The sequence below is a fragment of the Heterocephalus glaber genome, unplaced genomic scaffold (genome assembly GCF_053883595.1).
Source record: "Heterocephalus glaber isolate CG9 unplaced genomic scaffold, H.glaber_assembly_v1.0 deba00001553, whole genome shotgun sequence".
Taxonomy (NCBI): Eukaryota; Metazoa; Chordata; class Mammalia; order Rodentia; family Bathyergidae; genus Heterocephalus; species Heterocephalus glaber.
In genome coordinates, this window is record NW_028258344.1 from 22583336 (window position 1) to 22705231 (window position 121896).

Here is a 121896-nt window from a genome sequence, read left to right on the forward strand (position 1 = left end):
AGGTGCAAATTTCCAATGATGAATGTCATTATATTGTATACCTAAAATGTACCAATGATTAGAATGAATAATCGATAATGCAAAATAGGAAGAAAAGGTCCAAAGGGTTAAGGGTAGTGGGAAGGGCAGGGGAAAGAAGAAGGGAAAGAGAAAATGATGAGAAATGGAAAAAATGGAAATAAAGTCTTTGTAAATAGGAAAGGGTGGAGGGGATGAAGGAAGGTCTAGGAATGGGGAAAAAATAAGAACCAAGATGCATCATGTAAAGCTACAAGTTCCTAATGAGAAATGTAAATGTGTTGTATACCTAAAACGTACCTATAAAAGAATTTAAGAAAAATAAATAAATAAGAAAAAAAAGATAATTACAAATATATATAAAGACAACCCAACAACTACATGGCAAAACAAATACAAGTAAAAATGAGTTAATAGTATTGAAATAGGTATTTTGCCAAAGAAAAATGATAAGCACATGAACAGATGTACATCGTTAATCATTAGGTGAATACAAATAATAACAATTATAAGCTACCACTTTACACATACGTGGATAACTATAATTAAATATAAAAGGGGAAAGTAACAAGTTTTGACTAGAAATTGGAACACTTTTACGTTGCTGGTGGAATGTAAAATGGTGTAGTCACTATGGAAATCAATTTGGCAGTTCTTCAAGAAGTTAATCATCAAACTCCTAGGTTTTATGTCAAACAGTTGGAAAAGACACTCAGATACTTCTATATCAATGTTCGTTCCAACATTATTCATAATAACTACAGATAAAAACCCAAGTGTTCATAAACAGATGAATAGATAAAATGTGCTACATAAATATAATAGAATATTATCCTGACAGAAAGGAATGAGTTCTGGTAAGTGTTATGCCATTATAAAACCTTGAAAAATTATGTAAAGTGAAATAAACATGAGTCTACTTTTATGAAATATTTATAGAAAAATTTATAAAGGCAGAAATTTATAGAGGCAGAAAAAAATTATAAAGGCAAAAATTTATAGAGGCAGAAAAAAATTAGAGGTTACAAAAGTCTGGGAGAAGAGAGAAAAGGAACTTACTGCATGGTGAGTACAGTTTCTACTTGGGTTTTTAAAAAATTTTGGAAAGGATAAGTTGTGATGGTGGCACAATATTGTGAATGTAACTAATGCCACAGAATTTTGCACTTAAAATTGTTACAATGCCAAATGTCATGTCACATACATTTTACGACAATAAATAATTGTAACAAACAAAAACTTACAATGAATTTATGTCCTAAGAAATGTATGTTTGCTACCTCTTTGAGGTGAATAATTAGAAAAATAACTAGTAAAAATGAATCTGTTTTCAAAATCTTTGGCTTGTTAAGTAAAAGGTGTTTTCCCAATGTATATATGAGGCCAAATGCAATATATGGAGCATTTGGAATATAAAATATATATAATTCTTAAAAATACACAAATCACTTCATGCAGTGATGCTTAATCCAATGGAGGTTAACAGTTAAATAAAATACACTGAAAGTATCTAAATCTCAGAAAATTCCTTAACAAGGTCTTGGAGTCAAGATTCTGAAAGAATGATATGTTTCAATATTATTCTTTCTTTTAAAAAAAATAATGTCCAGATGCTCTTTTTGAAATAATATGAAAACCTATATTCATATTAATTTCATGTATATTTCCAAATGTATGCTTAGCCTAAAATTACCTATAAAGTGACACTTTTAGAAATTCAAATCTGTAACATTTCTTTGTTATAAATTATAACGCTTATATATTATCATTTGAAATGTAAACTTTTAAAAAAAATTTTCAGTTCCCTTTTAATTCTTCCAATTCCTTTCCCTTTTTTAAATCCTAAGAATACATTTTGATACATTTATGAAAGTATTTTAAATGTTCCTTTTGAAAGTAACTTGTACCTAATGAACACCATACATGTGTATCCTACTATATGTTTGAAGAAAATCAGTATCAGCAAAATCATACTATTATCAAAGATCTTACTCTTTGTAAAGATATTACTTCTGTGTTGTTATGATTCTTGTTTATAATAAAGAAAATACATTTTGCAAACTTGATTACATAAGTTCATTAGAAAGAATTTAATGGTAAAATAATTGATGATAATAAAAGGCTACAATAATTTTGAGAAATATTTCAATGCTTTTCCTCTGAAATGTTCTAAGAATTGTGTAATTGTGCTTGTAGCTTTTTTACTTTAATGGGATGGTGAATTTGTCAAGAAAACAATAAACAGGAGATTTTCTTCAACCACCTTTCAGCCCCGTAACGAATTTGCTTATTGTTTCAAGATATAAAGAACTGAGTAACACATTCTTTAGGGCTAAATTTGTAAATAGCAGATCATGGGACTTCTGAACATCCATAATCATGTAAGATGATTCCTATAGCACATCTATATCACATATAGATATATAGATATCTTCTATTAGTTCTGTTTCTCTGGAGAACCATGACTAATACATACTTTAGTATTGAGAGTGCCTCTAGAGAACACAGTTTTAAGGATGAATTTCCCTGGATAGGTTTTGAAGTTTCTGGATTTGGCTCTCTAATATGGTTGAATTTAAAGAAGCTAATGTCTCTATTTTCAGTAGTAAAGAGAACACTGATAATTCATAGAAAAAAACTGATTATCAGGTATGTAAAGTATCTCCACTGGTGACTCCTAATTAGTCATTTATAACAATCAAGAAGCTGAGTGATTCTTTGCATGATACTTGTAAACATTTATGGAAAACTAAATAATATAATGGTTCTTCAATCTCAATGTTGCTATTCAAATTAATGGAGAGAAAAGATGAGCTGAGGTATTCAAATTCCCAGGCCAATACCACATGAATGACCTAAGAGCCTCTAAGCATGACCTGAAGGAGAGCTTATCTTCTGTAGTCATCAGATAAATTTGATGAAAATCAAAGTCATAAATTAAACTTCAGCCTTGCATAGTGTCTACTGGGAATGTGAGGGCAATGAATGGGAAATAATGGGATGTTGTAAATCAGGATGGGAATGTGTGAGAAGACCCTAGTGTATCTGGAAACATTGTAAAGCCTAGTGACTATATTTAATGATGATCACATTAAGGGATTTCCACCACATGAATGATAACTAAGTGATGCAATCTATTTGTTAATTAGCTAGATTTAACCATATTCTAGTATCTGTATACTTCAAAACACTAACATGAAAATATATATGATTTTATATGTCATTTAAAAATAGTAAATGTATTTGAAAAAAAAGATAGTAGGTCCCCAAGCTCCTCATTTTTCAGAGGATATCTGTCAATCCCATGGAAACTTTTATATAGCTTCCCTGAAAATAATGAGTCCGTGCTTTTCAGTATAATAAAAATGATTTGGCGCCACCTGCTGTGCAAGCTCAAGGACCTGAGTTCGATCCCTGGTACCAAAAAAAAAAAAAAGATTTGAAACACAGGGTACTACTTACAAGATTGAGTGAAAATATTGGTCAGTCTTCAAATTTAATGGTATTTTTTTACTCAAAATGTACTTCTTAAATGCCCATTTATTTAAAATAAAATGATTACTTGCTAATACAGTGTGAAAACAAGTATTTGTCAATAATGGAGCAGAGTATCAATTTATAATTCTTAAAATTATAAAATCATTAATATAATCTAGTTAAATGTCATAGGAACCCATATTTATAAAATAAAATTTTTAGTAATAAATAATGTTAATGACTTTACAAAGAAAGTTCAGTGATAATCATGATGTTAAATTCTGATTTCTAATATCCTCTAAGTATCTCAAGAATATCATGGTATTTAGTTTTTGTATTTGTTTTGGGGTTTGTTTGTTTGTTTGTTTTTGCAGGACTAGAGATTAAATGCTGGGTCTTCTCCAGCAGCTATGTTCCTGAGGCTGAGCTGGAACTGGTGTTACTCCTAGAGTGCTGGGATTACGGGTATGTGCCACCATGCTTGGATATAATCAATTTTTTAATTTCAATTAAAAATAAGTATCATCACTTATTTTGGGAATTTGGGAAGGAGGGGAAATGTATAACCACAGGGTGCCTAATGAAATAACTCTCAATAGTGTTCCTTGTTGATGTTATATACATATATAGCTACATATTGCATTTATGTAATTTTATATAATAAAATTATGATATTTTGAACAGGATCTTCAAATGAGTACAATTGAGCCAGTTAGTAGAGCTTCCATACTACATGTAAATAACACATCTGGCCATTCTACTCTGTTTATGTTAATGCCAGGCCAGTTTTAACAAGGAATTCATTTACTTTTTTTTTTTTAAAGTTTTCCAAGACCATAATGGGCTTGAGCTTGTGATCCTGCTGTCGCTTTTCTCCAAGAGTGGTGGGATCACAGGTATGCTCCACCACTCCTGGCTCCAAAGGGAATTTAAACTCATTAGACTTCAGGTGTTCATTATAATTAACACCACAAAAGAGGTTGTTCAAGGCCAGTTTATCCTCTTCTGTTGATTAGCTAGTTTCATTTTAGGTAGAAAATATACTCTAGATATTTAAATGTAGGGCATCAGTTCCTTTCAAATCTCCGAAAGACATGCTTTCATTTCTCTCTCAAAAGCTCTGAAATATTGTCCCGCTTTAGAAAGAGGAACAAATTTTACTTCCTCTATTTTTTGCTTTTTTCCCTTCATAAACATCGATCCTCTTTATATTTTTTTTAGCATAAAGGGGGGCCGGAGATTTAGCTCATTTGGTTCTGCCGCCTGCCTTGCAAGCCCAAGGTCCCGAGTTTGATCCCTGGTACCAAAAAAAAAAAAAAAAAAAAAAAACAAACCACAAAGGATAGCTTGTCTCATTCTAGGGCATTCAATCTTTGTACTTTAGGAAGTAAATAGGAAAAAAAAACCCACTTGTCTTTAATAATAAAAATAGGACAGCTATGTTATTATTTCTTAACTCATATAAAATGTTGTGATCTTCACTATATCAGAAATCTTTCCTAGCACTTAGGGTTCAATGAAAGGGAATAAACAAAAATGTTTAGGTGACTCACTTGACAATTTTACTGAAAGTTTTTATTCATGATAGTGAATTTAAAGCATGTTGGTGCCAGGTAATTAGAATTAAATTACATTCAAGGGTACTTTAAATTGCCTTAATAATGTAGCACTATCTTATAACTTGTCTATAAAGTAAAATTATACTTTTATACTACATTATTACAAAAGTGAGGAAATGTTCCTATATTCAGAGAAATATGATTATAATCTCAACTACTCTTGTTGGTCATTTTATTGAGTCAAATACAATCACTTCTTGGCCTTTTGGCTAAGATCAAGTGTGATCAAGTGTAAGAGTCTGATACAAAACTAAACACTCACATTCATTTTTTCATTAACCATAAATATTACTGCTTTTATCATATTCATTTCTCCTAAATAAAGAAATTGATGAAAAGTGAGATAAACGACCTACTAGAGGTCACATAGCTTATAGGGAGCAAGGTTAGACTTAATCCAGATCTCTGTAATTTCAGGGCTTTTAATCACTATTTTATTGCAGATAATTTGAGAAGATTTTAAAATTTGAAAACTTGGATTCTAATTCTAGTAATTACATATCCAAACCTTGATATAAGGGAAAAATAATGTGGTCTGTATTGCCACTAATCATATGACTTAAGAGAAATGTTCTAAAGGAAAGAGTACTATTCAAATTTATTTTTTAAAGCTTAGGGTTTTTTTGTTTGAGTCTATTTACTAACTTTCTCATGCTAAGATGGGAGGGAAAACAAACACTAAGCTAAAACAAGAACAACTGTAATTGTGTGAGTATGTGCATGTGCACCTAAGAACAATATATATGAAAGTACAACTGAAGAAAAAGACAAGAATTGGTACAGCTATGGAACATGATTATCTATGAGATTATGTGACCCCAGCACCACAAATCATAATGCTAAGAGTCCAGTGAATCTTGGTTATTCCATAAGGATAACCAATATGCTGGAAGTTCAAAGTTGAGCACAAGGATTTGGAACAGTAGAGGACCAGCTTCATTTTATTGATGTGCAAACCTGTTTGTCTACACTATCACACATGGCAGCAAGCTGAGGGTGTGGTTCAATTATAGAGCATTTACCTAGACAGTGAGAAACCTTGGATTAGATCCCCCAACACAAAAACAAAAGAAGCAGTAACAGAAGGAACCTATTTATATCCATGCTTGTCACATGTAGGTAAATGCTGGTCTGTTACTACTTTAACTGCATAAAGCCCAGAATTTCAGGATCATCCAGGGGAAGGGTTCTCACTTACCAAAGGGGAATGTTGGTATATAGGATAATGGGAATTTACACTCACTTTAATGTGAAAAACAAAAAGTACATAATGGTATTTTTCCAAGATAGCAAAGACTTCAGAAAACTTATTTTCTAAATGCTCTCACTGGTACCATTAAAAAAATTATGAAAGGGCCAGGGATTTAGCTCAGTGGCACTGTGCCTGTCTAGCAAGTGCAAGGTCCTGAGTTCAATCCTCAGTACCACAAAACAAACAAAATAAAACAAAATTATGAAAAATTCTGGTAAAATAGTATCTGTCAATCTATCTTTTATTATTGTATAAACATTTCTGTGAAATAAACAAATGATTAGACTAAATATGACTAAAATATGACTAAAGAGAGAGTGATTTTTTTTCAAAAAGGTTGGAGAATGAGTCTCAAGGTGGTGGTGGTATTAAAGCTGAAACCAGACAATAAGAAGGAAGATAAAGAAGCAAATACTATAAGAAGCATAACAGATTAAGAGGAGAAATAAGAGAATTAAAAGAAGAAACTATGTAATCAAATTCCTGCCATGGAAAATCTTATAGTTTATTTAGGTAAATGATTAATATCAGTGTGAAGGAAATGCACACAGATACAGTTGAGCAGACTGATAAGTCTGCAAAGCTAAGGAATTTTTATTTTAATTTTGATTCAAGTGAAAGTCATTTTAAGTTTTGAGGAGATAGTTGAAATGATCACATTTATGTTGGCATAGGCTATGAAGGTGTCAACTGACTGAAGAGAAATAGGAAAAAATATACACACATACATGGCAGGGGGTCCACAAAACTCACTAATACATTCTATGTGAAATTTGAAGAAAATTAAGAAAGAAAGGATCATTCCTGGGTTTTGCTTGAGTTATGGTGTAGTTTAAATATGAATTATTCCTAAAAACTAATGTATTGATGCCTCAATCCCCAGTGCAGAATGTTCAGAGGTGATGCCTAAAGGTGACTGGACCATGAGATACCTAATTTCATCTATAGATTAATCCACTGTTTAGTTTATAACTGAATGGACTATTAAGAGGTGTGGCCCAGTTGGAAGAAAGTCGCTGAGGACATGGCTTTGAGGGGTATATCTTGTCTCTGGCTTCATTCCCTCTGGTTCTTTCCCTCTCTCTCTGCTTCCTGACTACCAAGAGGTAAGAATCTTTCCTCCATTGTACTTTTCCACCGTAATATTTCTGCCCTGCCACAACACTAAAGCAACAGAGCCAGCCAACAGTGAATTGAAATCTCTGAAACTGAGCCAGAATAAACTTATCATCCTTTAAGTTGTTTTTGTCAGGTATTTGGTCACAGCAACAAAAATCTGATTAACAGAGAAAATTTAGTATATGGCTCAGGACACTATTCACTGAGGAAGAAAAGTTTTGCAAAGTGAAATAGTTTGAAGAAATAGCTGAGGTTTTCATTTCAGACATGTTACTTATACAGACATAGAACAGTTTTTCTCAAACTACCCCCCAGGGGAAAAATTACTAAGGTATATTACAAATATGGATTATCAGCTTTTCTGCTAAAAATTCTGCTGAGTAGGTCAGAGTTGAACACAGATATGTTTTTTTTTCTCACTTCCTAGAAGTACTACAAAGCTATTTCTAAAAAAGAATCAAGATCTCTCTCAACAGATACAGAGTGATTTCCATAACACTTTAAAGGCAAAATGCAAATGAATATAAGTATCTTACCCTGCATGTAAGAGGAGAGCAGAGCAAAATGTATGTGTACCTGGTCACTTCTGAAAAAAGAGATTTAGAAAGGATAAACCAGAAACTAATGCCACTGATTACCTACGAGGAGCAAATAGGAACTGATCAGAAGGAAACTTAATATGGGAATGAGGTTGAAAGAATGAGATAGAATAATATTTCTATGAATATATTCTGTATAATTCTGACTTTAGTACTATGGAATATTTTTACATACTCACGTAAATAAATAAAATCAAGGATCTAGATTAGACCTCAAAAGAAAACACAAATGAACCTAACTTTATTACAAATAAATAGTAAAAATTACACTGAAAGACTTGGGGAAAAACTAATTTAAAATGTGTAAATATAGTCAAAATAGAATTTTGACACTATACTTTTGAACTTATATATAGTGTAAGATGAAAGACAAAAATAATTCTATGTAACTATTGTACTTGTTAGAATTTTATTTTTCATTAAAAAAAAGAAATTCATTTTTCATAATTCTCAAACTCTTGCATTTTTCCTGGACCAAGAAAATACAGGAACATACTGTGAGTGAGGAGAATCAGGTCTCTCACTGTGAAACACAAGAGGCATAATTAGATAGGATTCAGGGTGACAGATTAGACCCTGTGGTATTGGATTGTAATCCAGGTAATAACTTAAACTCACAGTTTGATTGATAGATAGATAGATAGATAGATAGATAGATAGATATGTAGATAGATATCACATGTACACACAAAAAATATAAAAATAGGCAAACATGTTTGTTAAGGTGTATGAATGTGCATATATATTCTTAATTTTGTCAGCTTAAGGGGCAATGGGATAGCTTGAGGAGTAATGTCTACACCTCATACTAAGATTCTGATTTGTAAGGGCCAGGGATTTAGCTCAGTGGTTCTGCTGCCTGCCTCACAAGTGCAAGGTCCCGAGTTTGATACCAGGTATCAAAAAAAAAAAAGATACTAATTTGTAAAAACCATTATTTAATTCAAGAAATCAGAACTCCTTAGAGAAGTAACTAATTCTGAGCCAGGTCAGGAACAGTATAAGATAGATGTAGAGTATTTTGTAGGCCACCAAGGAACATAAGATACTACTCAAAAATGTGTATGCTCTGGAGACAGCTTGAAGGAGTATCAATAACTGAATCTGAATCAATTAGAGCTACAAAATAACTAACCATAGTAATGAATTTTATCCCAGAGGATAAAATTAATATTCATGAATTCATACTGATACAATTAATTAATTAAATGTAGAAATGAGAAGGAACAGCTCTTCCTTACAATTAAATTATAATTAATAACTATGATCAAAATTTAAAAATGAGTATTTGTGACACAGCACTGTAGTTCATGGAGGCAGGAATTATTGATGGAGCTAAAATTAGTGTGAGAAAATGAAACATGATACAAAATACATGAACAATTTCAAATTATCTCCTCTCAAAATGCTTACTAAATACCAAAAGAAAAAGCAGTAATTTTGCAGCCATCACTATAACCAAATTATTGAAATTAATATCACTCAATAACAAGACAAAAAAGAGTAAAACATAACTCAGATGCTCTTGTCAGGTAATGCATAATCTAAGTCTCATCATGAGCAAATGTCAAATAAACCAAAATTGAAAGATATACTATGAAAAAACTGGCTAAGATTCTTCATGAGTTCAAGTTTAGGAAAGACTGAGGAACTATCCTAGAGTAGAGAGGAATAAGGACATATGGCAAATAACTGCAATAAATGATTGTTGATTAGAACTTGTAGAAGATAATAAGTAGTATTTGAATATGGTCTGTAAATTAGTTAAAAGTATTATAGCAATGTGAGTCTTTTGGTATCAGTAATTTACTACAGTTATATATACAGTTATATATTTCAGCAATTTACTTTAGTTATATATACAGTTAATATTTGTAGAAACTAGATAAAGGCTTTATGAGAATTATGCTGTTATGTCCGAAATTTTTGATAAATTAAATTTGGTAACAGTTTAGTTAAACTTGGTTTAGAAATTTCTGATCCTCTTAATTCCTTGTGCAAAAAAATCACCTTATTTAGGAATATTACTGATTCTATAAGGAAAATAATCTTTACAAAAGATCAAACTTAACATTCATAAGGAGTGGCACAGGAAATAATCATCTTTGGCCAATTGAGGACATATAATTGTCGTGAGAGTGACTTGCTTGAATTACACAAATTTATGAGGATTTGGAAAAAAACAGCATAATAGAATTTTCTCATTGGAAAGGCCCTTAGATTTACTTTTCCAGCTTCTTCTATTCAACTTCCGCTAAAACACTCCAAGACAGGGAGTTCATAATTATCAACCTAAGCCTGGCTCACTGGTCTAAAATATCTGGTTCAAAGCAGGCTATTCCTGTATCACAGAATAATTCCTCAAATATTTTAGAGCTGCCACCTAGTTCCTTCCTAATCTTGAATTGACTCTCCTCATCTATTCCTGGTTCCTTTGGTCATATTTCTTATATATTAGATTTCAGATACTTTATAGCACTGATTACTTCTTAAGGGTAACTCTTTTGTCAAATATGGAAAATGTTAAGATTTTTCTGTTTAAATAAAGTAACACTAAGAAAAAAAATGGAAATGAAATCTATGTAAATAGGAAAGGGTGGAGGGGGTGAAGGGCTCACAGGTAATAGGGAAAAAATAAGAACCAAGATACATCATGTACAGGTATAAACACCCAATGATAAATGTAAACGAATTGTATACCTAAAATGTACCAAAAAAAGAACAACAACAATAAATAAATAAATAAATAAATAAATAAATAAATAAAGTGACCTTAACTCTTGGAATTCTGTATTCTCATATTTCAAAATAATATATTTGAGTATCATCTTTTAAATTCAGTCGATATGTAATCCTTAAGTCTGGAAACTAATGAAAACAGCTTTGAATGTTTAGTTATTTGAACATATTTTTGTCCGTCTCAACATTTTTTAAAAACTAATTCCCACTGACCACAATATCTGCACTTTCAATTTTTTGCTACAAAAAATAAGGGGAAAAAAAAGTCGATAGTTCCAGAATCAACCACGAGGGGGCAAACGTATATCATATGCACATAACAATAATAAACTAGGTTCACTGGAGTTAAAAAAAAAATGAAAGTGGAATCAGTAATAACATTAAGCCCATATTAGAAAATACATAATGCCACTGTAGCTCTTTGAAAATAAGATGCTTATTTAATTTTCCTTTTTATATGTATTTTTAGTGCCAGAGGAAATACATCTAAAAGTTGAAGTAAAGTGTAGTCATGTAAATGTGTAATAACAGATGAACAAAACCTTTGAAAACATCGCAGTCTCTGTTATACTTATTTTTGTTCCAAAAATTTTTAATTTTAAATGTTTTTTAAAATTTCATATATTTATGGTGTGGAATGAGATATTCCAGTACATATCTATGATGTGTAATAATCAAAGCAGAGTAACTGGAATACCCATTAACAAGAGTAGTTTTATAAAATACATTTCTGAGTGACTTTATCAGAAATGTGTTCTTAATTTAAGATGATATCATGGACTTAAGTTAAATGACACAGTCAGATCACAAAATCATAGCCAAGAATTTAGCTAAAAGAATGATGGAGAATTCCTGTCTAACAGTGAACTAAGAGGGCTCTGGCGGTTTGCTTTTTATGCACCACTAGTGGTCAGGGCTTTCAGGCTTTGCAATCCAATGTAAAGTTAAAATCAAATGTAATATAAGTGATCATAGTCTGAGTCCTCATTTTCCAGCCCACCCAGATCAGAGTCCCGGCTTCACTGCAAAATCATTCGGCAGCGCTCACCTTGAACTCCCTGGACCATCACCCTCAATTTTACTAGCCATGCAAATGTCAAACTTGGTGAAACAAAAAACCTATACCAACTCAACACATTTGCCAAGCAGCTAACCATGGCTGAAGGAAATCCAACAACAGTATGGTTTTGCCTAAATCCATAATCATTAACTATTAGTACTTATTAGAAAACTGAGTGCTAATCAATTCTTTTTCTCTCTCTCCTAGGAACTGTGTTAGCACTTTCACTTTCTCACATCTTCTTTCTCCAATTTTTCAACCACTTATTTTATTGGTTATATAGGTGGATTCTGAAGAGAAATTCTGAGCACTTCAAACACAAGTCCCCCAACCTATCTGGGTCTACCTGATACTACATTGTCCCCCTTCCCTCCTTCTTCACAGAAAGAAATGTTTGTCCTCTTACCTAAGGCCAAATCTTCCACTCTGCACTGGATTCCATTTCCTTCCTTCCTCTTGTCTATTCATTTCTATAGACTCTCCTCTTTCCTACTCATCAATTATTTGCTCTCTCCTAGAAGCTCCCATCAGTATACAAAGATGTCCATCCTAAAGATGAAAATCCTTTTCTATTTCCAAATCCCATTCTAATTATTGCCCAGTTGCCCCACTTGTTTTTAAAGTAAAACTATTGAAAAAGATGCCTCTGTTTAACATTGCTATTTCTCTTCCATTAACTTTTTTGGTTCTCTGTACTACACACAAATGTTTTTTAATCAAGGTTAATTATCTCTGTGTTACCAAGTGCTATACTTAATTGTACTCTAGAATTCTCTTTTTAATCTACTTGCCATGTTGGAGCTGATAATCACTCTCTCTTCCTTCTAACATATTCTGAGACAGTTTTACTTATCCCTTGCATACCCTTTTGTTTAATCTTCTGGATATTGAGGTGTGCCTCAGCTCAATCCTCCAGCCTACACTTCATTCCAAAGTGCTTTCAGTTGTTCTAAAGACTTTAAATATTGTGGTGACTCATAAATTTTTATCCACATTCATGACATATCTACCTGAATTTGATACTACTATAACCAAATGTCCATTTGACAGATCCACTAAGATTTCATCAAGATTGCAAAGTTAGCAAGTTCAAAAACACACTCCACTATTCCTGGTACCAAAAAACCCCACACTCCTAATTCTCCATAACTCACTTCATAAAGGTGCTAAATGATGTTTCACTCATTTGTCTTTCTAATCTCAGTCTTAGGACAATTTTCCTTTTGATCATTTAACTATAAACACATTAACTCTCAGTTACAAGAACACATAAGGTACACATGCATCTACTGCATACACTGTACCTTCAGTGTTCTCATATGCCTTCCTCTCATACTTCCTTCAAACTTCTGTCCAAACTTCCCTTTAATAATTGCTGTTAACTATCTGCCTGTCTACACCCTGCCTTTGTTCCTTCATGGCCCTTTCTGCCACCTGACAGGCCATCTTTACTGGTCATCTCTTTCCACTAGAACATTTGACTCATGAAGAAGAGAATTATTTATTCACTCTTGTATCTCCAGTGAGTAGAATAGCAGTACTAGTTATTTAGTACTCTATAAACATCTGCTGAATGAGTGAATATCAACTTTTCTAATGACTAAACACAGTTCATTGAAACTTGTTTTTAGTTGAACTTAATTTTACTTTTTAACAGCGTAAATTGGATTTAATAAAAAATTGAGTATTCCTTTTTTTTTCACGAAGAAATGAAGAATGAGATAAAATTCTTTATACATATCATGTAATGCTCTACTCATTGCAACAGAAAAGTTTTCATTAAAATGTGCTTTTCCTGATATGGAGGTTTTTTTGGTTTTAACATATTCCTAAAGAGACTTTGAGTACACAAATTTAAAAAGTATTGTCAAAGTAGATGGTTTCCTTTCATGACTTCATGATGATCTTTCAAACATAATCTTACTTGAAAATTGCTTATACAATACTACTGAATTCATCTGATGCGATTTCTAAGCATTTCACTTAAGCAAACACACATTGCACAATTAAAATTCCTAATACAATATAGTAGCTCTATCATGTAAGTCTGTACTATATGTCAACTTCTTACCAATAAAAATAAGGACCTTTCTTTTCTGTTTACAGTCATTTCTCCTTTCATTATCCTGTTTCTGTTATATCTACTGATACTCTTCAATATCTAATAACAATGTTCAAATAAATGTTAGCTTTACTATATACAGTATATAGAAAGTTTTTAGTCTACATATAATCACTTGACTGTAACTCTGCTTCTATTGTTAGCCTTGATATCCCTGAATTACATTGTATAATTTTACATGATATTCTTTCTAACTTTATTAAGAGTATATGTTTGATTATAAAATTGTGTGAATTTTATAGATAATAATTAATAAAGCCAAATTTGCCAAAATCACCAAAAAAATTAAAAAGAAAAGAAAGAAAAAGAAGCACAATTATTATAGGAATCCTCTCACCCCTTCTCATAAGTCAAAATTATGTAAAATGGTGTTGATTATAAACCACTCAGTGCTCAACTTTTCTGGTGGAACGAGTTCCCAGCTTTAGGCAGTCCTCTATGGAGGGATGAGAGCAGGAGACCTGGCAGTCAATGGGGTGACAGATGCTGGGGCCAAATCGCCCTGACAACTCCTCTCAATAATAAATCTGAGAAGCTAATCTCTGCTAAATTGTTAATGGCTGCTAATGAGATACTCACTTACCCTTTCTGATAGCACATTTGCATTTAAATGAGCCCCTTCTGGAAGGCCTCCCTTAACCCAAAGCAGTGGTTCTAGCTGCTGACAGGGCCTCTGGCTCAGGTTTCACATTGCCCCTTGCTGAAATTCATGATATCAGTAGGTCATTTGATCTCTAATTCAACAATATCAGAAAGGAAGCATTGCACGCTGCGCAAGCGCAAGGACCCAAGTTCGATCCCCGGTATCAAAAAAAAAAAAAAAAAGCAAGATCAGAAGTTTAGTTTTTTGAAAAAGATTGTGCAATGTAAAGTCATAGAGTAAAGGGGGAAAAAATCTCTTTCACACCACTCTGTTCTTTAAATTATTTGATGCATCGGTACAAGTCAAATCTAAAGAAAATAGATTCAACTCCTATATGTTGACAAAATATTTCCTATCTCTTTTTCCTTTTCTTTTCATTTTTCCTATGCCTCCTAATACATTATAGTATCTGAAGCAGTTAAATACTGTCTTAATAATGATTTCCTTCCATGAATAAAATTCATCTGGCAGGGTTACTTTGATTGATGAAAGAGTCCATGTTTTCATGAGAAACTGTCTACGCCTCCAAGATTTTGGCTTCACACAACAAAACTATCCTAGAGTAACAAAAACAAACGAACAAAAAAACATGTTCTGCGGCTGTCCCAAGTTACCACACTTCCCACTGCACCAGACAAAATGAAAAGACCAAACAACTTTCACTCGAAGAACAAACCTATGTAATAGCCTTTGTTCTCATTGTTCTCCTCACTTCAAAACAAAGACCAGGTCAGACTGTCAGTGTAAGAATCCAAGTGTAGGGCTATCCAAATACAAAATTGGTGCTATTTTAAGTCACCTCAGTCTTCCAGTTCCTTTTACCTTCTTATCCTCCCTCCCTCTGACTTTGTATGTGCCTCTATCTCCAACACCTGATATCTACTAAATCCTTCAATGCACTTATAAGTTGTTAAGGCTGAGCATTTTCTTTTCTCCAGAGTATCTAAAAATTTAGAGATGGAAGCCTACTGCAACTGAATATTCACTGAGTGTAATCTCCCCGTAAAGTTTACACAAAGGCGATTTCACATCATCTCATTAAATTCTCACAACAAACTTATGTTGGGATTCTAATCTTTTTGTTGTTGTTGTTTTGCCATGGACTGCTTGACAATCTTGAAGTTTATGCCATTCCTCTCTGAATAATGCATTTAAATGCATATAATACAACATAGAAATTGCAAAGAAAATCATCTTTTTTTTTTTTGTACTGGGGATAGAGGGACCTTCCCCCTGAGAGGCAGGTGGCGGCACCGCTGAGCTAAATCCCCAGCCCCCAAAACTATCAATTTTTAAAGGCAATAATCAAAGTTTTTAAGAAAATTCATGATAGAGAAATGTAGAGGCATTTATATATGTTGAATAAGAAATAGCAGTGGTTCTTTTAACTACCATACTAAAAAAATGTGACTTCAGGATAATAAATTAAAGTTCTGGTGCTGCTATACCTAGAAGCAACAAGCAAATAGTGGATGGCAGGAACACTATTTCTCATTGTTGGAGTGGGAATTTACAGGATAGTAAGAGGAAGGGAACAGAATGGTGTCTGTATTACTAGAGTAGGAGACATCATCAGTGTGCATATGTATACTTTTCAGATATTTACATATAGAGAATTACAAATAGAAATATTTATAGATGTATGTATTTGCATAAGTAGTACACACATATATATCTTGGGTCTCTTGGTTGAGAAGGCCTAAATAAAACAATACCCCATCAGCAATAAACATACAAAGAGTCCAGATCTTGGCTTTCATTCCCATTCTCCAATAAATGCAACAAGGTCTTTTTAGCAAACTCATTGATTCTAGGACTGGGCAGGTAATATATGAGATGAGCCTGGAGCATCTTGCCATATGAAGAAATTTTTGTGCACATACATAATAATATTAAAAATTATTAAATGCACATTAAGGAGGCAGATGAAAAGAGCACAGTCATTAATTGAGAGTTTCCAATAGCGAAACCTGGAATAATTTGAGCAACAACAAAAAAATATTAGATTATTACCAAAGTATAAAATATGGATCCATGAGTCTATAATGATATAAATAAATAATTGAATAAGTTAATATTTGGGGAGAATTGAAAAACCTAATATGCAGAAGAATTCCTAATACCTTATGTACACACTTCATACTCAAAGAGGTTGAACATAATTCCTCACACATTGGCTCTGGACCCCCCATAGTGATTCGCTTTCAACAAGTACAGTATGTAAGAGATGACCCATTATTTTACAATGAAAACACCTGGTAAACAGTGCCTCAACTAAGTGAAAAGGTCAATACCAGTATCCATAAATCACACTGATAGTATTTAGTCTTAATAGGATGTGATGAAAGGGTACTTTTCTCTGTGGTCTTCTTTCCAGTAACCCATAAACCCAGTCTCATCACAAGAAAAACATCAGACAATTTGCAATAGTGGGACATCCTATAAAATGTAATGTGGTACTCTAGATGGAAGTGTGTGGAACCGAATAAAGGACAATAGGTATAAACCAGAGAAACTTGAACAAAATATAGATTTTAGTTTGTGGTAATGTATCAATATTAGTCAATTAATTGTGACAAAGGTACCATAATACCATAAGATGTTAATAAACAGAGGAAATTGGGAGAGATGCATAGCAACTCTCTGCACTACTTCTTCAATTTTTCTGTAAATCAAAACCATTCTAAAAACATAGTTTTTAAAATAAAGATAGTTTCTAGAGTAGTGATAATCTATAGTTTTTAAAGTAATGATAATCTGACTATAAGAGAGTAGTGATATTTTAAGATAGTTATAAAACTCCAGTGGAAGTTATCTGTGAATTCTTTTGGTGACAAATTTGCAGATACTCTTATGTTGTTTGTTTGCTATATTCATACTTTAAAGAACAATCCTAAGTACTAGATCTCCATTAGAGATTAAAACTAAAGATGTAATTTTCCCATCCAAATTCTCCCCTTCAGAATTACATTCATATTTTCCTTTGATACAGATTATGAATCCCCTGCTGCGGATTCAGCTAAATGGCACACCTGCCTTGAAAGCACAAGGTTCTGAATTTGACCCTTGGTACCAAAAAAACCAAAATCAAAACCAAAAACAAAAAACAGATCAATAATCCCCTGCTCTATGGTAATATTAATGACATAATTTTATAAAGTGAAGCTCAGAGAGATGAACTGAGTTGTTCCACCTTCCAAAGAACATGTATTCTAGGGCCTAAAATTCTGACTTTTGTTGGAACTCTGATAGCTAAACTACTTCCTAGTTTTGGAGTTGATAAAAGAGGGATAGGAAAGTTTCTTTTAGTGAAGATGGTTTTGTGACCTTATGCAATTACACTCTTTAGGCTGTTGGCCAGATTCCCAGGATCAGGCTGGCCTGGATCTAAGCGATGGGCAGTCCCAAGCACAAGTTAAATGAGGAAAGTCCATCCCCACCCCCACCCCCATCCCCTGCAGAACTAGGAACCTCCCTACTTGGAAATGACTCAAGTGAGGAAGAAATTCTGGCTATGCAGCAAAAGAGAACAAACTCAAGGCCTTTTATTCTGTAAACACCCAACCCCCGAAGTTGATCTGGTCAGTGATATTGCAGGAAGAAGAGAGGGAGAGGGAAGAGACAAAGACAGAGAACATTCTTATTAATAATAACTAGTGCCAATTTAAGGAAGGAGGGAAGTGGCTTATTTGCATATATGCTTATTTCCTTACTAAAGCAAATTCTGATAAATCCTTTAGGAAAGAATGAGTTACAGCCATATGTTAACATGGATTCTGCCTTTTAGTTTCCAAATGTTATAGCTGTCTCCAGAGCAGTATGTCCAGTGGGGGGGGGGGGGGGAGGAAGAGAGAGAGGGGTGTTAAAACATCTGTTCACTAGAGCACAACTATGCAGCAACCAAGTCCTGAAGTAACCCTTTTCTGTTTCCTTGGGTGCCTTCTCTGATCAGTCTCACTTTTCCACTCCTTTGAGACATTCCTGTTGTATTACGTAGGTGAGTAAGCTAGAGGTCCTACCTTTCATGATTGGGAGTTGTTTGGCTGTATGCATGTACTTGTGTAGGTGTTTGTCTTACAGGGAGATGGAGCGTGCTAAGACGGGGTTGGGACATATTGATTGCCAATTTAAAATATTTTCGGAGAATCTAAATGCTTATCTCAAAAGACAATCACTGCTCTCCAATTCACCGAAATGAACAATACTGATAAGGAAGATGAAGAGGGTGGGAAACCCACACAGTCAAATGGAGCTGTCCATGCAGCCAGGGTTACGGGGGAGATCTTGGAGGAAAGACACACTGCAGAGAAAGTCTCTGGCTGTTCTCCTTGGGTGCACAATCCAAGGAAAGCTGCATCTGTAAAAGAATTAATAGAAAATAGAGCTAGAGCTTAGAGGGGTAGCGTTAGTGGGGCGCTGTTGCCAGGTGTCCTTCCCCGCGGCCGGGAGAGGTCCCTCTCCCCCCCGCGGCTCGCTCGGAATGTGGTGATCCGGTGGGGATGACTTCATGCGGCCAGAGCTAGGCGGCGGGAGCGGCAGCTGCAGCTGGCAGGTGGGGTGGGGGCCGGCGGGAGCTGACCACGCACTCGGCCCAGCGAGACGGGACTGCGGCCGGGGTTGCAGGCTCCCAGGACACGCACTGACTCGATCAGGGGAAGGTAAGTGGTCGGGCTATTATTAGCCTCGGCCACAGTGTGCTGTGCTTTCCCCTCGGTTAATAATGGGGTTTGCAGTAGAAAGGGAAGAAAGGAGATAACCATGCTACATTCTGCAATGGGAAAAAGAGCAAGAACTGGGATTGAAATGTTAATCAGTCAAGTGCTGGAGACTGGAGAAGCAGTGTTTCTGGACAAACAAAGAAAGCGTTCAGCCGCTATATTCTTTGAAAGGTGATAGAATATTTCAGTGCGAGATTCGCTTACACACTGAAGAGGATTCCAAATATAAAATAATTAGAGTTGCTCTTTTACCTTTCTGCCTTCTACACCCCCGTCCCCATTATTTTCTGGTTTTGGAGCAGCAGGTCTCTAGCAGCAATCTGGCGAAGTAATTAGAAATCCCTCTCTTTGTATGCTTGTGTGTCTTCTCTCTTTCTAATTTATCCTATTAGGTCGGTGCTCAACTGAGCCTTTAGAAAGAGTCTGTAGGTGGAAGAGAAACTTCCCTATTTCCTGGAATTGAGCCTGGTTGGAGCAGAACTTGACATTGCTTCTCCCTTCATTTACCATCTTCTTTCTCTGCCAATCATTTATTTCATTAATCTTTTTCGGAGATGCCATGTTCATTCCCTGGCCAACTCTTATCAGCTCTTCTCTACCGCCTCAATTTCATGACTGATTTTGTCAAGGACCCAGAAAGGGCATTGCTTCCACAAGGTTTCCTATTCAGTATTTCTTTCTATACCATTACCTATGTCCTTCCCACAAATACATAGAATGAAATATTCTGCTTTTACCCACTACCAACATAATTTCCCATAACTCTCTTCCTTGCAGTCACTCTGGCTGGCTACCAGAAGGCTTGAGAGGATAAACAGAATGTATTAGGGTGTAAAGCCTGCTCCCTATGCCTTGACAGAGGTGGAAATAAAAATGTAAATGTCAATCTATTCTGTTTCTCTTGATGCAATTTTTCTATCCAGCTGGGTTGTAAGACAATTAGCTGCTAGGATTTAGGGCAAGCAGTGTGTTTGTGCTAGGCTTACTCCAAAACCTCAAAAGTTTCTGAGAGCCTTTCACCAGTAGCCAGTCAGAAATCCAATGGAAGGCCGGGGATTTAGCTCAGAGGCACCATGCTTGCCTTGCAAGCACAAGGTCCTGAGTTCTATCTCTGGTACCAAAAAAAAAAAAGAAAGAAAGAAAGAAAGAAAGAAAGAAAGAAGAAATCCAATGGAATCGCCCAAACTAAATCTCAAGTTATTTGAGCATTTTTAAGTTTATCTACCTGCTAACAGGTTTGTATCACTTGTCTTAGGATTTTCCCCACAACTACTTGCTACTGAGCTCAAGTTCTTACTCTTGTTGCGACCTAGGGATATACATTTGAGTAATCTGCTGTGAAATGGTTAAGATGGCTGTGACGGGGATGCAAATATGCCACTTCACCAACAGAGAACAGTTGCAATAAGCCAGATTGTGGGGTGTCTGTGTGCCAGTATTCTATTTTAAAAGAGATCTGTTATCTTTAAACTTGAAATTAGAGAGACAATCTGACTCAATAATCTTGTGATTTTATTTTAGCAAATTAAACTAGATGAATGAAACAGAGGGGCATAGTTTATAGCTCTAAATTGAACCTTGCTTACCTTCCTTTTTCAATATTGCATTCTAGACAAAGATACTGGTTCTAAAAATCCATGCCAGTTCTATTATATATTGTGTTGCTTTTCTGATTGCAGACTACCTCTTCATAAAATATACTTTCGACCTTAAATTTGTTTCTTTGTCTCTACCATCAGAATATAAGGTAGAGGGAGTAGAAGAGGTGAGCAAGCCCACTACAAAATAACCCACTCCAGGAACTGTCTTCTGGAATCTTGAAGCACTCAGGGCTTTCTAAAAAATATTATTATGATTTAATGTTATGTTATATTATGTGCTGAGCATGGCTTGAAAATTTTAAAATATCAAATTTTTGAGATTCTGGAATTTTACAGACACAGCAATTAAGAGGTTAAAAAGTAAAAGATCAAAAGCAAACCAAAAAAAGAAAGCAAACCCCTCTATTCTATCACCTTTCCTTTCTAACATTAAATACTTAACCATATAATAAATGATTGTTCTGAAAAGTAGCAGATATTAATAAAATCATTCTTTTTAATAAATAGGTTCAAGGTATGTGAAATACAGGTCATATAATTGGTCTGAGAAGTATAATAAAAATTTGTTATATTGAGTAATCTTTTTGTTGAAATCCAGTATATGAGAATATCAAAATGAGAGTTAAAAATTGATGGTGTCTAGTATTTGGTTTCTGAAGAACCTGACTTATTTGATGAGAAACAGGGTGAGAATTGAAGGACTGGTGATCCCAAGCTGATGTAATACCTGCCAATGATTTTGGAGGTGAGATTAATCCATTAGATTAAGTATTGGAGAAACCTTTATGGAAAGAAAGAAACAGAGAGGGAGAGAGAGAGAAGGAAGGAAGAAAGAAAGGAAGGAAGAGAAAGAGAAGAAGGAAAGAAGGAAAGAAAGAAAGAAAGAAAGAAAGAAAGAAAGAAAGAAAGAAAGAAAGAAAGAAAGAAAGAAAGAAAGAAAGAGAGAGAAATTTTAATCTTGGTAAAACTGAAGACAATAAGTGAATTCAAAGAAACTGGAACTGACTTAATTTCCTTTTCTGTAAATATTTCTCAAGGAAAGGAAAAATTAATTAGCTGGTGTTTAGAAATGAAAAGTGAAACAATGTGCATGATAGATACTAAATGAACTCTGGGTACTTCTGTAGGTTTGACAAGATAGAATTGAAATCAATCTATTGTTTCCAATCAAATGAAAAATATTATCTCTGGTGGGCAATCAATGTTCTCTGCAAGCTAAAGTGTATAAATTTAGGGGCCAGATTTGCTATCTTATAACAAAAGAGCTTTTCCTGGTGCTGCATTACTGTCATTAGATAAGTTGAAATACGTTTATTTTGAGATTTTGAAAAATGGAAGAAAAAGTAGGAAGAATGGTAAGGCTGAAGAAGAAATGTAATTTCTATTCAACCAATGCCTCCAGTGAAAACAGGTAGGGAAAATGTACTATTTTGAAAATTGCCAATGACCTCTTCTTAGGTGACTAATTTCTATAATATTTCACCCTATTCAATATTATTAATAAGTAATATGGATCAGCAAATATGTTACCTCTTGATCTAGTTTCTCCCAATCTTATAGTACCCCTTTTATATGCTTGCATTCTAAAAAGCAGAGAAAGTCTAACCCAAGTAGTATTTATTTCTAATTTGTGTTTCATAATGTCATGCCTACTTATTTTCTTTTTCTTTTCTTTTTTTTTTTTGGTACCGGTGATTGAACTCAGGACCTTGCACTTGTGAGGCAGGTGTGGTACCACTGAGCTAAATCCCCGGCCCTTGCCTATTTATTTCCATTTGTTCCTTTAGCTCCTCCTGTTATATATTGAAACCTTGCTCACACTTGACACTACTTCTTCCATGGAACCTTTCTCATACCCACTTTTCTTCTTTGGTCAGATATGTGTTCTTCTCCCTTGTCTAAATTTCTACAATTCTTTCAATATTGGTTTAACCTTTCTTGTAAACATGATTTGTCTGCTATTTTAACATAGCCCTAGAGAGCAGGGTCAGGGACTGACAATTTTCTGTTACTTGCAATTCATAGTACAGTGCAGATAGGTTGCAGATGAGATATTCAGTGATGTGATTTTAGTAAAGAAATTAGTTTTTTCCCAGGCATATATATCTATCCACCTACCCTTCTACACCAGATGAGTTTGACTTTTAATATCTGTACTTATACTAACTTAGTTTTTTTTTACAACCATTATATAAAAGTAAATATAATGAGAGTATAGTCAAATAACTATATTCAACAAAAATTGTTTTGAGTTTACATGCCTTTTAATGTGCATTTGCTCATATATATTAGAAGCATGATATGCTTTAACAAAATAAAATATTAAAACATTTATGTGCTTGCATTCTAAGCAAAGCAAGGCATCATATGTATGAGTACTTATCTTGCTTTAAAATATTTGGGCTGGGGATTTAGCTCAGTAGTGCCTCAGCCTGCCTCGCAGGGGCAAGGTCCTGAGTTCGATCCCCAGTACCAAAAAAAAAAAAAAATTCAACCGGGGACTTTCATCTCGGTATATCATTTAATGCTTCTACTATATGTCTATATGTTAATCGTACATTAAGAAATCCTGGGACCACCCACCTTCTGGGCCCCATTCTGTCTTTCTTAGCAGAAGCTGCCTTTCCATCAATAAATATTTCCTACTCTTAACAAAATAAATAAAATAAAATAAAATAAAATAAATCCTAGGCATAGAGCTGTTACCTAATGGCACAGATTCTTTCTGCATTACTACCCTGCTTTTTGAAGTGTAACAACACAGTGAAGGAAAGCATTTTAAAAACAGAATTCCAGAGCCATCACAGCAGTTTGAAACTATGTTGTGATTAATTTTTCTAGTGCTTTTTAAACTTTTGGATGCTGACATCCCCTTTGATAGTAGAGTAAAAACTATGCATCCTCTCCCTAAGTAAACATGTGTATGTGCACACACACATACGTATGATTTTCCATACAACTGTAGGTTTTTATGGGTCCATTAAAGCTCTCCTCTGAAAGGTTAAATACTGTCTACTTTGAGCTCTCTGGCAATATGTGTGTCTATTAGCCTGTACATTTTCTGTACTTGGTATAAAGTTCTGTTGTTTCCTCTGCCTAGGATCTGAAATGAGAGCCCTGCATTAGCACTGACACAGATAGCTGAGATAACTCTTCTCACTGGAAGCATGTGCCAATGAGAATAGTGATACAGACAACCTTGATTCATGAGAAAGGCATCTTAGAGGAGCTCTGAACATTACATATTCCAAATAACTTACTTAAGAGTTTTTCAATTAAAATCATTTTTATAAAAAAAAGACAGTTCTCAGACTTAAGAGTACTGTACTGCCAAATATATGGATGAACACTGACAGCAGTTAATTGGTGTATTCTACACCGAAATGCATTCATTTCTTTTAAGATGATTTATATCTGCCTCAAAGTTACTACTTATTTCTGGCAATACTGTCATAGTATTTTTGCTTTTGCCAAGTTAGGAAAGAATGACAAGTTATGTTCATCTATCCTGAGTTCTAAAACAATTCTATCCTATCATGGTCTCTGTCTCTCAGCCCCTGGTAAACTCTATTCTACCTCATATAAAAGGAATCATACAAGAGTTGTCTTTTTGTATCTGACTCTTATACTTAGCATAATGTTTTCAAAGTTCGTCCACATTGTAGCACATATCAAAATTTCATTTGTTTTTATGGCCGAATACTGTTTTATTCTAAGTATATTTCATATATAATAATTTATTGTTGCAAAGCACTTCCAGTATGTCTTTTTTTTTCTATTACATTAAAAATGTCTACCATGTAGTACTACCTTACTACAATGTATAATAAGTATGCCATGAGTTATTTAGTCAAAACCCACTGATAAAAATTTATTAAACTTAAAACTGTTTTGTGATTTCAAGCTATATGGTAATGCTCATAACGGTATATATGTCTATATGTTGATGATTTTATTCTTGATGGAAGATTGCTTGGAGTGGTACTGCTGGACCAAAGATAATGCTCAAATAGTTATATTTTAATATGTATCTAACTATAAAAGTCATAAGTCTTCAACAGAGAGTAAGTATTTCTGAATAGTCGAACAATTTTTGACTTTTTAAACAATGCAAGTAATACCGTGTAAGGGAATCTATTTAACATGATCTGAACAAGGAAATATTCCTATTTATTGTCATTTCGAGTTCATGAATGAAAAATAATGTATAAATTATTGAATGAAAAATAATGCATACATTATTGAAAGATTTCCACTCAAAATACTGCAGAGTACATTACAGATCTCAATCAAGTTTTACAACAACATTGTAGAAAAGTAAAATATCTGTAGCTATTTTTCTGTTTCTTTTTTATTGTTGTTTTTTAAGTTTCAGCATTAGGAAATATTTTTCTAGCCTATTCTAAATTTTGGTCTAGTTTTAGATCAACTTAATGTATTATGGTACAGTTTAAATTTTATTCTTCACTTAGATTCTTTTCAATATATCCTTTTAAATTTATTTTGAAACAGAGTAATTCATGCCCCACAATAAGTGTCTTACTTAAACTAAACTACAGAGTATTTGTAATATGTGAAATATAAACACAAGGCTTAGCGAGACAGCTGTCCTCAAAAGCAGCCTTTTTTGATTGCGTTTCTATGAGAGAACCATACAATTTACTGTAAATTGCATCATATTTTATTTGAATTAGACATTAATATATTAAAAGAGTAAGGATGAATCAACATATACTATAAGAAGCTACTTAAAACTAAAGACTTGCAAGAATATTCATTCAAATGAAATAAGTACATTACATAATGTAGTTGACACTAGATATGTCACAAAAGTATTTTAAGGTATGCTTTTTATTCAGCAGGTTGAAGGTAAAGAGACTTATTAATAAACATTTGACTGTTATTTACCTCTAGTTGATCGATTCTATTTGAAAAGTAAGCTTAAAGCAAAACAAATAAGTATTCTGATAATTCACTGGATAAGCAACCTGACCACATCTTAAACAACCCACTGAGGTGATTATGAGATCAGTACCAGGCTGCAAGCATTAGTTTTTGCTTATTGCAATAATAGCTGCAATACAATCTGCTATATTTCTTCTTCTGTATGCTTAGTAATTTGACTAATAAATATAGAAAATTCAGTAATGTTTTTAACTACATTTCTTATATTTTTTTCCATGATCATTCACACTCAGGTTCTCTGATAACTGAAATATAATGGAAAACACTACCTCTATTCATTTACAAGATTTAACTTTGCTAGGATTTGCAAAAATAATATTGAATCTGACCTGTTGGGTGGCCATGAAATCACTAAAAATAATCTGTTAAACTCATCTAATTCAAATTCATATTTAGAGACTAGCAAATTTTAAAGAGTAACTATGGTAATGTATCAAAATTTTAGAAAAAGAAGATTATATGTATGGGTTTCTAATTATAAGGTATGCCCAGTAGAGAATAATGCATGTTCAAGAAGAATTCATTCTGAAAAGACTGCATTAGTACTACCCTCAAAAGAAAATTGTGACAAACCCTTGTCATCCCCATTAATCTCTCTTCTGACTCTTGAGAAACTGAGAAGTTCTTGGGAAAACTACTTTTAAATTTGTCCAATCCTATAGTGAATCCAGTTGAGATATAAAATAGGGTTGATGTTTTTAATTTTTTTATTACACACTTATATTTATTAGAATTACCTAAGGATCAATTTGGAAGGGTTTTGTGATAAATAAGAATGTACTAATTGAGAATCTCCACTGATAAACATTAATTACTAGTCTGGTGTTCCTGTAGAAGAGAAATCTAAATGAAATTTCTTTCATCTTCCCCAGATGAGAGAGAAACATGATTTCATAAGACAATAGCATTTGCTATATTTTATAAATGTTAACATTTCTAGTAAGTTTCTTAGTATCATATACTATGGTAAACATTCGATGAATGTAAACTGTTACTATTTATAACAGTACAATATCACAAGCATAAAAATGAATGCAATTCAAGTGGTCATTATAGTACCTGGCTTTACTATAGAAATAATAATAATAGTAATCATAATAATAATAATTTCTTCACATTCTCAGGCAGCCTTTGGTTATGTTCAAGATCAATCAAATGATCTGAACATTATTTTCAAAGTATGTTGATAACTGTATCTTCCCTTCCCTTTCTCTGTTTGTTTGTTTCTTTATTATTTTGAACATTTCAGCTACCACTTATGACAGATTATGGCTTTCAGAAAAAAATATTTGAGCTTTGAATCCCACCTCTACAATTTACTAGCTAGATGATTTATAGCAGCTCAACTCCGAGCTGTTTATTAATATTTAAAACAGGAAAAATCATAGAGTTGTTGTGAGAAAGAAGATAACATGTAAAAGAACTTATTATAATTTCTGAAACAGACATAGTAAGTAAAAGATATATATTTTTTATCATTTTTATTCTCATCAGAAATTTATAACTAGACCTCATTACCAAATATTTTCCCAAATGTTTATGAACTTTTTTCTACCCCTCTTCATAAAGTTAAACTAAGCTTTGAAATGACTGAGTCTCCCTGGATGATCTCTCCTTACAGATAAGGCAAATCTCAGGAGAGGCTGAGGTCTACTCCAGGCAAGTAATCAGGCTCCGATCCTTTAGCGACTGTTGAGCATTAGACTTAGCTTCTATTTTTGACTCTCACAGCAGTTGATTGGATGACCTGGGAAAAGTTAATTGGCTGTTAAATCTGTATCTTATTTTCTTTCAGAATCATACCATATGTCTCATCACTCTTCACTGACTATCATCAATAACAGTAAGGATATTGATTGAGGGTGTTGATTTCAGGAAGCAAAGTGCCAAATAACAGCAATATTTCCTTAGCGAATAGCAACAGTTGACATTTTCTTTTTTCCAGTATAGTACTGAGCCTAGAAGAGGACGACTTTAACTTACAGAAAACTATTAACACTCACTTCTCTAACAAAAGCCTTAGAAAATCTGGCTAATTTCATGAGTACTACTCAACTGTTTTTAAATATATAGCTATTGGTAAAGTCTCATATTGTTTATCAAAACAGTTAAGTTTTGGGCCAGGATTTAGCTCAGTGACACCGCCCCTGCCTCCCAAGAGCAAAATCCTGAATTTGACCCCGGTACCAAAAAACAAAACAGTTTAACTTTTAAAAAAAGAAGATTAGCATATAAAAAACTCCATTGTATATCAGCCCATTTTTAACAATAATTTATTGTGATTGGTACAGCCTCTTTCCATATATCTGGAAATTAAAAATTTTTTAAACTTCAATCTTTTAGCTAAAAAGCATAATTAAAAAATGAATTAATTAAAATAATTAAAAAATTATTAAAAAGTAAATTTGTCCTTATATAGTTAGCACCTCAAATTAATTAGCTACTCATCAAAGGCTTGAAGGTTAGATTTTAGGCATAGTCTCAGTCTAAAATTAGATATGGTAAACAATGAAAATACCTGTTTTAAATATATATGTACATACAGAGATATATAAATGTGTGTACGTATGCTATAAACTAATGCAATCAAGTATGTATGTATGGATCTGTGAGTATATGCATTCATCACTACTTTCTATTTTGTGCCTTTGATTAATCTAAAGTTAGATTTCATTTGAAATAAACAGAAAAGTGCTTGGAGAAGCATTTTAAAAATCTGTTCCAAGAGCCAGAAACTTAGAAAAAAAACTTATTTCTTCAATAGATGTTTATTTTTGAAACTTTTAAGAATGTTTAAGATTTCAAACTAATTCTTTAACATATGAATATGTATTTACCTATTTCAGATTGTTGTATATGTAATGCTAATTTAATATATATATTTATTTAAATGATTCTAGACTTGATCTTCCTTAACTACTATCCAATTGTGTGAGAAGAGTGGCTTGAACGATGGCTCTGCACTTGAAAAGCCTATTTCATTTGATTACTTTCTTGTTCACTGAGTTTTCTGCCTTGAAGAATACAGTGTCCATACATAAGAAGTTAGCTTGGATAATTGTATTTCATGCTACAATTTCCAGTACCTCACAAATTCCTAATTTGGAAAGTTCTAACTTGAATCAAGTATTTCAGGCTTGTGTTTGCTTATTCTCTCTCTCTCTCTCTCTCTCTCTCTCTCTCTCTCTCTCTCTTTACAGTGAGCTAGACCTCTAACATTATTTATTTATTTACACACACACACAGGGCCTAGCAAAGACACTAAGCTGCTCAAGCTGGACTCAAACTTGCTAGGATCCACCTGCTTCAGCCTCCTAGAGAGCTAGGATTACAACCATATAACACCAATCATGGTTTCTTTCTTTTCTTGTTTTCTTTTCTTTTTTTTTTCATTGGAGAACGTGTCCAGAAAGCGAGAAAGAAAACCATACCATGGAACATTCCATTTCTTTTTCTATGTTTATACTCAATACCATGCCCTCTCAGAGGAAAACTAGAAACTTCAGAATGGTAGTTACATATCACTAAGTTAAGACAAACCAAATGTACTGGGATATTTTTCAAATAAGAGAACCAAACTTGATCTGACATGCAGTTGTCCTTACCACCCTGACCAAGTAGTACTTGAGTACTATTAACAAGTACTATTAATCAGATTTTTTTTTAGTACCAGGGATCGAACTCTGGACCTTGCACTTGCAAGGCAGGTGGTGGAACCACTGAGCTAAATCCCCGGCCCCAAATCTGATTTTTTTAAAGAAAAAAATTTGAGACTTTCAAGAAAAAAACAAACAAACTTCAGCCAAGGAATGATGTGTGCTACAGATTAATCTTCACTTTTCCCTACTTGGTTTTTTTTAACAAATATGAAGCCATCATTTCAACCCCCAATGAACATGCAATTGTTTTCTTGATTACAGATTTTCAAGTATTTTCTCAGTAATGATGCTTTCTCCTGGAGCTCAGGTCCCCTGTCTGTTCCCATAGTGACTGAAGGCTCAATCCTCAATCTCAGGAGCACTCTGCATTCAAATGTCAAACATCTCCACTGTTCAGATTCTTCAAGTTCTTAAAGCAGTAATTACAGATAAAGCTTCTGTTCTCACAGATGAGTCTTATTTTCAAAGATTATGTGCTTGATTTACAAGTTTCAAGGAGAATTTCAGCCAAAGCCTCAGGATCTACATGTGAAAAACAGTGTGAACTGACTCCTGTGCTTCTTACTGCCATGGAAGAGGAGCCTCAGATACAGCAGGATAGCTTAATGCATCTTTTCATACCAACCCCTTTTCACACGAAATATCCTATTGAATCATCAAAATCACCTTCTCCATTTAATCTTGCTGAGTAACCAGATTTTTAAAAATAGCCATTGATTGATTAAGGATGTCTATTTTTGGTTCCGCTTCATTTTAATTTAGTTTCATAATATTTTTATACAGAGGCTTAGTTTAACAAATGTCATGAATTGAATTGTTAGGTTTCCTCTTGCTTTATATCCTGACGAGCTCTACAGTTTAAAAAATGTCTTGTCCCCCTGAGTTTGATCCCCAGCACCAGGAAAAAAAATGCCTAAAGGCCCACACCTATTAATTACAAGGGATAAAAACAATAAAAGAGATGATTTAAAATTCATTCCAGAGGGCTGGTATGTACCTCAGGGGTAGAATGCACACCTAGCATGTGAGAAGAATGAGTTCAATCCCCAGCCCTGAAACAAACAAGAAAGCTTGGAACACATTTCTTTGGAACACTAAAGATATATAGTCATCTAGATGTGTGTATATTTGAACACTTATAAATAAAACTCACATATACTGCATAACTACCCTTTGGTCAGTGATGGATTGCATATAGGATCATAATCCCATACTATTGTATTGCCCAGTGACAATAGCTGCCTTAACATCAGTACACTGTGATGTTCAAACATGGACAAAATTGTCTAATGATGAATCTCTGAGAATGCACTCCCTGTCATTAAGCAGCACACTACTGCAGTTTATTTAATTATATGTTAACTTTTACTAAAAATTTCTGGATCATTTCTTGAACTCAGATATTTACTTAGTGTTTTCATTAATTAACATTGAAGCATTATATATAGATAGTCCTTGACTTAGGATGTTTTGACTTAACAATTTTTAAACTTCACATTGGTTTTCATTCTGTTTTTCACTTTTAGTACAGTTTTTAATTGAACACTTTATCATAGCTTGTCTTTGTGTTAGATGCTTTTGACCATCTATAGACTAATGTTAAGGGGTTAAGGGTGTTGCTCATCAGTAGGTAGGTTATACTAAGCTACCATGTTTGGTGCATAAGGTGTATTAAATTCATTTTCAAATTAGTATATTTTCATTTAATAATGCAACCTGTTCATAAGTTGAGGAGCCTATTATTTCACATTTTGTAAAAAGTCTTCATTTGTTGTAGCACTAGTTTAGGAATTTCAATTTAGTAAATGAATACATTACCATTAAATTTGCTACCATTAGTTGGAATGCCAGTTTAGGAATTTTAATTTAATACATAAATACAATAAAATTGAATTTGCTACAACTTTAGAGTCAAATTTAATTTGAAAGCTATTGGTGTTATTGTTCTAAGAGTTATATAATGCTTTTAAAATATATTGATTACTGTTACTCCAGGATAAACAAAAACTCATAATGATAAATAATAATTATCATCATTATTATTTCAAATAAATAGATTAAAGGCAAATATTTCTGGATTAGAGTTTTGGGCCTATATATCATATATTAAGACATGAATATTAATAAACTGATTTAATATTTTAGAACATAACCAATAAAGTGACATCATATACTAAGATATAAATATTAAAAAGTGATTTACTATTTTAGAATGTAACCTATACAATGATTTATCAATTGGCAGGCTACTTTTGACAATAAAATATATAATATTTCATTTCTGTAAATTTATAGTACTACATAAGTGTGATCTTAATAAAACAGCTGATAGATGACTACCAATATATTCTCTACAGTATTCCTTATACTGATTAACACAATATGGAGTAAACAAATCTATAGTAATTATTCAGATTTTTGTGACCGGTATTTCTATAATGCCTTATACCTACCACCTCAATAAAGTAAAAGGAGTTTTTCTAAAAATTTTATGTCAGATTTCAAGTAAATCTTTTTTTATTTTAAAATACTAAATAAAATTTGTATACAGAAATTAATTAAATATAAATATTGGAAATAGTCTATGAAATATTTGAAGTTATCAAATACAAAAAAATATGGGGATATCTTTTAAAGCATATGAGTGTCTAAGATTTAGATTGTTTATGCTGAATGTTATTCATTTATATAATAGAGCACATATTTCACTTTTACTGTTAAGTGTAAGATGTTTAGAATTGGTAATAAGGGCCCAGGATATAGCTTAGTGGTTCCAGTGCCTGCCTCGCAAGCACAAAGTCATGAGTTCAATCCCCAGTACCAAAAAAAAAAAAAATAGAATTGGTAATAATATAGAAAACAGTAATTCTTTTTATGTAATATCAAGCAAAAGGCAGAATGGTAAACAATAAATGAAATAGATGATGCATATTTACAGTTTTGATACATATATATATATATATATATGTTTCAAAAAATTTAAAACTAATTATCATGGTTAAACCAAGAGTATATTTAATATGAGCTCATTCTGTATTACCACATCCATCCAATATGTATACATTACTTTTAGAACTAAGAATAAATTTACGTTTGGATGTGTTTTTAATATCTAAGCATTGCTAAAAAAAAGTGGCTAAGATGCTAAAACATAAATGTTTTAAGTAGATTCCTAGAAGATCTCTGCTAGCCCTGAAAACATTGGATGTAGTGGATAAATGTGAAGTTTTACTCATCCTGGGTTAACAGTAATAAATATATTTATTTTAGCAGCATTATATAACTCTGAAAGCATATTCATATTCATTCTTTCATTAGAACACACCAATTTTCTAAATTTGGTAAAACAAGAACTGTCCTCATTATGAAGTATATTGATTTTCTCACAATATATACAGTTCCTAAGTGACAGTTCCAGCATTCAAACCTATGTCTTGCTATGGCAATCTAGTGCTTTTCTCTGTGGCGTAGGAACTGGACATGTTTAACAGGGAAACTTTAAAGAGAAAATAGGCCTGATTCTGCTCCTGGTGACAAGTTCTAAAATCATTCTGAGGCCTGTGCCAGGAAAACCTCCATAAATTATTTTCATCAACCTGTAGATGGGCATATTGAATAGCTCCTTAGGTTTAATTAAACAATTTTCCCCCAACCACATCCTAGTTTTTGTATCTTTGTGACTATCAACTGCTTCTCTTGAATGTACCGTGCATCCTACTTTAAGAGCTATATTGCTTAATAGACAAACATTGACAATCCTGATGGTGTACCTAAGTTATGCCAGTGCAGTTTCCATTAACATAATACTGACATTTATGAGATTATATCATTTTTTGTAAACACTCACATTGACTAAGTTTAATACAAGTAATGTTTTTTTCTATATTAGGACATTATTTACATTACTTGAGGGTCAGGGATTTAACTGAGTGGTTCCTCTGCCTGCCTTGCAAGCACAAGGTCCTAAGTTTGATCCCTGGTACAAAAAAAAAAAAAAAATCTACACTATACATTACATGAAACCTCACACTACTATATAATCCATCATTTTAAAGGTAACTAAATTTAGAATGGCTGAGGTGTGGGTGAGTGTCTAGCATTTGTCTAGCATATGTGAGGCTCTGGATTTCATTGCCAAACAACATGACAAAAAAATTGAGTGTAAAATAATATTCATAGAACATTCTCTTCTATTTTCTATTAACCTTCTGTTAAGTATAAAATCATTTAACGAAGGTTGTTTATGAAACCTGCCTTAGTTTTCTTAATGCTTCCAAAATATAACCATTATAGCTTTCTTATTAAAACACTAGTCTGACACCTACCAAGTATTCTCTTGCCTCATACAAGAAGGCAAGAAAAAGAAAGCATTTGTATTTTTAATTTTAGTGAAGGGTTCTTGATTTAAGAATTAGTCATTTGCTGCCTTCTCAATTTGAAGTATGGTGTATGTACTTAAAATTTCTTTTTTTTAATATGAATTTTCTGCAGCTATCAGATACCATCAAATTCATCTTTCACTTGAGATTAATAAAAATAAAAGTTTATTTTCTACACCCTTCATTCTAAATGTAAAGAACTTTTTTTTTTCTTTTTTGCTGTACTGGGGATCGAACTCAGGACTTTGTGCTTGCAAGGCAGGCACGGTGCCACTGAGCTAAATCCCTGGCCTGTAAAGAGCTTTCCTTAAACTAATTTTATGGTTTCAGAATGCTTATTGATAACAGATGATGCAAAGTATTGATGATTCTGGTTTTCAGTTAAAAAGAAACTAGAAAAAATTCACTATAGCATTGTTGTTCATTTTAGCTAATCAACTCTTCATACTAACGATCATTAGATCCTAATTAGATCCAAATCCTAAACATTTGTTTAGAAAAGTGAAAAATAACATTTACCATGTTTATTCTGTGCTAAATGTTTTTCAAAACCAAATGAATTCCCTCTCACAACCACCCTAAGACATTTTAGGACCTATCTTTTATAGATGAACCAAGTGAGACATAGAATGATTGTAAATCACAGAGACAGAAACCTTTACATGAACAAAAGGATTTTGATCTCTTTTGTTATATACCCATTTATTTGCTTTGTAGGAAAAAAGAGAAATGTGTTAATACTGCATACTATAATGAAGTTCAACATAAGGACTTGTTAAACTTTTATTACAAAAAATACTTTAAAATTTCTTCACATGAAATCTCTAGTAATATTATCAGATATTACCAGAGACAGAAAGTGATTTCACTTATTCATACCACAGTTGAAATTCTATAGCAGTATCATGTCTCTACTAAAAACAATTCAGTTAATTTTTATAATGATAATTATTTTCTTAAAATTATTCTCAGGTATGTCTTTCATCTTCAAATGTAGCTTCAATGTAGCTTATTTAATTTTTACTTGTATTTTAAAAATCCACCAATTTTAGTAAGCTTTTAATTTAGGCATAAATCACTGGAAAGTGAAAGAAAGTATAGAGCTTCTAGCAGAAGAAAAGCAATTTTGTCCTACCCCAAGTCTGCCTCTATCTAGTCCCTCACAGCTACTCCATCAAGAAAGAAGTATTCTGGGCTGGGGATTTAGCTCAGTGGTTCTGGTGCCTGCCTCGCAAGTACAAGGTCCTGAGTTTGATCCCCGGTACCTCCCCCCGGCCAAAAAAAGAAAGAAGGATGTATTCTGATTGATTAGATTTAACTGAACATTCCCCGAGCCATAGAGTCATAATTTTACTATTTTCTATTTTTACTATTATATGGGGTCACTGTGTGTTGAAAGGTACACAGCAATACGTAGTTCCCACATTCTTTCCTGCCCATTGCTTAGTCCTAAGTGCAGTGACTACCCTTGAAACCTGGACTTTAGGCTCTTTTCAGTCTCATTCCATGCACCAAGGTAAACTTAATCTTGAGAAACAAAGGACTATTTTCTGTCTTTCATCTACTGGTTCTGTGTGAATGAATCAAGCTGTATTTGGAATATACCAAATCTTGAGTGCTCTCTCCTCAGTGTCTTCCCTCATACACATATTTAGAAAATGCTAACATCCTCTAAATAAGCCTTCCCCAAACCTCTGAACTCAGGGTTATCAGGATGTAATTCTAAATCTCAGGCACTTTCTATATCTTGACAGATAATTGTACTTATGTTAACATTTAATATGGATTATTCACATGTATTTTACAATTTACACTTATATTTGCCTTCATGTATTTAAAACTAGGACAAGTAAGGCATTTAATCAAGGTAATTTAGGACTGTTGTTAGGTGTTTGTTATGTAGCATCACAATAAATGCTCATAATAGAATATTAAATAAAGTGATATACAACCCATGCTCTACTTTTCAAATAAGATTGTTAAAATAATGAGATTAAGAAAGTATAAAAAACTTAGTTTAATGTGCATGCTTGGTATTTTTGAGGTACAAAATAATGTAAAATAGGAAGCTTTACAGCATTAAGTGATGTATAGTTATTCATTTGAATTGTTTTATTTAAAATATCCAACTTGTTTTTCAAACCAAGCCAAAAAAAAGCTACTGACAGTAATTATTTAACTTTATTTTCTTTACTTAGTAATGTTGGGGTGTTTCAACTGATAATGTGGTGATATGATTTGAAAAACTAACCTGCAGCATTTGGAAATTAATGTTTTTATTGATTGAAATTAATATCTGCTTATCACATTTATTTGATGATTCTAAAATTGGATTAAAAGTTTCCAATTTTAAGTGAAAAAATTGGTATACTGTCCATTGGTTCTAAGTAAGGTTCCAGGTTTATTGTAAGAAAAAGTGAGAAATTTTGTAGCTCGTATTAAATGTATCATAACAGTGAAGCCTTGATTATCCTGTAAAAAATACAGGTGAACACATTTGTTCTTGCACACACACACACACACAATCCCAGGCCTGATACATTTTTTCCATACATTTGTCACTGTTTACGTTTTTTTGGTACCGGGGATTGAACTCGGGACCTTGCACTTGCAAGACAGGTGCCAGAACCACTGAGCTAAATCCCCAGCCCTGTCACTGTTTGAAAAACAAATTATTTTGAGTTTATTTTCTATCCCTTCTTCAATGCAAATTTTATGAGGGCAGAGTCTTAGTTTTTCATTCTTACTTTTACATTGCAGCTCAAAAACATATCCAAATTCTAATTCTGAAGTTCTCTTTTTTCCATTGTTATTAGATGCTAGTATCACATCATCTACAATGACAGAGGATGTGGCCAAGTTATTATTAGCATTCATTCTAGCAGTAGAGTTTTGGAATTTCACAGTTTTTAAGCTCCCATTAGTCCTGTTACTTTATGACAGATTGCCTCCAACCTCAAAAGTATCTGGACTCATTCGTGCACCATACATTCAAGAAATAGTTACTGATCATGTATAGTATTCCAGATACAGTGCAGGTAATTGTGGAGCCAAACATGATTAAGACACAGATTTATCTCTCAAAAGGTTCCCAATGTAGTGAGCTTTTTTTGCTTCTCACTCTTCAAATAGTGTAAATTCTATACAGCCAGAAATATCAGGAAGTTAAGTAGCACTGATACATGTGAAATTAAGTGTAGATTTGGACAGATGATTTTTCAAAAATCAAGTTCAGTCAAAGAAAGCATAATAATATTCTTTGGGATGTCAAATATACCCCTACAGGAGGCCAAATGAATGATGCTTTCTCCTTCAGCCATTGGCTTTATACAGACATGGCTAGGGCACTTAAAATTTCTCTACCAGGAAATAATGAGTAAACAGCAGTGATGGTGGGTGCAGGCTATTTACTGCCACGGAATGAAAAAATGTTGACTGCTTGTCAAGTATTTTGACACCGTGGGACAAAAAGTGTTGTTTAAATATAAAGAGCATTTGTGTTGAGTTGTTATTAGTCATCCTCATGAGGAAATGATCTGTCAAGTGAAAGACCAAAGTATAGGAGAACTGCCATAATATAAGATTGATTTTTGCTAAAGAGACGTTAAAGTCACTGCATGTTTCAATTTGTGGTTGCTTCCAGTCCTTTGTAAATTACCCACAGTTAATGCACAATATAAAAAGCTATTTGAATTTACTTTCTAGCATATCCTCTTGGGCACTTTTTCCTGTCTTTCTCTCTCAATCTGGAAAAGAGCAGTTGCTCTCAAGTTTTAAAGCATGAATTGGAATCAACTTGAGAGCTGTTCAAATCAGGGACTGTGGGACTCTGTCAGACAGTAAATGATGCAATAGTCTTCGTGAGCCTGCAGGCTTTCTTTCTAGCAAGTCCCTAGGAAATGCTTTTGCTGGTAACTCACAGTTCAGATTTGGCTAACTACTGAAGTAAAACTACTTGAGAAGAATGGAAGAGCTGTGCAGAGCTGACACCAGCCCCTGATCTTGCTCACCTTGCTGTCCAAGCTGTTCTGAAAATAATCACGGCTGGTTAGCAGCCTATGGCAAGCGAAAGGCCTTTCTCTCCATGAGAGATTGTTCCAGGGAAGCAGGTAGAAAGAATATTTCTAGTTTTCTCACTTTTAAACTCAAATTCACAGTTAAATTATTTAATGTCCCTCTGCTGCAGCCTTTCTCAGCTTCAAACAGTAAAGGTAATTTTTCTTCCCTGCCATTAAGAAACAAGACAAAATGAAATAAAAACCCATAAAGACAAACAAAACTTTGTAGAGACTTGTAAGACCAGATCTGTGCTGTATTTTATAACCAAACTTGTCATATCACTATTTAAAATTAAGAGTATATATTTTTCTATTTATATATACATAATGACTGCCAAAATGATGCCTGTTCTTTAATTAGTTATCAGTTATAAATTAGCTATGAAGAAAAAAGATATTCAAGAAAATCCACCTATAATAATGCAATAAATATATGATAACTCTAGTTTGTGAAATAAGTGCATCAGCCGCAGGGAAAATGAAACGTATTAGAGTAACTCAGGTAAACTATTTGTTCTTTGGTTAGAGACTCTGGAGATAGTGTAGAGAAGTTCTTTAAAAGAAAAAGAAGAGGACTCCAGTGCAGGGAGAAATCTAGTTGTAGTTGATGTCATTATTTCTTTTCTTTTTTTGTTTTTTTTCGGTTTTTTGTAATCTTTATTAATAACAAAGGTATTTGCATTTTTTGCTTAAATTCTTTTATTGATACATTTAAGGTATACAATATGTTTACATTTATCATTTGGTGCTTGAACCTATACATGATATATCTTGGTTCTTATTTTTTTCCCCATTACCTGTGCGCCCTTCACCCCCTCCACCCTTCCCTATTTACATAGACTTTGCTTCCATTTTTTTTCTTTTCTCATAATTTTCCTTTCCCTTCTTTCCTTTCCCCTTCCCCTCCCACTTCCCGTACCCCTTTGCACCTTTTCTTCCTATTTCAAATTATCAATTATTCATTCTAATCCTTATTTACACTTTCAGTTTCTCACACTAGAGAAACTATTTGGTATTTACTTAAGAATATGGCCTCAATATGCATCTATTTACCTAGTTTCTCATTCTTTATGGTAAGTAGTACTCCATTTTATTAAAAAACCACACCTTTATCCAGTTTCCAGTTGATGGGCACTTGGGCTGTTTCCAAGCTTTAGCTATTAAGAACTGTGCCACTATAAACATGGGTGCCCAGATATCACTGAGGTATGATTCTTTTAATTCTTTTGGGAAGATACCCAGCAGGGGGATAGCTGGGTCTAATGGGACCTCTAGCCCTGGTTCTTTGAGGTATCTCCATACTGATTTCCAAAGTGGTTGCACCAGTCTGCACTCCCACCAACAGTGGAGAAGGCTTCCTTTCTCCCCACACCACTACCAGCATTTGTTATTGGTTGATTTCTTGATAACAGCCATTCTTTCTGGGGTGAGGTGGAATCTCAGTGTTGTTTTCATCTGCATCTCTGGAATGACCAGTGATGTTGAACATTTTTTCATATGTTTATTTTCTGCTTTTACTTCTTTGTCTGAGAAATGTCTGTTCATTTCAGATGCCCATTTTTGAATTGGGTCTTTGAATCTGGGGGGGTCTGATTTTTTTTTCAGTTTTTTATATATTCTAGATAGTAGTACTTTGTCTGAGGGACCCCTGGTGAAAAATTTTTCCCACCTTGTAGGTTGTCTCTTAGCTCTGTTGGTGGTTTCTCTTGCAGTGCAGAAGCTTTTTAATAAGATGAGATCCCAGTTGTTGATTCTTTGTCATTACTTCTTAATGATGGTTTATAATCTAAAAAGGCACAAATACTGTTACTAGCCTGAAGACAAAGTGAAAACTGCGGAGTTTTGAAATTGAATAATTCAAGAAAGTAGGAGAAATGATTGAAATTATTGCTCATTCAATTATTTAGAGTCAAAAAAGTTATGTTTAAAATTTTTTTGAACTTTGGAAAAGTATATGTAAGAATTTCTGTTGGCATGAAATATTAGGTGTATATGGGCACAAATATTTACTTAATGAGCTACTGAAGTAAGATTACAAATGTACTACAATTCCACTGTAGAAAGAAATATATCTTTATTTAATCTATAACTTATCTGGGTAACTAGGGCAAAGCACACACACCTTTTATTCTAATACTGGAGTCTTACTCAACCCTCAAATCAAAATGTTTCATTCAGATAAAACCTCTGGGCCTCTAAGATTACACTTTCTTCTCTAATGCAATGTCCAATTGTATGGTAGAAAGGACTCACTATCTACACCCAGATAGGTCTCAGAATCTTGTCTACCAGTCATGAAGGAGTTGCAGATTCAGACCACTGCCTTTTTTACTCTCACTTCTGTGCCGACTTTTCTTTTTCCAAACCCCCTAAATTAGGGTTTAGTTTCCTTTAAGCTTCAAATTGGTAACCTCTTTATTCCTTGCACATCATGATGGTATTTTCCCTAGGTGGAAAATTCTTTGGATTCATCTATCTATTCCTCCAATGTGGTTTAAAAAAAACCAAAAAAGGTACAAAATCTCTCTCCATGAAGATTTTAGACTTTGAAGCTGAACTATTTGGCTGAAGTTACCAAATATCTGTTCTCTACTACTGATAGACATTTCGTTGGTTCTAAAAGGTAGAACCACAGGGGAACAACTCACTACAACAAGCTGTCTAAAGAACCCTATATAATTTGCAACCCACTCCACCACCAGCTCTCTGATTCTATTCACTATTCTTCTTTCTGTCTCCACAGCACAAACTCCAGCCTCCTTGCTGTTCTTTCAACACATTCAGAGAAGTCTCAAATTCCAAAACCATTGTACTTAGAAATTCATCATCTGAGAATGTTCTAAAAAAGAAATTCATATGCATACAAATAAACAGAATGTTATAATACAACATACTATAAAAATAGGGTAAAGCTGATCTCAAGACTGGTCAAATTTACCTTAACAAGGAAGCCTTGATCACCCCGTAAAAAAATAACTTTGTACATGTACATGTAGGTGAACACATTTGTTCTTGCACACAGACACTCACACACACACACTCTCTCTACATATGCCTCATCCCATCTCTGAAACATTTTTCTCCATATATTTGATCTTGGCTAAAAATAATATATTTTCAGTTTATTTTCTGTCTCTTCTCCCAATAGAATGCAAATCCTATGATATCATAATTTTAGTTTCTCGTTGTTACTTTTACATTGCAGGATTACAATGCAACAATTACTGAAACATAGAAGCTACTCAGTAAATACTTGTAGAATAAAAGAAAGGGGATATATCATACTAGATTTTATAGTGAAAATTTTGATGCCACTGGCACAAAATAGCTCTTATATTGTAGTTGTACTTACTCCTGGACAGTTCTTTCAAATCACTATTTCTTTTTATGCCTTTTTTGCTTTGAATCATGCTATGGCCTCTGCCTAGGAAGACTCACTTCTGAAACTTTCTGTTTCATTTCATTATTTTCTTCAAAACATGAATCAGATGCCATCTTAGAATTTCATAATAAACTCATTCTTTCTCTGTGTCCTCTTCCCTCCTCAGGTCTCTATGCTGCTATTTTACCCACTCTTTTTCTATTCCCCAACTTTACTATTGACCATTTTAAGGCAGGGACTATTCATTACTTTTGGTATCAGAAGCACTATACATGAATGCCTAGCACAAGACAACTATTAATAAATGTTGACTAAATGAACAACAATCCACCTTACATTTTTTTTCTCCTCATGATAAGCTATTCTTCATTGCTTTAAACTTCCAAAATTATCCTGAAAGTCAAGAGCATGGGCACTTATGGGAATAATCACTTTAATGATCAACCAAGTCAAAGTTTAGGATGTAGCAGAATAAATCTCATGTCCAGAAGAAGAGGGATTCAAGCTCATCAAGGGGTAGTAACAGTGATTCTATTCTTCATGCTACCATAAAGAAAACCACTGCTGTATTGAACAATCGACACTAATGAAACTGTCAGGTTTCTTTCGCATATATGGTAGTAGATCTAGATCCAACTCTTTTGAAAACCTTATTTTTGCACTTTACCTCACCCGGCATCATCAGTGTGTGCTGAGGTAACATACTAAGTTTACTATGTAATTGGTGTAGAAATTATTCCCTTGGGGGAGACAGGTGGTTAAATGTCAAAAACTTGCTCTAATGTTTGAGCCTGGGAGACAGGTAGAATTTAGAGACATTATAGTAGCATATGTGGCTTAGTCTTGCATGTGCTAAGATGAAAGTAGCCCATCTCAGCAGAGACACCTTACATATAACTAAGAAAAACACAACTGAGCATTGTGAATGAAAGCGGTTGCCTTGGCAGAAATGTGTTTCATCTGTTTCTCCCACATCTATGAGTGGATTATGCATGCTGTTACAAGAGGACATTTAAATATGAGTAATCTGAAACAAAAAAATTAAAAGATAGATAAAAAGGGGCAGAAAAATAAGATGAATGAATAATGAAAGGCATTAGTGGTATATTGATATGCTTGGAAATCAATAATGTGGAAATTAAGTAAATTAAATGTAGCCCTGACTATATAGAGGAAGAGGTTGATGAAATTCTAAATTGGATGGGCAAAAGAAATAATTTTGCAGTAATATTTGTGTGCCAGATCAAAGAAAGCAGTACATGATAAGAGATAAGAACAGTTACTCGTTTGTCAGATACTAAAATCTAAAGTGAAAATGAGAACACTGTCTCAGTGTAAGGGAAAGAATCCCCCTCAGGAAATGCTAGTTTCATAGAACAAAGACATGAACTGTTAGGTAAGAACTTGCCTGATTTATTCATAAATGACTAGACTCAACTTACTATTGTTCCTCATATTTCTAGGGAACTGATAAGCATATTCTCACCACAGTACTTTCATCTTTCATTTCCTCAACATAGAGAATATCTTAAGTCACCAACTGATTATTAAGTTTTATTATACTTTTTTCTCAGAGAATGTAAAAACTTTTTTTGTCCTTTTTTTTAAGCAGCAGAAAGCAGATTACAACCCAAACGCCAAATCCATTCTTAGACTTTTGCAATTTTAAAGGGTTGCAAAAGGAGTTGAGGATGTTGCTCAGTGATAGATGCTGTCCTAGCATCTGTGAGGCCCTGGGTTAAAGGAAAAAAGGGTTGTGAATAAGAAAAGAAGCATACACAACATATGCTTTATATAGCCCACAAAGACAAAAATGTTTATTAATTAAGGAAGTTCTCAAAATTAATTTATATATATAATGTGAATGTGAATACATATATATAACATATATATATAGATATATGGCATGTAGAACTCCAAATAGTCAAGATCAGAAGAAAAAACCACACCGAGAAGGCATCCAATATATTTAATAGTCAAGATTCCAGAAATGCTACACAAGAGCAGAATCTTGACACAAGAGCAGAACCTTAAAAGCTGTTAGAGAAAATAAACAAATCATCTATAAAGGAAAACCCATCAAAATTATAGCATACTTCCAAACACAAACTCTAAACTCAAGGAGAGTTTGGAGTGATGTATTTCAAGCCCTAAAAGAAAACAATCTTCAGCCCAGATTGATGTCCTTGCAAAACTATCTTTCAAAATTGATAGAGAAATAAGATGCTTCCATGATAAAGAACACCTGAAGAAATTCATGACCACCAAACCAGCAAAGTTCTGAAGAATATTCTAGAAAAAGGCAAGAGAAAAGGTCCAAGAATCCCAATAGAATTAATCCACCAGGCAAAGCAAGCAATTAAATAGAAGGGAAAGAGGGCTGGGGATTTAGCTCAGTGGTTCCGCCACTTGCCTTGCAAGTGCAAGGTCCCAAGTTCGATCTCTGGTACCAAAAAAATACAAATAAATAAATAAATAAATAAATAAATAAATAAATAAATAAATGGGAAAGAAAGGGAACCAACAATAGGAAAATAATATAATGACAAGGATAAGTCAATACCTATCAGTTATAGTCACAAATGTAAATGGTCTCAGTTCACCAATCCAAAGAAATAGATTGGCAGAGTGGATCAACAAACGACCCAATAAAATGGATTTCAAGTCAAGACAGATAGGAAGAGACAAAGAAAGTACATGCTTGTTATGGGAGCAATCGAAGAGGAACAGATTATATATAGTCTCTGGCACACTGAACTACATAAAACTAATACTAGTTGATATGAAAAATCAGATAAACACTAATACAATTGTAATGGGGAACCTCAACATCTCACTGAAAGAAATAGATCTACTAGACAAAAAAACCAACAAAGAATGTCAGAGCTGAACCAAAACTTTGAACAAATGGATTTAGTAGATATCTACATTGTTCCACCCAACAACAGAATACACATTCTTCTCAGCAGCACATGGACTTTCTCTAAAATAGACCACCCACTAGCTCATAGAACATGCCTAAATATATAGAAATTGAAAGTATTCCATGCATCTAACATGCCTAAATAAATGCAAAGAAATTCAAATTATTCCCTGCATCTTATCAGACCATAATGCAATGAAATTGGAAATAAGTGACAAAAGAAAGCACAAAAACTGCACAAATACATGGAAATTAAATAATGTACTCTTGAATAACCAATGAGTCACAAATGAAATTAAAGAAAAAATTAGACAGTTTCTACAATTAAATAATGATGCCAATACTACATGCCAAAAATTATGGGATGCAGTGAAAGCAGTCCTATAAAGGAAGTTTGTAGCAGTGAATTCCCACATCAGAAAAACAGAGTGAACTCATATAAACAACCTAATGTTGAACCTCAAGGCTCTAGAAAAAGAACAAGTTAAACCCAAAGTCACTGAGCATGGCAATGCACACCTGTAATCTCAGCTCTTTGCATCTGAAGCAGGAGAATCATCACAAGTTTGAGGCCAGCCTAGTCTACATAGTGAGTTCAAGGCCAGTTGGAGCTGCATAGTGAGACCCTGTCTCAAACAAACAAACAAACACACACAAACAGCAAAACCAAAGCTCATATGCAGAAGGAAATTACAAAGATCAGAGCAGCAATTAATGCAATTGAGACCAAAAAGCAATACAAAGAATCAATGAATTGAGTTAATTTTGAAAGAGTAAATAAAATAGACAAACCCCTAGCCAGTCTTATCAAAACAATGAAGAAAAGAACCAAATCTATGAAATTAGGAATAAAAAGTGTGAAATCACAATGGATGCTACAGAAATCCAAAAGATCACCAATACCTACTTTGAGAATCTGTACCCTAATAAGATGGAAAATTCAGAAGAAATGGATGAATTCCTAGGTACATATGATTACCAAAACTGAATCAAGAAGATACAAAAATTCTACATAATCCGATATCAGCCAATAAATTTGGAGAAATAAAAATACAAAAACTACCAACAAAGAAAAGCCCAGGTCCTGATGGACTCACTGCTTTGTTCTGCAAGAACTTTAGAAAAGACCTAATGCCAGTACTCCTCAAACTCTTTAGCTTCATTAATTGAACATTTCTCTTAATGTAACCACCATTTATCCTGCACAGTATTATCCATGATTTGCAATTAATCATGCAGAGACTTCAGATAATTTAGGTAACTGTCCAAGGTGCGCAGTTAGTTAACACGTTGCATATCTATAATTCTGACATGGAAAAGTCACTTAACCATGAAGTTAAACTCTCCCCAAAGACATTAGTCTGTTTGAGAGAAAAGAGGGCAAATACTGGGTCATTTAGTAATAACAGCTGCCACAGAAAAAAGTTTGATAGACAAATATTCTAACTGTACTCTTGTATTTTTCTATTGAATTAAAAATAACACATCTCTGTTAAACATGATCTCTCTCCAATTTTTCTGCTTATTTCAGAAACCTTCAACATTTTTATTATTTCATAATGTACATATTAATTTTCATGTGAATTTTTAAAATGCATTGCCAGTACCAACTGAATTTATTTTAAATACCATTCTCTTCCCCTCAGTGGGTGTGATGGCATACTCCTATAACTCCAGCTACTGGGGAGGAAGCTGAGGCAGGAGAGTTTCAAGTTTGAGGCCAGCATAGGCAGTGAGATGCTGCCTCAAAAACAAAAGTTTTTAAATGGGGGGGTGGGATTGAAGCTATACCTCAGCACAAGGATCTGGGGGGAAAAGCTCTTCTCAACCTTGATTTTATGTGCACTTAGGTTCATGTTTTCTTCTAGTTAACAAGCATTATTCAAATAATAACTAATAATAAAAAATGTTTAATGACTGATTTTTACTAATTCTAACTACCGTACTTTTAGCAAGTAAGCTATACAACCTCTTTATCCTTAACATTTTCTGTCTTTTTCAACATAACTAAAATTAGGAATTATTCAAATCCCTCTACCATCTACAGCAAAAGTTTAGCATTCTCTTTGGCTAGTGTATGCCACTTTCTGATTCTTGTTGTATCATGTTGCATGGCCTTAGTTTGAACTTACACATTAATGCTAGTCCTCTCTGCTCAGTCCACTCCATTTGGTCCATAATCAGTTCCTTTTTATTCCTTCCTAAAAGATGTCAATTATATTCATAAAGCTTATTATTTCCATAGTTTCATCACCTGTCTTCATCTATGCCATAACCTCATTTATCATCCACATCTAAACATTCAAATTTCTAATACTTTACAATCATCAAGGTTCAAATGAAGTTGTATGAAATAACTAGAAAGTAAATATCATAAACAACAGAGATATAAAAGTCTAAATACTGTCTGTTCTGCAAATTGACATGAGGTTGATATTAAAACTTGTAGTTTCACCATCCTAGTCTCTTTGTTTCAGGGATTTGTAATATGCCTATTATATTCCAGGCACTGACACACTGTTTGGTTTCATTCTTTCCCCAAATGGTGACAACATAAAAATTTTTTTTCTAAACTTTCAATTAAAAACTGCTGTAGTATGTGCCAAATACCAAGCTGTCCTTCCTGCCTGTATCATCTTTTGTATTATCACTCATACTCCCATAGTTTACCTTCCATTACCTTTCATCTTAACTCTTAAATCTGTGTGCTGCCCATCTCCTGTCTTTCAGCCACCTGTTAATCCTACCAAAGAGGCAGAGCACTGGGATGTTCATTCAGAGTAGTACTATCACCACCTGCTGATTTAGGTATGTCTAGGGTCTCAGAAGCTAGAACTTCCACCTTCAGAAATAGGGAGACCCAACACAGAAGTGACCCGAAGATGTGCCATAGAATTAAAAGAAGGCAATTCTTGTGAACCTTTTGATATCCTTTCAGAGAATATACATACACACTTACATATGTACAAAATTTTCAGTGTAATTTCAGAGAGAAACTTTGAAACCCTATCTTGAGCATTGAGATAAGAACTCTAGTTCCAGATACTGTAACATTTACTCTTGAACAATGCAAGCCAGAGTTGTGTACTTGTGTGAAATCATTCAAATGCCTTATAATATTGCTTCTGCTGAATTGCCCCATCCTGTGATTTTGGCTTACATTAGCAGATAATTGCAAAAGTTTATTTTCTGTCTGATAATAGAGGTCATCACCATTTATATCCTTCATACATAGTGTATATAATGCACACAGCATCTTACATATCATTGCACAGTACAAAGAGATACTTGCAATCTCACCTAGAAATCAATAGACTCTCCGCTAGCAATGTTCTATAAAAAATAAACCAGTCTTTGTAAACCACACTATTAATATAGCTCTCCTATTCTCAACCATTTTACCTTACTATTTCATAAATTATTTTGATGTTTTAGCAATATCACCAGTACTGAAGTGAAATAAAGCAGGATGCTTGTATCAACACCTAGACTCAGGTAATTAGAGTGAATACCTCAAGCCTGCCGTGGTGGTGGTGGTGGTGGTGGTGGTGGTAATAATCGAAATGAGAGAACCCCTACATGGTTGACATTTTTCCACACCACCTTCCTGGAAATTTTTTTTTTTTTTGCTAACCCAAGGACACTGTGGGCTTTGCTTTTATTAAGGGAAATGGTGCTCCTTTCAATTTTGCCTTTGTTTCTGCTAAAATCATGATAGTATTGCTCATTGAATAATTTCAAAGTAAAATCTTAATCCAGGCATTCTAGGCATTCCTACTGTTCTAAACTGTGCCTACAGCTCATCACTTCCTCTTCTACACATAGGCCTGTGTCGACGTCAAACTTCACAAGTCTGCTTTCAAGTGCTGGTGAGTACTCTGGTGTCTGTACCACTTTTAAGGTTCTGCAGTATGCCAAGAATTTGATTTTCTCAGATGCAATGCTTATTAAACTTATTTTGCTGTAATATGCTTTACAAATAATAAAATAGATAAAAATTATTAAATGGCTTTAATTAGTTTTGAGTTGTCTAAAACAGGCACACATATACTATGATTTACCAGTGGCAAACACTTTCATGATCTCACTTCAGCTTAGCTCTATAGTCTCATGTCTTTCAACACTTATCTTCACATACTGTTATCAAAATATTTAAAAATTCTGTGAATGAACTTTGTTCTAAATTTTTTATGCCATTACTCTCTTTACTTGGAATTTGCTCCTTCCTCCATACTTCACCTGTCTACCACCTTCTTCCTAGGTAATGATCCATTTTGGAGAAGGCTGTTTTTTCAGCTTTTCAATAGATTCTCTTAGCACTGCATTCAGAGACTTATTACCATACACTGTGTTTTATCTCTTGATCATTATCCAGCACCCAGCATGAGAAAGCAATGAAATAAATGAGTGTTGATGCTGTTTAAATATAGGTGCAACTGGTTTTGAAGAGTTACATGATGACTTATTGAAAATCATTAAAAACTTAAATCTTTGATTCAGTAATCCAAGAATCAAAACTTCAAATGCTTTCAGGGGTCAGGCAAGCAAAGCAAATGTGCAGTGTTGCATGAGAGAAGATAATAATGAGTACAGACTACTATACATGTCCATCCTAACCTGTTTACATTTTAATAAATACTAAGCCAAATAAACTATAATCTGTTTCATTGTTATTAAAACAATCTGATAAATAATTTTTTAAAAGAAAAAATATTATCTGTGAATGTATCTGTAATAAGGAAAAAATGAATTCAAATTAAATAGCTAGTATAGGAAAGTGATTAAATATTGATTATATCCACTAAATGTCATATATTCTTTAATATTAATCTCCTAAACCATAACATATGAAGAATGTTTTCACTGCTGAAAACAATGAAGGAAAAAGCAGAACTGCATGTTTGCTATAATTGTAGCCATGAAAAAATATGTTCATCATTTAAAAAGATGAGAATATGCAAAATGAAAACAATCCTATTAAAGCGCTCAGAATAGAAATTTTAGAAAAGAAATACAAATGATATCTTTCTAACTCAGCATCTACTATTGCTATTTTTTTCAATCTCAATCTTTGGGAAAAAAAGTGTTGGGGAAAATTGTTCAAGATCTTAGAGGACGACACCTAGCAAGCAGAAGCAGGCTACTTTGGATAAGAACTGAAGAATATGAATTGTGGGCTGAGATAGAAATACCATTGTCATAGCAACCACTGAAGATTTCACGGAAAAGAATGACTTGAATTTTTTTAGTGGGACTGACTAACAAAATTCCTTTTGAAATAGTTTGAATACAGTGTGGCATTTTATTTTTTTTTCCCCATTAAGTTTATTGCTACATTTTACATATAAAATACAGTTACAATCATCACTGGGATCTTGTACCACTACATGAGTATCTTGGTTCTTCTTTTTTTCCCCATTCCCCTGCCCTCCCTTCACCCCCTAGACCCTTCCCTAATTGCAAAGACTTTGTTTCCATTTTTTTCCTTTTTTCCTTTACCCTACCCCTCCCACTTCCCCTGCTCCTTTAGACCTTTTCTTCCTGTTACACAATATCAATTAAACATTTTTAAAATTACAATATCAAGATCTAGGAGACATTACCACAGATTTTACAGAATTTAAAAGGATATAGAAAGCATATTACAAAAATCTTTTTTGAAATAAATTTGACAACTTCTAACAAGTACCTTGAAAGACAAATTAATGAAATTAACTCTGGAGGAAATATAAAATCTGAATAGCACCTATTAAAGAAAGTATATTCCTAGCTTGAAAACCTACCTATATGACAACAGCAGGCTCATATACATTTTAACTGATAAATTATATCAAACAATTAAAGCAGAAAAAAGAAGAAACACTTCTCCCCTCATTTTAGGAACTCAACATTGTGGTAATCCTGAAACTGGATAAAGATAATAGAAGATCATAATAGTATGAACATAGATAGAAATTTGTTTAACAAAAAAAACTACTAGAAGTCATATCTGGAAGTATGTAGAAAGTGGTTTTTTTTTATAGGGATAGCAGTGTTGGTTCAGCATTGGAAGATCCACCCCCAAAAGTCATTGTTTTAACAGAGGAAAGGAAAAAGCCATAAGATCCTGTCACTAGTGGGAGAAAAAGTATTGGACTAAATTCTACAGCTGTCCATGGTAAAAGCTATCAGGAGACTAGAGGTAGAACAGAACCTTCTCCACAGATTAAAGATATGTACTCCATACTTCCAGCAAGAATGCCTTATATGAATGGAGAACATACAATGCTTTCTCCTTAAGGTGGGAAACAAGGGCAGATATGCCTACTCTTTATCTGTCCATTAAATTTTGAAACCTAGTCCCCACCAAAATAGTCTGGCAATAAAATGACACAATTAGGATAGGATTGGCAAGGTATAAGCAAAATCTTTATATGTAGATGAAATGATCATCTACAGAGAAAATACTAAGAAATCTCTAGGAGCCCCTAGAACTTGTATTTGAATTTAGCAGGATTAGAAAACACAAGGTATATATAAAACTTCAGGTCTGTGTATACTTGCTATAAATGAAGAATTGGATATTGAAATTTAAAAGTTATGTAGGGGTACAAAGGATCTAGAAAAGTTAAAAAAAAACAGTGTTGAAGGACATTTAGTACCTAATTTTAAGACTTCTTCTAAAGCTACAGTAATCAAGGCAGTGTTGGTATAAGGAAAGACATTGGAATAAAACAGAGAATCTAGAAATAGAACCACACATATATGGTCCACTGAGTTTTGAAAGATTATTTAACATTAGCATTTTATAGAATATAAACTCAATTCAAGAGCCGAGGAAGAGATAAGTGTTTTCAGCAAATGGCACTAGAACACCTGGTATCCATATATAAAAAATTAACCTCAGCCCTTTATTTCCATACATGAAAATAACTTGAAGGGACCTATGAACCTAAATATGAAAGCCTAAAAGTATAAAACTTTAAGAAGAAATTATAAGGAAAAATGTTTCTGAATTCAGAGTAGGTAAGAACTATCTAGGATACTAAAGACATAATGTAAAAAAGAAAAAAATTGATAAATGAGATTTCATCAATATTTAGAACTTTAAGTGACATCATTAAAATGAAAAGTAGTCCTTAAACAGACCATATTTACAATGCATATAACCTATGACCAGAATATATAAAGAACTCTTACAGCTCATTAATAGACAACCCAATTAAAAAGTAGACATAAGAAGATGATAAATAGCCAATATAGCACAAGGAAAGGTGTGCAACTCTAGAATCAGAAAAATACTAAACAGTACAATAACAAGATTGAATTATACACTCATTAGGGAGATGAAGTTAAAAGTTTTAAAAGCCTTGTCATGACATTTTCTTTTTGTTGGATTCTCCCCCTTTGCATTTAATTTGTCATGCCCAATGGATTCACTCTGCTGGGTTTCCTGGGGTTGTGATCCTCATTGTCTTTTCCTAGGGTATTGTCTAAAATTTGTTGGAGTGCCGGTTTGGTATTCATGAAGTTCCTGAGGTGCTCTTTATCATGAAAGCATCTTATTTCTCCATCCATTTTGAAAGATAATTTTGTAGGGCACATCAATATGGGTTGGAGGCTGTTTTCCTTTAGGGCTTGAAATACATCACTCCAAGCTCTTCTTACCTTGAGAGTTTGCATTGAGAAATCTGCTGTGATTCTGATGGGCTTTCCTTTGTATGGGATTTATTTCTTTTCTCTCACTGCTTGTAGAATTTTGTTCTTCTGTTGGATTTCTGGAATCCTAACTATTATATGCCTATGTGTAGATTTTTTTTGATCAAGGCTAACTGGAGTCCTATATGCCTCACTTATCTGTATGTCAAGTTCTTTTCCCCTCCTTGGGAAGTTTTCTCCCATCACTTCTGTGAACAGTTTTTTTTATATCATCTGCACTCTGTTCTCTTTCTTCATTGACTCCAATCAGTCTTATGTTATTCTTCTTTGCATCGTCTAGCAGCTGCTGGATTGATTTCTCGTGTTCCTTTGCAATTTTAAAGCAATTTTTCTTTTCTTGGTCACTAATTGTCACCTTATCTTCTATATCTGAAATTCTATCCTCACATTGGTTCATTCTGCTACACAGACTTTCGATGGAGTTTTTTTTGTTTGTTTGTTTTTGTACCAGGGATCAAACTTGGGTCACTGTGCTTGCACAGCAGGTGGCAAAGAGCTAAATCCCTGGCTTACAGATGGAGTTTTTAATCTCCTAGAAATCTGTTTGCATCTGTTTTATGGATTCCATTTGTTTCCTATGTTGGGATTCCCTCATGTTCCTCAGATCCTCTATTTTTTTTATCTGTATCCTCTCTAGATTTATTAATCATGTCTTGCACTATGAGCACAATCTTTGCTGTTGTCTGAGTAATTATTTCTGATTTCATTTTTCCCAGATCCTCTTTTGTCGCCAGTTCAGAGAGTCCAGGTGGTTGAGTATCAGATTGTTTCATCTCGTTTCCCTTTGGGGTTGCTGTAGGTGATCCAGAAGTCTGTTTTTGAGGCTTGTTTACGTGTCTTCTCATTTCCACAGGGGGAGGGTGTGCTTCTGGCACCTGTGGGGCTCACCTTCTCTGCCCTAGGAACATGGGATGGTGGCAGGGGCACTTCCTTCCGGGTGTTGAGACCGGTTCAGCTTCTCTGCCCTAGGAGTGTGGGATGGTGGCAGGAGAGCTTCCTTCTTGGTGCTGGGACTGTCTCAGCTTCTCTGCCCTTCTCCCAGTGTGGCATTTTATACAATAAGTTTAATAAACAGCATTTCTGGAAAACTTGAGATAAACTGGCATAACTTTATGATCAGAAGTTAGAATCCACAATGTAGGCTTAAAAACTTTGTGTACTAATTAGATATTACTGACATAATGCTGTCATGATATCAGTCTGTTTTCCCTGAATATAAAATTATATATTTAATAATTGACCTTGTAATTCTATAGTGACAATAATTACCAGTAAATGAGCTCAGTTGCACTTGTCAAGAGGTATGCTTGTTATTTTTCTGATTCTTTATACTCAATTTTGTGTTTTCAGTGTTCTATGATACCATATATAACTTAATAGTAACAGGTTTGTGGGAATATTGATAACACCAATAGAAATACTTATGACTTCTTCCTTACCAAGGGCATATTTTAGTAGTCCTGCTTTTCTTATTTGTTAACCCAATTTGCCATCCTGACATATATTTTCAGTGTTCAAATTTGCAACTAAGTTTATGCATTTTCATTTGAGATTTGATCAATATTATTTCATGAGCCCAGGCTTGCTATAGTTTGCAAAATATGGCCCTGCCCACTAGCCCTGAAGTGGTTTTTATACACTGATGGTTTCCTGATTAGTGAATGAAATTAATGGGTCTATCTACTACAGTAACTTATGTATTAATTCTGCTAATTCTGTGATCAGGTTGAAGCCATGACTAGTTTCTTTGAAAACTACTTGCAAAACCTGCTTTGTTTTGGAAAATCTGCTTCTTTGATAGTTTATTTCAGGGGTGACACTTTGGTATTTGCATAAATTAGCAGTTTAGGTGTAGGACCATATAGTTAAGAAGGAAGAGACTGTTAGTAATTATCTATATGCAAAATATCAAATTTCTCCTGCCACATACAAGCTTTCCTTATACCATTAAAAAAGAAAATTTTTAAAAAAAGAAAAGAAAGTCAAATATTAGTACCTCAAAATAAGGGGTTGTGTAGTAACATTAAGGACCATTATGAATTGTGCCAAAATTAAATGATGTTTGTGACAAAGTTTAGAACCCATACATTTCAGGCTAAAACTAAGCCCCTGATTTTTGCTACAAGTAATTCTTCTTCACTCAGCTTTCAATCCAAGTAAATATATGCCATAAATATCTTGGGTCTTTTAACCCATTTTGTCTATTGTTTCTTGCTGCCATTGGTAAAACTAGTCTTTTTAACCAGTCACTAACAACAAAAGGTCCTGTTAGAAATAAGATATAAATATTGCCTTTATTTCCATTTTAAAGTATTTGACCTAAAAATTGACCTCATGATAATATGAATGGGATCTGTCCATTCATTCAGTTAATGAAGTAGAACAAATATAATATAAAAGACTGTCTCGATGGGTTAAATATTTTTGTGGAGCTATTAGTCATAAAACTAATCTCTTATAGTAAAGATTTCAATCAGAAAAGAAAAAAATAATTGACCAATGTTTTTAAATTTTTGCACATAAATACTCATGGAAACACAAGAAAGGAAGACCTTTCTACTAGAAAATATATGAATTATCTATAATAAATTAATATACATCAGAACTACCTATATTTCAAGTGTGGAAAATATTAATCTAGGAAAATTATACTGTAGAATTGCTCCCTCTTTGCATCATATAAAAACTTGTTGCTAATTTGAGCCTTGCTAAATTTAAAGTTATAATTTGAATAATTAATAATCTTGAAATTTAATTAGCAAAATGAATGAGGGGGGACTAATAAGTATGATGTTTGCACTAATTTGATTTATATAACCCTGCTCCTGTCACTATTTAAAAAGTAAGCCAGATAATAAAAATGTTCTGTCTTCAAATATTAGTGAATCTTTTGATAAAGGTTTTCCAGATTAATATGAATGCAGTTAAAAATGTGATGAAAAAACTGAGGTGACGTTAGTATTTTTTAAACCTATAAAACAGCAGCATACTCATCTGGTTATCCTAACTTTAAAATTTTCATGTGCACAATTTGAATCAAGAGAGTACCTTTGCAATTCCATTTATTTTCTAAAATTCTAAGAGTAAATAAAATGTTCACAAATATCCTCATAATTATCTCACAAGAGACTGAGATAAGTAATATGTAATAACTGAAGTTTCTAAAATGTTACGGTGACAAAATATTATTTCTAAAAACATACCTCAAGAGGGATTATACTACAATTGTATAATGTTTAATACTCTTTTTCAAAAGATAAGAGCTTACCACCAGGAATATATAATATATTAATAACCTAATTGTGGAGTTGAGATTCTCTGTTTAGCTGAAAACAAGGGCTTGGGAATGATAATTTTCATATTGCCTATATTGCTATTATAATTCCCATACTCTAATTGCAGTTAAAGTATGCTGTTATCTGTCAAACTCAACATAAAGACCCAACCTAATCTTACTGAATGATCTAAAGGTAATGAAAACCTCAGCTCATTGGAATCTAGTATATTACGAGAGTTTTGCAAACCTATCTCTTGAACTGGGTTGTCTTAGATCTGGGCAAATTACTTGATCATTTGGTTTATTGGGCTTGTGAAGAAATTTTTATATATACAGTTAATCAATATGGTGCTAATAGCCATATGTTTGTCAAATATTTTGTGGGAAAAAAGTGTTAAAGAGTGAGGAAATTTGTATTTACTGAAGAGCTTTGAATTGTAATGTGTTTATAAATATAGGGTTATCACTGGAGAGAAACAATCTTGCAATAAAGGCCACATATATGTAACTCCCTTCTTTTTCTAAATATCTATCTTAGTTATATTCTACTGATTATACAGGAAAGGAATATTGCGCTTTCTAATAATATTATTCTAATGCAGAAGATACATTTCTAATAGAAGAGACTGCATCCATAGCATATGATACAAGCAAAGTGTAATTGTAAAATATACTTATCACATTAAACTAATGAAATATATTATAAGCCTCATTGAATAGACAAATATATACACTGTAAGACAGTTACATGAATTTCCACTCTATTTAAGAAAATATATACATTTTGATATTAAAGCCACATTTCTATTATGTCTTCAATGATAATTACATAAAATTAACATATTACTTTCAGTTGTCATTTATTCCAATATAAGCTTAAAGAAAGACGTATGTGGAAGGAGGGAATATTTTTGTGACTCAGATGACTGGCGTCTTTTTAAAAACATGTCCAAGAAATTTTGAAGTAATAATTTCTTTGTAGCATGAGGAGATAAAATTATTCTTTCATAGCTCCTTAAATCTAAGGTTCCACATGTTTTATGACATGTCATATCTGACTTACATTAGTAACAACTTCTTGGAAGAGAAAAATCCAGTAAAGCAAATGTCCACATTAAAAGGCAAAATTTGCTTCTATACATCTTAGAATGGTTAAAAAAAAAAAAAGATGTCAAAATGGAGGAAATAATTTTATTCAAATTAGAACTGAATTCAAATTTAAGCTTAACTTCTAGGATATCTTTAGAAACTTTAATTAGGTAGACTTTCTTAAAATAATTTGTATTTTATGATTGATTTAGTAATTTCCACCAAATTTTAGAATTTAAATGTTTGTATAAAATCATCAATTATCTGAAATCCTCTTTCAGTCTAAATTACCTATAAAGCCAGTTCCTTGAGTTGATCTTGTAAAACACTTTATGAAGAGTTTAGCAGGGAGAATCTTTCCTGAGTACATAATTTGTAAATGATGGATGTGAGGAACTACTCTCAAATTTGCTCATAATTCTGAACCTTTGCCATCATTGAAATACCAAAAGAAAAAGCATAAAGCAAGTAGGACAAGTTAGCTTACTCACTCACAGCCATCGTAAGTGGAAAAAAGGACTGGGGATTTAGCTCAGTGGTGCTGTCACCTGCCTCGCAAGCAGAAGGTCCTGAGTTAGATCCCCAGAACCATAAATAAATAAATAAATAAATAAATAAAGTGGAAAAAAGTATATTTTTGGAAAAATAATTCTAGTTACAGTTAGAGAATGATGAACTTTGAATCCAAGGGCACTATACCATTAAGTCCCCAGCTCTTTTTAATTTTTAAATTTTGAGATAAGGTCTCACTAAGATTTCCAGGCTTGTCTTGAATTAAGAGATTCTGTATCAGCCTCCTGTACTGCAGCTTTCCAAGTAGCTGGGATTATATGTGAGCACTGCTGCTCCTGGAGATGATGAATTTTGAAGTTTCATTTATTGCTAGTAAGAGAGTAGTTTAGAGTAGTGAAAAATCTTCTAGACAAAGACAGGATGGGCTCATTTTCATTTTCATTAGCAATTACAAAAGTTAGCAAAATGCTAGGCACCATTGAGTAGAATATTAGGGAAAAATCAGTTTCTCCTTTTTGTTCAAAACCTGGATATGTATTGTTAGTGACAAAATTAAATAGGCCAGAGTCAATTTATTCAAGACTACTTCACTAGAGAAAAGATATTGAACTAAACTTCACAGGAACCAAAGGTACAGCAGGTGAAAGGTGCCCTAAGACATTTGTGGGTAGGACTGCCAATGTAATTAGGCCATCTTTTTTGCTAATTTGGCACTTTTCCAAATTAAGCTCCTATCCTTTCATAGAGATTAGGAAATAACAGTACAGTCTTTCTTAATGATGACATTTCAAAAGACATCTCCCAGGTCCCTGAAAAAGACATTCCTGGATCTACAAGATTTATATCTGTAAAGATCTGACTACTAACTCTAGAAAAGAGCCTGAGAAGAACAGAAACTCCACGGAGCACCCACCATCCATAATTTGATCTAGATATTTCATGTATTTGTTCCCGTGAAGGAACAGGATTTATAATATCACACAATTTACCAGGTTGGACTGAAATTTTTTAATGTTTATTACTCGATATTAGATTATGAATTTGATGAGGGCAGAGATCATGTTTACATTTGTAATCTCTGGACTTAAAGTAAGGTCCCTTGCCTTATTGCAACTTAATTAATGCTTGCTAAAATGAACTTAATTCTAAGAAAAACAGAGAATAAGATAGGAAATAAGAAGTGAGGAAAAAAGTATGGCTGTCACAAGAGAATTAACAGCCTTGACTTTGATATAATAGAATTTTTAAGGGAATATGACTGGAGGACATGTACTCCTGGAAGTTATGTTTTCCCAGTAAATTCTAGAAAACTAAAAGTGGGTCACACCAAGATAGGAAAAGTGCTAATGTTTAATGATTACCACAAGGGAGACAAAATGTTCACATGTTTAATTTAATCCTTGATTTGTGAGGGAAGCATTACAAATTCTACTTTTTAAAAATTCTACTTTTGTAAGTGGATAAATTGACAGAGTAATTATATAGGCACACTCTCCCTTATTATATGGAGTCAAGTCATAAAGTTATTAAACTTGACTGTTGTGAGCATAAATTGTAATTCTTTAATTTTTAGAAGAATGTAAAAAATTGAGAACTTTTAAATAGACAATGCCCCTAAGAAAGGATCATCTCCAAAATATAAATAGGATTAGTATACCATTTGACATATCTTTAAATGCTAGATACAAGAAAGAATATTAGAAAATAGGTAATGTTTTGGAATACTTTAAAAAGTTCATAAGGTGATGCCAACATTAGGCCAATCTGTCTCTTGGCAGAACCATCATCACTGTATGCTGGAGTGAATACACACTGAGATGGAGATTAATGGGGCCTTCCTTTTGTACTTAATATATTCTCTGCAATTCTGTAGTATGAAGAATATCTGTTTCTTGGATTCTATTGTCACTGACAAAGATTGTTTAAGGAAAAGTCTTTTTTCCAGATATGAATTGAGAATGGTATTTCTTAATTCCCATTACATTACTGAAGACATGGGGAGTTATGAGTAGTCCCCATCTACATATCTGTATCACAACAGGAAATATTGAGGCTACAGGTGCCAGTTTATCTGGTTAAACTGTTTCAAAGAGAATATCCCTGAACTGAAGAAAGATGTCTGGGAAAAAGGAGGCAGTTTGGAGAGAATTTAATTTATTATTTGCTTTGATTGAAAGCCCCATAACATTCAAATAATCATATAGGGATGATGTAGAACTTATTTGTCAAAACAATATGGATTAACAAGTTTTTTCTTTAGAATATGGGGCGAGAAGGAAAAAGAATTTATTCTAGTCTATGAAGGGACTATGTTTCCCTCACATTTCCCTGAAATTCTGGATTTGTCATCTGACTGACTTTACCCTTTTCTAGAAAAAAAAAGTTCTGGGAGGGGTAAGATTTAGTATTTTCCAGTAGACTGTTGGCATTCTTCCAATTCTTTTGAAAAATACCATTCTGTCCTTTATGTGCCTACAGGATGATGATTTGAAATGAAAATCTCTGTGCAGCTTCTCAGACACAAATAGAATTTTCTTAAAGGAGTCACATCCAAGCAGGCATATTTAAAGTAATTATTAGTTCATCATTTTTTGTTATAGCTTGTAGCTAGATATACCCCCGAAGCCTCATGTACTCATGGGTGGGTCTTTCTGGAGGTGGTTGGATCTAGAGTGTGTGATGCTGGGATTGATTCATTGATTCTTAGCAATGCTAAGATTAAGGGTGCTCCACCCTGGGTGTGAGTGCTACCCACTCTGAAGGTGAGCAGCCTGGATAAAATGTAAGGGACAGAAAGAGGACTGCTGTTCTTGATTGCTGCTGCTTCATACTTTGCTGCTTTAATGCCTTCTGGCTGCCCTGCTTTATGATGAACTGTTTCTCTTCTGTGATGCCCCTCTGCCGTGCCACCTTGGCTTGGAGCCAGACAATTATGGACTGAAACCTCTACAAAGTGTAAGCTAAAATAAACCTTTCCTCCTTTAACTTGGATATTAGATTACAAACTTCAGTTGGGTATTTTGGATATTTTGGGTATATTGACTCAGCAATGAGAAAAGTAACTAAGACATCATCATACCACAACAAGACTGCAAGGTTGCTTAGCAACAGAATCAGGCACGCTTAATAAGAGTATTCATGGGAACAATGGTGAAAAATGATCAAAACTTTAAAAAGGCAAATTATTTGAATAAAATCATAGTGAAAAGAGTATGTGGAGAATGAGTTGTTTGTACTAAGTATTGTGTGAACTTTATTTGAACAACTTAGGATGGATAGAATAATGGTACTTTTAGTCTACATAATTTACGCACTTAGATTATTTATCAAGCTTAGCTCAAAAAGTACATAGAATCTCTATTACGTTCCATTAATTATCTTTAAAACTAGTGATTTATAAAGTTCTTACAAAATATTTGTAAAAATATTACAAAATATTTTATTAGCTATAATTTTATTTTTATACCATCACATTTAATAATTAGCCTATAAAAAACTCATAATTGTATTGAATACCATATCATTATCCATACACACACACACACAGAGACATGTATCTGTCACTTCCATTTTTTTTAAAGGCTAAAAATACTGTCTCTTTGAGAGTACTAGATAGAATATTTTTAAATAATTTTACACAGTGAGCTGACTTTATACCAAAATATTTATACAGGCAATGTTTTGCAAGCAAACAGAAAGAAATCTGGTTCATGTGAACTCTTGATGTGATTCATCACATCCAAAAACTTTAGTCAAAGAATAAGTTTAGGGTACTGGATAAGGAGGCAGAGAATCCCAGTTCTGATCTAGCCCTGTCCCTGGGTTCTTTGTCTCTTAACCATTCTAGATTTCATATTTTTTGTGTATGAAATTAGACTTTCACTATCCTTTCCAAATCTAATATTTCTAAATCCATGCCAATAAACTTTATGAAATATTCTTTTTTCTCTCATGATAAAGATGGCTATTTTATTAAATTTGTTATTTGATTACTTTCTTTAAGTAAATATTGGAAGTAGCAGGTCTCTTCACTAATGCCATTTGAGCATCTGACAGAAAATTTTCATTATTGGTTTTTTGGCTTTTATTGTGTGACTCAGTATATGTTACAAAGGTAATTTTTACTCTTTGAACATTGAAACGATGCAAGATTAGAGGCACTATGCTGCAGCCCTTTGTACCAACCCATTTTATTTCAAATCAATTAGATTATTATTGCACAGTCTTTAGAGCAGGGGTAGATGAATACATCTGTTTTCCTTTCTTTGAGAAGTTTTATAAAATCAGCAAAATGTCACCCTTAAACATGTAGATAAGATCAACAGCCAACTCCTGGAGAACAGCCAGTGCATCATCAAAACAATCCAGAGGACTATTTAAAATTGTTTAAATATCCATTGAGTCTCAGGGTGGGAAGCAGCAGAGAAACACTTTATAGACTTAACAAATAAATAGCTTTAGAAGATGCCCCATGATGTTGGACTGTTGAAACCAACAACTGCAAACATATTTGGCATTCAGCATTAAATAAAGGTTGTACTTACAAAGATGTTGGAAGCAAAAAGTCAAAAAGCATGAGTTAAAAAGGTAGAATCACAGGCTGCATCCACACTCCATTATAAATTCTATTTTTAGTACAAAATAAAATTGGTGGAAATATTTTAATTGCAGGAAAATGAGAAGGTGGTTTTTAACCCTACTAGTTGCTGTCAAGGCAGGTTTTTGACTATGTGACTGAATTTTAGAACATCTCCCTGAAGTCTTGACAGTTAAGTTGTGGGGAAAACATTCTTTATAGCCCGTAAATAATACTTCTCCTGCCAAGAATACTAAAGGGAAAAATAACCCTTAAAATGTTACATATTAGAGGAAAGCCACAAATATTTAAATCCAGGAACTAAATATTGACCCAAGAAGCAAATAATCTTAAAAGGTAAGTTTTCAGAAACAATTGATGTAGGCTTTATACTTTTAGTTGATATTTCAAAAGTTGTGAATAGAAAGAAAAGTTTTTGGAATTTGTGTTTTACCCACGATTCAAGGAAGTGGTGTATTACAAGATTACCTGGATGAAAAGTAATTAGGAGAGAAACAAAGATTTAAAGCAGAGGCTTATTTTTGTAGCAAAGTATTTCATCAAGTTTCTCAAAGGATTGTTGACAACAGAATCAGACTGCAGTTATATCTAGTATACATTTCAGATTATAGAATACATAAAGATATACCTAGGAGATACAGTCAATAAATTGCACATAATCTTTTGGCTCGTATCTAGATGTCTCCCCAAAGCCTCATGTGCTCATAGGTGGGGCTTTTTAAGAGGTGGATCTAGGGTGTATAATACTGGCTTTAAAGGTGTATGATAACTAAACTGGTTTAGTATATTTCTGGGTGTGGATAATGGAAGGCCCACTCTGGTTGTGGATGCTACCAACCAATAGGCTTGTATCCTGAATGGAATATAAAAGGACAGAAAAGAAGGCTCCTTGCTGCTTGCTGTCTCCTGTCTCCTCTGCCATAGAGTGTTTCTCCTCTACGATGCTCCTCCGGCATGCTGCCCTCCTTGGGAGCCATCTGACTATGGACTGAAACCTTTACAAACTGTGAGCTGAAATAAACCTTTCCTCCTTTAACTTTAAGTGTCAGGTATTTTGTCTCAGCAATGAGGAGGTAACTAAGATGTAATTTATTATAATAGCACATATTACATTCATTTTAATAAACATTTTTTCAGTAATGGGGATTAAACCTAGGGCCTTCATATAGAGCCACATCCCCAGCTCTTTTCTATTTTTTTATTTTGAGAAAGGGTCTCACTCAAGACTGGCCTGGAACTTGTAATCATTTTTCCTCAGTCTCCCAGAATGCTGGGATTACAGGTATGTGCCATTACGCCTGACTTCGGTGAATAATTTTACCGTCTTTTTGAAGTCTTTTTAAAGAGCCTAGTTAAAAAATTCAAATTTGAGCAATGAGAAGTTTAAAAAAGATGAGCCAGATTTCTACAATCCAGTTTCTGATATTCACAGCAAACAGGCTACAAAATAGCACGTGATAGAAATCTTTGTTCCTTATAACTATTTGAATCATATTATGCATTCTATAATATTCAGTGGGCACAAAGCACTCACAGGTTATGCTTTTCAGACAAACTATTACACAAGAATAGCTGTTCCCTTCAGAATCTTTTCTAATGACAGAAGCCTTTAGGCAAAACTGTAATATTTGCTTAAGTTTCATCAAGTTCACTTTCTCAGTTTCTTTCCCCTTTGAGTCTAGTTATTACTGTATTAGTTACCTAATACCTGCTGCAGAAAGCATATGCTCTTAGGTTCTCTTCCCTCCTCCACATCATCAGAACATGCTTTGGGTTGAGGTGAAAATGACTAAGGTCTTAAAAGTAGAGACAATTTAAATTTCAGTGGGAATGAAAGAATTAAACTAAAAGAATGAGGTTCTCAGAAAAGGGCTAAGAGTCTACCAAGCATCATTTAGTAGGTGGAAAGACACTTCTAGGTGTTAAAGCTTTTCTGTTTCACCAATTATAAGACTAGTTCTACAAGTCTTATAATTGAAGAAACTAATTGTATAAAAGGCTTAAAATATTAAAAAATAAAAATAAAAATTTCTTTTTAGATCCTAAATAGAAAGCAAGGTTAGCAAAGAGAACACTAAAATTGCTCCTTCTTTTCTGAACCCAGAGCAGCTGACAGAAGACAGGAGTTAGCTGAAGTGCCTTTGTGTCAGTTAATGGCAGAGAACATTCAATATAAAATTACAAAATTAAAGGAGACGTCAAGAGAACCTGTGTGTGTATGTGTGTGTGTGTGTGTGTGTGTGTCCTGTGTCTGTACACAGAAACTACTTCTGTTATCCAAGAGAAGACATTTAAACCCACTAGAAACTTCAACATCACTGTATTGCTAACAAGACCATATTTGAGGATGACAATAGCAATGACTTCCATGAAATGTCTACCAAACCCATTGGTTTTGTTTGTTTTTCTTTAAGAAATTGGTATGCAAGGAGTTTGCTATGAAAGAATACAAACAAGTAAGGTTTCAGTCAAGAATTCTGACAGTAATTGAGCAAAAAACAAAAAATGACAGAAAGCAGAGTAGTTTCCTTTGTCCCACATACAAAGTTAAAATGAAAAAGTTAAAGTAAATCTTTTAATGTTCTTTGGTGGCTATATAAATTTAAACAAATTGATCTTACTACTCATTAAAGTTAGTCAGTTACCAAAAGAATATTTCTTTTGAAAGTGATTCTTGAATATAGATGCATTTTTTCTTTTAGCAGAATCAGGCAGTAAAGGAAGATTTTCTGTTATTTATATGGACTGTTATTTAATACATAGTTATTGATCAATTTATATGGAAAATAAATTTTCTGACATTTCATAGTTGACAATTATTGTTTAAAGTGTTATTTTTTACTCAGATGTCTGTTTTTTGTTTAAAATGAGGACACAAGCATTTATTGATTCTAAAGCAAGCCAGTTCCTTGATTTACCTGATGGTTATGAATGTGAATGCAGCCTTTCTCTACAGAAGAGTATCTCTTAATATAAAAAAGCCTAGCTACAACCTATTCTTCAATCATAGGGAAATGTACCAAGACATCTTCAGCAGTCCTTTTTAATTTTTTAAGGTTAAAATAATGTTTTACTTTGTATGAATTTTATATTTCTCCTAAATAATTTTTACTATGAAATTTAAATTTTTACAAAACTATATTGAGTAGGCTTCACATATCTCCATATCCTATACTGATAATGTTTACACTTGAATGCTAAATTTTTACTGTCTCATAAACTAGAAGAGAATTGTGCTAACAAGCAGAATCTGGCAGGAACAATAGATTTGCCACCCCTGCTTTCTGTTGTTTATGAGACTAATTACTTTCGTTGGCCAATTAATAGCAACACATGACAAAATTTTTCTGACTCCCAATTAACTGATTCTAATTTCAGTACTTTTGCTACTGCCAAAGTTTTCACTAATTTTATATATATGTTACTATACTCATGTTTATTTTCCTCCTAACCTTCACCAAATTCAGAAAGCATCTCTCTAAATTTAGAGTCAGAAAATACTTGCTAAAATCAAGGGGAAGACAAAGACTGTAGTAACAATTACTGTAATTACTAATTAGAAGTCATGCATTGAGGATATTAAACCAGAGAATGGGATAGAAATTATAATACTTCAGCTTTAGGAAAGCTGTAATGTATAACTCAACTTCAAATAGCACCATAGGTAATTTTCCAGTAACCTCATATACATGACACAAACCTAATTTGTACCCATGGATAGGAGCAATTAGTGGTAAAAAGGAATAATAGTTCCATATCTGGACAAATCAGGTTGTTCACACAAAGTGATAATTACCCTGTTTACTTAATAACTTATTAGGCTTTCTTTGTTAATAATCTTGCTAGAAGTTACATGGGATTATCTGAGTAAAAGCATTGCAATGACTTTCAGCATTATGAGACATGATGCACAAAAACCCTCAGAACAGGGAAGAAAATAAGTATAGAAAGAAGAAAAAAGAGAAAGGAAAGCTGAAGGATTTATTACTGAGCTGTAAGGTGCTAGAGAAGTTTATTCGTGTTTTTTTCATCTTCATCATGTTATGTCAGAATGGTATTAATATACCTATCACATAGACAAGTGACTGAGATCTCCGACTACAGTTGTCTGGCAGGTATTCATGCCTGTGATGGGGACAGTCACATTAAGATTCCAACCAAAGTCAATCTGAAGCAAGTACAGATGTCACTGTGAAAATACATAATTTTGATTTAAATTTTGACCATATTAAAATGTTCCCTTTTCCTGTTTCAGGATGATGGTTTGTGTTTCAGGAAGAACTATTATCTTTTTCCTCATTAAACTTTTCCTGAGTTGCTTGTGCCAACAATAGGCTTTGATTGATTTCATATGAGCAAAGACCTGAAATTACATGCAAAATACTGTGCACAGTTTGTTTGATAAAGAAATCCAGAACAACCAACGATTCTCAAAACAAGATCAAATTACCAAATGTTTCATAGTAAATCAAGTAATCAATGACTCTCGTGGCTCCAAATGATATTTTTCTTATTAATAATCCTTACAGTTCCCCTGAAATAAGTTTTGTCTTCAATTAACAGAAAGAAAATTGAAGCACAAGGAGGTCTAAGTGGCAGATATGCAATTCGAACCCTGAACTGTTGCAGTCTGATGCTCCACTAATTCTATATCTAACAATTCCAGTTACTGTAAATACTCAATGTTTATTTCCTTGGCCTTAGTTGAGGACAAAGAACATGGCCATATGAAAGAAAGAGAATCATTAAGGAATATCTGAACTGACACATGTAATTTAAAAATGATATAAGAGTACTACTAGCATTCTACTAGCTACTGAGGATTTATACTGTTTTAGGAACTGAGCATTTAAGTACTTTACAGGCGTTCTTTTATTTAGTCTTACTACCTGCTGTAGAAAGTCTCAAAGATGATTGAGTTAACAATACAATGAAGTATCATCTATGAAACAAAAGAAAGTTCCTCTTCTGGTGACTGAATTTGACCAGGATATTCAGGAGAAAAAGAGACAGGCACCAGTGGACAAATTGAGGACCTCTTCATAGTGTGAGCATTGATTGTTTGCTTAGGAACTGTGGGCCCTGATAACTTGAAAACAGGTTTTGATGAAAACTTACCAGATTTACTGACTAAAAGATAAGCCAGTATCTTTTAATGTCTTCATGTTTGAGCATGATTGTTTTGCTAACATATTGCAATGTCTGATCTTAAGTTCTTTTCCAAGTCTGAATTAAGTATCTATGTCACAGAAATGCTGGTCATATAGTAGCTTTCTCAATTCCCTGGATGACGCCTCTCTCTTTTTACCATTTTGTCTTTTGTCAAAACCAAGCAATCAAGGGCTGGGGATTTAGCTCAGTGGCAGTGCCCCTGCCTCCTAAGGTCCTGAGTTTCATCCCTAATACAAAAACAAAACAAAACACAAAAACCAACCAACCAATAACAAAAATGTCCTTCATTTTATCTGTAGTATCTAGTAAAAAAATCTATAAAATTTAGACAAGAAAACCCAATTTGAGGGGTTGGGGATTTAGCTCAGTGGCATTGCTCCTGCCTCACAACTGCAAGGTCCTGAGCTCGATCCCTGGTACGGAAAAAAAAAGAAAACCCAATTTGATCTACTTATGCTAAGGCATAAATGAAATCTTAATTCATTTGTTTAGTCTTCTCTGAAATTTTTATTTATTCCAATCAGAAATAATGCATGAAAAATTTTGGTTGTCATTGCGCTAATGTAATAACCTAATTTGACCTTGCAGCCCACACTTAACTAAGAATAAACCCCAAAAGACATATCTGAAAAAATATAACTAATCCCTGAAGGTAATTTATTGTTCTTTATGATCTGCTTTCACATCTGCTTTGACATCCTTTTGACTTTCACTGTTCATTTATTATGTTTGCAAGCCTTTTGTTAAAATAGGTGGCAGTCATTCCTGATTGCCACATCTGGCATACTGAGTGTATTTTTATTTTAGAGTTACTAGCTTTTAAAACCAGAGAAGAGCCTAGGAACTTGCAAACTAAACAGTTTCTCCTCTACCACTTTCTTTAAAAATATTGGCAAATTTGCATTACTGTTTAAGGAAAACAGATTTGCTTATCACCCTAAATTTATGACTATGACATTTTCTTTTAAATCGATCATTAAATATAATTACATTACATTTATGTTGTCTTTGACCACCATCAGAACAAATGACAATAACATTTTGTACAAAAAGAAAAGATTTTCTTATCCACATCTTGAATCATTTCTCTCTTTGCTTTTTGGGGGGTTTTTGTTGTTGTTGTTTTGTTTTTGGAACTGGGGATCAAACTTGGGACCTTGAGTTTTCGAGGCAGGCAGTAGCACCACTGGGCTAAATCCCCGGTCCCATTTCTCTCTTCTTAATTCTAATTAAGATGAATGTTGCTTCACTAAAATCTTTGACAAAACTAGCTTAGTTATTCCTTTGAATAATGATTTATCTCACATTGAAATATCTTACACTTACAAACAGTAATACCTGAAGTAATGAATTTCACTAACAATAAGACTTCATCCACCTAGGAAAATACATTGGACAAGCAGATAAGTTACAGTAGTATTTTTTAAATCACTATACCCTTGGTGTTAAGACCAAAGGCTAAGAAAAGCCGTGAAGAACATAAAAACATTCCATCCATCTCAAGGAAGCTGAGTACTTATAGATCACTTTAACAGGGCATAATGCTAGGTATGTTTTAATGATCTGGAAGGATATATAGAGTGTTACATTTCTTTAATTTAATATATCCCTTTGTGATGGTGTTATTTTTATTTGTACATAGGCAGGGAATAGCCTCAGAAAAATTGAAAAAGTTACCTATTTAGCCTCTAATTCCAGAGCAAAGCTTTTTCTACATTATCAGTTTGGGTCCTTGTCCTTTTGAGAACTGATGGATTATACGAATTTTCAGAAAAATGCATACATAAAAAATGTAAAGTATGATATATCAGTGCAAATCTCAGTAAATACCTCTTATGGTTGGATTTGCTTCTTTTGGAAGATCTTTGTAAAATTACTTTCTCCTTAAAAAAAATTACTTTCCCCTTCCATTGTAAGATTTAAATATTTTCTCTGAAGATATTTCTTTTTTTATTATTTGTTAAATTAATTTTTTTTTTTTTTTTGGTACCGGGGATTGAACTTGGGTCCTTGTGCTTGCGCAGCAGGCGGCAAAACCACTGAGCTAAATCCCCGGCTGTTAAATTAATTTTATTTGTACATTTTAGGAATACAAAGTAACGACATTCACCATTAGAAATCTGCACCTTTACATAATCTCTCTTGGTTCTTATTTTTTCCTGTTCTCCTGATCTCCCTTCAACCCCTCCATCCCTCCCTATTTACAAAGAATTTGTTTCCATTTTTTCATTTTCTCACATTAATTTGATTACCTTCTTTCCTTTCCCCTACCCCTCCCACTTCCCCTACCCCTTTGCCCTTTTTCTTCCTATTTCACATTATTTATTATACCTTTTAGTCCTTTACATTTTTAGTTTCTCACACTAGAGAAACTACTCAGTATTTACACATGCCCTATTTATTTCACTTAAGAGTATCGCCTCAATGTGCATCCATTTAGCAATAAATGTCTTTAATTTCTCATTTTTTATGGTTGAGTAGTACTCCACTTTATTTAAAAAACCACATTTTCTTTATCCAGTGTCCAGTTGATAGGCAATTGGGTTCTTTCCAAGTTTTAGCTAATTATAAATTGTGCTGCTATAAATATGGGTGTGCATATATCACTGCGGGATGATTCTTTCAATTCATTGGGGAAGATAGTCAGCAGGGGAATAGCTGGGTCAAATGGGACTTCCAGTCCTAGTTCTTTGAGGTATCTCCATACTGATTTCCACAGTGGTTGAACCAGTCGACACTCCCACTAGCAGTGGAGCAGGGTTCCTCTTTCCCCACAGCCCCACCAGCATTTATTATTGGTTGTTTTCATGATAGCAGCCATTCTTTCTGAGGTGAGGTGAAATCTCAGTGCTGTTTTCATTTGCATCTATCTAATGACCAGTGATGTTGAACATTTTTCAAATGTTTATCCGCTATTTCTACTTCTTTGTCTGAGAAATGTCTGTTCATTTCAGATGCCCATTTTGGATTGGGTCTTTAAATTTTGGAGGTCTAATTTTTTTCAAGTTCTTTATAGATTCTAGATAGTAGACCTTTGTCTGAGGAACAGCAGGTGAAAATTTTTTCTCACATTGTGGGTTGTCTCTTCACACTGCTGGTGGTTTCTCTTGCTGTGCAGAAGCTTTTTAATAAGAAGAGATCCTACTTGTCCATTGTGCTAGTTCACAGTCAACTGAGGTTTGGTTCATAAAATCTTTTCCTACACAAGTGTCTTCAATAGTTCTACCTGACCTCTGTTCCATCCAATTCAGCTTTTCTGTTTTAATATTTAAATCTTTAAACTATTTTGATTTGAGTTTAGTGCATGGTGAGAGATATAGGTCTAATTTTAATCTTTGTCAAGTTGAAACCCAATTTTTCCAGCACCATTTATTAAAGAGGCTATCTTTCCTCCAGTGAGGGAGTTTGGCTCCTTTGTCAAAGATGACGTGGCTGAGTGTGTCTGCAGTTGTTTCTGAATCTTCTAATCTGTTCCACTGATCCTCAGATCTGTGTCTTTATCAGTTCCATGCTGTTTTTATCACAGTAGCTTTGTAGTATAGTTTCAAGGTGGGGATTGTAATAGCCCCTGCCATGTCTCTGTTGCCTAGAATTGCTTTTGCTATTCTAGGTCTCTTCTTGTTCCAAATGAATTCTTGGATTGTTTTCTCAAGGTCCAAGAAGTATGCTGCTGGGATTTCAATTGGGATTGCATTGAATCTATATAGCAGTTTTGAAGTATGGCCATTTTCACTATGTTGATCCTTTCTACCCAGGAGCAAGGGATATCTTTCCATTTTCTGATGTCATCTTCAATCTCTCTTTTCAGAGTGTTGTAGTTTGCAGAAAAGAGGTCTTTTATTTCTTTTGTTAGGTTGATTCTTAGGAATTTCAGTTTTTTGGATGCTATTGTGAAAGGAGTTGTTTGCCCTATTTCTCTCTCAATGAGTCTGTTGTTCATGTAGAGGAAACCTACTGATTTTTGTGTGTGGACCTTGTATGTAGCTACTTTATTAAATTTGGTTATAAAGTCTAGAAGACTTTTGGTGGAGTTCTTGGGGTCTTCTATATAGAGTATCATGTCACCTGCAAATAATGACAATGTGACTTCTTCATTTCCTATATTTATTCCTTTTATTTCTTTCTCTTGTCTAATTGCCATGGGTAATGTTTCCAAAACTATATTGAACAGGAATAATGATAGTGGACATCCTTGTCTTGTTCCTGATTTTAGTGTGAAGGATTTCAGTTTTTTTCATTTAGTATGATATTGACTGTTGGTTTTTCATAGATGGCTTTTATTGCCAGTATCTTATCAAGGATTTTTGCATCTATGTTCATTAGTGAGATTGGCCTGTAGTTCTCTTTTTCAGTTGGGTCTTTCTTTGCTTTGGGGATAAAGTGGATGCATGCTTCCAGGAATGAATTCAGGAATATTGCTTCCCTTTCAATTTCACTGAAGAGTTTAAATAGTAGTGGCAGTAGTTCCTCTCTAAATGTCTTGTAGCCTTCAGTGGTGAAGCCATCAGGACATGGGCTTTTCTTAGTTGCTAAATTTTTAATTACATTTTCAATTTCATTGGTTCATATCGGGTTGTTGAGAATTTTTAAGCCTTCTTCGTTCAACTTTAGTAATTCAGACATATCTAAGAATCTCTCCATTTCTTCTGTGTTTTCCATCTTAACGCATATAATTTCTCAGAGTAGGTATTGATAATCCTCTGGATTTCTGTTGGGTCCATTGTAATTTCATCCTTTTCATTCCTAATTGCTTGGATTTGGGCCTTTTCTTTCCTTTTTCTGATAAGATTGGTTAAGGGTTTGTCAATTTTGTTTATTCTTTTGAAGAACCAACTCTTGGCTTCATTGATTTTTTTTGTGTCATTTTCTTAGTCTCCATTGCATTGATTTCTGCTCTGATCTTTCTAATTTCCTCCCTTGTATGATCTTTGGGTTTGTCCTGCTCTTGTTTTTCTTGAAGCTTGAAGTTCAGCATCAGGTTGTTTAATTGGGCTTGCTCTGTTTCCTAATATTAGTATTCACTCCTTTGATTTTCCCTTGTAAGACTGCTTTCATTGTGTTCCATAGATTCCAATATGTTGTATTGTCATTGTTATTTATTTGTAGGAACTTTCTGATTTCTTAATTTCCTCTGTGACCCATTGGTTATTCAAAAGTGTGTGGTTCAATTTCCATGTGTTTATGAAATTCTTGCAGTTTCTTTTGCTATTTATCTCCAATTTCATCACACTGTGGTCTGATAATATACAGGTGATAGCTTCAACTCCTTTGCACTTACTTAAATATGTTCTATGAGCGAGTATGTGGTCTATTTTGGAGAATGACCAGTGTGCAGTTGAAAAGAATGTGTATTCTTATTTTGTGGGGTGGAACACTCTGTAAACATCTGTTAAGTTCATTTGTTCAAGAGTTTGAGTTCTAGTATTTCATTGCTTATATTTTGACTCGTTAATCTATTTATTTATGACAGTTGGGTATTGAGATCCCCCACTGCTATTGTATTAGTGCTTATTTGATTTTTGTTTCATATCCGTTAGTATTTGTTTTATATAGTTGGGCATGCTAGTGTTTTGTGCATATATATTTATGATAGGCATCTCTTCCTCTTGGAGTGCTCCCTTTACAAGGATGTAGTGCCCTTCTTTGTCTCTCTGAATCAGTGTTGGTTTGAAATCCACTTGATCTGCAAAGAGGATAGCTACTCCTGCATTTTTTGGGGCTGTTGTCACATAGAGTATTGTTTTCTACCCTTTAACTTTCAGTCAATGAGTTTCTTTTTTAATTGTGTTTCTTTCATGCAGGATATTGTTGGATCTTGCTTTTTGACCCATTCTGCCTGTCTATTTCTTTCGATTGGTAAATTGAGGCCATTAACTTTGATGGTTATAACTGATATGTATTGACTTATCATTGGCATGACATTTTCTTTTTGTTGGATTCTTTCCCTTTGTGTTTAATTTCTTGCTGTGCCTGCTGGATTTATTCAGCTGGGCTTTCTGGGGTTGTGATCCTCGATGCCTTTTCCTAGGATATTGTCTAAAAGTTCCAAAGGTGCTCTTTGTCATGCAAGTATCTCATTTCTCCATCAATTTTGAAAGGTAGTTTTGCAGGGTACTTCAGTCTGGCTTGGAGGCTGTTTTCCTTTAGGGCTTGAAATACATCACTCCAAGCTCTTCTTGCCTTGAGGGTTTGTGTTGAGATGTCTGCTGTGATTCTGGTGGGATTTGGTTTGTATGTGATTTCTTTCTTTTCTCTAACTGCTTATAGAATTTTGTTCTTCTGTTGGGTTTCTGGCATCTTAACTATTATATGCCCATGTGTAGCTTTATTTTTTTTATGAAGGCTAGTTGGAGTCCTATATGCCTCACTCATCTCTACATCAAGTTCTTTTCCCTGCTTGGAAAGTTTTCTCCCATCACTTCTGTGAACAGTTTTTTTATGTCATCTGCACGCTCCTGTTTCTTCACTGACTCCAATCAGTCTTATGTTATTCTTCTTTGCATTGTCTAGCAGCTGCTGGATTGATTTCTTGTGGTTCCTTACTATTTTAAAGAAATTTTTCTTTTCCTGGTCACTTATTGCAATTCTGTCTTCTATATCTGAAATTCTGTCCTTACATTGGCTCATTCTGCTATGTAAACTTTCAATGGAGTTTTTAATTTCCTGGAAAGCTGTTTGCATCTGTTTTATGGATTCCATTTTTTTCCTATGTTGAGATTGCATCATGTTCCTCAGCTCCTCTATTTTTTCATCTGTGTCTGCTCTAGATTTATTAATCATGTCTTGCACTATGGGCACAATCTCTGCTGTTATCTGAGAAATTATTTCTGATTTCATTTTTTCCAAATTCTCTTTTGTTGTCAGTTCAGGGAATCCAGGTGTTTGAGTATCAGATTGTTCCATCTCTTTTCCTTTTGTGGTTGCCTTAGGTGATCTGGAATTCTGGTTTTGAGACTTGTTTACATGTTTTCTCATTTCAAAGGGGTAGGGGGTGTATGCTGCTGGTGCCTGTGCAGCTCACCTCCTTGGCACTGTGGTATGGCAGCCTGGAAGGCTCCTCCTCGGCACTGGGGGAAGCTCTGCTCCTTGGCACTGTGGGTGCTGGTATGGTCCAGATCACATTTTTTGAGAAACAAAAAATAATTTGATTTTCTTCCTCTGACATTTTACAGAACTGAAGACATTTCTAAATCATCCAAATTAGAAAACTATTTTGCTTTAAGGCAAAAAAAAAAAAAAAAAATGGAAGCTTACTTAACTCTATATTGGTGCTAGTGCTATAGTATATTCTCTGCATATGCCAAGATTTAAACTAATGTTAGATGTTTCCACAAGCTGTCCATTATCTATGATTTTTTGCTATTGTAAAGTAGATAATTTAGTAGATAAGTAAAGAAACATACCAGATGGTGCTTCTTCTTCTTCAACATCATTCCATTCTATCCCGCTGCCCTAGGTTAATTCTTTCTTGCTTCTGCTTCTCTGCATAGTACAGTCAGCATATTTTTGTAACACAATATTTTCCACTCCAAGTGTATTTCACATAAACCTGGGCCTTCCCACAGGGTCAGTTTTTGGTTTGTTTGTTCGTTTTGTGCTCCCAGAGAATGAACTCAAGACCTTGAGCTTACGAGGCAGTTGCTGTGCTGCTGAGGTACATCCCTGGCCTTTGTGTGTGTGTGTGTGTGTGTGTGTGTGTGTGTGTTTGTGTGGTGTTGGGGACTGAACCCATGACTTTGTGCATGATAGTCAAGCTCTCTGCCTCTGAGCTATAACCTCAGCAACACATGGTCAGTTTTTAACAGGAAATCTTTGTGACAGTTGTATCCATATGTTTATAATTTTGAACTTTTGAAATAGGGTCTTTATTGTCAGTAGAGCAGAATGGTTAAGAGAACTGGCACCGATATCAGGTCTTCCTAGTCTAAATATGCTATGTAATCTTGGAGAAATCACTCTAACCCTTCAAAAGTATCAGATTTCTGATCTGGAAACATAGGATAATAATTAGCTAACTGATAGTTTTACTGTGTAAATTACTGTAAAATGAGATGGTGCTTGCTAAGTATTAGCATAGTACCAGCTCTTATTAGTAATAGCTATTATCACTTTTGTGTTCCCATTCCTAACTCGGTGCCTAACATGTAGCAGTTTGTATTTATCACAGTGAGTTCTAAAGTGTAATCAATACACCATTAGCAAAATAGTCTCAACCTGACTCATCAATTCTCTCACAGAAGCCACTCACCACACCCTCTTTTCTTAGTCTAATCCTTTTGTTCATCTCTCATTTGTAAAGCCTAAGCAGATTTAGGGAATTTAAAAAAATTTGAAAAAGTTTTACTTCTTAAATCTAAAATGTCTCTGGATTGATATATTGATATAGTATCGTCAGGACTAATAGTGATATTTAGTGAGCTAGTTATTTTTTAGCTCATTGTGATTTTTAAATTCATTATCATTTTTTACAGTGGCAGAGCTATTTTTTTCTTTTTGTAGGAGACTCAACAAAATAAAAAGCACAAATGAGATGATATCAATGGCCTGCTTCATACCTCAAAAGACTACCTGAAAGGAGACTAAAATGTAAAATATTTAGGAAGACTTACAGGCACCATGTGCTGTGACCACCTTCAGCACCTTTCTCAGATCTTGGCCTGGCTCTGGGCACATTTGCCTTTCATGCCCTTAGATACAGCAGTCTCATGATCTGTCCTTTCTGATCTTTGTGCCTAAATATCACTGAATCTTCAACACTTTCAACAAAGTAAGGTGGATTTCCAGGAATGGTGTTGAATAAAAGAGTGAATAAGAACCAACAGAAAAAACAGAAACTCTGCGAGAATATTTCTCTTTTGAAGAACAGAATAATGAGAAAACATGTTCATTCAATAAGAATTAATCATTTATAGTTGCTAACATACGACTTAGTGGTACATATTCAATATAAGATGTTCCATTGTTTTTTGGTGCTTTTACTCATAAAGAGTAATTAAATTTTACTCACTTTAAAGGCAACATATGAGACATTATTTAACTTGCCTATTCTAAAACTCCAGCATTAACTCAGCCAGAGGAATCACCAATTACTGGTCATGTGACCTTGGATAAATTATAGGTAACCACTTGGTACCTCATTTGTTATTTGGTAATAATAATAAGACTTCCAGATTTGTGAGGAGGATAAACACATTAGCATCCATAAAGCTCTTAGAATAGTGTCTGTTGCATAGCAAAAATTAAGGAAGTGCTGACTACTGCTATGGAATTACTATTATGAGAATTACATGTTGAAAATAATCTTTTCTATGTTTGTATATTCCACTGAAGGTAAATAAACAGTAAAATATTTAAAAATAAAGTCAAAGGATAGTATAAAACATAGAAGTGTAAAAACATTTCTTGTTGGTTTTTCCTTTTTTTTTTTTTGAAAGAATTAAAGAACCTAGAAATATGAAGGCAAAAATGTTGCATTGTGTGTGGCCACAACTGGTGAGCTTAATACATAGATGAGTTGGAGAGCAATGGGCAAAGGGGTTGGCGTGGGGCAGCCAGGTGGAAGTACATTATAGAGTAAATGAGACGTGAGCAAGTGGAAACAAGTGGGAGATAATTATTTTAAGGAGCTCAGCTGTAAATTTGATAAAGTAGATAGAAAAGAAGGAAGGGAAAGTTCCATGTCATGTGCATACTGTTTTAATACTTCAAGTAGGAATTACTAATCTAGAATAAATTTGAATTTTGATGAGAATAATTCATAAGGAGTAGGTGAGTTGAAGACATGGAGCTGAAGAGTTCTTGAGAGAAAATGGAAAACTTGCTATGTGCAATGCAAATGGCTTTTAACTTATAATACAAGGGAATTCAGAGAGCAGTGCTGATGCTAATAGGTTATGGATTTTGCAGTGGGTCGTTTAACAGCTTCTGTTTTCTTAATGACATCCAAAGCACTCATTAACAAAGAGGAAAATAGAGAGGCCAGAGGGAAATTTGAGGAGAGTGAGAAAGTTTATTAAAAAAATCTTTAAAGGGAATGAAAAAGAGTTTATTGGTAAATTAGAGCAACGCTCCCAGTCTTGAAAGCCCATCTGAGGGAGGCAATCATTAATTTATTGGACTACCAATTTCCCTGACACATATTTTCTTCTCCAGTTACCTGGGCATAAGTTACAAAAAGGGGCAGAAAAGAGTAAGGAAGACAATTACTTAAAAAAAAATACAATTAGTATTCTATATATACATATGTGTGTGTATGCATGTATTGATCAACCTCAGAAGTTACTAAACTCTTTGATTCTTTGGAAGTTCTAGTTCATTATCAAAATAAAAATAATACTTTATGTTGTCAAAATTCTTTACAATCTAATTTAGTTTGATCATTTGCAAAGTTGGCAATGTCCAATAAAATTTTTTTAAAATGTACATAGCTTTTACACGTTAACCTTAATTCTTGGAAACCTATCTAATAAATAATTTATATAGAAAATTATTATATAAATAAAGGTTCTTGTCCTGTTAGTATTTATAAGAATGGGAAACACCTTTGTCAACAATAATGAAGTGACTTAGTAAAGCAAATTATATCTACTTACTAGCAAGTTACACAGTTGTTAGAATTATAATTAACAAAACTATGCAGCAAAACAGAATAATGCTTAAAAAGAAGGCTGATTTCAAAATTGTCTCTGTCACAACTATTAAATGAGTATTTATTAAAAACTAAACAAAAATAATTTTTAAAGGTCTGTAACACTCTTTTTCTGTTTCAAAATATTTGCTAATATGACTCATAATTTTGCTAAGAGGAGTATCAAAGGAGTTTTTCCTACCTGCTTTTTAACTTTCTGATTATCATTTCATGTGAGAGCTCATAGTTTTCAATAGTAAACAATCTAATATTAGAGATTTGATTTACTTGATAATTCATATTTCTAAGTTATATGTAGAAAAAAGACTATAATTATTTTTAAAAATTATTCTAAAGTTGATTTTTTTCCTTTTCTTTCTCTCCCCTTTTCTTTTTCTTTCTTCCTTCCATTTCTTTCTCTCTTCCCCTTCCTCCCTCCCTCCCTTCTGCTCTTTCTTTCCCTCTCTCCTTCTTTCTTTCCTTCTTTTTCTTTCCTTTTCCTTTCCTTTTCTCTCTCTCTCTCTCTCTCTCTCTCTCTCTCTCTCTCTCTCTCTCTCTCTCTCTCTCTCTCTCTCTCTCTCTCTCTCTCTCTCTCTCTCTCTCTCTCTCTCTCTCTCTCTCTCTCTCTCTCTCTCTTTCTTTTGCTATATTTTCCCTGGAAAGTAAACTACTACATATAATTGCTAGCCATTCTTTCCCCCTATTCTCATGTTTATTCATTGGTCTTTCCCTTCACAAAAATCATAACAATTGAGTCTGTAGATGCTTCTTAAATCTCCTATTATCCTTATTATGAAGCTATGCTAACATGAATATATCCAATATATTAAGAACTCTCTAGTTATTGAATTACTTGGACTTTTATTATGGGGATCTTTGTAAGTATAAAATTTAGTCTTAATTTTTATAAGCCTTTTAATTTCTTAGTTCAAAACTGAGAAATCCATAATATACAGCCAAATGATGAAGAATTATTTGCATAAATGGAAGTTTCTGATTATTGGTTAATGAATACTTGGCAGTACTCTTGCCATTTCTCAGAAAGTCTCTGTTAAAGTTTCCTTCTGTCTGTCTCTCTCTCCCTCTCTACACACACACACACACACACACACACACACACACACACACACAGACATATAGTCACTTAATTTGATTAATAGCACAGACTCTGCCACTGTAAAGTCCAAGATTTTAAGTAATTCTTGTTCTGTGATTTCTGGTCCATGTTTCTTTAGGCAAATAACATAATATCTCTTACCCTTATTATTTGCATCTGTAAAATAGAAATTAATCATCATGATTGTTTTGAGAATTGTGTGCTATAATATGAATTGAGTTTCTTTTACAGAGCCAGGCACAAAACAGGCACTTAATAGATAGCTAATTTTATTATGTTTTTAGTATTATTTATGTCCCAGTGTTCCCTGAATCTGTGAGTCCCCATAAGGAATTATAATTTTTTATAAATTGAGCAATACCTGTTATCAGCAGCAACTTATTAAGCTCATTACTTTCCAGTGCCAGTCAGATTTTTTGGCCTTTGTGTTTGCCTGTTGTGGGGCCTCAATAGATATTTACTTATTACATAAGTAAGTAAATAAATAAGTCCATAAATGAACTATTTCAGTGCTACTTTTTAGAAGGTTGAACAAATATGATACAGTAAGAGATGACAAAACACTCTAAAGAAAAAAATGGCCACATCACTTATGTGCCCATGGGATAGCCTAGGAAAAATACAAAAGAAAAGTGTATTTAATACTTTATATTAACTATTTCTAAAATCAAACACAAAATTCTCTGATGATTTTTAATGTTTGTCCCCATAAAAATAATGTGGAATTAGTCCTACTAAAGATAGAACATTGAATTATACATGTACGTGAAAAAGAGTTAGAAGGTGAGTGACTGGTTGTAACAAAAGGAAGAGAGAGAAATGGCCTTTTCTATATGCTGTAGTACCTTTGAGTAAAATACTTCCTAAATCTAGCTACAAAATGGTGTGTTATATAGATGGTGTTAGCCACCTTCTGTGTTAAAGATTTCTACTGTGGAGATCAGATTTTGCCATAGAAAGGATTTGTAAAAGTAACACATTTGCCAGTATCATTGGCAGTCATGAATGCCAACAAAGTGAGCCTCTAATTTAAATTTGTGATCATGCTATCCTATAGTAGCACTTTCTTGTGAGGTTCATTCTGTGGAAAAGATGAATAGAAAATGTATAAAAGTGAAGCTTCTATAGACTGAAATGGCTATATAATTTTGAAAATATAAAATACATTAACCAGGGCCAGGGATTTAGCTCAGTGGTTTCACCGCCTGCCTCATAAGCACATGGTCCCCAGTTGAATCCCTGGCACCAAAAAAACAAAAACAAACTAAAATACATTAACCAAGATCATTACAGCATTTTACATTACTATTTCATCATTAAATATTGCCTATAATCAATATTCATGATAATCTCTGACCTCTGAAATGGAATCATGCTCACAACATACCTGAATCATATAAAGATAAACTCAGAAAGTGCTTGATTTCTCAATACTTTATTCTTAGAACAGTTATTTACAGAAAAATTAAGATATTGCAGAGATTTCCTACATATTCCATACTCATTTTCCTTCATTAACAATATGCCACATTTTTAAAAATTAAGCAAAAATATTGATACACTGCTTTGACTAAAGTCCACACTTTAGTCATATTTCCTTAGCTTTACCTAATGTGTGTGTGTGTGTGTGTGTGTGTGTTTCCAGGACTCTATCTACATTAGTTGTCTCCTTAGACCTCTCTTGGTTAAGATGGTTTTTCAGACTTTCCTTGTCTTTGAAGATACTGATCATTTTGAATAATAATTATCAGGTATTTTTCAGGCTTACCTACTTCTGTAATTTGATGCTTTTCGCACAAGATAGGGTCATATACTTTAGAAGGAAGACTATGGAGGTGAAGGGACATTTTGTCACATCACATTAAGGATAAGTGCTATCAACATTAAATCACATTATATTATATAATATATTATATTATATTCACATTGAACTTGATCACTCAGCTGAAGTAGTGGTTGTCAAGTTTCTCCATTGTGAAGTTGCCCTTCTTTTCTCCTATTCATACCAGATTCTTTGGAAAGATACCACTATGCTTAGCCCACAGTTAAGGAGTGGGCAGTTATGTCCCCCTTCTAGAGTGGAGTATGTGGACTATTTGGAATTCTTCTGCTATGAAAATGTGTCTATTTCCCCCCATTTATTATTTTTAATCTAATAATTTACTCATATCAGGGAGACCCATGGGCTTTTATTTTATACTTTTGAGTTATAATCAAATACTACATTATTTTGCTAAATTGGTCCAGCATGGCTATTGCAGGCTCTAGCGGTTGACTCCTGTGCTGTTTTGACAGGACATCAGTATGGAATTATTTGACTGTGTAGAACTTCCTTAATCTCTTATATTACAAGATGTCTTAGTTTATTTTTTATATTTTCAGTTCTGGGTCTAGGATTGGCCATTTCTCCAAGAAATTGTGCTTCTTTTTATTGGAAAATGGTATTGGACACTAAAATTTGGATTCAAAATCTGCTCACTGCTACTGAAGTGTCACTGCTATTAGATCTTCAGAAAGAAGATCTAGAAATTCACCTTGTATGTCCACACATGTATAAATATTTATATGTCTGGCCATATGTATCTATATTAGCCTAAGCATGAGTTTATATCTCCAAATATAACCCATTACCACACAGATCATTCTAGCCATGTTTCCTTATTTATCTGTACATTTTACCCCAAACAAATCATTTAACTTTTAAAAGCATGAAAATGAAATTTTAACACTTTTAGCTATTGGGAAGCCATATTATCTAGCATGACAATTTCTAGAGGGAATGATGTGCATCATCAAACTTAAATTTATGGACAAAAGCACTTTTTACCATAAACATACCTCTATACTTCTGTTCTGACAAAACAAAATAGTCTCATTTCTCTTGAGGCTTCTTACTTACAACTAAGATCCTGACAAGTGCCTCCCCCTCTCCAAATCAGGAAGGACACTTAACAAAGTGGTCCTAGACAGGGCTAGTTAATATTGAACTCCCCACACACAGTCATGAGGGTCAATGAAGAGCTTAGCCTCCACCCATATTTAATGTCAGTAATAGAGGTTCTAAGTTGAAGATAGTAGGCACTCCAGTTTCCCCCATACCAAGTGCTAGTGGGATCCAATGGAGAACTGACTCTCAAACTCACATACACCTGCAACAAGATGGAATGAAGTGGTACAAATAAAATAAGTGACACTTGACTTCCTTTTCCCCTGGTGTCAGGCAGTGATTAAGGGAATGAGTACTTCTTCCCATTTAGAGGTAACAAGATTTTGTGAAAGGTCCCACTGTCTTTGAGAAGGTGACAGTAAGGCCAAAAATAGAGTTAAATTTCTTTCTCACCTGTTTGCACTAAGTTGATGTGAGTTAATATCCCATTTTTTGCTGCAGTGTTTATCAGTTGAGCCCAGTGGAAGACTGCACATTCACTCCCAGCTAACCTTTACCGAATATCTCGACATAGTGGAACTCCTTGCTTTAAAAAAATAGTAAGATTAACAAGAATCCAGATCTATATAATACTCATAACATCTAGAATACAACTGAACATTATTCATCATACCCTAAATCAGCAATGAAGGAACAAGACAAGCAGCATACACCAATATCAAAAGAAATGAGTTGTTAGAATTATCTGACAAAAATTTTAAGTAAATTATCAGATAAATATTTCAAAAGGCAATTATGTGTTTCTTGAAATATATGAAAAACAAAGAAAATGTAAGCAAATAAATAGAAGGTATAAAAATAAAAACAAGTGGAAAAGATAGAAATAAAAAACAATAACCACAATAAAAAGCCTCGGTGGACAGGCTCAAGAGCAAAGGAGATATGACAAATCATCAAAGAATCATTGAACTTGAGGTCAGATCAAATGAATCTGCCAAGCCTGAGGAAAAAAAAAATGAGAAAAAAGGAAACTTGGTGGGAGGTGGGTCAGGATCTCAGGAACTTGTGGAACAATTCAAAAAGAGGTAACATTCATGTCATCAAAGTTCCAGAATGAAAAGAAAGCACGTTCAAACATTTGCAAAAGACACAAACTTACAGATTCAAAAACTTTAGGAAAAACTAAATAACATTTTTAAAAAGACATATACATGAATACATACCATAATTAAACTTCTGAACAATAAAGGCAAAGAAAAAACTCTAGAAAATAGAAAAAAATGCATTAATTGTAGAGAAAAATAAATTCAAATGACAGTGTATTTTTGGTCTGAATTTATGGTGGCCAGAAGTACTATACTGGCATAAAAGTTTTCAAGAAAGAACTGTCAAGGGGCCAGGGATTTAGTTTAGTAGCATCGCGCCTGTCTCCCAAGTGCAAGGTTGTGAGTTCGATCCCTAGTACCAAAAAAAAAGAACTGTTAAGTATAAATGTTACATCAAATTACTTATGTGATTTATATTACTAAGCTACTATTTTTTTTTGTACCAGGGATTGTACTTGGGTCCTTGCACTTGCGAGGCAGGCGGTGGAACCACTGAGCTAAATCCCTGGCTGAGCTACTAATTTTTTTTGTATCCAGGATTGCAACCTCTATTCTCCAAAAGTATTCCCAAAGTAATCTTTCTAAAATAGCAACAAAAAAAGCCTTTAACTCGTGTTGATCATATTATGGAAATTAACTTTTCTAACTTCAGCTTTCCAGTTAAAAAACAATCAATGGGTCTCCCCCTCCATTGGATTATTTTTCATATTGTTACCATACATACACGGATCATTCATTCCTTGGTTAGTACACAATATTCTCTCCATTGTCTTTGTTTTTTACACCTCTCTGAGTACTGTTTATGCCAATTACGTATGACACTCTTTTTTGTTCCATGTATAACCATACTTTTTCTTGTCATTGTAAATGTCTCTCCTCTTTGCCTCAAAAACTCACTTCTCTTCCCATTACAAGACTAAATTCAGTATTACCTTCTACACAAAGACAGGTAAATATTCCTCATTTACTGCAGACTTGTAGTAAAATAATGAACTAAAGAGAGTTAAATTCTAATTGTTTCTTCCCATAGCATTCTGTAATTAAAATAATAATGTATGAAAATAATGATTCTAATGTTCGTATCTACCTTATACCCTGGTATACATAAGGAATTCAATAAATGTATGTTGAATGAATAGTCAACATAAAATCTTAATTGTATCTGTTTATTTATTAGGATTCTATCGAACATAAAGATAGTTTGCAAGGAGACTAGGAAATTAGAATCCTACACATGATTTTGTAGAGGATAGGTTACTGATATATCATCAGTAAATAGGAAATACCTATTAAATAGGTATTTAAATACCTAAAAGGAAAATAATTAACTGAAAAATTTAAGATTATCAATTTGGCCTTAAAAGCCAATCACTGATACCTCACTGTCATTGAATCAGGTATTGTCACTGCCCCTTTTCCAGCTCCCAGCACTCATCATTTCAGTATATACTGACGGACTCATGATGCACCTGCTGTTACCAAGGAGCAGGCCAGAGTGCCAGGAGTTAATGTATCTGGGTATAGCTTTCAACCAATTACAGAAGTAATTTGGGATCCAAGTACATTAGCTTTCTCGCAACTCTGAGGTGTGTTCTGTAGAGTCTCACTGAACTCTGCTGAAGGACTAGCAGTCATCCACAGGAATAACCTGTTCAGGAACACACCTTTACCTGCCTCATTCCATGTCTCTGTTCTCAATTTCCATTTGACTCCTGAGTTTCCTAGGACTACCTCCCAGATAAACATATGGCATGCAAATTCTTTTCTCAGGTTCTGTTTCTGGGAGGAGCACAACCTAAGCAAATTGCAAACCATTTCTAGCCTCCTAACAGTCCAGCGCCCCTTGTAGGAGCATCAGTGGTGCAGGCAACAAGGGATAGCTCAGTATATGATGCTCCTCCTAGTTTCTAGTGTTTTCTAACAGATGGAAAAGAGCATGATCTTTAAAAGAACTTATGGAGAATGGCCTATGGAAGGAAGGAAGGAAGGAAGAAGAGATAGTGTCACTTGTTTTCTCATAATGATGATACAGAATTTATGGGCAGATGGTCTGTAGCAGGTGTGACTATAATTAGAGAAGACTGTTTCTTTAGTCACTGAGGAAACTGCTATTATTATTTTGGAATCACAACCTCAGGCTTTATTGCATCATTTGCTTCCTTTTACCTTAATGTCCATCTTCCAAATCACTGGCTAGCCGTCAACAGATTTATTCTTTCTCCACCAACCCATCACGAAAAGCTACACACACACACACACACACACACACACACACACACACAGTTTGATATTTGCCAAAGCTCTGAAAGACATCAACAGTGTCTGAAATATCCTCCAACATGTTTAGATGCTTATTTTATTAACAAATAAGTTCAATCAAATAATTTTCTAGAACTCTAAGTGAAGACTTATGAAAGGTCTAGGTGAAGACTAAAGAAGAAAAATAAATTTTAAAGGATAAGACTTAGAAAACTTGAGTATTTTGCCCTCACTTTGATAATTCACAAAGGATAATCAGCCTTTTAGGAAGTTCTTACTTGGATCAAAGGTCCAAAACACAACCTGTACTCTTGTCATGTGTTTGCATTGTACTAAAATTTATATATCATGAAAAAAAATTTATATATGAATTTCTCTTTAGTTATTGTATGGTTTAGAAGAAGTACGCTTGGACATTTACTTAAAACTGTAAATAGATGAGATCTACATGTACAGATAATTTCCCTTTTCCTTGCTATCTCTATTTTAGCTGCCTGACTTTCTAAGAAGACCTGGTTTCCCCCAAAGAAGCAATTTCCCATAAAAGTCTGAAGCTTATCTCCAAGAAAAAAGAAAAATCAGTGAATTAAGGAGGTTTCCAATGAGGTAGGAACACTGAATCACACACACACAGAGTCTGCCAAAAAATGTATACCCGCTTCAGGAAAAGAAAAACTTGTATAAATATTTTAATGCTAAATTTATTGAGACATCATGAGATTAATACAAGTTATCTTTGGCCTCCACAATTACAAGTGGTCCTCAAAGTGGTGAACATTAGTTACCAGGTATTTATTAGTGCAGGTAGCCATGGTCATTGAGATTGCTGCACATGCATTTTCAATTTCTTCTCTAAGTGTAGTGGGTATTCTGCGATATACAACATCCTCTAGGGTCTCCCCATCTGTTGCAAAAACATCATACTATTTTTCTTTTTCTGAGGTGTGTATATATTTTTTTGGAGAACTGTGTATATAATCATTCAAATTAAGTGTGCTGATAGGTGGACAGCTGTTTGAAAAGAGTAATAATATCTGACCCACCACACAAAGAAATTGCTCACAATTCCCTTGGAGGTGATGGTGTTTATCAGAGCGTACCCTGGAGGAAAGAGAATACAATAACAGCATGATGCTTTTTTCCATTTTTAGCTCATTGTTACTAAGTACACTTAGTGATCTCTGTGCCTGTGGTTTAATCACAGGAGGTTAGGAGTGTGGCGCAGCAGATTAACCCATTTGGTATTTTCTCTTAACACGATACATTTTCATAGTTTAACTTCATGATCTTTTAGTTGCTTATCAAAATTAAGGGCATCAAGTCCTGTAAATGAGTCACAGTCCTAGTCAAAATGTGAACAAATTACCTTGGTTCTTGTTGGGGCCAATCTAGCCTTGGGCTGGGCACAAAATGAGTGCACATAGGGAGCTAGAAGTGAGAAGAAGGGGCCTATGAAAGAGGTACTCTGTTTTCAGTTACCTGTGTATGTCAGGATCCCACTGACAGTTTTCTTTCCATCTGCAATTTCAGATTAAAACTTAAGGAAAAAGACGTTCCCATCTTATGACAAGACAAAAGACAAGCAGTGACATCCAAATCTGGGAACAGTTTTCTCATTTATAGCTATGTACAGTGCTCAGTATTTAGCACAGCACTTGACTTCTGGTCAGTAACTAAAACAATGATGCACATTGAATGATGGGTGGATGAATGAGTTGAAATCAAGTTAATGTAGTAGAAAAGATACCTGTACTTTTATTCCCTTGTGGTCACTCTGTAGTCTCAGGACCCAGCACCATAAATGACACACCAAATATAAGCATAAAATTTATTGAATAAATGTGCGATCCTCATGTTTCAAAGAATAATCATAAGACTAGCCCAGACTCCATGTTTGCCAAGGTCTATGACATAAATATAATGTGAAAGCCCAATCTTATATTATAAATGCAGCTGACAATCTGTCTAGTTTTTAGACTGATTTTTAATAATTTTTACATAACATCATTTATTTTTAGGAACAACACAAGACCACTAAATGACCGGTTATGGATATAAAACCCCTCTGATAAGCTTCTAAACTATATTATTAACAAAATATGTTTTCAAACATTTGTATAATGATAAAGTTAAGGACAATTTCAGAGTCACTAGCTGCTCACAATTCTGATTCATACTTTTTCTACAGTTAGTTTTGCAACAGCTATTTCTCTGTAAAGTACTGTTGCTGTCTTCTCAGTCCTAAGGGAGAACAAAAGCCATTTCATTAGAGAAAGAAATGAAAAATTTAGCATGAAAATGCAGTTACCACAAAACCAAATCTGCCTTCAGTAAATCCATTCAGCCACACCCAGAACTATAGGCTAATCTAATCATTGGATGGATCTCCCCCGAACTCTCTTGATCCATATTCACACAATCTAGGTCCAACCACCTCCAAAAAACCCCACCTATGAGCCCAGGAGGCCTTGAGGAGACATCTAGATACAAGCCAAAACCTTTAGATATAAACCATAACATACATCTGTTATGCTTTTACTCTCTTACAAATTCTTCCTGTAATTTAATCTTCTTGATCTCTATATAGCCTGATTTTAATTACTTAGCATTTTGTAATACATTTAAGATATCTCTGATGAATCATTTCTTTTAGTCATCTTACAAAATATTGAAAGACGTTTAAAACCATATGTTACAGTAAGATATTGGAGAGTGTGGGTAGGGGGAGGAAGCGAGGGAAGTAGAGAGATAGAATGAAAAGATGAATTCATATATGGGGAACAGGAATATAAAGAATCTATATCTTCTATAATTGCTTGAAATTGAATACACTATGAGCACTCACAGGAAAGAGCATGTTGCCAAGGCTTTGAGAATTTTGCACAAAATATTGGAAAATTTATTAAATAAAAATTATAACAACAATGTAAGGTTTTTACCTTGTTTGCCTTTCAATTCCCTATAATCATGAAGTTGTGGCATCATAAAATGTTTAGTGTTTGAAGATGATCTATCATTTTATACTTCATCTATAGGGAATCTGAGGCCTAGAGGGAAAGTGACTTGCCCAGAGTCACACAGGAAGTTGTTAAATTTATTTGAGTATGTGTCTTAAGAACGCCATAGGTATTTTATATATATATGTAAATATATATTCCTTATGTATAAATTTTACAGTCATTTACAATAAGTCTTGTGTTTTTGTTCCAATTTTCAGAGGTTACTGAGATATAGGATGCTTGGGTAAATTACCTCCACAGATCAATGGTTGCTTTTTTAAGTCTAAGGCTAGAGGCTAGAAGCATCTCAATTTTCAGCATTGTAATATAGCTGGAGCTGATAAGTTTATGATTTTGAACATAAGATTTATAACAAGTTGTATGATTAAAAATATAAAATGGGAAGATTCCAAAAAGGATATACAATAAAGTTGGAAAAAGGAAGGAAATGAAGTAATTATTAGCATCCAGAACACTAGAGTCTTAGGCTTTAGCTATAAAATTAAGATGAATTAAACTAAGTCATTTTATAAGTAAGCCTAATTCTGATTTTAAAATTGTTATGATCAGTCCGGGGATTTAGCTCAGTGGTTCTGCCGCCTGCCTCGAAATCTCAAGGACCCGAGTTCGATCCCCGGTACCAAAAAAAAAATTGTTATGGTCATTTATAAAATTCTGCTTAAAATAGGACAAATTTCAAACTTGCCTCAAACCTATATTTAAAATCTATTTTTAAACACCAGGAATGTCCCCTGTTCCCCTAAATTTGTTATTAAACTGTAATCATTGATCTTCACTTTCAGTAAGCTGTAGCTGGAATTGACACAAAGACAAAAATACTACATCTAATCACTGTGTACTTATTTCTTAAATGGACTTTCTTGTTTAAAATAATGCTGTAGCTAAACCTTTGATTCTCTTTTTCAACTTTTTCATTACCCATGGTACTGCAGTCAGTCATTCATGATAGAAAAGTATTCTTTTGTTTTTGTTTGTTTGCTAAAGATCTTTTTTAGAATATCAAGTTTTAAATTATTATTAATACAAGAAACTTTGGAAATGGAGTTTTAATAATATCCACCATTAATGCTTTGTTTCATTGGCTTTCAAAACACCATACTCCCCCTAGTTTTCTTCCTTTCTCTCTTGACATTCTGCTAATCTGTTTGGTGAAACCTTCATCCCTCAACCTCTAGTGTTACAGTGCCCTAAAATTTGTTCCTAGCTTTCCAATCCTTTATCTACACTTACTATTTATGAGTTTTATTCTTGTCCTATTAACTTAATAGGCAGATGTTTAAGACTCCCAAATTCATTGTTCTAGCTTTGACCACTCATTCATATACTAGGATTATAATTTCAGTTTTCCACTAAAATTTCCAATTATATACCATTAGCATTTTAAATTTAGCAAAGAAAACTTAATTTTCCCAGCTTCATAACTCATTCAGTTTTGGAGGGTAAAAGCCTTGCCTTTAACCTGAAACTCTCACATTCCCACTGATCCTACATGTAGTCTACCAGAAATTCTTGCTAGCTCTAATTTCAAAATCTATCTTGCACCCATTCTTCTCTCACTATCTTCATTCAACTCCATCACTTTTTGTCTCATTTAATGCAATATAATAGGTAATCACTTACATGATCTGCTTTCCTTCCCTTACCCCAATCCTCACACTGTAATCTATAACTAATACAAGAGCTAGAATAATCATCTTTTTAAAAGAAATACTATCACTGCTCAAAACCTGGCTTCCACCATTCAGAATAAAAATCAAAACATTTTCTGTGACCCATATGGCCTCATTCAATGTTTCTCCTGCCTTACCCTCCAAACTCATTTACTATTGCTCCCCTCACAAATTTACTTGCAGGATTTTCTGTTCAAAAAGGCTTTTACAGTATTAGGACCTTTGTACTTGCTTATTCCTAAAGTCTGGAGGATCTGTAAGATTCCTCTAAACAAGATCTTAGTATGCATTCACATTTTATTTTGTGAAGATATTTGTAGAAGACATTTTATAAAAGATTAGCTACATTTCACTTTGTAGATGATCCACACATGTAGCAATTCATAAATTTGTTAAATAACAAATGTGAACTCAGAAAGCTAAAACAGGTGAAACCAATGCATTTTAAGCAGTGACTGGTCAAACACCGCAGACATGTGAGTTACAGTGTAGTTTCAATATTTAATTGATCAAAATCAGTTGAGGGGATTTCTAGACATCCACTAACATACATAAAGATTGTGAACAGGAAATCATCCAGGCTCAGGAACCTTCCAACAAGTATGTTAGATGATTCTGCTGCAAATGGCTTATGTTTTGTCCCAAGAGGGACACCAACTGGATGTATTTGCTCACATACAAGGAAGGGACCTGCCATGAGCTGGTACAGATCACCAAAGGGATGAAACGGAAAATCAACAGATGGTATACAGCCAAAGTGACTATAGCAATTAGGGTGAAGTTTCAACTTAACTGGCTTTAGGATATGCCCTGGGGATTTGTAAAGTACTCTTCTACGTGTGTCTGGGTGGGTCACAGAGGTATAGCTTTGGGGTCTATATTTTTTCCCTCATCCATTCTACTCTGGCAGTCTTCCCCTGCTCTGCTTCGCAGGCACCATGAACTAAGCACCTTTTCTTTCCCACGGCCTTCCACCAAGCCATGATGACCCCACCTTGGAGCCAGCTGATCATGGACTGAATTCTCAAAATCACAAGTGAAATTAAACCTCTCCTCCTTTTAGTTGTAAATGTTAGCTATTATGTCTCTTTGATAGGAAAGCTAATACAGGAAATTGCTACCAGAGAAGTGGGGTCATTATGGTGACTATAACTGACCATGAGTTTAGAAGCCTTGAGAACTGGTTTGTGGGAGGAGTTTGGAAAGTTTTGGAGCTGTGGGCTAAAGAAGTCTTGTGATACTGTAATAGAGATTAGTGGTGGTTCTAATCAGAGCAAAGAAACTCACCATGTTAATAGTAATGTGAGGAAAGGCTTAGGAGGTTTCTGATGGGAACAAGGACTCCATTAGCAGTTGGAGTAGAGCCATATGGGTTATGTTCTGGGAGAAAATTTGTCTACAGTGTGCCGTGCCCATGTCCTGAAATTTTGTGGGAAAATGAGATTAAGAGTGGTGGAGTAATTAATTTGACAGAGGAAATATTAAGATAGTCTGACATTCAGGTTGTGGCAGTGGGTATGCTGATTGCTTTTAGCAAGCAAAGGTAAAGTAGAAAAAATATAGAAAAACTTAAATTTTGGCCAAGAAAGAGCCATGTGTAAAGTTCAGGCCAAAGGAGGTATGGCTTCTGAAGATATCAGCAGCCATACCTATTGAAAAGAAACTGAATACTTTGGACATGGACAAGAAGAATGATACCTTGAGAATTATCTCATGTATCAAAAAGTCACTGAACACTCAAGGGTGCAAAAATGTCAACCTTTCATTTGAGAAGAGAGTTCCTGGGACTCTTGCTCAAAAAGGGCCTCCTAAGGAATTGGCTACCCGGAATTCACTTTACCATGCTCAGTCATCCAGGAACACAGAGGGCACTATAGGTATAGTTTAAGGGGCCCTGGTTGCTGCTTCCTCTGACATCAGACCTTAGCATCGTAAATGTGATGCTAATTTTGCTAGCACATAAAATGGAAGGGGTATGGGGTCAATGAGGCTTCCACCTACATTTCAAAGGAAGGCCTGGGAGGCCAGGCAAGGTACCCCTGAGAGAGTAGGGTATGAAGCTATGGGAATAAATCCAAAGGTGCAGCAGAGAACTCAGGAAGTCACAAATGCCAGCAATGTGGAAAGTCAACTGAGGAAAACTGCAGGGCATGAGTGGAGCTAGCACAAAAGAAAAGACCTGTGGGCTGCAATCAACAAGGCTGTGGAGGTGCACAAGCCCTTGCAACTCATATTTTACTAATGTGTGCCCCATATGCCAGATATGGTGCTAGAAGACAATGTTTGCTGAGCTAGGATTTGGTCTTGCTTTCATCTGTTTATTTTCTGTCCTCTTATTCCTCTGTTTTCTATTGGGAATGTTTACCCTCTGCCATTGTGCCTTGGAATTATGTAATTTGTTTTTGATTTTTACATAAGTTCACAGCTAAGAGTTTGTCTTCAGTATCAGAACAGACTTGGACTTGGACTTTTGAAAAATCCTGGAACTGTTGAGACTGTGGGGAACAGGTTTCTGCATTTCTGGTTTTACATGGGACAGTTGTATTTTGCTAGGCATAGTTATGAGCTTCCTATTGTCTTTATTTGGAGATTAAGTATGGTTTCACGAGATGTATTTGGGTAGCAAGTTGAAAAGGGGTGGTATAGAGTGGTAAGGGTAGAGTTTCAACTTGACTGGCTTTGGGATTTGCCCTGGCGATTGGTGGAACCCACTTCTAAGTGTCTGGGTGGGTTATGGGGCATAACTTTATGGTTTATCTCTGGCCCTTCATCCTTTCTATTCTTATTGTCTTCTCCTGCTCTGGTTCCCAGCCATATAAACTAAGCGGCTATGTTCCACTACATCTTTTCAGCATGCATGCCATAAAGTCTCTGGTTTAGATGCAGCTGAACATAAACTGAATCCCTCAAAACTGTGAGCAAAACTAAACTCCCTCTTTAAGTTATGGTATTGTGTCTCAGAGTCAAGAAAGCTGCCTAACACAGTGACAAAAGAGGAAGAAGATCCCATTAGGATGAACATAAATACCATCCTAAGCACTCCTAGCTGGGAATTTTGTAAATCCATTCATAGGACTGACAGCCAAATGGTACTATTAAATTTTTAAGTTGCTAGGTATTATAAAGTTTAAATACCAAAACTTTGTTACATTATTTGCTACAAAATTTTATATACATGGTCATCACTGGTATGAATAAATTTATAGATCAGGGATATAGAAATAAAATATAGATGTTTAAAAATATGTATTCTAGGTTTAGTTCTTCAGCTGATAACTTCATAATACTTTCATAATTTCCTAAATAAAGAACCACTTCAAGTACTATTTAGAAAAAAAACTGACTGTTCATCTCTTTATGCTTCCCTTTCCTCATTCTCTTCCTTCTTTCTGTCTCCATAAAAAAAACTTTGTCAAGAAACCATTAGAGAAGCCCAGCTCGGCATGGGTAGGGTAAGCAATGCAGGGGATCATAATGGCTTGGCAATGGATACAGAGCTGGAGAAAAGGACAGAGAAGACATGCACAAAGCAGCCTAGTGTAAGATGGAGAAGTCTTCTTGGAGTGACAAGAGTACCCACATGGGGAAGTTGCTACAGCAACTACTCAATACAGATTTTCATAGCCTGTGGCCAGATGGGAAAAAATGTTGCGTGGGATGGGAGGATGCCAGCAAGAAGAATTTGTTTAAATATTTACTAATTCAATAAATAAGGATATTGAAGATTATAGTAATTAGTATTTTTCTCTGTATGAGGATTTAAAGTATGAAAAAGACAAAAGCTTGAATGAACACTGGTATTGTATTTTTTTGGGTATTGTACAAAAGGGGATGATATTATAATAGACTCATGTTTTTCTACATATAGACAGATAAGAAACAGATGTAAAATATATTTGTGTATAAAAATATAAATGCATATGTATTTGTTTCCATATGTATAAATGTTTGTATATATATGTAAATCACCTCACTCTGTTAGAGAATCTGAGACAGCTATTCCCCAGTAGCAATGAGCATAAGCACAGTCTCCAAATCTTGGTTTCTAAATATAGGTCTCCCATTAGAGAAACCACAGCTCTTTGAAGAAATGGCTGATTTAGAGCTAGAGAAGGAAAAATAAAATGTGCCTAGAATATACTTTTGTTCTAAAAGTTAAACAATGGTGAGTATTAAATAATGATGGGAAATGTAAAAAAACATACAAGTTACATTGAATGAGTTTACATTGGATAAATTTTATATAAGTTTCAAAGTAACAATAGAAGCAGATTATATTCCACTGAATAAAAGTATGAGTCCATGATATCAGCAATTAATTATAAGTTTGATGTTTACATAATCACAAAGTATCTTATAAATCTTAATAATGAAAGAGAAATAAATGGCTTTACATTGGAAAAGATAGATGCGTATGTATTTGTTTCCATATATATGTATGTATTTATTAAGAGTACTTAATGAAATGAGTAAAATTATTACCCCAGTAAGGTACAAATTTTAAAAATTTTTCAAAATTGTTTTAATGGGATGCAAGAGTAAAGATAAAGCATGACTGATGTTATCATAAGACAAACACAAATAGGTAAATTCTACAAAAGCAAGAGATCTGTAATCTTTAGAAATTTCAAGGTCATGAAATTTAAAAGGAGTCAAAGAAAATTTTCCATATTAAAGAAACTAAATTTTAAAAAGTAAATATAACACATAATTCTGGACTAATTTTTTCAACATGATAGACACGGTTAGGATAATTAACAAAACTTGAAAGAAATCTCAGGATGGAATAGCACTGCAGAAATGTGTCAGTGTGAATTTTCTAATTTTCATGGTTTTAGTTGGTTGTATGTCCATAAAAAGTACTAAAGTATTTGAAATTGACAGTGGATGGTATTAACTACTCTCAAGCTATTTGGGGATAAATTGTTTTTACTGTTATTTCAAATTTTCTTTTACTTTAATATTGTCTAAAACAGTTATGCAAAACAATAATAACAAAATCCCTGAGCCAGATAATCCACCAGATGCAACTAGTATAGTTAAAGTCTGCTGACAATGGTAGTCAGCTTCTAATCTATTAGTACTATTCTTTTTTACTAACACCTTTTGGCAATATCTCATTTCTTCAACTTGAGATTTTAGGAGTTTTCTTCATAATGATATTTTTGTTCTTTCATATATCTGTGAAAATGGTATTAAATTAAAATCAGTAAGATCTATAAGAATGAAAACAAGCTCCTGAAGGATGTATCTATCTCCATTCATATTGTAGGAAAGTGGCATGAGCTATAGGGGGGAAAAGTCATAAAGAACACTCATACTTAGGAATTAAAAACAGTTGAGGTCTACAGTATTCTATAAGACATCTATGATAAACCAGCAGGGTGACAACTATATGTCCAAACAGAAATGCAATATTTGGGATCATGTTCCATATCAAGCCATGTAACAATGGGGCAATTAGTAAGTGAATTAAAAAATTATTGCTTTCAACAATTTATTAAATCAATACTTAGAATAATAAAAACTTCTTAACTCCCATAAGCTCAGGCAGTTATAGTTAAAACAAATCTGTTGTTCTACTAGCTTACATCTGTTTATAAATAGCAGTAAGGCATGAGAACATCCCAGGAGCCTAATGGACTTTCTAAATATAGCTTTCCCTTCCTCCAATGGCTTTGAGAAGAATGCTATCTTTTGTGAAAATTTGGAATTTATAAAGGGCACACAGACATTAATGTCAGAGACTGAGACATAGAAAATATTTGAAATATTTTCTTAATCTGGGAACCCACATTCTGGCAGCATGAACATTGAAACTCAATAAAATTAAATATTTCACTCACAGTAAAATGGCAAACAACAATTATAGCACTCAAATCTCTGTTTTCTAAATTCATTGAATGTGGCATAAAATAGATTGCAAAATTGCTCATTTTCATTTCCCTCGACACCACATTCCCTTTTGCCTCTGAGAAAGATAACATTACTTGCCAACATTAGCTGTAAATAGCTTTTTAAATTTCTCTTCTGAAATACTATTTCTGTCTTAAAAATTTGTGAGAGTGTTTTCCTTATTTCTTTCTTTAACTGCCTGCATTTATAGTTTTACTGTTAAACTATCATACAAACAGTAAGTACAAAAATATATAGTAAAGGAGATAAGAATCCAAGATAACAAGGTAAGGAGTAGAAACAGTATGTTTTAAGAGTGGATAGGGGAAGAGGGAAGACAATAGAAATGTAATTTATTTTAAAAATGAATGTCAAGCTAATGTTTGAATAGATCTAATACAACTTTCGTTAATGTAAATCTCAGAGTAACTTCTGTTGTCTACATTGTCTCAGACTATGGAGTAAATAAAGCACCAAGATTTTTGTATTTTACCAGTACATATTTTTTCTAAAAATCTCTAAAAATTTTTTAAATTAAAAAAATGAAAGCCTGCCTTTAACTTTATCCCTGTTTATTCAAACTCTAAGTTGAAAAATTGTATTTAAACTCAAAAGTTATGATTTACCCTGTCTATACTTTTTTAAAGCACTGGGGATTGTGTGTGTGTGTGGACGCATGCATGCACATGCACAAACACACATAGACACACACACACACACACATTTGCTATCAAATTTTCCCAGATTTGATAGTGGGGTCAGCCATTGGCAAATTTAAAGTCATCTTAAGTGATTTACACATGAAATCAGTTTGAACATTTGAACACCTCTCTTCCAGCCCTTAGAAAGAGGTATAACCAAACATGGCTCTAATTTGATATTTGAAATGTTTTATTAAGAGTCATTTGAGAAATGCTCAAAGTGGTTGTAAAGTCTTCATTGTGCACTAAAAATATTAAAAGTTGGTGAGAATTAAAGAAATTAGTGTGGTTTCACATGCAACAGTGAAAGCCTAGAAGATATGCTAAGCACCGAGCCTTCTAATTACCACTCAGCTGAATTTGGTAGACACAAAACATTACAGGAATTAGATCCAGACATTACTAATTCTTAATGCTAAAATAAAATTTTTTTTAGTTAGGTAAATAAATTCTAACTTGTGCCACAAGGTAATGAGTTCAAGAATTTTTAAAGGGATTTTGTACCTTGCACTATGCATAAAATCTTTTCTGAAATTTAGAGGGGAACTAGAAAAATACACACTCTTTACTCTCAAGTAGTGTATACTGTTGTCAAGGAAATGTCTCCATTTTGAAACCTTTTGACTTCTCACTTCACTGGATTTCATGAATTTCTCAGATGAATTGGATCTTGTTAAATTCAACATTTAGTGTTTTAAATAGTATTCCAAATGTTCATGGCAATGGAATAAAATTATAATAATAATTTTCAGATTCAATAGTAAATATACTCAAAATTAGCCAGGTGTCACGGTGCAACCTGTAATCCCAGTACTATGGGAGACTGAGGCAGGAAGATCACAAGTTGGGGCCCAACTTAGGCAACTTAGTGACTTAGGGAGACTCTGTCTCAAAACAAAAAAATTAAAAGGGCTGGGGATGTAGCTCAGTGTGAAGTATTTAGGTTTAATCTCCAGTACTGCCAAAGAAAAAGAAGAAAAAAATCCTCAATTTTGATACTCAAATGATTTTGATAGTCTATAAAACATCATGATTTTCCAAAAACTTTGTTATCTTGGAAAAAGTAAATATACTTATTATTTATCTTCTTACCTTATGAAACACATCTTATTCATATTTTATAATATTTTTTCAGTGGATTATCTCACTTGAAAGTGTCTATTAATTTACATATCCATTATATACATTATATCTGAATACATTTTTATTGAGAAAATACTTTCTTAATTGCATTCAGTGTGTTCATTTTGCGTTTTTGCTAGTCAATATTCCCTCTTTTCTCTGACCCTATCTCACCAACTTTAGAAAATTCTATTTAAAGAAAATGTATGGAAAATTCTTGAAATAACATGTAGCAATGTCAGAGAAGAAAAGTACTGAAAATTATACTAACAAGTAACCAGTAATAAAAAGATTAACAAAAGCTAAGTGTATATAGTAAATGTGAAAAACATTCATTGTAGTACTGAGCAATGACATTTTCAGTAATTAAGGAAGATAAAACTATATAAGACAGTAGTATCTGCAAAGCAGATGAACTGGCAGTGATTATGTATATGTTTAAAAAATGTTGAGACATAGTTATGCCAACTGTTTCTAACTGAAAGAAGGCATATTGGTGTGTTCAAGCACTATTTCAATTGGAATAGATATTTAGATACCATGCAGAAAATACTTGCTAGCATGTGTCTGAAATGTGTTTTTAATTAATGCACTTTCACTCATTCAGAAAAGAAAAAGATCATTGAATTTAAATGTTGCACTGTGATACATTAAAGCACCGATTTTAGACTTTTCATGCTCCTATTCCTTTTGCATTCACTAAATAGCCCTGTCTTCTCATTTATCCAAGTTAGAATCTAGGAGCAACACGAGATTCTCATCCTAGAGATCCCTGGCTTCATGCTTCCCACTCAGTGAGTCCCTAATTCCTCGCTCACCTGTACCAGACAGCTTGTAAACTTGCTCTCTCTCATTCTTCTGGCCTAGCATTTTTGCTTCAGACTACTGTAGAAATAATTTCTAATTCATTGGGATCAGGGCAAGTTTTAAGCCTTCCTCAATCACAGACAATTGCATTTCGGGGAGTTTCCTAACTTAAGGTTTTTAAACCTATGCAATTTCATCTTTAAAAAGGAAATGAGACTGCCATTTTAATAGTCATTAACAAATTTAAATTATATCATTTTCATACACTTTTTAGTGTATCTGGCTTTTTTTTTACATTTTTGTTATTATGATTCATGATGCACTAGTAAACAGTAACTGTTTTGTTATTCTTACGGTTATTGTTAAACCTTGGAATAGTCTAAAAAATGTAAGCATGATTAGACCTTCATTGTGACTTTAGAGATGGAAAAGTTAATAATGAGTTATTTTGAAAAGAAATGTTTCAGTGCTCTAAATTTTTTTTTTTTTTTTTTTTGTACCGGAGATCGAACTCAGGACCTTGTGCTTGCAAGACAGGTCACGGAACCATTGAGCTAAATCCTCGACCCTGTTCTAAAATTCTTTCAAAAGCTAAATATTTATTTGACATAGGGAAAATATCTTAGTCTAATAGGAAGGTATCTATGTTTATCTAAAAATTATCTTCTCTTGTTGGACTCATACAGAACCAGTGAAGGAGAAGATGAGACAACGGCTTTAGAAAGTATTATGTACAAAGTCCACCACGTGCCTCAGGCTCTTAATGCTTTTGTGATTTTCATGTGAATAAATCCAGATCCTCAATTTGATGTCTGTGCTGCAACTGTGTAAGACACTGGTCAACTCAATTAACCTCCTTCTGCTTAGTTTCATTTGTAATGTTCAAATAACATTACTTGTCACTTCCTATCCACAGGTACTTGTACAACTAATTGACTGTCTCAGCAGGAGTATTGTAAAGAGTGTGTGATAAATGATTTATAAACCCTTGGAAATATTAAATAAATTATGTTAAAAGCCCTAACATGAAGTCAGAACAAATTATTCTCTTCTATACTTTTGAACTTTAGTAATATGTATTTGAGTTTTTAAACTTAAAAAAGGTAACCCTCAATAAAGTGAAAATAGGATAGTATTTTTAGTAATTCATTTTTTAAAGTTTTTATTCATACAGCTTTGCAGTCCATAATGACATTCATTTAGTCATTGGTATGTGTACCTAGCACATCTTAATTCTTCTAACTTCTTCTTCTTAATTCTAAATGCTTTCTTCTGCTGTCATTATTTTTTAAAATCCTTGTTGAAGTTGAAAATATACTGAAGAAAAAATATTCTAGAGAGTGATTACAATTCATCTCCTTAAATTGATGAGGTATTTTAAGAGATAGGAAGACAACTGGATAAGAATAAAGAAACATACCTCATCGGCCAAATTTTACTACAAACAACTTATGACCTTGAAAAATATTACTTATCCAATGACAATCTTCAGATGATGAAGAACAAATTGAGATAAAAAACATTAAAAAAATGTTGTGCTAAAAATTATGAGGGATTCAGAAATCAAAGTATCATATTGCAATGAAAATGTAATACAGAGAAATGATCAACTGAAAACAATTCTCACATAATTCAGAATTCAGTGAGCAATAATAATGAAGTTATTCATTCTACCTAGAGATATGAAGGGTGTGTGACTTATAAAGTGGGCTGGAAAAATAAGAAGGACTTTTATTGTCACTAATTAGAAAGAACGGTATTTTAGGTTGACAAAACATCATGGGAAAATGAACAGGAGACAAACAGGAATTTTGCATGTGTTATGGTTGGACCTTAGTATGCATGGGACAGAGATTGTAGAAAGGGAATGTACTAAAATAGATTGGCTTAAAACTCAAAGGAGTTATACAAAAGATTTGCATTGTGTTTTTGTGGCTTCCTAAAAGCCACTAAAAATTTTTAATACTATTTATGCTTTAAAAAGTTAATTCTTAACATAAAAGTACGTTGAAAAAGAATATGTTTAAATAAGTATGAACACTTAGCCTAAATTGCAATGATAAGGAATGGTAAAGGTAAAAAGAAGGCAACTGAGCATATTTAATAGACATTGAATGGATAGAATTAAACAGTCAAGTCTGAGAAATGATTGGATGTGTAATAAGTGAGGTTGAATAACCAAAGATAAATTTAAGATTTCTGTCTTAGGTGCCTAAGAAAATAGTGAATGATAATATAAATGAAAATAATGAGAGCAATGAATATGTTAGGGGTGAGGGTAGAAATGCAGAACTAAAGAGTCAATTTAAATTTACTAAATTTGAGATTTTGAAGCTATGCATGGTGGAAAGGCAAACAAGCAGTAAAATTTCTGACATGAAGCTTCAGAAATAATCAGGCTCCAAAATTAACAGATTTGTGTGTCATTGATATATATGTGCAGTTAAAGTTGTTAGGGGAAATGGGGTTAAAATACAGACTATAAAGAGCAAAAAACAGAATAATGATCCTTTAAAAGGTAGGTAGAAGGATGAGAAGATTAGAAGGGAACCAAAAGAATGCAGTAACTATGGTACCCCACAGAAGAACATTTAAGAAGAAAGGAATAACATTTTAAAATATTGCATATGATTTGATATGGTGGACTATGGTGAAAACACTATTGAATTTGGTAACCAATATGTAATGATTTTTCTCTGAGAAAACAATTCCAATAAATTGATAGATATGTATTTATACATATTTATAGACTCTATAGCAAGCAGGCAAGATTACTATCTACGTCTTTTCCTATAAGTTTAGGAGTGAGTGAAAGAAAAAGAAATGAGTATCTCAGAGAACACAGAGAGTTAAAAGATGAAAGATTTTATAACAGGAAAGACGTAAGCAATACTGTAGCCATGAAAGAAGTAGCTAGATAAAAAAAAAAGAGTCCAAAAGTAAGAGGCAGAATTGAAGGAACAGTAACAAAGGAGAAAAAAGAATCAAGAACCCTAATCAGGGGTTTTGTTGGCATTCATGTTGGCAAAAATCTCTTGATTAATGAGTGGATAATTTCTAAGTGTGGATAAAGAAAAAGGGATAGAAGAAATTTATGCTGGATGAACTTAATCTTCCCCCATAAAGTTGTTTAGCAAGATTTTCCATGACTAAAGATACAAATGAAATATAAGGAACAGTGAAAAAACAAATCGCTGTGTTATTAGGTATGGTAAATGGGTAAAAGAAAAATGAGTAGCTTTGAGGTCACTTAGTCCCTAAATAATCAGTGAAAATATCTCCTGAAGATAGTGTTTCTGGATTTATTAACAGGTTGCAAGCTAAGATTTCTCATTTTAAAGTTTTGATTGATTAAAAATTACGGGGTGGGAAATGTATTTGAATCTATCTGAAAGAAACTTTCAGAGAGTATTAACAGAGTTATGAATTTATAAAACAGTATAAAAATATGCTCAAGAACAGGATAACACTTGCACTAATAGTGAAAAACTATGGTATAGAAAATAATTGACATCTTTGTACGAATCAAGCTAGTGGCACTAAACTGTACCAGTAATCCATATATTCTTCACCACTATAAACTCGCAGTCAATATTTTTCCCTTTTCAAATTATTATATGTTTGTGATCCATAATAAATATGTTCATCTTGGGGAATTAGTACATATACATATTGCATGTTGATCCTTTTTACTTCCATGTCTCCTCTCCTCCCTCCCATCTCTTCCATTCTCAGTTCCCCTCCCATCTCTACAAAGTAAATCTCACTGTTTTATGTCATCTTTTATTTACTCTTTAAAATACTATATTTTGGGTTTCTCATATAAGAGAAACCATATGATATTTAACCTGTGTCTGATTTATTTCCTTTAGCATTATGGTGTCAAGATACATCCATTTTCCTAACGATTTAGCTGTTATGAGTTGCACTGCTATAAAAATGGGTATGCATGTATCACTGAAATATAATGTCTTTTACTCTTCCTGGAAGATACGCAGAACTGGTATATAGCTGGGTCAAATAGAATTTTTGTTTTTAGTGTTCTGGGGAGCTCTATACTGATTTCCATAGTGGTTGCACCAGTTCACATCCTCACCAACAATGTAGAAAGTTTCCTTTTTCCCCACAACTTCACCAGCATTTGTTGATTTTGAGTTTTTGATGGTAGCCAATTTTTTAGAGCAAGCTGAAATCTCAGTATTGTTCTTTTACATTTCTCTAATGGCCAAGTATGCCAAACACTTTTTCATGCACCCACAGGCTATTTGTACTTTTTCTTTTGAGAACTGTGTATTCATTTCATTTACCCATTTTTCTCTCTTTTTTTTTATCATTACAATGGTGTGTATTACCAATGGGCACACCCTACCCCAAGTTTGGGAAAGTTAGCAAACCACACCTGAAAACCTTTTCATTTAGAGACTATCTACTTCAAATTCAGCCACACAGTTGTTCAGAAGTTAGACTCATCTAGTCAAAAACCAAAAATTTCAACAGTTAAAATAAGGTAGAGCCCTTGGAAGAGAACCGGCAGACTTGACCCAGGCAATGTCTAACTCATGACAGTGAAGCTGCATGCTACATAAATAATAAAAGTCACACCGTTAAAGACCTCCACACTGTCACTATGTCCTGGAATGTGAAGATACTCATCATCCAAACTCAGGAAATATCCTTTTCCATAAAATGAAGACCTTTACTGAGAAACCTCACACCTACACATGGCTGAACACCAAAACATACTGGTTTGGATTTCTAGCTTCGACTGAGAATACAGAAAGCTGTTAAGGGCACTGCTATTGTCCTGACAAGGAGGAAAAGATAAATAATTGAGAAAACATAACTTTTCTTAAATCTCACAGAAAGCTACCCAAGTAACCTAGAAAAAAAACCAAAAATAAAAACAGATAAGATCCCTACTCATTAGAGCCGGAACACAATCGAAGAGGGGGTCAGCAAACAAGTGGATCTGAATATACAGTAGCTAAAATCACGAACAGCTAAGGGGCAGCGTAAAAGTGTAGAGCTCCTGGGAGCCACAGATATAACAGTACTTCATACCCATCTGAGGCTTTTCTCCATATACCTCAACTGTGCACTCAGGAAACAGACAGGGACAGAGCAGGAGACCAGACATGATTTCCTCTGTCCTTCCATGAGATTTAGGACTGAAGAAGGGGACATTAGTCACTTACCCATTTTGAGGTCTTTTATTTCAGAAGATCTAATTTTTTTGTGTTCTCTGTATATTGTACATATTAGTCCTCTGTTCAAGGAGTGGTTTGCAATTTTTTTTTCTTCTGTAAGTTCTCCCTTTGCTCTTCTGGTTGTTTCTTTTGCAGTGCATAAGTTAATATGATATAGTCTCATTTGTTGATGGTTGTTGTCATTTCTTGTAAAATTGGGGTTCTACTCAGAAAGTCCTTGCCTATGTCTGTGTCTTCAAAAGTTTTACCTATTTTATCTTCCAGTAGATTAAATTTTTCTGTTTTAATATGTAGATATCTGATCAATTTTTATTTTAGTTTACTGCATGGGATGAGATATGGGTCTAGATTCAATCTTCTGCATGTGGGTAGCCAGTTTTCTCAGCACCATTCGTTAAAGAGGCTGTCTTTTCTCCAGATATGCTTTGGGCCATTTGTTGAAGGCCAGATAGCTAGCTGAAGTTGCCTAATGTTTCTGCATCCTCTATTTGGTTCCAATGATCTATGTGTCTGTCTTTGTGCCAGTGCTATCCTGTTTTTATCACTATAGCTTTGTGATATAATGAAATCTGGGATTATGATGCCTGTGGTTTGCTCTTCTTGTCCAGCATCTCTTTTTCTATCCTGAATATCTTCTGGTTCCATATAAATTTTAGGATTTTTTTTTCTACTTCTGTGAATAATGCTGTTGGTATTTTTAGTAGGACTGCATTAAATCTACATGTCAATTTTGGTAATATAGCCTTATGACAATATTGGTTCTGCCTATCCAGGAACAGGGAATGTCTTTTCATATTCTGATGTCCTCTTTAATCTCTTTTTCAGAGTACTATGTCTTTTCATTATGAAGGCTTTACATTTCTTTGGTTATGTTGATTCCTGGGTATTTAATTTTTTGAACCTATTATGAATGGAATTGTTTTCATGGTTTCCCTCTCAGTGGGTTTACTTTTTAAATGTCAGATTTACCTACAATATATTTGATGGAGCTATAAGAAAAATTATTACTTTTGTTGAATTTCAACTTTTGATGCACATTTTTAGTATTCTATGTGATAAAATGGGCCAACTCAAGAAGCATTTTTTTCCATGTACCAAAATACATAGTTGTCTCCTGTGAGTCCTTGTGTGACTGTTTTAGTTAAAAGCTAAATCATCCACTGTTTTCAGGATCACCATTAGCCTGGAATGAATAACTGTTAGACTGTAGTTATTCAAACTTGGGCATTTGATGGTGATTGCTTTGAAAATGAAGAAAATCCAAGAGTACTTGTTGCCAATAGCTGACCTTTCAAATAATCATTACAATTTTGTAAACTTACTATCTGTTCCTGTGAAGTTGTATTTCTCAGTTCTTAAAAGATTTTTTTTATAATAAAACATACTATCATTTGGAAATTTTACATAATCCACAGAACCAATATTTTCTAAATAAACAATACCTTATTTCTTTAAAATAGATATATACATGGACAAAAGGCTTATTCAAACTGTAAGTAGACAAAGGAGATTTCAATAATACAGGGCATGGAAAACATTGCTATGCCTTCAATTTCCACATTGAAAAAAATCCACAATTATCTGAAAATGCTATTAAAATTCTCACTTTTTCAACCAAGAAAATCTGTAGCAGGCCAGATTTTCTTCATATACTTCAACAAAAACAACATATTGAGACAGCTTGACTTCTGAAGCAGATTTAAGAAACCAGATGTCTCTTATTAAGCCAGACATTTGCAAAATTAAGGCAGAGTTGCAAATGTAAAACTACACTATTCTTGCCACTTTTTTGGTTTTGGAAAGTATTTCATTTACATTAAAATATTTATATAAATATGCAATGGGTCATTGGTATCGTTAAGTGAATTCATAAATATTAAAACTTTTGAGTTTTTCATTTTTCATATTTTTATTTTCTCATATTTTCCATTTCTCATTTCTTACATGGTAAATATTGCTAGATTTATTCCACATAAATGAAAGCTCACTACAGTTCTCCATAATCTTTAACAAAATAGTGGATACCAGAGACCAAAATAATTCAGAAACATTAATGTTGACCAAGCACTTAAACACACAGTAAGGTACTTAAAGGTTTCTAACACACGTCACATGATCTACTAAGTAATAGTTGAGAAGTTATATCATTAAATTTGTAATAATTGAACAGGAAGAATTTTTTTCTTTCCCAGTTTTGAAACTTTTTAAAGAAATCATACTATTCCTATTAGAGAGATGTCATCAGTGCATGCTTATGACATTCTCTCCATTCTTTCTTCCAAGTCTGTGAGTCTCATTTCATGTGTCCCATTTACAGGAGTAAAATTAGCATGTTCTCCAGTCACCATTTGGCTCATGACTCAATGTCACTATAAAAATCATTTTAGCAGCTCCAGAGGCCCAGCTTCTTCTAGGATACCTCAATGTGGAATGCTTCAATTTGTTTAACATAAGAGGCGTAAGTACATAATTTCATAGATTTAAAATCTATCTAAACCTATAAATTCTACTAGAGTAAAACCTTCTGCTTTATTCTTTCAAATAACTTGCATATATGATATTAGAAATGGTAAAGGGCATAAAAGGGAAAAGATCACAAATAATGTATCTCACTTCAGAAATCCATCATTCAAAGGAAGAATTCTTGTAGCAAAATTGCTGTAGAATGAGAAAGTACAAGGCTTTTGTTTTGTTTGTTTCTGTTTGTCTTTTTTTTTAAGAAGTAGGAAGAGAAAAAGCAAGCTCATCTCTTATTCATGAATTTTGATTGCATTTCAGGTCTCAATTTTTAGATATCTATGGTTTAAAACTTCATCTAACTTTGAATAGTTCAGTATTTAAATAATGCAATTTAAGTAATGTATTAAATAATGCAGTGTCTTTCCCCTCTTCCATTAGATTTAAATATTAAAGTAAGTGGATACAAAAACCCCTACCATATTTACTATTTCCAATAATATCATATCACTTTTTCATATCTAGAAAATTCTAAATATAGCAGTATAAATCAGAAACTCTGGTGAAATGTCAAAATCCAATTTTCATAAATTTTCCAGAGATTCTTTTTTCTACTTCTATAAAGTCAGAATATAGGCTGTTTGCCGCTTTGTTGAGCTTCTATCAGATGCTGCTGACAATTATTTGACTTTTTTGGAATTCTTTTTTGTGGGTGAAAATGTTAGACCTAATTTTTAGTGACAGTCCTCTAGAATTTCAAAGCAAGAGTACAAGTCATCTGTACAGTGATACATTTGGTATAAAAGATATTTCTGGATCTTTAGTTGGATTACAAAATAGACCTGTGTCTAAATGCCTGGCTTAAAAATTTAAAAAAAACAAGAAACACAGCCACCATGCATGTAAAAGGAATCATTTCTGAGCACCTATTAGGAATTAACTAAAAGAGCAATAATAAAGAGAGAAATGTATACAATACATAGCATCTATATAATTTGTTGAAAAATCTAATTGTATACCCTCTGTCACTTAAGTATTTTGTATGCACTATTTGTTAACTGCTGTTCTTTGATCAGAAAGAAATATATTGTCTGGAGAAAGAAAACAATAAAAATGAAATACTACTTTTAAAAATAATAGCTGTTATTATTATCATTCTAATGGCTACTGTAATTATATGCCTACAGCTCAGTTTCTAGTGACTTTAAAGGTGCAGAATTGAGTACTCATTAATCTAAAAAATATATTTCAAAAAAGCTTAAGAGGAGTGGAAATTTTCAGGAATAAGATTTTACAGTTATTCATACTGCCTTTTACTCCATCCAAATGAAAGTCACATGTGATCATTTTAAAGGCAAGCACAATATTCATTTTTATCTTTCATAATCCTGTTTCTCCTTGCATGTGCTCATTACTTAGAAGTGCACGAAATGAAATTTCAAAGTAAATTTTTGACTCCCCTCATAAAAGTAGAATTAACATCAGAATCTTTTAACATCTCCATCTCCAAATATATAAATCATAAACAGTACACCTTTTAATTCATATCTTCTCATGTAGTATAATCACTTTTCTCTGCTTCATTCTTGATATTTCAAGTCTCCTTAAAATCATTATCATTAAAGTGAATTAGATAAAACCTGCACATGTACATGTATTATAATGGTAGTCTGCATAGAAAAAATAACAATGGCAAAAAACAAGCAACTTTATTGCAAAAAAAATTCTGCATTTAAGTCATGGTTCTGTGTATGATTTGGTGGCTGCTTAAAATCTCTGATATGGGCTAGGTGTGGTGGCACAGGCCTATAATCCCAGCACTTGGGTGGTTGAGGCAGGAGTGTCACTGTGGAGGCCACCCTGGGCTATATAGTGAGTTCAAGGACAGCCTGAACTGCATAGTGAGACCCTGTCTCAAAAAAAAAAAAATCTCTGGTGTGTATTTTCTTTATCTCAAAAGTGAGAATATTTTTTTCTAATTCATAATATTGTTGTTACCAGATGGTAAAAAACAGTAATTGTGACTTTTAAGCATATGCTTTGAAAATCCATAAAAAGAGACTTACAGTGAAAATGATTTTGAAAAGAACTTATTCTTCTGACTTCATTTCCCCTCAAACATTTATATAGTATATTTCCCCCAAGTGATGTGTATACTAAATCTTTCATATAACATAGAAACTAAATACTGAGTTGGACAGTATTTGTGTAGATAATGCAAATATCTTTGCACCTAGTAGCACTGAATTACTCCACAGTCAGAAATTACCCCAAACTCTTCACAAGCATCCCAAAAAATAGATAGAAAAGGCTGAAACTTTGTAGACCTGAGTTCCAGGCACTTAATTAACTATGTGAAGATGAGCAGGTGACTTGAACTATCTGTTCCTCAGAATCTTTGAATGTAAAAACTTCTAAATTGAAACAGATAATATTTTTAAGATTTGAAAATTTAGTATAATCCAGAAGCAAGGGTGTTCTCTGTTGCTACTGATGAAAGATGATCTATATGTTTCTTTCTCAGTCATCATTTCTATGTAGCATACATTTATTATCACTGACTATTTGGAAGTGATTCTGCTAGGAATTGAATGTGATTAAAATACTAAGAAAACACAGTTCCTGTCTTCCCAGAGCCTGCAATCTGTCTAGAAGGAGACAGATTGCTAGATAGAATGTAAGGACCCTCCTGTTCAGACAAAAATCAGACCCATACAGCACTAGCTGACGAGATAGAGAAATGTAGTAAAAGAGAGCATAGCTCTTTTAGTTGCATTTTAAGGGTTAAATACACTTAATTATGCAAGTTTGTTATGGAAAGTCATTTCAGGTAAAGTAACAGACTTTAGCAAAGGCATCAGAAGAGAAACTGGAAAAAAATAGTGTGTATTATTCTGCAATGTAAGAGCAATAGCTGGAGTTAAACACAAAAGTGGTTCCTCATCAGATCCTAGAAATGCTAAAATGCTTAGAATGTGTTCTATAGGCTGTGTGTTAGGGTTAAGAGGTTCTTGAGAAATGTCCAAAGGTGACTGCTAGTAGCATTTTGGATAGACTGTAACATGGAAAAACGTAGGAAATGGAAGTGCTTATTATAGTCCTATAGTAAGACATTCCTATGTTTTACAGAAAATAAATATGAGAGACATAAAATAAAAACCAAGAAGTCATTTGTAGGAAAATGGATGCATCTCAAGACTATAAAATTAAGTGAAATAAATCAGGCACACAACCTTAAACATTGCATACTTTCTCTGATATGAGAAATACAAAATATAAATAAAGAGCAAAATAAAAGATAGGTAATAGGAAATGGGGTGATATAATTTTGTAAAAGAGAAGGGGACCAAGAGATAAAGGGAGAGGGGGAGGGGATGAAAAAAGAACTAAGACATGTTATATACATTTACCAACTCTCTACGAGGAATGTGATCTAATATACTGTACATATTTACTAATAGAAAATAAAAGTTGAGAAAAAATAACATTACCTGCCAAGTAATCACACAAGAATATCAAAGGAAAGAGATAAATAAAAATATACTTCAAGATGCTATGCCATGTTAATGGGTAGTGGATGATGGCATTAAAGATGAAAGGAAATAAAATCCATAACATGTTTTTAAAAGGCAGACACCAATTCATCCAGCAAAGAAAAAAATACAGAGAAATGTTTGTGAAAGGAAAAACTTTAAGAGAACTAAGAGCAGAGTTCTATATCTTCTCAGAGGGGAAAGATGCAGCGTCATCCCTTAAGGCAGGTGGTGTCCAGTGTGCGGACTGGACAGAACTGGCAATCCTTCCCACAGAAGAAAACATAAGGGAGAGTCAGTTAGAGGTGAACAAATGAATTTATGCACAATTTATTATTAGTATATACTAATAATAGTTAAAAATTTCTAGCTGAGCCAGTTGGCACAATTTTGCAACTTTTTCTGGTAACAGTGAGACACTTGGTAATGAAATCAGAGAAAGTGCACAGTAGTGTTTTCCCAGTGGTGAGGCATCGGAAGGCAAGTAATTATGACAGTAGATCAAGGGATTGTGTGTGTTTGTGTGTGTGTGTGTGTGTGTGTGTGTTTTGTGGCACTAGGGATGGAACCTAGGAACTCATATATGTTAGGCAAACATATTACCACTGTGCCAATTCCTAACCCTCAAAAGAAATTTTTTTCTTTTCTCGATGTCAATAAGAAATTATATGAACTAGTAAGCAACTGAATCACATAGCACTGGATCTAGAGGAGACTAAAACAAAGTGTTAAAGGTATTAAAGATAGGATCAGTAAAAGGGGAAAAAAGAGAGGTCTGTGAGGGTTATGGCCAGAGGAGAGTATTTCTAAATTCAGGGTTTAGAAAGTAGATCCTTTTGAGTGTTAATTCTTTTTATACCTTTTCTTAAAAGTGAAACTAAAGCGAGTAACTTTCTTCAGTTCACTCCATGACCTATTGGTAGAGCAAGGACCAGAACCAAAATTCCAGGCACTTCACTCTGACAAATGCCTGAGAAATAATTTATCAGAAGAGTTTTGCTTTGTCTCATGGTTTCAGAGGTTTCAGTCCATGATCATTTGGCTGCATTGGTTTTGGGCCTATGGGAAGGCAGTAAATCACGGCATGAGCACATTGTGGAAGAGGCTGCTCACCTCATGGCAACCAAGGTGTAAAAGAGAGAGGAAGAAGAGAGTCCAGGATCCTAATATCCTAACTGCTTTTCACTATGCCCAGCTTTCTAAAGCTTCCACTATCTCCCATTAGGTCAAAGGCTGAAGACTGAGCCTTCAATTTTGGGGCCTTTGGGGGCATTCAGTATCCAAACTATAGCAGTTTTCAATTACATGTGTCATCAAATTTCTTAGGGAAAGCTCATTTTTGACTCTACAAATTCAAAAATTGTATTTTAAACATTCAGTAAAGAGGGTTATTCTTCTCAAGCACTAACTTTCCAAGGAGGGCAGAGGAGTTGTCCTGGACTGAAGCAGTATTTCAACACTGGCAGTGCTTGTAATTGCTGGTACATGGTGATAATAAAAAACTAACTATATTTTTGTCAATTTCCTTAACATTTTTAGAATCTATGAATAGTACATTTGCTTACTACTTGCCTTTCTATTGATCCTCTTCTACCCTGTCCCTCACCTGATCTCAAATTCTTCTTTCTGGAGTTGAAGACTGACTGAAACAGCATTGGAGAAACAGTTTTATTATCTAAATCAGGTGTCAAGAAACTATGACATGCAGGCTAAATTTGGCCTTCTGCTGTATTAAAAATAAAGCTTGTTTATTACATCTGTTTAATTTACTGCTAATGGGTGCTTTTGCAATTTAAGAACAAAGTTGAGTAGGTAGAATAGAGATCATTATTCTCAAAACCTAAAATTTACTATTAATTCCTGCACACTAGAATTTCCTGACTTTTGTTCTAAATTCTTAAGAATCAAAGCACTACTTGTTTTGTGAATATGCAAACAAGATAGTTACTTTACATTCATATTGTGAACCAGTAGTTTAGTGCCTTTGTTAAATGTCTACCACCTACTACCATTATATTTACCTACTGATTTTTCTTTGTTTTGTAGTCCCTGCTATGTGGATATTTGTTAGCAATGACTGATGTGGAAACTACATATGCAGATTTTATTGCTTCAGGAAGAACAGGTAGAAGAAATGCAATACATGATATCCTGGTTTCCTCTGCAAGTGGTAACAGCAATGAATTAGCCCTGAAATTAGCTGGTCTTGATATCAACAAGACAGGTGAGTCACCTTAGACACATTTCTACAAACGTGACATGATTTGCAGCATTTTGCTAAATAGGATTAAGGCACAATAAATACCTATGAAAGTAATTTAATAGTTATTTTGGGCAAAATGAAAGTCTACAATTAGTTTCTTAATCATTCCTCCTCTGTTTTCAATGATTTCCACCTACACAGTTTCCCACTCAAAAGCAGAGTCTTTAATTTGATTTTACTAATACAATCAATAAAATACCTGGTGTTTTAAAAAATTTTTAATCTCTGTAAAAGCTCTGAAATTGCCTATGTAGAACATATAACAAAGTTGGTGATAATATTATCTACCACTAACATTTAATGGATATTTATAACAATTAACAAGTGAAATCTGAGGGACTTCAGTTTTAAGATCATTTCAGAAAAAAAAAGGTTATCAGGACCAATTTGATTGAGAATGACAATAAAAGAGTTGCTGGAAATGCTTAGGTAAAAGGGTTTCTTGGTTGTCCTTTCATGATTAAATGAGTTTATGAATGTGTATTACTGAACCTTAAATTTTTATGTAAAGTTTGACTTTATTAATGAAAAAGAAAAGCAAATTTAATACATTTAAATATCTGATAGCCTTACTCCTAAGTATTAGAATAAGTCTCCTGATAGTTGCTCTATTGTAGCTTTTGCAAATATCAAAGCTTAATATGTTTATTTTAAAACACTTGTGCAAAAACAACCTTTAAAAGTAAAAAGACTTCACAATTAAAGAACTATAGTACTGTGTACATGAAAAGATCAGTTTCTAACTCATCTCATAACATTTACTATGTCCTATTAGAATTTCTCTAACAAAGCCTTCGGCTTATGGGGAAACTGAGATTATATATGCATTAAATAGTTCAGTGACATTACTTAAAATACTAAAGGACAGAATTTTATTCAATGGCTAAAATTCAGTAGGTCACAGATTGGTCTTTTCAATTTTAGATTAATAATAAAACTAATATCAACACTTTGGAATATATAGACCTATTTGTATTTTAGGTTTCATTGTTTCTCTGCTATTACTACCAATATTTTCTTCCCAGAGCCTTTTTAGGAAATAAGAAAATTATTCCAGTTTCATATCATGGAATGAGTAAACACATTTTTTTGTGTGTCTGAGAATGTGCTAATTTCTTTTATATGATTTATATTTTTATTTTTATTACAAGTATGCTTTTTTAAGCAATCTGCATCAATTTTAGCCACCCTTAATATTAGAATATTTTATTAATCGTATAATTGAATTTCACTATTTCTGTTTCCCTGGAAATTGAGAATTGTTAGCCTCAATGTTTCTTATACAAAAGAACATTAAATTATTGCTAATAACTTGAGGAATTATGTTAATAAATATAACTAAAACAAACTGATATTTTATATTAAGTATATTATAATTACATAATTTAAAATAACTCAGATACTTTCATGCTTCCAAATATCTTTTTTTCCTTTCTTTCAATACAGGAGGTAGAACTCTGGGTCTTTGCATTGAGCTACAACCCCAGCCCTTTTTTTATTTTTTATTTTGAGATAGGATCTTGCTAAATAACAAGTTATCAGCCAGGGTTCAAACTTTTGATCCTTCTGCCTCAGTCTCCCATAGTGCTGATATTATAGGCCTTTGCCACCATGCCTAGCTTCCAAATATCTTCCTTTTTAGTCATTTCTGCATGTTAATTGCAATTCTTTAGGCACTTGTAAAATTTTCCATTTTTCAAATCATAAAATCCTAAAGTAGGCAAACTATAAAAGGATTGACTTGACTTATTGTTTGAAGTACAAAGAACTACAAATAATAATCATAAGATATGAAAATCTAAAATATAGAAAAGACAAATGTATGATGCCAAACATAACATCTCCAAGAATTGTAAGAAACTTTCTTTGTAATTCCTGTTTCCACTGTGTTTTAGTTTATACTCAACAACATTGCTGCCCTATGTTACCTTAATTTGTTAAGAGGCATCAATTTAAACACAGCTTTGTGTACAGCAAAATGCAAAACCCTAAAAGCATCCCCACACACCTAGAAAGTTCAAGCCCATGGAAGTCAAGTTCTTCATCTTGTATTTATGCAGTCGTTTTCATCTTTAAGCATTCAGTAACTTACATCTGCCCTATTTTGACTTCATTCCTTTGGTTTCCAAGAGACTCTCCTATTTACCATGCTCCTACTTCATGCATATCTCAGATTTGTGTCATTTGTACATTTTAGGAGCCTGTTCATTAGCCAAATAATACAAATAATGTAAGAAAATGACATATAACACCTGGTCATATCTGCTTTAGAATAGAATATGATTTTTACATAGAAACACTAAGTAAATTTCCATAAAGTCTTATTATCATTAGAATATGGTTATATGTTCTGTGTGTATATTCTAAGAGTAAAGGGTAAGTTGTCTCACAACATTGCAGTGCAAAGAAAGGGCCAGTCTACTTATCTTGATGCACTGAATTATTATAACAAACTGCTTGTAAATATGGACATAATTTATGTTACTGCAACATTCCAAAATATTTTGTCTACCAAGCCATATTGGTTGCTCGGGAATCAATTTTAGTATATGTGCTGCCAAAGCAAACACAGGTTGCTCAGGAATCAATTGACTCATGTAAACATTTTAATCTTTGAGTCAAGAATTGCCTACAGCTCGTACTCATATAAAGTGACCTAATGTGGCATAAAAACATTGCTCAAATTGAGTGCTTGCTGTCACTGGGAAGACTGCTGCTGTGGGTGCACTTCTAAAGGTGGTTTAATTGAAATTGTATATATGCTCTCTAAGACCAGAAGCCACTATAACTACTGGATAAGAGAGTGACTAACATCGTGTCCACTGTTCTACTATTACTTTCAATTTGAACTAATAAAATCTTTAAGAAATCAACGGGGTTATCCTCAAGTGCTAGAAAGAAGAGAAAGCATAGTTTTAAAATATTTCTTTAAATAAGATATCAAAAGGCAAACATGCTCCTACCTTTGGTTTCTGCTTCAAGAGACTACTGATTTCTGCAACCTGTAAAACTATTTAAATGCCATGACTTGGCCATGAGATTTCCTAGCTAAGTATCAAAAGCTTAGCTGATCATTTCACACCCTGAAAATTCAGATGTTATTTAGTTTTTGAGTCACACTGTCTTATTTTCACAGAATATGCCAAGCTTTGAAAAACTTTTATTTTTCCTGGTGAACTGACTACCAAGAAAATATACTTGTCTCTATGAAGATTTTAGACTTTTTGAGAAAGTTGGGAGTTTCTGATATGATATACTGAGAACTGCCAAATATAAGCTTTTTTATTTTACCTGTATCCTTTTTTTTAATTTTCCCTAGCAGAAGGCGAAGATGATGCACAGAGGAATTCGACAGAACAAAGTGGGGAAGCCCAGGGAGAAGCAGCAAAATCTGAAAGCTAACCCCCCACTTTGACCTTCAACAACACCTGACAACATGGCGAATCTCCAGGCGTTGCTGGAATGAATGTGCTTCCATGAGCAAAAAGGGGGAAAAGAAAATGGCTGTGCTGCATCACAGGAACCTGCTTGTTATCATATTGAAAATGGGGGCAGAGGCTGTGGCTGCAGACAGACTTTTCTCTACCTCCATCATTAGCAATGGTTGAAATCATGTGGCTTGTGTTTGGATGTCATTTTTGTATGGATCCTTTCACTTGACCATGTGATGAAATGCTTGTAGAGAGTAGCTCTGACCTAGATGATGATTCCTGTAGCATCTGGCCCCTCATAATGTCAGAGGATTTAATTGTGTCTAATTGCAAACAGTTGGTTGAACCCCAGAGTTTAAATAGCTCTGGCTTAAGTATTTACCCAGTAAAAGAATCATCCAGAAAGCACTGTTTTTAGCATTATGTATCCGTGTGTTACTGCTGTGTTATTTACTGTTTTGTATTGTACAGTATAGACGCTCAGCACTGCCCCCCCCTTCTTTGATTGCTTATTGAAAACAAAAATGATGCATATTACTGTGAATTTTTATACCACTCATTTTTTAAAGGGCTGCCTGTTTTGTTTTTCATGGTGTGGTGGTGTGCACGGAACAGAACACATTTTTTACAATGTAATCTTTCCTCTTGATCATTGTATATTGATGAATTAAATCTAATAGATTCATCAAGATTCCTTTGCTTTATTATACAGACATTTGAAAATATCCATTAATGTGAATATCACTTGAATTCTGTCTGTTTGGTGTCTGTACAGAGTGGAATTTAATCTGTCAATTTTCTTTTAGGCCCAAGTAGCAAATTTCTCCCATCTAATATTGTTAATTATGAAACTTTGGGGGAATTGAAAAGATAGATAAGAGAAGCCAACATAATCCTGAGAACTGGAAATATTTTGTTCTGTAGAATCAGATTTCCCACAATGCTGTATGCCACTATTTAAATTTGGAGAAAAATTTGCCTCCACCAGGCTGAGAAGGATGGAAAAAGTGATCTTGCAATCATGTGGGTACCAATCACTAAAGTAAAGCCCTCGTGTCGTGTTTTTCATGTCTTTTTTCAGCCCTATCTGATCCAAATGTTATTATGCACTTTTTAATGTTTGTAAACTTTTACTATAATTAGTGTGAACTGCATTGTAATTATCACCATTAGAAGCTAACAAAATTTTCACTAATACTATTGATGACTTATGCTGTGTTTTAACATCATGATTCTTTTGTGGAAACTTCCTGTGAGCTGTGTAATCCCTCTGGTCAGTATTATGAAATTATTTGTCAGTGGTAATAAATAAGGAACCAGGAATATACAAGTGGTTTATGAATTACTGGACAAATAACATATAACAGGAAACCTCTTTGCAATAAAGAGCCCATTTAGCTGTCCTTGAGGGTTTAGAAACAGTTCCAGGTGATGTAGGTAGATCAGCATTTCAACAGGTAATCTCAGTGGTTATTCCAGGAACTCAGCTTTTCTCTATAGTTACAGACAGGATGAAAGGTAAGTCTGGTCACTTCTCCCTTTCCAGTACTTTTCACTGTCTGGGTTAAGGGTATGAGTCTGATTTGGTTCTTAATCAGATGTTACCTTCCCCACCCCTATAAAAAAGGTAACAATGTGAGTCTTTCTAAGAACAGAAAGAAAATTGATTAAATTTTAAATATTTTTTATCTAACCTGTGAGGGGGGGCAAAATGCCCGTAAAAAATTTAAACAAATCTACCTATTAATAGATTCTCAAATACGAAGACAAGTTCCTGAGATGATTTTAGGCAATCTCTTTTAGTCTGTTTCAAACATCCATCCTGCAAAATTGGCTTGCCTTGTGTTCATTTACTATCTTGATAGCTTTCTTGTGAATCTAAAGTTTCTTCTTCCTTAAAATTGTGGAATTCCAAACTGATTTCATGTAATTTTGTAAAGTTTAGAACCAGTGCTGAGTATATGTGGAAGGTTTATATTCAGGTATGATACACTATTATTAATGCATGTAGTGCCAAGTTTGTCTTTGAATATATAATTAGTGGTAAATTGTGAAGTTATACGGGGCTTTTTAGTTTGACCTCTTAATGCTACTTTGTCTGGAATACTAAAACTCAGTGGCATCCCAAGCTGAGAAGATAAAAATTGTCTTTCCAAAAAACATCCACATTCTATAAAGTTTGCTTAGCAAAAGTGTATAATATTTTTCATATTTTACTTTGATGTCCTTTTTTGCAAAATAATACTGAGCTGAATTTTAAGGAGAGAAGGAAAGGATAGGAAAGTAAGGCAATGATTTGACAATCGGTAGTGGATGTCTCCTAACAAACTATCCCGATAGTAATCACTTTGCAGCTCATGTTCTCACATTTCATCCCCAAACAATTCAATTAGAGTGATTTATCTGATTTAACATATTAGAAAATTAGTACTCAAAAGGGAATAATTTTTCCAAACATGAAAATCTAATTGATGAAATTGATATTGGAATCATATTTGCCTGTCTTCAAGAAGCTTTCCATAGCACATGCTATAAAATTAAAGCCAGTTACAAAGAATGTTTACCTGGAAGATAATTTCTAGTGATGGACTTAGCCTCCACATTTCAGAGAAGGAAACTGAGTCTTAAGAAGACATTGCTTTTTCTTAAGGTTACCTGTATGAGTATGACAAACACATACCTAAATCCTAGAAACTGTACTTTAAAAAAAATTATAATTTATTTTGGAAAGTATGCTTCCCAGAAGATGCAGTGGTCTGTTAACTTAGCATGGTTCAGACTGCTTATGTTCTTCGCTACTCCTTTTGCTTAATTACCTAAAACTGTAATTTCAGTTTTTGAGTCATTTGCAACATGTGAACTTGTCAAATTTACTTTCTGTCATGTATCCCATGGCAATATATATTTACCTTAAGTTCAAAGAAATGTTTTTCCAATCAATAATAGAATCACAGGCTGTAATTTCTAGGTGATATGATACTCTCCAGAGAAGCCTACTATAATGTCTTATACCTGAGTCTCACTCAGACATTGTGGGACTGAGCCATTTTAAAAGACAAACAATATTTCTTTGTCTCCTCAGAGAGACAATAATGGGTAAAGAAATGCAACTAATAGGTGGGAATGCTTCTGAGTGAAACCTGTAATATTAAAGACAAACTGTATAGTCATTAAGTGAAAACAGGAAATATCTATAATTTATGATGTCTTAATAAGCCCTAAATTGTTCTTTAGTTAAGAGTGGCAGTCTCTGAAGTCATTTGTGAGCTTGTATGACTTTTGTATTTAGCAATGTTGCACGCTCACATAATTAATATTAAAAGTAACACATTTTTCTGAAATGTACACGGTCTATTAAGAGTATTTATTGAACACACACTTTATACTTGGTGCTGGGTAAAGTGCTGCAGGTGATAAAGCAAAAATCTAAAGCCTCAGCCATCCTAGAGTGAACATACATAGCCCTTCAGCTTCACTTTCCTGTGAAAGTGAATTCCTCCAGTAATTTTCATTTCCATTCCACTCTGGTAGCCCACATTCTAGACTTACCAGAACCATCCCATGTACTAGATTCTAAACCCCAATATCATGCCCATGATTCTCACTTGTCAGCAGGAGGATAATTTCCAAGCAGAAGAAAAACAGATGTTTATCAGAGTCCCCTGAAAGGTTTAAACGTCCACCCTTTACTCACATACGCATATATACATTCATATACAAACACTCTTTCCTTTCAAATAACTCCCCACCTGACTTTAATAACATTTTCCTCCCACCTTCAGCTGTACCTCTTAGGAACCTGGATCTATCCTAGAAGCCTACCAAGGCTTTCAAGGGAGTCCACACAAAATGTAGCTGTCACAGATACAAATGATTTTATTGTATCAAGCACAACATTTTGAGGTAGAGGAGCAAAGGGAGTTCAACTTCTTTTTTCTTAGTGTTGCTCTCTTTTTCTGTCATGATTTTTTTTTTTTTAACATATAACCTGTAAAGACCAAGCAGAAACCAAGGCGAGACCGAAGAGAAAATATGAGTCAAACACAACTCAGCGTTGAGTCCAGGCAAAGTCTTAAGCCAAAAGGACAAAAAAGGATGTAAATATTTAAATTCATCTTGACCAATTCACAGGGATAAAACACTACATAGAGATTTGAGACAAACATTATGCTAGCCAATGAAACAACTACAGAACTTCTAATGTTATTCTTGTGGATTTCTTGCATCTATCTAGGTCAGGATGTGAGAATTAGAGATTTGAAACTAACAAAACTGACAATAACCCACTACATTCTAATTTATACCACATGTCCCTTTCGATCTTGTCAAGATGCAAATTTCCTTGGCAAGCTTCCTTTTAGTCTAAAACCTATTGTTAATTTTTCTCCTCAGGGCCCTCAAGTTCTTTACTTTCTTGTTTTTCTGCCACCTCTGCTCAATCAAGATAATTCAACTATTTCCTTTGTTTTTATCTATTTAATGGATGACTAAAAAAAGTTTAAAATAGTGCTCATTCATTGCTTATAACCCCAGTTTAGACATACATGCTGCATACCTCCCTCTCTCTCTCTCTCTCTCTCTCTCTCTCAGGAAAGAGGAAGTTTACCACTTCCTGCCTAAGATTGATTCTTTCATCCAATGTTTTAACACAATTTGTTTGTGCTCATTTTGTGTTCCCTTTTACTTTTACTGCTTATGTTTATTAAAATAGTTATGTATTTTATATCCTTGTTTCGAGCTTACATTTTTTACTCTTCTGCAATTTGACTTTGAGTTTAACTTTTCTTATTATGACACCATCATATTACCTCTTAATAATTTTCAATGAAACCCTAGCCAATTTGGAATTTAAAGATTTCAGTGATTCAGAGGACTCAAACTTCACATAAAATCAAATAAAATGTTTTTACAATTGTAATTGACATATAAATGACAGTCTAGCTGCAAAATCATGTCTTATAGATGATATATATACATACATTTATTATATTCATATATCTATTTTGTATAGTATATTATATTCATATATCATAATAATACATAATATTAAATGTATATATTTATTTTTCTTTTTAGGATAGTATCTTCTACAATATACGACTATGTTCTTAATCTATAACTACAGTCTCTTCATATTTTTTGGCTATATTCTCAGATCCTACAGTACTCATTAGTTCAAAAGGGCATTTGCCACATATATGTGTAAGAATGTGCAGCATGGCCATGTAGAGATAGCTGATATTATTTTGTGATAGAATGCTACATTCTATTTTAATTTGGGATGATTGCCACTAGTTGCTCTCACCAACAGTCACAAACAAGAAATAATCCAAGTCTCATTTCTCTAATTTCGGCCTAAACAAATATATCAACACCAGTTGCCAATATGATAGAGAGCTTATATGTTTTATTAGCTACCTCAATGACATTTAACCTACTTCACCATAGACACTCTTAAAATGCTTCATTTATCTACTTTTCCCAAGTGTTTTTGTTTTATTTTTTAAGTTATTTAGTGATTTGTTCCTTTTTCTCTGACAATGCTTCATTCTTCTGAGTAGTTCTTCCTTCTCTACTTCTCCAATAAATACCTTTATTGTGGTTCCCTGAGATTTCATCCTTATTTTTCTTTTCTAATTCCCTTCACCTCTTCCACTCACAAACCATCAACCACCACCATTTACTATGTTGAATCTCATATTCTCATCTCCAGCCCACAGGTAATTCCTGATCACATGAACTTTTGGATAGTTGAACATGTATATTTCCAAAATACCTTAAAATTCAATGTTTTGACACTAAAAACTGTATACCATTCCGTTGTTTTTTTTTTTTTTTTTGGTATCGGGGATCAAACTCTGATCCTTGTGCTTGTGAGGCAGGCGCTGGAACCACTGAGCTAAATCCCTGGCCTACCATTCCATTTTTTAAACTTCTCGTCATATACCACATGTTTCATGTATGCTAGCACTGATTTCCTGATAAGCTTAAATCAAAATTCTTAAAGATGTCTTAACTACATTCTCTTCCTCCAATTTGTTTTTAGTTCATCAATTCTAATTCTTCCCTATTTCCTAAAACTACTTCTTTTTGTCTATACTCCAACCCTTTAAACTACCATGTCTCTAGCATAAAGCAATAGCTTGCTCACTGGGACCTGTCTCATCTGGCATTCTTCCTATTTACCTTACAATCAGATGTATTTTTCTAATACATAAACCTGATTATTTCAGTCTTCTAATTAGAAAATCTTTAACTTTAGCCAGGCAAATCATTATATACATTTAATTTTATATAAGTCCTTGGTATATGTTAGCTTTTTTCCTAGTTCTAAAATCTTCAAGTTTATTGGCAAATTTTCATCAATCCTTTCACACTACATACTATTGTATTCTTTGCTTTACAGTCATTTTTAACTTGCATCTCCATTCCTAAATCTCACTGTAGGAAATTAGTTGTTTTGTACTGGTTGCTCCCGAACAGTTAGTACATTTGGCTTTATCACAGCTATTTATTTACATGTGCATCTGTCAAACTTGAGTGCAGAATCCCTCTTTGCTCATCTTTGTATCCCCATTACCTGTCAGACACTCAGCAAATGTTTGTAAATGAATGATGCCTGCTCTCCTAAAGATCATAATAAAAAGACAACTGATGTATAAATCAATTAGGGCAAAATGCAATTCAGAGATAAAGTTGATGGTTCAAAGTAGTGAAGTCTGCAGACTATTGTAGTGCAGATAAAAACTTGATTCCTATCACCTTTCTTACTATGCAATAGATTATTTTAAAATCTGCATCCATATTTTTTGCTGTACATATATACACAAGCAAATTTAGTATAATTTACAGAAATGTTCAAAGAACAGCACATAAATAAATGAGCAAATGAGAGTAAGCCATCCACCTAAATAATGATCTTGGTAAAGATATTGCTTGGAATTTGCTGAAATTAAAATTAGATAAAAGAAAATGGTTTTATTTTATTCTCTTGGCCAAAGTAACATATTAGTTAAAGAGACTCTTCAGGAAGACTTTTGAGAACCTTATATAATGATATACTGTAGTTTCTAATATTCTTTATTAAAATATTCTCAACCTAAATAAATGGAGTT

At 33.7% G+C, this 121896-nt stretch overlaps 1 protein-coding gene across 4 annotated transcripts; it reads left to right on the forward strand.

The window, feature by feature from the left end:
- The first annotated feature begins 19068 nt into the window (after window positions 1-19068).
- Window positions 19069-118126, forward strand: Pkia (cAMP-dependent protein kinase inhibitor alpha). Of its 4 annotated transcripts, none has more exons than XR_015442749.1 (4): window positions 19082-19306; window positions 48159-48202; window positions 85166-85281; window positions 86206-87602. XR_015442749.1 is itself a non-coding variant. In XM_087190511.1 (4 exons), the coding sequence occupies exons 3-4, from the start codon at window positions 111161-111163 to the stop codon at window positions 114750-114752; spliced, it is 231 nt and encodes a 76-aa protein (XP_087046637.1). In that variant the 5' UTR covers window positions 19165-19306; window positions 48159-48202; window positions 111134-111160; the 3' UTR covers window positions 114753-118126. The 4 variants fall into 4 exon arrangements, 3 of the variants coding, with proteins under 3 accessions (XP_021111664.1, XP_087046637.1, XP_021111665.1); XM_087190511.1 differs by lacking the exons at window positions 85166-85281; window positions 86206-87602 and adding exons at window positions 111134-111311; window positions 114673-118126 and having other exon boundaries at window positions 19165-19306; XM_021256005.2 differs by lacking the exons at window positions 85166-85281; window positions 86206-87602 and adding an exon at window positions 55434-55620 and having other exon boundaries at window positions 19069-19306.
- Window positions 118127-121896: the final 3770 nt, after the last annotated feature.

Excerpts from the sequence above, each read along its gene's own strand:
- Pkia (XM_021256005.2), top strand. The coding sequence starts at position 19,156 with ATGCGGCCAGAGCTAGGCGGCGGGAGCGGCAGCTGCAGCTGGCAGGTG. Across the intron at positions 19,307-48,158 it reads ACTGACTCGATCAGGGGAAG|GCCTGTGTCGACGTCAAACT; the intron begins GTAAGTGGTCGG and ends TTCTACACATAG. Across the intron at positions 48,203-55,433 it reads AAGTCTGCTTTCAAGTGCTG|TTAAAGTATGCTGTTATCTG; the intron begins GTGAGTACTCTG and ends CTCTAATTGCAG.